Source organism: Muntiacus reevesi, chromosome 5 (genome assembly GCF_963930625.1).
Source record: "Muntiacus reevesi chromosome 5, mMunRee1.1, whole genome shotgun sequence".
Classification (NCBI taxonomy): Eukaryota; Metazoa; Chordata; class Mammalia; order Artiodactyla; family Cervidae; genus Muntiacus; species Muntiacus reevesi.
The window spans coordinates 42818830-42960980 of record NC_089253.1 but is presented as its reverse complement, the minus strand read 5'-3'; the positions used below and the strand labels follow the sequence as shown (position 1 = coordinate 42960980).

Genomic DNA, 142151 nt, shown 5'->3' with positions numbered 1-142151 from the left:
GACCCAAAGTGTGTTCAGGAACTAGCAGCAGGTGTCTGAAAGGAACCTCAGTTTCCGAGACAGGCTCGATCCTGTCCAGATAGGCACTGGCAGTTTCCACTTCCGCGTAGGTAACTCCCTTCCGCTGCCCCAACAGCGTTGAGCACCTGCTGCCCAGTGTAGACTTGTTCCCCTGCTGACCTGCCTGAGGGGGTGTGTGCTGCTCGCATTTACCCAGGCCCTGCCCTGGGAGATGAGGGAGATAGCTCCCGCCTCCTCTCTTCTCTTCCCCATTCTTCCTCCCACCCCACCCCAAACACACCACTGCGCACATGGGCCTGTCACGAGATACCTGGGAACTGTGAGGAGACTGGAAGGGGTAATGAGAGGCCAGACTCCTTGTGTAACCAGAGAAAGAGTGGACTGACAGGCTTTATCATAAAATTGAAAATGGTATGAAAATGTTTTTTATTCTGAGTACAAAGCGAGATACTATTAAGACTGTGAAAAACTGGCCAGAGGCCATGAAGCACAAAGAAGAGTCTCTTTGGCCTGGTGCCCTGGGCTCCAGTGCAGTGCTGGTGAGGGCGCTGGGGCAGCAGCAGACTCAGGCTGCTTACAGGGCGTGTGAGCGAGGCCGACCGCCAGCCCCACTGGAGGGGTCCGGGCACTGAGGACTGAGTTTACTCTCGGCCTTGGTAGGGGGGCGGGCGAGGGGCCACTGCTTCTCTGGAGGGCCCCAGGAATGAAATGGCGGGGCTGGGGGGATGAGGCAGACGGGAGTGGGAGAGGGAGGGAGCCTGAGCCTTTCTGCACCGGGAAACTCTGTTTTTTAAATCTGTGGCTTCAAGTGTGTGTTTCAGGCAGCAGTTGAGAATGAAGCTAGGGTACTGTTGCCCGCAAAGGCACCTTCAGTCTCTACCATATCCCCAAATATGGAGAAAATCTTGAGCCCTTGGAGAGGTGGACATGGGTCGGAGACTTAAGGCTGTAGGCACTGAGGCTGTAGTGACAGGAGCCTGCGGCCTCCTCCTAAGAGGAATGTGAACAGACTGGCAGGACTGAGGGGTGCTCGCCCTAGGAGCTGTGCTCGGGCGCCTCGACTTGTGTCTAAGGGGGCATGGGCACACGTGAGGGCTCACGCCTCACCCTCCTCCCCACTGCTATCCACGCTGGCCTGCCTCACAATCTTCTGGTGCCTGGGTGTGGACGCACAGCCGGCCTCCCCCTGCTCCTGGAAGGCCCGGGTCCGGCTGGCCACCAGGGCGGCGCTGTTGAGGGCCACCACCGACTGGCGGGACTTCAGAGCAGGCCAAGGCCCCCTGCGGACCTGCCGGCCTCCCTTGGCGCTTGAGGGCTGAGGGAAGGGCTGGGGAGGCTCCTCATCTGAAGATTCTTTTGAAGAGAAAACCTGGAAGAGTGAGACTATAGAGTCAGGGGCAGTCTTTCCAGGGCTGGGCGTGAACAGGGTAGATGCAGAATGTCTGCTGAGTGAATACAGAAACACTGAGCTACTGACAGGTCAGATTTCCCTAGGAGGGAAGGCAGCACCCCAGGCCTCCTGCTCCTGCTCCTCACCTGCCCCCGAGTGGCCCCCAGAAGCCCTTCTTAGCCCCCCTCTCCTCCTCTTGCCCCCACTGCTTTGTACAGCCCGTCCTGTGTGCCACAAGGGACACATCTTCCATGCCAGGCCCTGAGATGGGTGCTGAGTGAGGACACCCTGCCTTTAGGAACACTGACACCCCCCATCAACCATCTATTCCCCCCAGCCTTCCACACCCAGTGCCATCTCCTCCAGGAAGCCTCTCCCATATGTTTCCTTCCTCTGTGAGATGAGCTGTTTTTCTTTCCTCCGGGTCAGCCACCTTGGCCTCAAGTTGCAGCGGGGTGTGAGGTGACTCCAAGGCAGGGGCCAACTTCTGGTCTCACATGTGTGCCCTGCCGCTCTCAGCAGAGCGAGAGCGCTCAGCTCTCCAGCTGCGACTTTGGCTGTGTGAGTGTTGTGACCACTCTGCACCCCATCCTTCAATGGATTGCCCCTCTGCTTTGGGAGGGGGTACTGAGGTCGTCCATGCCCGTCTGGGTTCAGCAGTTGGTTGTGCAGCTCCTGGCCTGGGGAGGATGCTCCCCCAAGTCTGGGCAGCCCTGAGCCTCAGGAAGCAAGTGCCCTCATCAGGCTGAGAGCTGCCTGCAGCCGCCAGCCTAGGCCTGTTGGGCCGTGGCGCCCACCAGATGGCCCTGTCCCAAGGCTGCGCTCCCGCTCCTGTGGAGAGCGGGGCTCACCTGTCCGCCCTGTGTCTCCTCTGCTGCTGAGGGGATGGAAAGGAGCAGACCAGGGCACGGCCGCCTGCTCAGGAGCCCCCTGCTCAGGGCCAAGCCAAGCCTCAGTCCTGGACTCTCTCATCCTCCCGCCACCCACCCCCTCCTCCTCTTGGCCCCCAGCCTGCCTCAGCCCAGCTCCTCCAGTGGCCGCGGCCTCACCTCTGGCAGGTCAGCATCGCCGGAGGGGCTGTCCAGCTCGGAGGGTGGCTCCAGGAGGCTAATGGACCTCATGACCCCACGGAGGTTGATACGGGGCCGCGACCCAGGTGCTTCTTTTGGGGCTGCCTGGCTGTCCTCTGACCCCACGGCATTCAGCTCCCCACTGCCCCCCGGTTCTGGCTGAAGAGGTGGGAACGGTGTAGAGACCTCGGGGGCCAGGGGCTCCTCTGGGGAGGCCCCACCTGCTTTCTGCTCCCAGACGTGACTCTGCCGGCTGCGAGGGGGGGCCCTGAGTCAGCTTTGGTGACCCAGCGGCCACCCCCACGCCCCCTTCCCTGTCCCCCCACCGCATACCTAGCAGTCAGAATGCCCTGGTAGGTCTGCAGCTGGCGCAGGAAGCCGGGGTTGGGGCGGGCGATGGGCCGGAGCTCCTGCACGTGGCGCAGAGCCTGCTCCAGGCTCCAGCCATACTGCTTCATGGCGTAGGCGATCACTGTGGCAGCCGAGCGGCTGACGCCCATCTTGCAGTGGACGAGCACCCGGGTGCCTTGCGCTCTGTGGAGGCCACACGCAGTCAGCTTCCCCTTCCCCACCCCGTCGCTGTGCCGTGTGGGGGCAGGGCAGCCCAGAGCAGAGGGGAAAGGGGGCGAGGGCCCTGGGGCCAGCAAAGTGGAGGGCAGGGCAGGCAGGCGGCTCAGGTGTGGCGGGCGCCGGGGCAGCACGGCCCCACCTGGCGGCCTCCACGAAGCGGTGTGTCTCCTTCCAGTGGGGCAGCAGCTGGGCCGACTCCTCATCCCAGAGGCGCACGTTGTGGTAGGTGAAGCGCTCGGGGTAGAAGTTGTCGATCTCACGGGCCATGTTCAAGATGTGGCTCACCCTGCAGCCCAGGCACGAGCCGGCTGAGGTGGGGCCAGCGCACGCCGGGCGCTTCGTGTTCCCGGGGCTGAGGGCTGGGGGTGTGGTCTAGTCCCAGTGGGGAGAGGAGCAAATCGGCTTACCCCACTGGGCTTGAGGACTGTCCTCCCCTCCCTGCCCCCGCCTTCCAGGTAGCTGCAGGCTGTCTGAAGCACAAGCCCTTATCTTATCATCAGAAGTCAGTTAGAGAGGGCCTTTTTTTTGGGGGGGGGGCCGGGAAATGGGGCTGTACTTTGCAGCATGTGGGATCTTAGTTCCCTGACCCACACCCCCTGCATTGGAAGTGCAGAGTCTTAACACTGGACCTCCAGGGAAGTCCCCAGAGAAGGGTTTTTGAGCTCAGCTAGGCCTGGCTGGATGGGCAATAGCTAAAACCTATGACCCTTGTCATAGGGTTGCTGAAGGCCCATGGTGGACAAGGAACTGAACTGTCAGGAGCAGCCAGCCGGAGAGGGGCCCTTCCTTCTCCAAGAGACGTGGTCAGGCAGAGAGGGGCTTTTCTGCTTTAGAGCTGGAGAGAAGGGAGAGGGGGGCCAGGGAGCTGCCAGCAGACCAGCCTGTCCCGGCCTGAGCCCACAGGAGGGGAGCAGCCCCGGGACAGAGCTGAAAGCAGAGTTAGCGGCTGGGAGAGGGTTCTGGGAGTTTCTGGCCAGGTCTCTCCTTGGGGAAGACAGAGGGTGGGCAGTCCTGAGAGGGCTGGAAACCCCACCTGTTTCTCTGCAGCTCCTCCAGGTTCGCTGCGTTCCACTCTGAGCCCTGGGAACAGGGAGAGCCTGTCATTCAGTCTCTGCCGGCTCTGGCCATCCCCACCTCCCACCCCCAGCCTGCAGCTCACCAGGTAGAGGTGGGGGAAGATGCGGGATGCCCGGTCTTGCTGGGCCATGAGCAGCAGCATCTGGTTGTCGATGAAGTCACGGTACTGCTGGAGAGGGCATCCCAAACGCAGCTCCAGGGCCTGGCGGATCTGCAGGCAGGTGGGGGAGGCGAGGCTGGGGCGCCTCACAAGGCTCCTATGCCCCAGCCTCCCCTCTGGGGCTTCTGAGGTCAGTACTGTGTCCCATCGTGGCAGAGAAGCTGAGGCCAGGCACGTGGGAACAGCTCAGACAGGAGGAGAGCTAAAGGGGAAGGCTCCAAGGAGAGGACCACTCTGGCACCCAGCCGGAGGGCCCCCACCCAGGGCCCAGCTCCCCCCTTACCCCCGCACCCGGCCCACCTCTTTGGAAGTGACGTTGTCCAGGTCACTGGCGTCCAGCACCTCCCACAGCTCAGCCCGGATCGCCTGTTCCATCTGCTGCTGCTCTGAGGGCCTGGAACCCGAGTCTGTCAGGGCAGGGTCCTTCCCTGCTCTGCCGTGTGCCTCCCCCCAGGCCCCCTCCCCGGACTGACCGGCTGGGCTCCACGCAAGGAGGCCGCAGAGACTCCAGGTCGGCCATGGCCATCCACTCGTTGAGACAGCTCTGGTCAGAGCTCAGTCTGTCCTGGTAGTGGCTGGCCCAGGCGAGGGCACTGCCCCCTGGCACAAGACCACTGCTGAGAGCCGCCTCACACGCCTGGTGCAACACCTGGAGCGTGGCCCTGGGACAGAGGGGAGGCCGGTCACACCGTCCTCCCAGCGGCCCTCCCTGGCCCCTGCGGCCACGGTGGAGCCACGCCCCTTACCACATGGTCTGAATGGAGACAGGCTTGAAGATCCGACTCTGCCCCCCGGACGTCACGCTGAAGCCCCTGTGGGAGACCCGGTGGGGTGGGACCTGGCTCTAGAACAGTGCCTCTGTGGGGCCTACCCATTAGTCACCTAACCAGGCTGGTCCTCAGAACATGTACACATCGTCTGAGCTTCAAAATGAGCCCTGTTTGCAGACATTGGGCAGCTGAGGCCCAGAGGTTAGGTGACTTGCCCAGGCTCACCCAGTGGATCTTCGGTGGAGCTGAGAGTAGGCCCAGCCTGGAGTTCTGCAGTTGCTTCCCAGTACCAACCCCCCCGGGCATACATCACACCTGGTTATTTCACCCTCTGGCCCCACTCTCTCCTCTCCCTTCCCTCCAGGTGCCATCCCTTACCCGTCTCCATCTAGGTACACCTGAGTGTCACTCCAGAGAGGCAGGACCAGGCCGAGGGTGCAGCTGGGGGAGCTGGCAGGGACACAGGGCAAGTGGCTGTCCATTAGTACCAGCGCCTCCCCACCGGGCCCTCCTGTTCCTCCTTCCCGTGCTCCCACCTGCTGTCAGGGAAGTCCACGCCCAGAAGGACTGTCTCATCCTGACTCAGACCTTCTCTGGTGGAAACGACCAGCAGGTAGCGGAGCCGGGGGGCCCGAGCCGCCTCCAACTGGGCTGCCTGGGGAAGATGGGAAGGAAGAAGCCTGGGGTTGCAGTGGCCCAGGGGACCTGTTCTCCCCACCCCCACCCGACACACATCTGGGTCTGGAGCAGACCTCCACCTGTTCCCTCTGTACCCACCTCTCCCTCCGCAGATACCAGATCAGTGGTTACAGTCTAGTGGTTCCCAGCTTTGGGATTTCATGGTCCATTAATAAAGAGTTTTCTCAAAGGGGATGTATGTGGGGGAAAAAAGGGGAGCGTGGGCATGACATCACCCTTTTTTTTTTCTTCCTGCTAGGAAGGAAGTTTAAAAAATACCTTTCCAGTTACCATTACCATAATTTGATTCAAGAAATGTTTGTTACCAAAGAAATATTAAGGACCCAATCTCACAATAAAGGATGGTGCTTCCGTGGAATTAATTCTGCCTTACAAAAGACTGACTGTGTCTCATTTTTCCCATCTTGCTGTAGACAGTGAGATGTTCCACAGGCATCCAGGTTCTCACTTTGCCGCCTGTGTCCCATCCCCACATGGGCCCTTCCAGGACACCAGCCCACGGTGGGTGCTCAGCAGGCCCCCCCTGAGCACCAGTCCCTTTGTGGACACCTAACACGGTCAGGAAGGTCTTGTGCTGGTTAAACAGAAACCCGCCTCTGGGTAATTCCCCGCTCTTGATCCTACTCTTGCCCTATAGGCTCAAGTGGGACAAACCTCCCCATCCTCTCCCAGCTCTCTCCAGAGACCTGAAGACACCCCCTCGGCCTGTTAAAACAACTCTAGCTGAAACAGCAGAGTCATCATGGTTTGGGTAACCGCTACGCTCCCCAGGGTGCCCCCTGCCCTCACAGCACGGCTCTCCAAACAGGCTCTCCAAACACGCTGGCTCTGTTCCACTCTCCCCTCCCACCTGAGGAGTGGCTCTCTCCCCTTTCGGGAGACCAGAGAGCTCTGGACGGGGCCTCACCAGGCGGATATCGTCCTGTGGCCTCAGCAACTCCACCATGAGGTGCAGGTGTTGACTCTGCTCCTGCTTGCCAGGACTCGGGGGCCCGTGCCCGTTGTCTGTCTGGTCCCCGTGGGGCTGCCCTTCCCCAGGGGGCTCCTCTGCTGGCTCCAGGCTGGGCCTGGAGGCATCTCCATCATCCCCTCCATCCTGCAGTCCCAGGACAGCCCCTCGGAGTACTGCAAAGCTCTGCCTGGCAGGGAAGCAGGGGAAAAATGACACTGTGATGGCCCATCCCACCCCTCAGGATGGGGGAGCCAACCCCCCAGAACCACCTTGAGGATTTGTTAAATCATGTGTTGGCCCCCATCCCCAGAGAGTCAGCGGGTCTGGAGTGGAGGCCTGAGAAGGTGCATCCCTACCCAGTTCCCAGGTGATGCCGCCTCAGTGCTCGGGGAACCACTGCCTTGGAGGCTCTCAAGCCTCGAGCCCAACTTTCCCTTCCCATCTGACTAACTCAAGAAATAACTGTGAACTTGGTAGGGACCCAGGTGTCCCATCCTGCCCCATAACGCGGGACCACTGGCCAGAGTCAGGTCCAGGATGGTGGATGAAGGAGCCTCAACTGACTTCGGGAAGACGGAAGCAAAGGCAGCCAGCCGTGCCCACTAGCAACTCTGCCCCCACATACTAATTAGTGGGCTCTGGCTGCAAGTCCTCCCAGAAGGCAGTGGCCAAGCCTGGTGGCTGGATGGAGGTGCATGTGTGGGGAGAGGCGCTCACCTTCGCTGGAGCCGGCTTCTGCGCTGGGACACCTGGTCCTGCTGAGAAGGCAGCCCCCAGGGCAGAGTGAAGTGGTGGGAAAGGACTCCTCCCCAGGTTCAGGGTGCTGGGGTTGGAAGTGCAGGGATCACGCTCCCCCCGCTCCGCCCTCCTCCCTCGTTCCTCTCTGCCCTCCCTCGTTCCTTGCCCCCCCCCGCCCCCCCGCAGTGGGGAGAGGAACCAGAAAAGGTGTCAGATCCTTTTCTGTCCCAGTCCACTTTTCACGTGGAGACACTGGCGGAGCTGGGCCCAGGTCCAGGCCGGCAACCAGAGGTAAGGGAGGGGGAGCGCTGCTGGAGATGCCTGAGGGTTTGGCCCAGGTCTGGGCCCAGAACGGGGTACGGCCTCCGCGGGCGCTCGGGGTTCTGGATCTTGCCTTGGTCCGAGTTCCTGGTTGCCTCAAGAGCTCCCCTAAGCCGCTCCAGCCTGAGACGTGAAGGCCCCCTCCGCACACCCCCAGGCTTGAGGGGCGGCTGCCCGTGGGCAGTAAGCACTCCCCCAGGCCCAAGTGGCAGCCAACTGCGTGGGCAGGACCACGGCCAAGCCAGACTCACCGTGGGCCCCACAGGCGTGGACTGGCCGCTGGCCGGGGGCGAGCGGCTTACTGTGACCAGGGCCATGGGGCCAGGCCGGGGGCCCCTAGGCCGGGACGGCGCGACGCCCTCCCTCGGCCCCGCGGACAGACGGTCCCTGCCCTGCAGGACCAGGAAGGAGAGTCCGGCGCCACCAGGGCCTGGCACCTCCTCGGGGCGGACCTTAAAGGGCCAGACACCCGTCCAGCCCGGCCTGCGGAGCCCGCACGCCGTGGCCACCGCCCCTCCCTCCGCGTCTCCGCCTCAAGGCACGCTGGGGGCGGGGCCGGGGGCGGGGCGCAGGTGAGGTGCCGGGCCTCCGCGGCGGGAAAAGGCAGCCTACGCAGAGCTCCAGGGTTCGGTCCCTCCTCCCAGGAGGCGCCCCCGCCCCAGTCCCCGGCTCCGCCCGGCTGGGTCACCTGAGCTGTGCTCTGGGCCTCAACCATTCTGTTACCCCGCAGAGGTGGAGCCCAGGGAGGCAGGGCTGAGGACCCAGGTCTTGGAGAGGACCAGACACGGTGGGTCTTAAGTGGAGGAACCCCAGACTTATTTCTTTTGGCTGGTTGTTCCTGGCACTTCCATTCGGCTTGAGGGGTGTCAGGCTGGATTTAGAACAAACCCACAGGCTCACAAGGGGTCCTCGGGGCCACCTTGGAGGTAAGCTGGGCGGGGCTGAGCAGGTTCAGGGCCGCGGCAGAGAGAAGTGACTTCAGCGAGCTCACCGCTCCAGCTGAAGCTGCTCCTTGTCTAATGTCACTGCAGTCGAACCTGCCAGGTAGGTAGGGGCAGGAACCCAGGTCTGGTCTGCGGGGGCACCGCCTCCGAGCCACCTGGAGAACCAGCCTCTGCCCTTCCCGAATTCAGGGTCTCCAGAAGGTGCGATGGGCCTCAGGGGAACTGATGTTCATGGAGCTCCTACCCAGTGAGAGCACTTGACACCTGTCGGCTCATCTTACCCTCCCAGCAGCCCTGAGTGTTGGAGGGGGTCTCATTTAAAGCTGAGGAAACAGGCCAAGGGGACAACGGTCAGGATTCAAATCCAAGCCCCAAGGCCATTACCCACAGTGTCTTGCCTTGGTACACCCCCCGCCCCAGCCCCCCCAGCCCCACCCCACACTGAGCAGAGCAAGCCTGCTGCTGGGGTCTCTTTATTTCCTTCTTGGTCTCAAGGCCAGCTCCCCCCATCTAGGGCTCCAGGCCCCTGAGCCCAGCAGCTGAGTCTTTATAAATAAATAAATTACAAAAGTGGGTGGGTGAGCAGCCAGGACACCCTCCCGAGGGCGGGGCTCAGTGCTCGGTGAGCGAGAGCTGCAGGATCCGCTGTAGGTCTTCCTCCTCCTGCTGCCCCCGGCGCTCCCGCTCCTCCTGCTCCCGCGAGGACAGCTCCAGGGCCAGGCGAAGCTGCTCCTCGAAGCTGGGGGGGGCCGGGGATGGGGGCGCCCCGTGCAAGGAGCCCGGACCCCCGGGCTCTGTGGACATCCGCAGGCTTTCCTGGAGGGCCCTTCCAGGCCAGGCATGAGAGGGGAGAGCAGACCCGTGAGCGCTAAGGCTGGGGAGGGGACAGAGGGCTGGGCCACGGCTGTGGAGGGTGCAGATAAGGGCAGAGAGGCTGGGACCGGAAGACCCGAGAGAAGAGATAAGGCAGGGTCCTGTCTCCTCAGGCTTCATGCCTGCCACCCTCCCTGCTGGGCAGCCCTGAAGATGGAGCGTGGCCTCCAAGAGGGTGTGGGATCCTGCGGCCAGCACCTCCCTGCTCCCTACCCCCCACTGGCCAAGAGCCCCCAGGGCTGGCAGGACCCGCGAGGCAGGGCAGGGCTGAGACCTGGCCCTGGGAGGTCCCAGCGAGCTCACCGCTCCAGCTGAAGCTGCTCCTCGTAGGCCGCGGCCTGGGCATGGTGGACGCCAGGCCGGGTGTTGGTCAGGGCTTCCCAGACAGTCACCTGCAGCAGCCAGAGCCCTAAGCTGTCACCTCTGCCACCCCGGCCCATGCCCAGGGCCCGGCCCCGGCCTGCAGCCCACCTGCTCCGCCTCCGTGCCCGCCTCCAGCAGGCTCTGCTGGATGGCAAACTGCAGCAGGTCATCATCCTCGTCACGCAGGGGCTCGCTGCGCTCTGCACCCAGCACGCTGTACCCCTCGGGCACCTCGAACACGGCAGGGTCCACCTCACAGGGGAAGGGGCTCCCTGGGCACAGCAGAGGGGTCGTGCTCAGCCCCCCTCCCCGGCACACAGAGGCGGGTGAACCTCATGGCCCCACGCCTGCCCACAGCGGTACCTGAAGCTGCAACAGCAGAGCCGGGCGCCGGCACCCACACCGAGCTCAAGGGCTCATCGCAGCCACACAGGTTGCTGAAGGTGATACGGGCGTTGAGCACGTGGAAGAGGGGGATCTCTGTGAGGAGACGGGCTGCCTGAGCCAGCCCTGACGCCACTCCCGGGGGGTGGGGGCTGCCTGGGACCCTCCTGCTGCCCCCACCCACCCTCTCACCAATCTTGACCGGGAAGCCGGGTGGAAGGCGCAGGGTGATGAAGTCACGCAGCTTGGCAAAGTGAGCGTTGCTGATGGCCATCAGGTCGATGATGGGCGTTACCTGGTCCCCCAGGGACAGCGGATGCTCCTCGCTCAGCCACAGTGTCGCCTTGAACCTGCCCGGCCAGCCGCAGGATGTGGGTCGAGGAAGCTCTGGTGGCCCCTCTGCTGAGGCCCACCTACTCTGCCTCTACGTATGCTCTCCACCTAGCCTGGGGGGCCCCCTTCTCTGCTCAGCGGCCCCTGCCTGATTCCCCTGGGAGCTTATGTCCTTCCGGCCCTACAGCTTGGGCTGTCCCCAGGCCCCAGGCTCAGTCTGGCCCATCCTCCTCTTCAGCCCACAGCCAGCAGCTCGCACATCGCTTCCTCTGGGGTCCAGCACCCCCACCCCGACACACACACACAGTTTAGGACTGTACGACTAGAGTCACATCCCAGCCCCTGGCTGAAGGAGCCCACGTGAAGTTCCGGGAGAGTGCCAGGCTCATGGGAAGTGCTAGACCTCACAGCTCATCGGGGCCTCCCGGCATCTTGTGAGCGGATGGTCAGATGCGACTGTTCTCATTTTACTGAGGGGGGGTCTAGACTCTCAGAGGGGAAGATGATTCCTCAGGCCCCAAAGCCAGGAGGTGTGACAGCCCTGTGCCCTTCCCCTCTGCCACAAGCTGGCCCCTAGCAGGTACTCATTCAGTTGAACAGAAAGCCATCCATTCATTCATTCACCAGGAAGAGCGATCAGGACTCTAAGCAAAGCCCCAAGCTGGGTGCTGAGGACCACAGCAGCCAAAGCAGACCAGGCCCCTATCCCCAGGGAATAATCTAGAAGGCAGCTGGCTGGGTGAGTGGTCCCCCCAACTCCAGGGGGCCCCGGGTGTGACTGGAATCTACAACTGCTTGGGGCACAGAGGGAAGCCTGCAACCAGCCCCCAGACCTCACCTCTGTACTTTGCTGGACATCTCAATGGGGCGGCCGATGTTCCTCGACTCCAGGCTGAAGTTGGGGTCAAAGTATTCATCGGGGGAAATGGCTGTGGGGTTTGTGGGGCTGGCTGCTTGCTGCACAGGAGCCTGCGTGGGCCCCAGGACTAGGCTCAGCGCTCCGGGGGTGCTGGCCTGGCCCTGCCCAGTGGCCCCTGCCAGCCGGCCCCCAGCACCCGCCCCCCCAGTCCTGGCTCACCCCATTGTGGGAGGAGTGCTGCTGGGCCATGCCAAGGAAGGACTGGAATGGAGTCTTCCCCCCTAAGGAGAAGGGGTGGAGCCCATCAGGGACCTGGGGCCACTGCCCCCAGACTGCCCACACCCACCTTCCACCCTGGGAGCCTCCCGGGTAGTGGGAGGCAGAGTAGATGGGAATGGGGGCACCTCCCAGCTTGGCCCAGACACTCTGGCCCTGACCCCCACATGGGTGACCCACCCATACGGTGTGACTGGGCAGCAGGCAGGCGCACCTGGGTTTACCTTTGATCCTCGCCTTGTCCTGATCAGAGAGGTGCTCCGTGCGTGTGCGTGTCACCAGCTCCACGTTGGTGGCGCTGTACACCTGGGGAGCAGGGGGGACACACGGGGAGCTGGGGGCTCAGAGCCTGTTCCCCACACTCGGCCTCACTAGCACAGGACCCAAGGCCTACTGTCCCCAGGGACAGGTGAGATCTCGCTCCCCGCAGTGGAGGCGGAGGGGTCTGAACCCCAGGGAGTCACTACCGAGGGGAAACGCTCCTCGCTTCATCTTGGTGATCCGGGTGGGGGTCTGTGCTGTGGGTGACCCCTGTGGGCTCAGCAGGGGCCACACGGGGCTTCTGGAGCCCGTGGACTGCTCAGTCTCTCCCTCCACACGGGGTGGATGCAGAGAAGGGGCCGAGTTCCTGGGCCTCGTCTCCTACCCCAGCCCCCACCACTAGGCTCTCCTGCCTTGGCCTCGTAGCCGCTAACGGTTTCCATCTTCTCAGACCGCCAGCCCCAGATACCACATTTGTTCCTGAAACAGACCAAACAGGAGCTCATGAGGACTCACACCCCCCAACTCTGGCCAAAGTTGTCCCTTCCAAAGACCCCCTCCAACTAGCCTTCCCGCTGTGAAATACACAGGAACCTTGAAGAGGCTGCCTGGGCAGCTCGGACAAATGAACAGAGCATTGAGGACTAGGAAGTACTGGGGAATTGTTCATTTTTGCTAACAGTGTTAGGGCTCAGTTTAAAAACATCCTTATCTGTTACAGTCACATACAGATGCATGTACTGTTGAAATGATACGGCATCTGGGACGTGCTTTAAAATAAAGGAAAAGAAAAAAGGAAAAAAGTGTGGAAGAGTAGATTCAACAAGATTGGCAAAATGTTGGGAATTCCCTGGTGGTCCAGTGGTTAGGACTCAGTGCTTCCACTGCAGGGGGCATGGGTTCGATCCCTGGTCAAGGAACTAAGATCTCGCATGCTGCTCAGCACAGCCCAAAAAAAAAAAAAAAAAAAAATAGCAAAATGTTGATACATGTTAAAGTTTGAGTGATGAATACATTATACTAGTCTATGTGCTTTAAATTTTCCACAATAAAAAAAAAAAAAATGTCTGACTCAATAATAGTTGAAGACTTTATAACCCCACCTTCAAGAAGGGAAAGAAGGAGTAGGCAGATCAACAAGGAAACAAAAGACTTGAACACGCTATAAACTAGACTTAATAGATGTCCTTAGAACATTCCACCCAACAACAACAGAATACACATCCTTCAGGACAGACTATATGCTTGGCCATAAAAGAAACCACAACAAAACTGAAAGGAAGGCAATTACACAAAGTATGTTCTCCAACTCCAGGAGTTGGGGATGGACAAGGAAGCCTGGCGTCCATGGGGACGCAAACAGTAGGACCCAACTGAGAACTGAACTGACGGACTGATGTTCTCCAGTCACGAATGAATGAAATTAGAATTAAAAACAGAAAAAAAATTGGGAACTCATGAATAGGTGAAAAGTAACTCACTCCTAAATGACCAACAGATCAAACGATGAATCAAAAGTAAAATCAGAAAATACTTTTTGAGATGAATGGAAATGAATATACAACATATCCAAACTTGTGGGACACAATTTAAGCAATGCTCACAGGGAAATGTATAGCTGTAATCTAATCTTCCATAAGACGACACTGGCAAAATAGCAAACTAAACCCACAGCAAGCAGAAGGAAGGAAATAATAAATATCAGAGTGAAAATTAATGAAATGAAGGATAGGAAAACAATAGAGAAAACTGATTCAACCAAAAGCTGGTTCTCTGAAAAGATCAATGGAATTGACAGGAAAAGAGAGATGACTCCAATTACCAGAATCAGAAATGAAAGAGAGGGCATTACCACTGATATTACAGAAATAAAAAGGATTATAAATAAAACAATATGTTGAACAACTGTACCCCAACAAATTAGATAATTTAGATGAAATGAACAAATCCTAGAGACACCTAGAGCTTTCCCGGTGGCTCAGATGGTAAAGTCTGCCTGCAATGTGGGAGACCTGGATTTGATCCCTGGGTCGGGAAGATCCCCTGGAGAAGGAAATGGCAAACCACTCCAGTATCGTTGCCTGGAAAAATCCCATGGGTGGAGGGGCCTGGCAGTCTACAGCTCATGGGGTCCCAAAGGGTCGGACACGACTGAGCGACTTCACTTTCACTTTCAGACCTAAACTACCAATACTAACTCAAGAAATAAACAATCTAATAAATTTGTAATGAGAAAAGGGATTGAAGTAGTAAAAATAAAAATAAACAAAAAAACTACCCACAGAGTAAAGACCAGCCCAGACAGTTTCACCAAAGAATCCCACCACACTTTTAAAGAAAAATTAACACCAATTATTCAGAAACTCTTGCAAAAAATAGACTAGGAGGTGACACTGCCTAACTTATTCTGAGGCATTGCCCAGATACTAAAGTCAGACAAAGATGGTACAAAAAATCTATAAAACATTGTCTCTTATGAATATGGACACAAAATACTAGCCAACCAAATCTAGCAATATATGAAAAGAATTATACACCATGACAAAGCTAAATTTATCCCAGAGATACAGGACTGGTTCAACATCAGATTGAGGGCAGGAGGAGTAGGGGGCGACAGAGGATGAGATGGTTGGATGGCATCATTGACTCAATGGACATGAGTGTGAGCAAACTCTGGAGACAGTGAAGGGCAGGAAAGCCTGGTGTGTTCCAATACACGAAGTCACAAAGAGTGGGACACGGCTGAGTGACTGAACAACAACACATATCAACAGAATAAAAATAAAAAGTCATACGGTCATATCGATAGACACAGAAAAAGCATTTGACAAAACTCAAACCCCTTCATGAGAAAAACACTCAACAAACTAGGAACAGAAGGGAACTTCCTCAACCTGATAAAGGGAAGCCTACAACTAACATCATACTAAATGATGAAAGGCTGAACTTTGCCCCTAAGGTCAGAAACAAGATAAAGATGTCTGCTCTTGCCACTCCCATTCAACATTCTACTGGTAGTTCCAGACAAAGCAATTAGACAAGAAAAAGAAATAAAAGGGATTCGGATTGGAAAGGAAGTAGTAAAACTATTAACAAATGACATGATCTTACATATAAAAAATCATGAGGAATCCACTAAAAACCCTTTAGAACTAAAAAATGAGTCTGACAAGGTTGCAGGATATAAGATCAGTATACAAAACTCCATTATGTTTTTATAGATTTGCAATGACCAATTTGAAATGTAATTAAGAAAATAATCTATAGTAGCATCAAAAAGAATAAATTAGTTAGAATATATTTACTCTAAGCGCAAAACACTGAAAACTACAAAACATCACTGAAAAAAATTAAAGATCTAAAATGGGAAAATAACCTATGTTCATGGCAGAAGTCTTAACATTATTAAAATGGTACTATTCTTCAAACTGCTTTACAGATTCAACACAAACACTATCCTACCTGACTTCTTTGTAGAAACAGATAAACTGAATCTGGAATTCATGTGAAATTGCAAGGGACCCACCCAGAATACCTAAAATCATCCTGAGAAAGAAGAACAAAGTCAGAAGACTCATATGTTCAAAAACTTACTACAAAACAATGTGTGATTAATAAGATAGTGTGGTACTGGCATAAAGAGAGTCATACAGATCTGTGGAATAGAACTGCAAATATAGAAATAAAGCCATTTGTCTCTGGTCAACTGATTTTTCCACAAAGGTGCCAAGACCATTTAATGGGAATTAATAGTCTTTTGAACAAATAGAGCTGGGAGAAGTGGATAGTCACATACAAAAAAAATGAAGCCAAACCCTCACCTCTCACCATATACAAATATTAATTCAAAATAAATCAAAGAGCTAAATGTGAGAGCTAAAACCAGAAAACTTTCAGAACAAAACATAAGGGAAAATCTTCACGACTTTGGATTTGACAACAAAGTATTGTTAGATATAAAACTAAAAGTACAAGCAACAAAAGGAAAAATAGATAAACTGGACTTCATGAAAATTAAAAACTTTTGTGCTTCAAAGTTCACCATCAAGAAAGTGAAAAAGGCAACCCACAGAATGGGAGGAAATGTTTGCAAATCACGTACATGATAAGGGGTTTATATCCAGAATACATGAAGAACTCTTATAACTCAGTAATAAAAAGATAACCTGATTTGTGAAATGAGCAAAGGATCTGAATGGACACTTCTCCAAAGAAGATACAAAATGGCCAACAAACACATGAAAACTTGCTCAGTATCATCAGTCATGAAGGAAATGTAAATCAAAACCACAATGAATACCACTTCATACCCACCAGGATGGTGATAACCCCAAAATAAATAAATAAATGAGTGGTAAGTGTTGGTGAGGATGTGGAGGAACTGAAACCCTCATATACTGCTGATGGGAATGTAAAATGCCACAGCCCCTTCAATGAACACTCTGGCAGCTCTTCAAACAATTAAACACCTGTGTTTAATCAGCACATGACCTAGCAATTCCACTCCTAGGTAAATACCCAAGAGAAATCAAAACATACGTCCACACAAAAACTTGTACACTCACGTTTAGGGCAGTGTTATTCATAGTCTAATAGTCGACAGTCAAAAGGTGGAAATAATCCTTAGGTCCATCAACGGACAAATGAATAAACAAAATGTGGGGTATTCATACAATGGATCTGGCCATGAAAAGGAATGAAGTCATTACATGCTACAACTTGGATGAACCGTGACACCACTATGCTATGCCAAAGAGGCCAGTGACAAAAGAATGCACATATTGTATTATTCTATTCATATGAAAATCCAGAACAGCGAAATTTATGGAGACAGAAAGTAGATTAGCTGGGGGCGGGGAAGAGGGGATGGGAGTCGATGAAAGGGGACAAGGTTTCTTTTTTGAGGTGACAAAAATGTTCTAAAGTTGGATGTGGTACACACCTGTGAATATACTAGAGACCAATGAATTGTACACTTAAAACAGGTAAAGTGTATGGTATACAAAATTATTATCTCAAGAGAGCTGTTTTTTTCTTTTTTTTAAAGTGTTTCTGAAGTCTGCTTTGGAACTGGGGTATGTGTTGTTGCAGGGATAGGATCCTGGCCCACCCACAAAGGACTCTGGCCTAGGCACACCTGCACCCCTGAGAAGCCAGCTCTGGTGCAAACAGGCCACAGCCCTAATCCTTGTCTTATGGGAAAGCATGTGAGGTCAGAAGTCAGGAAACTGGGGACACCCTGACCTAGCCTCCTCCCCGGGAGACAGCTGCCAGTACAGACAGGAGTGCAGGGGCTTGAAGGTGTCACAAGTCTGAGACTGGCAGGTGGTCCAGGAGTCACTGGGCCTGCGTGACCGCCCCCTGCCCCATCCGAGCGGCCTCTGCCGGCGGCTTAGGCTCCCAGAGGCCTGAACCAGAGCCCTGCCCGCGGCATGGCCAGGCCCCAACTGACCTCTCGAAGGCCACGTTGCGAGTGTCCAGGTGGGTGGAGACGATGGGAGAGGTGAGGCGACTGGCCACGTGCTCCTCACTGGGCCGCATGGCGGCCAGCAGCGCTTCGGGCTCACGCAGCGTGAGCCCCAGCGTCTCCATGTGCACCAGCTGCCGGTCGTGGTCGACCTCCATCACCAAGGCTCCGGCCTCTGCGTGCCGGCATGGGGGTGTGAGGGTGACCGATCAGGGTGAGGTTCAGATGGCGGCCGCAGGGACCCCCACCCCGGGACCCCTCAGCCGCCCGCTGCTGCCGGGTGTGGCCTCAGGCTCCGGGTCCCCCCGCCCCACCTCCATTAGATGGCACCGTCCTCACAGGAAAGCTGGGGGTCCTGGGCTGCCGCAGGCCGGCCCCCCGAGCTCACCCTGGCCCTTGAAGATGAAGCTCCTCCGGCCACGCTGCCAAGTCATGTGCTCGAAGCCCAGGAGGCTGGTGTCCACCCGCAGGCTCTCACCCCGCTTCCAGACGCGGTACACGTCGCTCGGGCACATCTTGGACACCAGGGGCACTGCGGGCGGTGGGGGGTCACGGAGGTCACCGGCGCTCTTTCCCCAAGGCCCCATCCCGGGCCCCCGGGAGCCAAGTGGTAGGTCCCCACTCACCCCAGCTGCTGAACTCCCACTTCATCTCCACGTAGAAGTCGGGGGCCTGAGAGAGACCAGAGTGCCGCTCAGGGCCCTCCCTGCCTGCAGCAGGGGGCCAGCCCCACGGGGCACCCAGCCCCTTGGTGGGTCTCGATGTGTCTCTGTGGTCCAGCTCACCCCCCACCCCAGCCAAACCCTGCCGAGCAAAGGGTGGGCCACGTGCGGCCTAAACAGGTCCTCAGGCTATCAGCATCTGCAGGCCTGGGGGCCAGGCTCAAGCCCACCATTTACCTGCTGGGGGGCCTGAGGGCGCTTCTGCCCCCCCTGGGTCCCAGAGTCTTCATCTGAAAAGGGGGCACAGTGACCCCTCTGGGTCTAACCCCTGGGGTGCAGGACACAAGGCAGTGAACTCTCCCAGCTGGGCACCCCTTGCCCCGCCCGTCGTGTGCTTTGGGAAGGGAGGACGGGGGTCCAGGCCACATCTGCTACGTTGGATGAAATCCTCCTTCCAGGAAATGTGCAAGAACCAGGAGACCCACCCCCTAAAGCTCTGTTGAGATTTCTGGCATATCAGCAGGCTAGTGGTGGGGTTGAGCCTGGTCCCTTGGCCTGCAGATGGTTATAGCCTGAGGACTCACAGACCTATTTAGGCTCACCCTTTCCTGGGCAGGGTTTGGCTGGGGTTGGGGGTGAGTTGGACCACAGAGACACATCGAGATGACACATCATAGAGGACCTTCTGTGTTGGCAAAGGCTTTCCTTCCAAAGGGCCCGCTCTCATCCACGGGGCCAGATGCCCCTCTTTCCTGCCTGACCCTGGGCTGGGGTCCAGAGGGAGGGACCCCACTGATAGGATCAGAAAAGCATGCTGCACAGGCTGGGTGTCCTTCCACAGCTGAATCTGGAGGGGTGACCCCATAGAGTCTGTCATGGCCCCCTCCGTGGCGCCCCACGCTCCCCACACGGGCCACACCTCCGTGCCCTGCTGCACCTGGCGGAGTTTGTTGAGCAGTTCCGGAATGCCGGCCAGCCTCTGCGTGGCCCTCTGGTAGTCCCGATACTGGAGCACCAGCTGCACCATCTCAGGGTCCCCAGTGCTGACGGCCTCCTGCAGGACTGGGGGCACCGGCGGCTGAGGGGCATTCCCTAGATGGCCCCAGGCTGGGCCACTCACTCCCCCACACCACCCCCTGCTGCCAGTCTCAAGGAAGCCCCTCTTTGCCTCTGCAGTACCTGCCCAGCCCTGACAGCTCTCTTTGCCCACGTTGGCATTGTGTCGAAGGAGGACTCTCACGGACTCCAGGTTCCCCAGGGACACGGCCAGCTCCAGCGGGGTGCGCCCCCGGGGGTCTTCCTGTTCAATGTCATGCTGGGGGAGATGGGACACAGCAGGGCAAGTAAGAAGAGGCCGGGGCAAGGAGGGGATGAACAGGGGCGGGAGTCACTGCAGACAGGCGGTGGAAATGGCACCGGTGGCCTGAGCGTCCTGGCAAGGGAAGAGAGGGGGGCAGGTGGGAAGGGCTTGCCCACCTCTACTGCTCTCTGCCAGGGTCAGAGCTGGGGGCCCGGTGGAGGGGGGCGTCTGGTCAGGTAGAGATGCAGCCGCTGACGTCAAGAGTCAGGGCTGGCCTGAGGACCAGGACCAAGCTGCTTTTCTCAGCCTGGGCTCAGGGGTGGTGCAGCGCGAGTTCGGAGGCTGGATGCAGTGCGAAGTGGGGAGATCGGTAGGGCCAGGCCCAGCGCTGGGAGTCCCGAGGCCAGAAGCCCAAGCTCGAGGGGCAGGTGACCTGGACTTCTGGACCTTCGGGGAGAGGGAGCCGGGCGGGCGGCCTCCGGGATGGAGACCACAGATTTGGGGGAGGGGGGTGGCCAGGAGGACGGCCCAGGGACCTGGTGGGCCTCCTCACCTGGCGGCTGTGCAGCGCGGCCTCCAGTTCTCGGTGCCGGTTCGCCCAGACGAGCCGATGCAGCGGGAAGGTGGGACCCGGGCCTGCCATGCTGGGCCTCAGCGCCGCATCCCGGGAGGGCGGGCGGGCGCGGCGGGGGCGGCCCGGTCCCCCCCTCGGCTTGGGGACCTAGCGCGGCCCCCTCACCTCCAGTCCGCGCCGCGCCGGAGCTGCGCCCACCGCAGCCCCCGCGCCCCCGGCGGCAGTGGCGGCGGCGGCGGCGGCGGCGGCGGTGGCGCAGGCGGAGGGGAGGGAGGGCCCGGCGGGCGGGGCGGCGCCGGGGCGGGGCGGGGCGTCGGGCTTGGTGCCCGCCTTGCTTCGCAGCCATCGAAACCTCGGCGGGGCTGGCGCGCGCCGGGGACGGGCGAGGGGCGCCGCCAAGCAAGCGCCGCCGACCACGGGCGCCAGGGCAGAAGCCAGGCCCCAGGTCTCAGCCCCGGGTCTCGGCCGGGAGGGGTCTGCGGAGGGCGTTCCGGGGGGCAGGGCCAGGCTGCAGCTCAGCCCGCGCCCTGCAGGGGGCGATCCAGGCACGGCGCAGACCAGTCCTCGCGGGTCCGGAAGGGGAAGAAGCGAGGCCGGGGGCCCGTCGGTCTGGCGAGCGGACGTGCGCGCGCACTTGCGCGCCTGCGTGCTCGGCGGGCCGCGATCCCGCGGCTGTTGGGTCGCCGGCGGTCCCGCGGCTGTTGGGTCACCACAGTTCCCCCGGCAGCTCCCCGCCTTGACCATTCGCCCGATCTTCCTACCCCAGGCCCCATGGGTACCCGAACGTGCCTGACTGCGGGTGGGATGCGAGCTGCTGGCTGGCCACAACCCCATCACTTCTAAGATGCCCCTAAATGCTCACCAGCTTTGCTTGAAGCCCCCTTCCTGGTCTGGACTCTGCCCTGGGGGATGGGGGTGGGGCGCTCGGGAGGCAGGAATGGGAGTATGGGGCGGGGTGGGGAGCCGGCCTGGCTAGCTCAAGACCTTCCGAGGGCCTTTCACTGCGAGGTGGCTGCTTTCAGCTGCCGCGTGCATCCCTTTTGCAGAGGCTGCACTTTGCTGCCAGTGTCAGGAGAGGAAGGAGAGTTTCGAAATCAGGGCCAGCCCCCTCCGCCCGCACCGGAACCAGGGTGCAGGCCTTGCTAAGCTCTGGTGTATTACCCTAGCCTTAGCCTGGGTTTTGGCCCCAGACTTGGTGAGGCAGCGGCTGGGTTTGGCCAAGGCTGACCCTCGGGTTTCCATCTCTCTGTTTATAAAAGGGTCGTGCCATTTGATCTAGATGTTTGAGGTCTGTCTGTGGGCTGAGGCCCTAGTTAACGTTCTGACCTTGCCCTCTCCTTGTGGCCAAGTGATTCCTGTGTTATCTGGGATGACTTGGCTAGCCTGCACTATGGTGCCATCAAGTCATTATAATGTCCTTGGGTCTACGACAGCAGAGGCCTCTGAATGTCTAGAACTCTAAAATCAGGCCCTACCAGACAAGGAATGAATAAAGATGTGGTACAGATATACAATGGCATATTACTCAGCCGTTAAAAAGAATGAAATAATGCCACTTGCAGCAATGTGGGTGGACCTAAGACTGTCATACTGAGTGAAGTAAGTCAGACAGAGAAGGAAAAATATCATAGGACACTCTTTATATATGGAGTCTAACAAGAAATGATACAAATGAACTTACAAAACAGAAAGAGACTCACAGGTTTAGAAGACAAACTTATGGTTGCTGAGGGGAAGGGCTACTTAGGGACTTTAGGAAGGTCATGCACACCCTGCTATATTGAAAATGGATAACCAACAAAGACTTATTGCCTAGCATCTGGAACTCTGTTCAATGTTATATGCCAGCCCGAATGGGAGGGGGGTTTGGGGGAGCATGGATATATACATGTATGTGTATGGCTGAGGCCCTTTGCTGTTCATCTGAAGCTACCACAACATTGTTAATTGGCTATACCCCAATACAAATGGTTTTGGTGTTAAAAAAAATTTTTTTTTAATAAAAAAAATAAAATCAGGTTCTACCGGCCACCACTGTTACAGCTCCTTCTAGCCTCCACCTTCCTTAAAAAGTCCCAAGCCCTCTTCACCCCAAATCTAACAGGACTGTCTCAGGCCCAGCCTGTCCTGATTTCTGCAGCCTCGAACACAACTCCCTACCAGTACTTGACTCCTAATTCCGTTGTCTTCTCAACCCTTTTCCAGGGCTCCTCGTGACTCCCAAATCAGGCTTCTCCCGGCTAAAAGCCTGTCTATTCCAATGTCACCCTGGTGCCACCTCTAGGACCACACTTCAGCTCTTCCTTGGACCCCTCTGTGCCCGAAGACCCATGCTGTCCATCAGCAGGTCCCAAGCCAAATGCAGCCACGTTCACGCTCCTCCTTTCCAGCCAGCTCTGCTCCCTGACTGTCGTGGCTGAGTGACCGCAGGGCCTTCCTGGTGTACCATCGTGGACCCCCATCTCTCTCTAGTCCCCAAGTCCTGCCCATTCCCGCTGGGCCAGGTTCTTTCCATCCAGCCTCTTTGCATCTCTTCCTCCACCACCACCGTCATATGATATCTCTTCCTGGACAGAATCACTGGCCCTTCCCCTGTCTCCCTGACTCGTCTTGCATCTCCTTCTGCACACCCTGCACATGTAACCAGCAACTAGTTCTGCAGTCAGCTGTCAGGTCACCACCCAGCCGCTGTCCAGAACCTTCAAGGACTCCCGAGAGCCTATCCAGGTTCAGACTCCATCTCCATTCCCATCTTTGTGCTGCAGTCACTAAGTGCCCCTGCACTCTGGGTTGGCTTTAGCCTGGCATTCAGGGCCTCCCAGGCCTGCTTCCTTCCCACAGTACTGCTGCCAACTTGAGCCACTCCTGACCGCTGGGCCCTTCCCTGCATCAGAAATGTCCTCCCCACCTCATCCACCCCAGTGCTGGAGGGCCAGCTCCAAAGCCATTTCCTTGGGGACTCCTTGGGGCCCTGAGTCCTTGCCTGCAGAGCGCTGCCTGGAAAGGGCAGCAGCGACATCACCCATGGGGGCCTGGACAGCAGAGACGTGGGGAGAAGAAAGTTGAACGTAGCCTTTGGGTACGTGACGCCTGGTGCTGGGGGATCGTTCAGGCTTCAGGGACCACTACTGGAGGCTGCGCTGCAAAGCCAGAGGTGAGCACGAAGCCGTGGCTGAGGCTGGAGGCTGCGTGTGTGGCCCCCAGGGCAGAGGTGCTCATCTGTCCTCAGCAGTGTCCTCAGCATGGGCCTCGGCGGGCTAGATGCCCAGCCAGTCCGAATATGACACTAAGCACCAGCCTGCAGGCACCTCCTGTTTCCCAGGCAGTGGGCAGAAGACCCCTTTCTGCTCCCCCGGGATGGGACAGGCAGGGTACAAGCCACCCCCAACCCTCCCCAGGCTGTGAGTGCCTGCCCTGGTGGCGGAGGTCTGGGCCACCAAGACCCTCCCTCAGGCCCCACCCCGAGGTGGGGGGACGGGGGGAGAGGCTGAAAATGACACAAGAGTCTGACACAGCCAAGGAGTCAGGCACTATTTTTTATAAAAACGCATAGTATCCTTTTTCACTCTTTAAAATCACATTCAAAAATCGGCAGAGGAACGCCCCGGGGAGTGTGGATGGGAGGGGAGGGCCCGCCGACCCAGCCCCAGGGGAGGGCGCGACACCACACGGCAGCGACTGGCACGAGGGGGCATGCTGCGGGCGAGGTGGCGCCCTGGGGGCGGCGGCACTGACGGGACGTGGGGCTGGACCGCAAGGGGCGCGCCGGAGTGGGGAGGGCGGCCCCACGTGCCCCTCGCACTGTGCCATCCGGCCCAGGCCGGCCCCCGACGGTTCTGAGCAGAAGAGGCCCTGCCCAGCCCAGGGGAAGGGGACTCGGGGCCAGGCGAGGCCAGTGTGGCACAGCCCCGAAGGTGCCTTTCTGTGGTCCCTGAGCCTGGGCGCTTGGGTGGGAAGAGGGGGGAGCTGGGATGGGGGCAGCAGCAGCCCCTGCCAATGCCATCCCTCCTGGCCAGGCCCCACTCTGTCCAGGGAAGGTGGGCGGGGAGGCAGCCAGTGACACGGGGGCTCTTCCCGAGAATGGGTGCAGGAGCCGAAGTTACGTGGAAGGCCCTGGGGTCAGCGAGTCCGCAGGCTCCCTTATCTACCGACTGGCTGAAGGGCAGGTCAGTGCAGGCCTGTGTCCCAGTCGACGCAGGAGGGGCCACGGTGGGAGCTTCAAGAAGCCTCCTTGTGCTGCAGCCTCCCCTGGGTGGGGCTGCCGGGCCACTCAGCTGTGCTGTAGGCACAGAGCTGGCGAAGGGGGGGCGGCAGGCCCAACTCCAGGTGACACTGTCCCTGCGGAAGGGTGGGAGGGCGCTGGGGGCTGCTGTTCTCCCTGTGTGGGGGAGACACGGGAGCGGAGGCCCCTGGGGGCAGGGTAAGGTGGCTGGACAGTGGCTGGGTGGGTGGCAGCAGGAGCCAAGGCAAGCGGGCCCCTCCCTGGGGGCTGGGCCAGGCTGGGGCCACAGGAAATCACAATAATTACAAAATAAAACCTTTTCCGCTTGGCGGGAAAACAAATAATAAAAATTCAACAAAATAAATTAGAGGTTTATAAAAGGCGGGCGGGCAGGAGGGTGGCCGGGCGAGCGGGCGGCAGGTCAGAGGCCGTTGGCGCTGCCGCGCTGTATCAGTGGCACCTTGCTCAGCTCCACGACGGGCGAGCGGGGCTTGTTCTTCATCTTGGGCACCCGCTGCACCAGCTGCTGGGCCTCGCGGTAGGCGTCGCGCAGCTCCTTCTTCCACTGTACCAGCTCTGGGTCACTCTGCGCGCACACTGGCTGTTAGGCGGGGCCCCGACCCTTCTGGCCCCGCCCCAGTCATTCTGGCCCCGCCCTGTCCGACCCCGCCCCAGTCATTCTGGCTCCGCCCCGGCCCCATCCCGGCCCCACCCCGGGTCCCCACTCACGTCGCACTGCAGGACAAACTGCTTGCCGCCTCGGATCTTGAGGAGGAGGCACTTTCGCTCCTTGATCTGCGTCTCCTCCACCGACTGGATCTCCTCCATGGTCAGCAGGCTCTGCTGCAGGGCGGGGAGTGGGCGGTGAGGGCCTGGGACCGGCCCGCCCATCCCAGGGGTTCCCGGGCCCCGGGCTGCTCCTTACCGGGGCCTCGCCCTCGCCCCGCCATTCGAGCCGGTTGGGGAACAGGTAGAAGTACCGCCGCTGCCACTGGGTCAGGAAGGGGTTGCCCATCTTGGACATATAGCCATGCATGATGCAGTCCTTGCCCAGGGCGTAGTCTGGCGTGAGAGAGCAAGAGAGGGGCACTCAGCTGGCTGCCCGACCCGGGTCTGAGTCCTGGATCAGCTGCTCTTTGGCAGGGACCCCGGCTGACACCCGAGCCTGCTTCCCATCTCTAGAGCGGGCAGTGGGCGCCCACGGCAGCTGCTGACCCTCACCTTCCTCGTGGCCCAACTGCTTGTTTTTGGTTTTCTTGCGGGCCTCCAGCCGGTCCGTCTCGGCGTTGATGGTGTCAAAGACAGTCTCTGCGACCTCCTGCTGCCACCGCTCCGAGATGGTCAGGGGGAAGTTGCGGTAGAGCTCCTGGTCACTGTCCAGTAGCTTCACCAAGAGGGTGGAGAAGGGACGGCTCTCAGCCACAGGCCAGCCCGGCCGCAGGGCCCGGGACATGGTGGTCTGGTCCAATGGCCACCCCCGGGGACGTGTGGGAAGCAGGAGCCCGAGGCCCACCAGGCAGATGGGGCTGACATGGGGATCTCACTGGGCCAGAGGACGGAGGACACTGCCAGCCGTGCTCAGGGCTGGAGGCCAGGCCAGGCCCCATACCTTGATTCCTTTTGTGTCCTCCTCATCAAAGGAGCCAATGTCGAAGGCGTCGGCTGCATTCACCTCCCCTCGTGGGGGGATCAGTGGGGGAGGGTACTGCAGTGGAACAGGGGCTAGGCATCAGGACCGAGCAGGGCCTCCCGAGCACCCCACCCGGCCCCGGCTCTGGGCTGTTACCTTTTGCAAGAAGACCATCTGCCAGTCCAGGGAACAGAAGAAGGGGCTCTCCTTCACCTCCTGGGCCCTGTGGGAAGAGTGCGTCACTGGGGCGTGGCACCACCCAGGTTGGGGGCCGAGGTCGGGGCTGTGGGACAGGCGGCCTAGGTTTAACTGCTGGTTTAGCCACACTCTGGCTCTGCAACCTTGGGCAAGTTCCTTAAACCTCAGCCTGTTTTCTCATCTTTCAAATGGGGAGAACAGCAGTTTCCACGGCATAGGGCTGTGGTGAGTTTAATACTGGGAATCTTGCAACATCACGCCCAGTGCTTAGTAAATGTTTAATAAACATAAAAAGCTGCTGTCATCATCATTAGCAACATCATCTTTGTCCGGTCTGTGCCCACCCCCAGCAGCTGTATGGCAGGCACTCTCCACTTGGGAACACTGGGCAGGGCTGCCCTGGCCCCAACTTGTGAACTCTGCCAAGTAGGCTGGGACCACAGATTGGGGGGGCTCCAGTGACAGGACACAGCCTCAGAAGAACACAGGCAGAGGCTCAGGCAGGCTGCCCCAGCAACCCCTGCAGACGCCTAGACACCACAGTGTGGACATCACCCAGCAGGGCGGGAAGGCCTGGGGTAATGGCCGGGGTCCCGGGCACTCACCCTCGGCCCAGGCAGCCTAGCCTCCGATTGACATCCCTCTGCAGCAGCCCCTCCAGCAAGGAGCGGAGCTCAGGGGAGAAGGAGTCGGGCAGCTCCACAGCCTGCAGGGAGGAGGGGACGTTGGCAGGGGCCCACTCTGGCCCCCAGCACAGCTCTGGGCCTCCTGGGGCTGCAGGAGGCGGGTCCAGGGGGCCAGCGGGTCCAGGCCCCCGGCAGAGAGCTTCCGGATGCCCCTAGCAGGCATGTCTGCTCTGACAGCATGGGGAAGGGAAAGCATACGGGGCCAGAGGGTGGGCTGCTGGCGGCCAAGACCCTGATGCCCACAGGAGACCCCAGCCGCACTATGGCCCCTCATGAGCTCCACCCAGCCTCCCCGGTTTGGGACCCTCCACGCACCATTGTTAATGTCATTCTGTCGATCTCATGCTTGTCTTTGGTCTTGTGCTGCCGGAAAGGGCTATGCCTGGGCAAAAAAGCCAAAGTCCAAGGTTAGAGAATGGGAATGTGCAAACTGAGGCAGGCTGCATGAGTGCCTGCTAAGTCACTTCAGTCGTGTCTGACCGCGCAACCCTGTAGACTGTAGCCCGCCAGGCTCCTCTGTCCTTGGGGATTCTCCAGGCAAGAATACTGGGGTGGGTTGCAAAGAGTCCGACATGACTGAGCGACTGAACTGAACTGAACTTGCCATGCCCTCCTCCAGGGGATCCTCCTGATCCAGGAATCGAACCCACAACTCTTTTATCTCCTGCACTGACAGGCGGGTTCTCTACCACTAGTGCCACCTGGGAAGCCCATGAATGATCCTTACCAAAGTCAGGGATGGTGCCACCCCTGACAACCTGGCAGCAGGGGCCCCCCACCCCAGCCCTGGGGGAAAGCCTGTTTCTGTCCTGTGCACCCGCCCTGGGACGGCCTGCTCACCCTCGCAGCAGTTTGAAGAGCATGCAGCCCAGGGAAAACCAGTCAGCACTGCTGTCGTAGGCCACACCCTTCTGTAGAACCTCGGGAGCCATGTACCCGTGGGTGCCCCTGGCGGAGGAAGGAGGCCATAAGCGGGTCGGTCGGAGGGTGCGGGAAGGGGGCGTGGGGCTGGGGCACTCACACACTGGCGTGAGGCTTCTTCTTGGAGAAGTCACAGGCCAGGCCCAGGTCTGAGATGCGCACGTGGCCGTGCTCGTCCAGCAGGATGTTGGCCGGCTGTGGAGGAGGCTCAGTGAGCAGCTCAGGACAGGACCCGGCCAGGCAAGACACCAGCCGGGTGGCTGTCTAGAGGTAAGGGTGTCCAGAGACAGGGGCCTGGGTCGGGGGCGTGGGGGTGGCGGAGGGGAGGAGCCAGGCCGGGAAGAGGGCGGGGCACGAAAGGGGAGGAGCCCGGCCGGGAAGAGGGCGGGGCCATGGCTGGAGGACGGCGGGGCGGCGCCTCACCTTCAGGTCCCGGTAGACCACGAAGCGGTTGTGCATGTGCTCCAGGCCCAGGATGATCTCCGCGGCGTAGAAGCGCATGTCGGCCTCGGAGAAGACCCCGTGCTGGGACAGGTGGTAGTGCAGGTCCCCGCCTGAAGGAGGCAGCCCGCAAGGGGGGCGCTCAGCTCCCACCCCGGTCCCCAGCCCCGAGGTCCACCTGGGGCCAGGCTAGGCACTCACCGTTCATGAGATCCAGGATGAAGCTGAGCTTGTCTGGCGTGTGGAAGGCGTATGACATGCAGACGATGAACGGGCAGTCCTAGGAGGGGGTGGAAGAGGAGGTCAGCGCAGGCTGCACTGGGTTTGGAGCCGGGGGCTGAGGCGAGGCGGGCTGCCGCTCACCCCAGTGCTGACGAGCGACAGCATGATGCGCTCGTTCAGGGCCAGGGTCTCCCCTTGCTTCATCTTGATGCGCTTCTTGTCCAGACACTTCATGGCGTACCTGGGGGAGAGGGGCCGGTCCCTCAGTCAGTCTGCTGGCACCTGCAGTGCAGGGCCCCAGGGGTGCACAGTGGGGTGTGGCTGGTTCTCAGGGCATGCCCCGGGGGGCCCTCCTCCCCCTCAGGCATCCCACCCAAGGCAGCGGACCCGGCGCTCACATCTTGCCCGTGTCGGCTTTCCGGCAGCCGTAGACCTCACCAAAACCACCTCGCCCGATGATGCGGTGCACGCTGAAGTCATTCATGGTCAGCTGCGGGGGTGGCAGGCAGGGGAGTCACCACAGGCTGCCCGGGCCCCACCCTGGGAGCAGCAGGGTGTTCCCCCAAGGCTCCTGACCCAGGGCCACCCTTCCCAGGTGCCACCCTGCCTGGAGCCATCCACACTGGGGTCCCAGCACCAAGTCCACAGCTGCCCCTGGGGGTTGAATGTAGACTCCCCCAGCCGCCCAGGGCCCTGGGGAGGAGCAACAGGGAGACGATTCTGCACGACCACCCAGCCCACTCACGTGGATGTTGAGCTCCACATTCTTCCACTGGCAAAATCGTGTGAATTTATCACTGCAAGAGAAGAACCCAAGCTCAACTAAGCCTTAGAAAGTGAGTGAAATTGATGCTGGGGGCAAGCTGGCCTCACCCACTGCTATCGCCTGGGCTCCCAAACCTCAGGGTCCTCTTCCGGGCCTGCCAGGAAGAATGCCAACACAGGCTGCCCCCACCTGCCTCCCGGCAATACCAGCATTGTTATCAGTCTTTGGGTTTCTGCTTGGATCAGATAAACTTAGAGGTGAGATCTTCCCATCTGACCCCGACTTCCTGCTACCGCATCCACAACAAGGCTCATCTCATTTCCCTCCTTGCATACGTCCAGTGATACACCACTCTCTCCCAGTGAAGCCCCTACGAGATGGCAGGGCAGCTGGGGCACATCAAGGAACATGCCCCAGGCTGGCTCTGGCCATGAAGGCCACGGGGGCAGAGGGATGGGCAGTGTGTCCTCGTGCCCATCCTTACCACCAGCCTGATACTTCTCATCCCCAGTGGGCCCAGCAAGGGGCTAGACAGTCGATAGGAAGAAAGACACATGGGTGGTCCCTCGCTCCCTTTAGACAGGGACGGGTTTTGAGGTGCCTAGTGCTGAGAAGGGCGGGGCGGGTGGGGGAGGTGGTGACCTCTCAGGAGTCCCCGCGCTGGGGTGTAGACAGGCCCAGGTGCACACACGCTGGGCACTGAAGCAGGCCGGCGGCTCTCCTCCAGGACATCCGCACCCCTTCTCAGAGCACCCCTTCTGCTCCTGCACGTGCCCCGCTCTCACCTCTCGATGAATTTCTGGAACACGTCTCCTCGAAGGTTCTGGCAAATTTCTTCAATATATGGCTGAAGGAGGGAGTGGGAGGTGGGTGACTGAGCCATAGCGAGAGCCAGCCAGGCTCCAGGACTATGCCGCCCACGGGGACCCTCGCTGGGCTGGGCGGGAGTGGGGACAAGCCCAGCACACACCTGGAAGAGATCTGGAGGCACCTGCTTCTTCACCAGATGGCCCTGGACATGCTCGATGGCACTCTTCGAGAAGGGCTGGGGAAGGAGGGAGAGGCGAGTGACTTCTCCACGGGGCCGGCCCTCCCATCCCCACGCCCAGGCCGGCACATGGGCCCCGGGCACTCACATGTGAACAGGCCAGCAGCTCCTTCATGATGTACGTGTCGAAGATCTCTCGGCTGCAGGCCAGGCGCTCCTCCTCTGTTTCCAGCTTCTCATATTTCTTGATCTAGAGGACAAGATCCCCACAGGTGAGCCCTGGCCCAGCGGGGCGCGGGACTGTCTTACAGGTTCAATGAAAGCAGCCCAAGCCCCTCCCTTTCCCCACACGCAGCAGGGCCAGGCCAGCCCGGCCTCACCTCCTCATAGAACTCCACCAAGGGCTTGGCCTCCTCCAGGTGCTTCAGGCAGAAGTCTCGGAAGAGCAGGTACCCTGAAAGCAAGTGGTTTGCATCGGGCTGAGTCACAGCCCCACAGAGGCCGTCCCATCACGGTGGGGGGTGTGGGCTTGGGGCTTCCTGGGCAGAACTGGCCAAGGAGGTGGCAGACGTGGTCCCTGCCCTGGACGGAGGCTGGGCAAGGTGGCCTCGGAGGTCACCACCAACCGAAGAGTCTCAGATTCAGGGTCGGGGCGCCCGAGTTCCCACCCCTCTCAGAATCTGCTTCTTCTGATGGTGGCTGAAAAGAGGCAGGCGCCCTGGTGAGGCAGAGTGTGGGGCTGACTCTGGCACCTGGGCCCCCTGCCCTCTCAATGCAATCTGGGGCCTGCTTCTCCCTCAGGAGGGGGACACACCCAGCAGGCAGCTGGGCCGCGTCGGTGCAGTGAGATCTGCCTGGGCCAGGCCAGGGCTGCTGCGTGGGGGCTGGGGGTGCCCTGTCCTTGGACCTCCATCATCAGACTGGCTCTCACAGCTGCCACTCCCAACAGGTGGACGGGGCGGCAGGTGCAGTGGGGGAAACCGAGACTCAGGGAGACCTGTCGGGCAGGTGGAAGCCCCGGCAGCCTGAGGGGAACTCAGGGCTCTCCTGCCCAACGGTAGGTCCTGGAAAGGACAAGGCAGAGGCTGTGTGCAGAGGGCTCCAAAACGTACGGCCTCTGGGGACGGCACGGGGTGAGAAGGGCTGCAGGAAGGGCAGGCAGGAGACCCTGGAGGACGCGGGCCAGGGGCTGGGCCCCAGAGCAGCCCTTGGAGGGCCAGCAGGAGGAAGGGTGGTCCTGACTCCCTCGAGCCTGACATGGGTGCCCAGGCTCAAGCTGGGTGGCTTCGCACACCTCTGGGGGCCCTGCCCCCTCTGCCAGAGCTCTCGGCCACGGCTTCTGGTAAGGGCAAATGGGCCTTTCAACAGTGGACCTTGAGGAACTCGAGCCCCGGGCTTCCCAGCAGGCAAGGGGCTTTTCATTGCCACCACCGCACCTGGGCCTCCAACAGCCTTGCACAGTGGGGCTCCAGGATGCTAGCTCTCAGCGAGGCTCAGAGAGGGGCAGCGTGTGCCCAAGCTCACACAGCGCAGGCAGGGGACCCACGCTGCAGGCCTCCTTGACACAGACTCCCTAGGCCTGACCTCCGGGCCAGGCCACTCCCATTTCAGAGCCGAGGTCCCTTCTCCGGGAAGGGCCGAGTCAGAGCTGCGGGCGCCCGGGCCTGCTTCCCAGCGCCCCGCCTCGCCCTCCCGCGGGCGCCCGCCCCTAGGCCTGCCGGCGCAGGTTGCTCACAAGCCGGCCGTGGGGGCGGGGGCGACCGCAGCGCCGGCGCCACAGGAAGGGCCCCGCCCCTTCCTGTCAGTTCCACCAGCGGCCCCGGCAGCTGTGCGGGCCAAGGGGAAGCTGCAACTCTTGAAAACAAAAACCCCAAAGGAGGAACTTCCCTGGCGGTCCTGGAAGACTGCTGGGCCCCCACCCCGCTTCAGGGGCCTCCCGGGGCCACGGCCAGGGGCTGGGAGACGCTGGGTCCCGGCCCTGCCGCTAGCAGCGGGGCTCGCTGGCTGCCCTGTGCTTCCCCCGCGGTGGACGGGAGGTCTCTTGGCAGAGAGGGGGCACACAGCCCGGTCAGCTGGGGGGGCATACAAAGGCGACCCCGGGGTCCTCCTGCCCCCACCCCCTGGCCTGGCAGCCGGACTGGGAGGTGGGGCGGATGCCCTGGGGTTGGCAGAACCCCCGCCACACTCACCCAGCTTCTGGGAGAAGATCTTCTCGAAGGTCACCTCGCCCCGGTCCTCCAGGTACTTCTGCATGACGCTGCGGATGCTGGAAGACAGGGCGGGTGGTGGTGACCCAGAGTCCCCATGGCTCCCACCAGGCCTGCTGGCCCCGCTCCCCTGGAGGGGGGCTGCATCTGCCCCTGGAACCTGGAGTGGAAGGCTCTGCCAGTGGGCGTCATGCTCTCTTCCAGCAAGGCAGCCACCCCGTCAGGCCTGACGTGGGTCACACCAGTGGGACCTGAGGAAGCCTGTCTGCCCACCAAAGCTCCGTCTTCCAAAGCTAGGGTGACCAGCAGGTGGCTGCTCAGAAGTCTGGTCCCAGCCCTTCCTTGTGCTGGCTTCAGGGAGCTGGCGGAACCTCAGAAGCCAGGCCTCACCCATCAGCAGATGACAGATCATGGAAATACGGCCCATCCTCACAATGGGATACCACTTGGCCATGAAACGGAGTGAAAGGCTGGTACATGTGTGCCCCACAGTACGGACCAACCTGCGAGTGTTCCACCAAGTAACAGTCACCAAAGCCCACACATTATATGATTCCATTTATACCACAAGTCCAGAAGGGGCAGATCTACAGAAAGCAGATGAGTGAGTGTCAAAGCTGGAGAAGAAAAGAGGAATAACTTCTAATGGGCCGGGATTTCTTTATAAGGTGATGGGAATGTTCTGGAATTAGACAGTGACGAGGGCTGCATGACACAGTAAATGTAGTGAAATCCACTGACTTTAGCACTTCAACATGATGAATTTTCTGTCATGTGAATTATATTTCAATATTGGGGGAAGAAAAAAAGTCAAGCCTCAGCTCCCTTGCCCCTAATACCTAAAGTAGGACCCCTGGCCCTGAGCTGCCTCCAGGGCAGCGGAGGAGCGGGGGCTGCCCCCGTGACTGCGGAAGCCCAGGTCATCACACTCCCCGCCCCCGGTTCTCTCACCCCCAACACCGAGTGCTCTGGGAAACTCACACCTGGCCAGGTTTCATGCCTCAGTGGCAGCTTGGTCTCCCCTCCTCTCCTTTCCTGGGCCACCTGCAGTGCTGCCCAGCCACCGGCTGCGGTCCCACCTGGCTCTCGAGATGCTCACAGGGCCTCAGGATGTGGGGGGGCCGCCAGCAGGTCACGGGTGAAAAGGATGCTGTGTGCCCACCTCTCCATATCCCTGCCTGCCTCGCGGAGCCCAGCACAGGGCCCTGCTGCCCACCACCTGCTAGAAGGCGCCATGCAGCCCTGCCCCCCGGGGAGGCCCGCCCAGGGCACCAGTCCTGCGTCTGCGATTCCGTGACATTAGAAAGCATGAGGCGAACTGCGTGGGGCCCAGTCGGCTGGAGGAGACTCAGGCAGGAAAGAACGTTCTGGGCCACTGGAGAGGTCACGTGGAGGAGGTGGAACCTCACTGGGTTCCTCAAATGCAAACAGGATGTCGACAGGTGGCGAAGCCCAGGGTGGGTGGTGGACGTGGGGACAGGCACGGGAGGCCTGGCCGGGAAGAGCCACTGGGCAGGGAGGAGGCTCGACAGACCACACTTGGGAAGCTCGGTTGGGTGGCGGGTGAGTGGACGAGCTCTGTTGGCGGCAACATGGGGGGAAGCCCAGGTATCTGATGACGCGGGGCCAGGAAGGAGGGTTGAAACAAAGTGGGGTAGGGACAGGCTAGGGGTAGATGGACAGACGGACAGAACTGACAAGGCCAGTGGGGCTTTTGAGGCCCCATCAGAGAGGGGGCCTGAGGACAGAAGGCCAGTGCAACCAGCAGACCTTGCCCAGCCCCTAGCCCTAACCTAGGTTCACAGGTGGGGTGACTCCTGCCCTTTCCTTCTGAGGGGGTTGGGGTGGAGGTCCAGCCCTGAGCTGGCCAGGCCCTTGCCTGCACTTGAGCCACACGAGGCAGCGCGGGCACACACAGAACCACTGTGGGCACAGGCCTGGAGCGTGACCCCAGGAGCTCGGAGACCCCGTGACCCTCCCTGAGAACTGTCTCTAACAGGAGAGTGGGGTGCCGCTGACCCAGACGGCCCTCCTGTGTCCCCATCCTGTGACGGCAGCCGACAAGAGCCCCAGCTGAGGGCCAGGGGCCCGGTGGCCCTGAGCTGCCACTTCAGAGCCAGTTCCGTCCCGGAAAGCGAGGACGCCCCCCATGGCCGTGGGGACTCCAAGGCTGGGCAGTGGCCCTGAGCCAGGCGGCACACCCTCCCTCCTGGGGCCACATACCCACTCACAGTCACCACCAGCCTCTGCCAAGGGCACGGCTCCCTGGTCCTGAGGGAATTTCAGGGACTCTGGAGGCAAGACCCGACTCCAAGGCCCCTCAAGCACTTAACACACATCAGGAGTTTAAAAATCTGTGATACTGAGCAAGATCCAGCCCCCGCCCCAGGCCTGCAGACTAGACAGGAGCCCAGGGAGGCTGTGGGCCGCAGTGTGTGCCCATCCCTTCGGGCCCGCAGCCTGGCAGAGGGCAGCTCAGGGCCTCTCGTTTGGACGGGCACACAGGCTGGGTGGTGTGCTGGGCCGAGTACAGCAGAGAGGCTCAGCAGATCCACAAGACCAGGCAGCCAGGAGGTACGGGTGTGTGGCTCCGGGGACCCCACAAGGGCCAGATTTGTCCTGGCAGGCAGACAGGAGGGCTGGGCCCTCAACCACTCTGCGGTTCGGCTCTTGGGTCTCTGTGTCCACATCCCATTCCTGGGTTTCAGGACCTCTTGGCCTATGGAAGGGGGATGGTAACGAGCAAGAAAGAAAAAAGAAGTATCACAGAATGTTGATCCTCCACGGAGGGGGACGGTCAGAGGGGTGGTCAGGGGAATATCCAGAGACAGGTAGGTGTGGGTGACAGGCAGAGCGACACCAGCCTGTCAGATGACCCCACAGGGCAGCTGGGTGTGGCCCCTGCAACAGTCACAGGGAAGCTCCTCCCCGCCCCCCCAGCCCCACCCCCCAGGAACCAGCAGGACTGGCCCAGGCTCAGCAAAGGTGGCACACGATGGGAATGCCCAGCGGGGAGCAGGGCCTCCACTTCCCTCTGCAGGGCCCCGTAGGCTGGACACACCAAAGCCAGGGAAACAGGCTCTCCAAGGGCCTGCCCAAGAGCCAGCGGAGCCAGCAGCTCTTCTCTGGGCACCGCGCCGGGCACAGGCCTTTTCCTCCCTCCCAGGGGCTCTGCCCGCTGCCGGCTGGGCCCCGGGCGCAGCAAGCTAGACCCCGCCTCCCTCGGAAGACCGCACGGAGTGGATGGCCACAGCATTCTTCCCAGCCCGCAGCACTTCACTTTCTTCCTTAAAAAGAAAAAAATGTTTTCTAAATAAAATAAACAACCCCCCCACCCCAACCCGAATCAAACACGAGGTCAACCTCGGCAGTCCTTGAAGGGGAGGCCTCCAGGCGGCAACGTTAGGGTTTCCTGTCTGTTCCCACGGGGCAGGGGCCCAGGGAACTGGCAGGTTAGGAAAGCGTGTCGTGAGGGACACTCCTGCCAGGGTGGCAAGTACAGGCTGGCACGGGAGGCGGTCGCAGCCTCCCGGGCTGGGTCACCTTTGTCTCCTACCCCCGCGCCCTGACACTGGTGGAGTCTGAGTGGCGATGGGCCCACAGCAGCATTCCTGACCCCACCCAGGTCAATGACTCTGATATCCAGGAGCGTGCGGCCCCCAGATGGACATCGGGCTGTCTCGGGAGCCCCATGCCTGCATCGTTCCTCTGTCCCTGCCCCCGAAGGACCCTCTGGCTCCCAGCCTCTCGGGGGAAGGGGCTCGGCCGACCTGATTCCCGCAGTTGCCTGGTGTCCAGGCTTGGGCTCCAAATGGCTCTTCCCTCCTCCCTCCCAGAGGCCAGGCCAAGTTACAGACTTTAAATGTCCAGCTTCCCCATTGTAAAATGAGGATGTCAACAAACGCTGAATCGCCAACACTGAGCTGACCGCTGAGAAAGGCGGAGAGGACACGGCGATAGAAGAACGCAGCCTGTCGTGTTGGGCTGCCTTCTTCTGGAGGGAGCCCCCCTTCTAGAATCTGATCACACCTGCCATGTCCTCAGAGAGGGGGGCTATGACTGGACCCTTCCCCAGGGCAGGGCCCGTGAGCATCTCCCCGAGCCCGAAGGGCTGGAACTCCACTCTGCTCACAGACCGGCCTGGGGGGCCCCGTGGGCAGAGTCCAGTACCTGCCCTGCCAGGAGCAAAGGCCCCCCGGTGAGAGCTGCCTGGCGGCTGGGGAGACAGCACTTCCGGCCTGCCACCCCAGCGAGGGCTGGGGTGATGGGGCGGCAGGGGGAAGGCTGAGGGGGAGAGCTTCCGGCACCTCCTGGCGCCACGTGGTTCAAGAGGAAAGCTAAGTCCCTGGCTCTGTGGCACGGTGGCCTCCAAGATACACCCACTCAGGGTCAGAGGCTGCAGCCTGTGTGGATGGGGTGGGACCTCAGGGTTGAGAGCAAACACGCTCATCTTGATGGTGAGGAAATCGAGGCCAGAAGACGCTGAGAAGCAGCACACCCTGAGTCCCAACCTAGCCAGTGGCAAGAAAATCTCCAGCCCCCCCCCCTCCCCCCCCAAGAAAGGGCCTCTTTGGGAGAGCTGGGTGCAGGGTCCCAGGGGACCCCGGACTTGTATCCTGGCTGTGGGTGCCGATCAGGCTGGGGCAGCCCCAGCTGGCACGTGGCAGGGCCAGGGGCCGTGGTTCCTGTGCTCCTGGGTGACAACGTGCTAGAGCCACGGTGCAAGCTGGCCCGGGGGCTCTGCACTTGGGGGCAGCCACGCCAGGAAGCGACACGCTCTGGGAGAGACCGCTGGCAAGCCAGCAGACCAGAGGCTGTCACCACGGCACTCCTCTGGGGCATTTCCAGGAAACCTGGCACCACGGTGCCAAGAGGTATGAGGAAGTCCTCAGGGGCTTCTGATGAGTATTTCTCAATGACTCTCCTCGGGGCTGACAACATCCTCAGAGCTCGAGGAAGGACCACATACCAAATGGGAAAGAACGACCGAATCGGCCAGCTCTGGAGCAAGTCCGGGGCGGGGAAGAGAAGTGACACCTCGGGGCACCGCACCCATAAGCCCACCGAGGCATGGCAGCGACAAAGTGACGGCTTGCGGGAAAAGACACTCCAGTGGCCTTGTCGCAGCCTGCCGCTCACTGCTCTTGTCCCGTGAGAACAAACCTGGAACAACTTCCAGGGCTCCCTGCCCTGCACTCCCAGGAAGAGAACTATCCGGAACCCCAAACCCAGAATGGCCTCCCTGCTCAGAGAACAGAGCAGCAGACACGTCAGCAACAGAAAACCCACTTCGGAAACCCTGCTCTTCAGCCAGTCAAGACACTACCCTGCCTGTTAACAGCGATGCAGAGGGCAGGTTACTGTCTTAGAAAAGTCTGCAGCCAAGCACCTCCTTTTTTAGTATCTTCTGTTTGAAACAGATGAAGGATGACTTGGGTATAACTCTGTCTTCTGTGATCAGCAGAGGACATTGGTCCCTTGGGGCCACAGGGAAAAAAGAAGGGCAGGTGTGGGACTTCCCCGGTGGCCCAGCGGTTGAGATTCTGTGCTCTCAATGCAGGGGGGCCCGGGTTTGATCCCTGGTCAAGGAACTAGATCCCACATGCAGCCACAAAGATTCCTTATGTGCCTACTAAGACCCGGTGCAGCCAAAAGAAAAAATAATAAGGGCAGGTGTGATGGAGGCTGTGTTCTTCAAAGGCTCTCCAGTCCTCGTGGCTTCTGCTGTCTGTTCCAAGGCAGGAACATAATATCCTGGAGGCTCCAGCTGTGTGCACAGAGCCCGGCCCCTCTGCACAGCCTCCCCAGGTGCCCGCGGCGGGCAGGAAACGCCGCCCCAGACTGTGCCTACACCTGACGTCACCGGGAGTTTACTACTAAGGACTGATCGTGCATTAATAGGGCATGTTATTCCTGGCTTGACAGAGCCCAGATTCCCCAGCACGGATTCCAACCTGTCAAGCTCACGCTCCCTTCGAATCCATTTACTGAGAGAACGGCGGGCGGGCGAGCAACTTAATGGCAAAAATTCGAAACCCCATGATCTGGAAAGGAGAACAGATGGGGAAAGAGGTCCTGGAGACCCACTCCTGGGGAGAGCGGGGGGTGGGGGGGAGCTTCGAAGACCCGGAGGGGATGAGTGCCCTAAAAGATAATCTTGTTTTCGGAGGCGGGGGACGGCAGGACGCAGAGGGATAGGGTGGGAAAATGCTGCTACTGGAGCGGAACGTTCTGGGTAAGGGATAAAAGCCAGCAGGGTTTCTGCTGGTGATGGAGAAGCGGAGGGAGGAGGAAGCAAGAAAACCACCGCCTGTGCTTCTTCCCTCCGCAGACCAAGGGCAGGAAGTCCTGGGAGCAAAGAGTTAACAGGAACGAAGAAGCAGCGGGTCTGGGAGACAGGGAAGCCAGAAAAGGGCAGGAAGGAGGAAATTCATGGAGGGGGGAGGGACCAGGAAAGAAAGAGGCGAGAGAAGCACCCGGCTGCAAGAGGCACCCGGTTCTGACATCTGCCACTGGGGCTGCCGCAGTCACCAGGGAGGGCTGGGCATCTCCCGGGACCGCCCAGGCCGGACTCCCCCGCCAGGAGCCCAGAGATTAATTACACGAGGCCTCCGTGGTCATATTAAGCAAACGACGATCATTATGGTACCGTGGCTGCTGCTGGGAAAGACAGACAGCAGCTTCTCCGGAGAGCGGCATTGACCACAGACCCCGAGAGCCGAAGGAGCACGGCGGGGTGTGTGTGTGGCGGGGGGTCCATCCATCAAGGGCAGCCCCCTCGTTGGACCGAGGTGGAAACTGAGGCAGGCTTGGCCAGGATAAGGGGTGTCCCTAGGGCCCAGGTGAGCTGGCACTGCAGCGGGATTGCAAGCCAGGTCTCCAGACTCCTGCCACACAGCTGCCTCCCTCTGCCAGAGGGCCAGAAATGAGTCTGTCTCCTTTGGATTCTATAGAGTGACAGAAGGGGAGGCCCCTGTGCCAACTCGAAGTGGCCCTGTGCCCAAGAGCTCCTGTTCCCCAGCCCCGAGAAGTCAGAGCTGTGAGCCAGCCCAGCTCCCAGCCAAGCCACAACCCAGGCACCAGCCGCAGGGAGGCTGCCAAGATGGACCACCCCAAGGTGGGAACGGCTCCAAATGGCACCTTGTCCTAGGCAAACCGTGGCCCTCCTCCCTGACCCCGATGATGTGGCCGAGGGGAAGATGTGACCCCGGGCGGGGAGGGGGCTGGGCCCTGTGAACCAAGACAGCTGATGGCGTGGGGTCTGCCCTGTGGCTTCCAGGCCACCCTCCCCCCAGACCTATGGCTCCCCGGGCATGGGGGGCCAGCTGGCACACATTCCTCAAGAGGAGGACCAGGGTGAGCGCAGAGGTCCAGAAGGGTGTGTGAAAGACAGGAAGCACAGCGGGGAAAGAGCACCTGGGAGCCCGGAGACCCCAAATTCAAACGCCACTTTGCCAATGTGACCAAGGCTCTTCCCCTCTCCAAGCCTCAGGTGCTTCGACTTGTTAAGTGGGAAAATACCAGCTGCCGTGCCCGTTTCCTACGGTTGTGAAAAGGATAAAACGGGGTACAAAGCACTTTGCAAACTGGCAACTGTAAGATACAGTCATAACAATCTTCAGGGCAATAGGCATCAGACCCAGGGGGTGTGCAGAGCATAAGGCAACAGGCAGCGTCCCCTCCGAGGTGGAAGGTGTGGATTCCGAGGCCCCTGCCCAGCCTCAGCTCACGGCGAGGGCCTCGAGTGCATCGAGTGCACCTCACAGGCGCCGGCCATCCGCCCGAGGTCGTGCCGCCAGGTGGGGGCCCTACCTGAGGACCCCTGGCCCCTGGCTCTCGGCCTCCTGCTGCTCCCCTCAACCTCACAGTCCCCCTACTTTCAGACACCACGTGGTCCTGCTATTTCTCAAGCAACTACTACATGCAAGGCACAGCCTTGCCAACCTCGAGGGGTGGTTTTTTGGATCGGCTGAGATGACAGATGTCAGAAATAAATAAATTATTATGACTTCCACCACTACTCCTTTCAGCGCCATCGATATCAAGGGTGTGACGGGGACAGAAAAAGAGGAACGTCGTCTTTCTCAGGGTTCTAACACCTGCAGAGCCAAGCCGAGGCGGGGCCCCACCGCCAGCAATGCATTCTGGGGCGAGATTACCCAAACGCAGAGAGTTCCAGAAAAAGCCCCGCCTCACGCTTTGCAGAAGTCCAACCTGCTGGAGGGTCTCGAGGCCTCGGCCACCACGGAGAGCCGCTTGTGCGCCCCAGAGGCCAACTCCCCCATTTCCTCCCTCGTGGCTTTGTCATTTCTGAACTCATTTTTGTTCTAACTGTCGCTGCTCCCCGGACAGCCCCGAGCTGGCAGTCAGTCTGGTTCCTGTTTTGAGAAATCTGATTGCAAATGTCTGAGAAAAAAAGGGCCCTAACGGCCTTTGCAAAAAGCAGACCAGTTTTCCTCTCCCCGGCCTGGTGTTCAGTCAATCCGAAACCCAGTGAACGGGCAGGAGAAAGCACTGGAGATGTCGGCACGGTACCACCCCCCGAGGCTGTTTGGGCCCCGCTTCACTCAGGATGCCACAGAGTCACAGCCGTTATTTCACACCGTCCACATTTCACAGATGAGAAAACTGAGGCCCAGAAATGGGAAGGGACTTGCCCAAAGTCACATGATAAGACCAAGACAGCTAGGAAGGGTCCAGGGTCCTGGCTGGCAGGGCATATGGCTCTTTAGGCAGAATGGCCAGACCCAGGCTCAGGTTAGAGTGGTGGACCCAACGTGGATCCACAAGCCAGGAGCCCTGATTCTGGTGGCCCAGCACCGCCCTGGCTTACCTGTGACACTGGGCAGGCCACTCATGTCTGGGCCTTCAGCTTCCCTATCTGATCCACGGAGACAAAACCACACCTGACCGACTGGCCCCCTGGGTTGTTGCGAGGCTCAAGGGATGGGAAAATACTCTCGAATCCATAACATGCTGGACAGGCTCAGCTACTGTCCCTACGCTAGCCACTCCTGCGCCTAAACCCTGAGCAGGTGAAACTTGGGTATCAGGTCAGTTATCTCCCAGAGAGGGGGCAGCTGTGATCCAGCTGCTGCAGGCGTGCTGGGACATCCCCTGGCAAGCAGCACCCCCGGGCTGCACAGGCAGGACTCTCGCCGGAGGCGGAATTCCAGGGGAGAGGGACAGAGCCACGGGGCGCACACCGAACCCTGCGCCCCACCGCTCCCCACCGCTCCCCCAGCCCCCAGAGTACTCTCAATTCCCACCCCAAGCCCGTGACCCGCCGGAAGACCGGGGAAGATCCCCGGAAGACTCATCTGCCCCAAACCTCACGGAAGGGTCCACCCGAGGGGGCCACGGTGGGGGCCGGTGGAACCCCAAAGAGGGTGGTGCTGGGAGTCGGGGCAGCGACAGGATGGACGACACAGTCGGGCCCGGGGAGATGAGCAGGCAGAGGCGGGGGACTCCACGGTGGGAAGCGGGGGACCCTGGGCTATCCAGAGGAGGATGAAAGGGGTGCACGGCGTCCCCGGGGGAGAAGGCAAGAGCGAGGGGGGCTGACGGAGAAGGGGGCCAGGCGGAGTGTGTGAAGCCAAAGGGAGGCAGGCAGAGCCGGCCCGGGGGCAGCGGGCGGGTCGGGGAGCCCGCGCAGCCGGAAAGCCCCCGCGCTGGGGCGCCCCGGGCGTTCAGTGCACAGGGCCGGGGGCGCCGGGGGCCGGGCAGGGCTGCCGGACGCCGGGCGCGGAGTGGGGCTGAGGGGATCGCGGGGCCAGTGCCCGGGCGGCCGGGGCGCGGGGCTGCGGCGCCCGCCTCACCTGGGCTCGGGCAGCAGGATCTTCTTGCTGGCGCGCGCCGCCGGCGTGGCCTTGCTCTTCTCCATGGCCATCAGGTAGCTCACGTCGGCCAGCACCGCCTCCAGGTCCGCCATCTTGGCGGCGGCGGCGGCCTCTCCCGCCGCTCGGCTCCGCTCCGCTCCGCTCGGCGCGCTCGGCCCGGCCCGGCCGCTCCGTCGGCCTCGGGCGCCGCCGCCCGCCCGGCCCCGCTCGGCGCCCGCGGCTCCGCTCGGCGCGGCTCACAGGCGGCGCCGCCCCATGGCGCCGGCTCGGGCCCGGCCCCGGCTCGCTCGGCTCCCGCCGGGACTGCAGTCGGGCCGCCGCCGCCGCCGCCGCCCGCCGCCGCCCGCGCCCCGGAGCCGCCGCCGCCGCCGCCTCCGGCCCCGCCTGCCGCGCACAGCGCCAGCGAGCCCGCGAGGGGCCGGGCGGGCGGGCGGCGGCGCCCCCTGGAGGCCGCGGGGCTGGACCGAGCCTGACCCCCGAGGCCACCCCGGCCTCGACTCTCCGCCCACGGCCCCCACCGACCGTGACCTGTCCCCTGACCTGGGACACGACAGGGACCCTCGCCTGCAGAAGACCCTAGACCCAGACGTTGACCACGACTTGGGGCACAATTCGGCTCCCAGACGCCACGATAGACCACGGCCGGGACCCCACACTGGCATTGCAGAATGTGACCCCAGGGGCCATGACAGACCACTGCCCGGACCCCAGACTTGGCATTGCAGAATGTGACCCCAGGGGCCATGATAGACCACGGCCCGGACCCCACACTGGCATTGCAGAATGTGACTCCAGGGGCCATGATAGACCACGGCCCGGACCCCACACTGGCATTGCAGAATGTGACCCCAGGGGCCACGATAGACCACGGCCAGGACCCCAGGCTTGGCACTGCAGAATGTGTTCCCAGGGACATGGATCTCAGACTTTAGCTATAACCCCTGACCCCTGACCTTGGACACAGTTGGAAACCTGACACCAGACCCGATCACATTCCTGACCCCAGATTCCAAACAGGAGCCTCAGAACTAGACCTTGGACCACCCTGTCCATGACCTCAGGTCACCATTCTGGACCCAATCCCCTTCACACCCAGACCCTGATGCTGACCTCTGACCCTTAACAGGACCCCAGATCCAGATTTGGGGCCACGACCTCAAACACTGATCCCAACCACAGACCATGACCTTGATCCCAGCTTGGTTGCTGAGCCTGACCTTGATTCCACCCCCAGATTCAGACCACTATCATGACTCCAAACCCTGGACTTGGGGGCAGAGCCTGGGCCTGGGCTTGGATCATCAGTCCCACACCAGGGTTCTGGACCCAAAAATTTGGGACACAGACCCAGGACCAAGACATCCAACCAGGACTCAAACGAGCCCTTAACGGGTCATCATGGACCTGGGACCTGATGACTGCCATCAAACTCCAGACTTACCCCAGTCCCAATCCCCACTCCTACGCCAGACCCAGTCCAGGCCCCAGGACTCCCACTCAAGACTGAGGACCGTGCACCAAAAACCCCCTCCCTGGGTCAGAATTATCATGATTCCAGAAAGCGGGATCCAACTTCTCTCAGCCTTGGAGGCGGGCGGGTCATGGGGGTCACTGGACTGTCTGGCAAGGGAAATTTACTCTGATGAGACTGCATGGTGGAGGTGGAGGGGATCCATGTATCACCAAGCAGCACCCCATCTCAGTGCGCTGCTCTTAAGAGCCTCTCTGTGTTTTCCAAGGTGACAAGATTCCCTCCCAGTCCTGGGCACATGGAACCAAAGCCTCATGCCAGTTTGTGGGTCAGTAACCAGGCCTTTTTTGCAAAGCCTAGGATTCTCCACCACCATTGTCATGTGCACTCCTCAGGCTACCTTCTGAGATCAGCCTCGGCAGAGCCTGGAACCAGAGCACATCAGTCAGGATGGTGAGGTCCCCTTCTCAGCGGGTGACGCCACCATCCACCCAGACACTCAAGCCAGAACTCCAGGCATTACCCTTGACTCCTCTGTCTCCCTATGCCCTAATCTATCACCATACCCTCTCACCTGGCCTCCTGAGAATCTTCTTAAACCTGTCCACTTCTGAGGATCCCCAGGGCTCCTGCCCTAATACAGGCCCTGACCAGAGATGCCTCTCTCGAATCTTGATCTGATAGATTTACAGTCTACTTAGCACTGAGAAGCAGTGCTCCAGGCCTTCTGGGGATGCTGAGAGTGGGGAATTCAGAGGGGACTCCAGGCCCCCACCCAACTCTGCCGAAAGCAAATCACGTGAGCAAGTTCCTTAACCTGCAAGTCAAAGTCTTGGATGACTGAGTCCTGCTCCCCCTCAGGCCAGTGTTGCCATCACCCCCTAAGCCCGAGGTACACCCGCCACCAGCCTGTCCATCAGCTCTTACCCCTGGGCCTTTGTTCCTCCCTCTGTCTCGAAGCACTCTGTGTGTCCTCTTCCCTGGCTAACTCCTGCTCATCCTTTAAGACCTACCTCCTCCAGGCCACCCTCCCCAATCCCCTTGCTCCCAATTGTGTACATCTCCAATTCTGCACTTAGTACATGTTTCCTTGATTTGAAAACATCATCAATTGCAAGATGCATGTCATTTCAAGTTTTTGACCGGGGGGGTGGGATGTGTGTGTATGGTGTTGTCCAGTTGCTCAGTCATATCCAACTCTTTTGAGACCCCATGGACTGCAGCACGCCAGGCTTCCCTGTCCTTCAGCATCTCTTGGAGCTTGCTCAAAACTCAGGTCCACTGAATCAGTCCACGAAGCTTTATTCAATGTTCACACCCACTGGAAAATGCCTCCTGACGTTCATACCTCCTCTCACTGAAACCAAGGCCCCCAGAGCCCACCATGAGACCTGACACAGAAAAATATAGTCAACATTTGATGAATGAATGAGTGACTGAATGAATGAGCCCCACAGCCCAAGGTGGCACATGGTGTCTGCGGGAGAAGATGGCCAGAGTAATAGGAGGATGTGACGGAAGGCCTCCAACTTCCTCTCCTCCTGCCTCTCCGAAACTCTTCAGGACTCTAACTACAGTCACTCACTGGCCTGTTTTACAGTCTAAAACAGCTCCTGTTTTAAAACTTCTGTCCAGTGAACTCATTAGGCCAGAGCCCCTGTGAATTCTGAAAGCCCCCCATCCTGCTCCCAGAGGAGGCCCGACCTCCTCCACACCATCTGCAAACCCAGAAAGCCCTTCCCACCCACTTCCCAACCTGCAACTCAGGCAGGCCTGAAGTCAGGATTGAGAGAGAGAGAGAGAGAGCCTCCATGGCCCTCTCCTCGCTGATTGCTGAGACCCTGGAAAGCAGCTCCTGGAAGCCTTGGCCTGGGGAGGCTGTGTTTTGGATGGTGCTGCCCTCTGGTGGTTGAGGGAAGGTCGATTGTCAACTTGCCTTTTCAGTCTGGCTTCAGTCCTTCTCAACCAGCCTTTGTCTGGTGCCTAGACGGTGCCAGTCTCTGGCTGGGGTGCTGGGAGTGAACGAGGAGTGGAATCCCATCTCCACCCAGCTGGCAGGCCTGCAGATACAGCCATACCTGGCATCTCCCCTGGATGACTAATGCGTGTTGCAAACTTAACATGTCCCACACTGAGCTCTCGCTCCCACCACCCAGCCTAGTCCAACCTGCTCCTCTCCTGCCTCCCCTTCTCGGCCGTGGCTCCTTCACTTTCCAAAAGCCCAGGAGTCATCCTCCACTCCTCTCTTCCCTCACCTGCTCCTGTGCCCCCTCTCCCGGCTGTTATCCAGCTGGTCCCATTGACTACTGGTGTGTCTGTCTCCAAAGTATTGTTGTTCAGTCACTGAGTCGTGTCTGACTCTTTGTGACCCCATGGACTGCAGCACACCAGGCTCCCCTGTCCTCTATCTCCCCGAGTTTGGTCAGACTCATGTCCTTTGAGTTGGTGATGCCATCCAACCATCTAGTCCTCTGTTGCCCCCGTCTCCTCCTGCCTTCAGTCTTTCCCAGCATCAAGGAAAGTGAGTCAGTGAGTCACTTTTTCAGTGAGTCAGCTCTTCGCATCAGGTGGCCAAAGTATTGGAGCTTCAGCTTCAAAATCAGTCCTTCCAAAGAATATTCAGGGTTTATCTCCTTTAGGATTGACTGGTTTGATCTTCTTGCTGTCTAAGGGACTCTCAAGAGTCTTCTCCAGGACCAAGGTATTGATACAACCCAAGTCCTTCCACTGTGCCCTGCTAAACCCGATCTGAGTCCCATCACCTCCTGCCTGGCACTGACTTCTGCACCAGCCTCCACCCTGCCTCTACTCTAGCCAGAATCTTTTACAGAATCTTCACAGGCCTAAATCTAACCCCGTCTCCAATAACCACCCCTGCACTTAGGAAACCTACCCCTTTCTGTGGCCCATGAGACTTAGAGTCTGGCCCCTGCCCATCCCTCTAACTCAATCCTCCTGTCCTTCCCTGTGCCCTTTAGTCTCGAGTCTCTCTGATCTTCTGTCACTACAATTAGCCAACTTCACTTCCACCTCCAGGGTGCTGACTTTATAATTCCCCTTGCCTGGAATAACTTCCCTCTCACTCCCTTCTCATAAGGCAGATTCCTGCTCACCCTGCATCCCATGGGTGGAAAGGTTCCTGTTCAGAGGGCTCTCCCTGGGTGCCCCTGTTTGGTGTGGTCCCTGCTGCATTCCTCATACTGGGTGCAAAGTTAGGGCCACAGAAACAAAACTCGGGTCTAGTAAGGAAGAAGGCCCCCTCCAATTAACCTGGCAAGACAATATGTGAGGAGGTAGCATGCTCAGGAAAAGAGAGCATGAGTTGGCAAAGGTCTTGAACTCGACATTGTCTGCACATGAGCAGGAGTGAGGTCAGGGGTGAGGACTGGCATGTGCCAAGACCCAGGAGTGCAGGTTTCCTCTTGCTGGGGCTTCACCTCTGTCTCCATCCTGGGCTTTGAAGAGCCAGGAGGATGAATTTGAGGGTGTCTTAATCCATACAGTTCACCAGGGGTGAGCAGACTGACTGAGAGAAACTCCTGCTTAATGTGGGCGGCCACCTCTCTGACGTCCAGGGCCCACACAGTGCCAGGCTCTGGCTGGGATGCTGGGACTTCACCTCGTTTACTCACTCACTCATCCAACAGTGTACCTTGAGCTCCTACTACATGCCAGGCCCTGGTGCTTGGCCTTGGGCATCCAACATAGGAGAGATGGCGAATCTATGGGCAAACCATACATAATAATAAACACTGACGCTTCCTGGGTTCTCCCAATGTGCAGGCCACTGTTCCTAGAACCCAGATGATCTCATTTAATACTCAAAACATCCTTATAAGGCAAGTGACGAGTTATCGTTAGGGCCAGGAGCCTGCTCAGGTAAAGTCGGGGAAAACTCTTGAGGACTGGCACTTCCACCAAAGCCAGGATGGGAGGGAAGCAGCTTTGCTGGGGCAGGGAAACGAGATTCCCAAGCAAGTGGGAGAGCAAGGCCCTGAGCGAGGAAAGGGGCCCTGATTATCCAGGAGGCTCCCACATCTCCAGGACACAGGCCTTGTGCTCCTTCCAGCATCGTCCGAGGGCCTTTGATGGCCCACAACTCTGTGCCAGGCTTCCAGGCCGCTGCTCCGCCCGACCCGTCTCCCGGGAGCAGCGCCTCTTCCTGGAACCATCCGGAAGGTCACAAGTCCCTGCGCCGCCCGGGGTCCCAGTCTCCCTGTTCCGCCTTGGAGCCTCAGCGAGACGTGGCCCCGCCTCCGTATCCGGCCCCGCCCCAACTAGGCTCCGCCCCGCCCCGCCTCGCCCCTCCCACAGGGCCCTCCTGGAGCCGCCCCCAGTACGCATGCGCCTCGTTTTCCGCGACTCGTGCTGAGCTCCTACCATTCGTTTGTGCCTTGACCTTTGAGCGTCTCAGTCAAAGTCTCGTGGACCCCGCCGGCCCCAGTGTAGCCATGGTACTTGCCGTGTCAGGGAGAGGGAGGATAGGTGTGGAAGAGCCCCTCGCTGGGTGCTTTAGATAAAGTTACTTAACCTCTCTGAGCCCTGCCTTTCTCTTCTGTACCCCAGCCTGGCCTCACCGAGTTGTTTTGAGGGTAAACGGAGACGTGTGTGCAGTGTTGGGCTGAGGGAGATGGCTTTCTGAGCTGTCACTGTTACCCATCCTGAGGACCTGGGACCCCACCTAGGTGTCTCCCTCTCAGCGCCCTCCATGGCCTTTCTCTCCTTTCATTTCTCTTCTCCCCTCCCAGCTTCTTGGCCTCTTTCTCTGCCTCCCCTTTTCTGGATCTTTCAGGGTGTTTCTCTCTGAGTCTCGGTCTCTTTCTGCTTCTCTACCTGTCTTGCCCTCCCAGCACTGCCGTGGTGCAGTCTGGGGGCACAGCAGCTGGGCTTTCTGCCCCCTTGTCGCTCTCCGGTGTGGGGCAGGTTTAGGAGACAGAAGGCTAGGCTGAGGGCAACTCCAGGTGCTCCCTGACCTGGGGTGTCTGCTCTCACTGTTTCCTGCTGGTACATTGCTGTTAGCGCTGAGGGCTCCTTTCTGGTCTGGGCCCCTGGAAGCGGGGGAGGTAGGGTGACTCTCCCCAGCCAGCAAGTGTCAGGCCTGCTCTGCTGCTGGCCACCTGAATGGCACTTAGCACAGAGCTGACCTGGGAGGACTGGAGGAGCTGGAATAGGCCTTCTCCCCAGGTCCAGCTACCTCGCTTGTCGGGTCCACTGCAAATAAAGTGCACAGCCCCTTTCTCAAAACTTAAGAATTTCAAGGGACTTCCTTGGTGGCCCAACGCCTAAGACTTCGCCTGGGTTCAATCCCTGGTTCAGGAACTAGATCTGACATGCAGCAACTAAGAAAGAGTTAACATGGGACTACTAAAAAAGATCTCCTATGTTGCAACAAAGATAGAAAATCCTGAGGGCCACAACTAAGGCCGGCACAGCCAAACTGAAAAAAAGAAAGAATGTCAAAATGGTGACAACGGCACATTAAACTAAGTGTGGGATCCATCTGAGGGCAGGGCCCCGTGTGACTGCATGGGTCACTTACCCATGAAATTGGTCCTACTTCCCTTTCCTATAAATCCGCCTTTCATTGTGCTCAGTAAATTTCCTTATCCTTCCACTCCTGGAGCAGATGGAGGGGAAGCTGAGCTAGCTAAGTCTAGCCCCACCCTCAAGGAGTTCAAAGTGCCATGGGAGGGGCTGTGGGCACAACCCACAGGCACACCCAGCCTGGTTGCTCAGCAGGCACAAGAGACCGGGGGAAGGCCCAAGTTCCGGAGTCCTTGGCCCAGTGTTCACGCATGCCCCAGCTCTGCCTTCACTTCCTCTCTCTGAGCCTGGGCTTTGTTATCTGTAGAGCGAAGACACCTGCCCACTCCCTTCCTTGGGTAGAGTTTGAGTGTGAAATGCCACTGCTTGTACACGGAGGCTAGGAAGTGAGGTGGATAGGACTGACTCTGCAGCCAGACTCCAGGTTTTACTAGCCAACACACTTCAGGCCAATGTCCATAACTCGAGTTTCTCCTCTTTAAAATGAGGGTAAGGCTTCCCTGGTGGTTCAGTGGTAAAGAATCCACCTGCTAATGCAGGAAACAGGTTTGATCCCTGATCAGGGAGGATCCCACATGCCGTGGAGCGGCTAAGCTCGTGTGCCGCAAGTACTGAGCCGGTGCTGTGGAGCCCAAGTGCTCAAGAGAAACCCTCACAATAAGAAGCCTGCACATTGCAACTAGAGAGTAGACCCTGCTGTCTGCAACTAGAGAAAAAGTCTGTGCAGCAACAAAGACCCAGCACAGCCAAAACCAAAGCAAAAACAAGATAATAACAGTAGAGTCGCTATGTATTTACAGTAGCCAAGGAATGGAATCAATGTAAATGTCCATTGACAGATGAATGGGTAGAGATGTGGTGCACATATACAATGGGATATTACTCAGCCATAAAAAAGAATGAAATAATGCCAGTTGCAGCAACATGGATGAACCTAGACATTATCACAGTAAATCAAGTCAGAAAAAGAAAGACAAATACCATGTGATATCGTTTATATATGGAGTCGAAAATATGACACAAGGCCCTGGCGATCCAATGGTTACGATGGGATGCTTTTACTGCCATGATTCCAGGTTCAATCCCTAGTCAAGAAACTAAGATCTCGCCAGCTGCATAGCACAGCATAAATCAATGAAATATGACACAAGTGAACTTATTTATGAAACAGAAACAGACTCTTAGGACACAGAAAACAAACTTATGGCTGTTTTTGTTGTTCAGTTGTGGTTATCGAAGGGGAAAGGGGGTGGTTGTTCAGTCGCTCAGTCGTGCCCGACTCTCTGTGACCCCATGGGCTTAGCACACCAGGCTACCCTGTCCTTCACCCTCTCCTGGAGTTTGCTCAAACTCATGTCCGCTGAGTCATGAAAGGGTCTAGGGGAGGGATAAATTAGGAGTTTGGGATTAGCAGGTAAAAACTAACTATATAATAAATATATCCTGTGCTACTGTATAACCCAGGGAACATTATTCAATATCCTGTAATAAACCATAATGGAAAAGAATATGAAAACGAATACATATATATATGTGTATAACTGAATCACTTTGCTGAACACCAGAAGTTAACACAACATTCTAAATCAACTATACTTGAAAAAAAATAGGGTTGCTGTAAGGATTAGGAGTTACCATGTGTAGATACTTAACCAGTCTGGGTCAACACATAGAAGGCTCAGTAGATGCCAGCTGTTTTTATTATTTTGTGGCCTGTGAAAGGTATATAGAATGTCCAGGTTAATCCCTTCTGATTGGAAGAGAAACAAGAAGGGCTTCTGGAGGAAGAGGTGAAGGAAGAATAGGTTTTCATAGTTGTGGTGAGGGTGACACATCCTGAACACAGCAACCCTGGGAGCTACTAGAGGTGCCTGTTCAAGGCCTCTTGGAAGCACCTACCGCCAGCCTGGTGCTTCTCCTCTTACAGATGACGATGGCAGGTTACGGAGAGGTCAGTGGCACATGACCCTGGAGAGTTACACATGACAACTTAAGATTCTGGTATACAGAAGGTATCTGGAAGGTGTACCAGCCAAGGCCCAGAGGTAGTGGAGTTAGTTATGAGGGTGGAGACGAGTCATTTAGTTGCTAAGTTATGTGTGACTCTTTTGAGACCCCATGGACTGTAGCCTGCCAGGCTCCTCTGTCCATGGGCTTTCTCAGGCAAGAAGACTGCAGTGGGTTGCATTTCCTCCATCAGGGGAATCTTCTCGACCTAGGGATCGAACCCGTGTCCTCTGCAGTGACAGGTGGATTCTTTACCACTGAGCCACGAGGGAAGCCCGGAGAGGAGGGGTAAATGATGAGGGAGCTTGAGGACTCATCCCGAGACACACACTGATGGGTTTTAAGCAGAGAAGTGGTCACATCTGAGAGAAATGTGCTGGCTGCCAACAAGGCAGATGGGGGTTGGACTGCAGGCTGAGAAGTCTTAGGGCTCCTGCTGGAGTCAAAGTTCTGGAAAATAGTGGCTTCAACTAGGGTGGCAGACATGACATTATCGAGAGGTAGATGGGTTTCTGTGATGTTTAAAAGGCAAAACGGACACTCTGCCTTCCTTGACAACGGCAAGCACAGACACAATCGCAGCCATCCTCAGGAAATGGACTTGGAATCGGCTAATGGTCCAGGATCCCTCTTCCAGAATGTGCAGAATTGGAGATGGTCCTTAACAGCTTGGCGAGGAGGATGGGCAGGGGCCCCCCAGATCCCCTGAAGGGAGAGATGTGAGCCTTTTCAGGACCTCCTGAGTGTCATCTCAGCTCTCCTGAGATGGCAGTCAGATCTGAGGTCAACAGCAGGCAGCATGTAGGACACTCATCTAAAGGTTGGAAGTTTGTACTCAAGAGGCAGGACCCAGTGGGACAAATGCTGATGGAGCCAGACACAGACCTTGCTTGGTGGCCTCAGCAGGCACTGTCCTTGAGAGGCCTGTTCTGTGGCTGGAGTGGGTGGAGGTTGGCCATGGCCTTGGCTACTGGCTCTCCAGGGATGGCCAGAATAGAAATCCCCAGGCCCGTTCGTAGCGGAGAACCAGAGTCCTTCCAGCTCTCCCCAAGGACTCAGCAGCACCTCTCCAGGCACTGCCTTGTGGGGAGGAGCTGGTTGGGGTCAGGTAATTGTATATCTCAATTTTCACACCTATTAAAAAGTTCCCTTTGATGCTGTAAAATATAAGCAAGTGCTGCTTTCGGACACTGAAAAAAAGAGAAGGCAAAGCAAGCCACAGAGGCACACAGCACTTCCGCTGCCGCTCAGAGACGGGGAGGAACTGCGGGGCTCGGGGCTCGGGGTGGGAGGCTGCAGTACCCTCAGACTTCCTCTTTCTCATGCACGCGCGCGCGCACACACACACCAAGGCAGAAAAGCTTTTGTTATTTTTGTTTTGGTTTTGAAAGCCTTTTTATTAAAAAAAAAAAAAAAAAACAAATAAAAATATTTCCCACTGGAGGCTATTTCTTTTTTTGTCTTTTAAAAATTTTTATTACACAAATATCTCCCATTCCCACATGTCAGAGGAAAGATGTCCTTGCTCTTTGTAAAACCAATAGTGGAGAACGTTTAGAAAACAAAAGGCCTAGCTTCCCTCCTTTCCCTGGCCCCGAATAATCCCAATGTGTCAACTTAAGATAGCGTGACTTGTCCTCTTAATGCTTACATTTAATTTAATTTTTTTAGCACAACATTGGAGATTGACTCTAAATCAGCAACAAAAAAATATATATTTACAATATTTCTCCAAAAACAAAAACACAACCAAACCCTTTAAACATAGTGACTTTAGGAGTTTTATTTATGGAGCAGTTATTTTTTTTAATCACCAAGTGATTTTATATTATATATATATATAAATTTTCTTCCTTTCCTTTGTGGTTTTTCGCCCCGGTGCTTGGAAAGATGGAGGCAGGGTGTCTGGTCCTGTGGTCTGCGGAGGGCAGGCTCTCCTGGCAAGGCTGTGTCTATGAGCAGATGGCAGGAAATTCGGTGGAACTCCCGGGTTCCTCTGTCCCCAAAGAGAGACATTTCTGTCCTCCACACAGACCAACCCTCACCTCTAAACACCATTTTCTCCCTCACAGTCCCAGAGGAGAGGGAAACCCAGCGAGGGAACAGGTCCGCTGGCTGCCACTCCCGGGCTCCCTTTTCCTCTGACCAACTTAGGTGCGCAGTAAAAATGCTTGTTTTTCCAAACGCAAAAGAACAAAAATAAAAGCCAAAGCCCAAAACAAACCGTCAGCTTGGAAATCTCTGTGGGTGAGATGTCCCAAAGTCAGAGGCACTCTCCCGGAACAATCCCTGCTCTGAGGGGGTCTCTCCACCTCCCCTTTTATAAAAAGACAAGAAAGCAAAACAAAGTCATCTTTTCAGTATTTTCCACAGGAGCAACCGAAAAAAGGCAGGAAGCTTCCAATTATAGGTCATTAACAATAACATTAATAAGGTTTTTGCTCAATACCCAGGGTTCTTTACAGAGAAGTTCCCCTAACTGAGGCACTCTGGAATAAGTCACTGGCATTTCCTCAAGGTTTCAGCCCCAGGTGGCTGGGGCCTGGAGACCAATGGAAGGGGCTGAGGGTCAGGGGAGCAGACTGCTGCTTCTAAGGTGCAGCAAGAATCAGCAGATTGGAAGAAACCGACACAATGCCACCCCCTCCCAAGACCCAGTTTTCTCTTAGGAGGCCAGTAAATGCCAGGGTCAAAGCTGGGCTAGGTGGCAAAGAGGGAGCCCCTCTGCCTCTATTGCTTTGGAAGTGGCAAGGGGGGATGTAGCGTCTCTCCTTGGGGTGGCTCACACTTCAGACCCCTGGTGCCTGGGCTCCTTCTCCTCCCCCACAGGGCTTCAGGAGGAGGAGAGCCTGAGGCTGGGCTGCAGGAAAGGGGCCGGGAGGGGACGGGCTGGGGACAAGACGGTGGGGCAAGGTTGTGCTATCGCCTTCCTTTCGGATGGGGAGCGGAGTGCAAACCCGCGTCTATCGTTTATCAGCTCTTGCCACAGGCTGCTGCTACTGAGCATCTCCTCACACACTTAAATATTGACCCAAAAGAAATCCCGACCTTTCGTTCCATTTTTTTTTTTTTTAAAGTGCAAAAAGCTCTCTGCTGCCCTAGAGAGAGGATCTTTGGACAGGCCGTTCAATGCAAAGTAAGAGGGGGCAGCTGATGGGGCTCGACACAGGGCGGTGGAGCGGGAGACGCCAGGCTCCCCTCCTTCCCTCCACACACACGCGTAATACACTCAGCCACACACACAGAGGCACAAGCACACCCCCTTCCATGGCTGCAGGCAGAGGGCAGGTGACTGGCTTCTAAGCAGGACTCCCCACCCCTCCAAAGGCGCCGGATCAATGAGCCGCCGGGGGCCAGACACAGGCCTAGGCTCGGCTGGCTACAGGACCCGAGGCCCAGAGCCTGCCAGGGAGCAGGTGGGGACTTGGCCTAGTTCTCTGACCACCCCCCCCCCAGCTGGGGGAGACAGGCTGCTCCCTCTGGAGGATAGACATCCTGGGAAAGCCCTATTCAAGCGGGAATAAGGAAAATGTGGAAAAGGGCAGGGAAGGCCAAAGAGGGAAGGGATGGGAAGATGGTGCCTGTCTCAGGATCTGCCTGGGAAGCAGTAAAATGGGGTGTCTCTGGGGTAGACAGTTCCAGCTCCTCTGAAGAGCCTCAACCCCAGTAAGTGCAACAAGGACTTCATAGAAACTAGCAGGAAAGTCTGGGGTGGGGGAACCTCATTCTGTGAACTACCATGAGCATCGGACAGGATCAAGCTACAAGGAGGAGGGAGAGCACAGACATGGACAAGAGGTGTGGACACCTCAACAGCACCAGTGTGATCTGCATGGGTCTGGCCTTCCTGGGGCTGCTGGCCCCTCCTGCGTAAGCCGGGAGAGTGTGGTGGAGGAGAGACATGCACTGGACACCATGAGAACCTGGCCACGGAAGCAGGGCTCCTTTCTTCCCTGGGAGTTTGCTCAGAACCAGGCACTGCTGGGGACCCTGGGTGGGGAGGGGGGCCCCAGGGCCCAGTGCAGGTGATGGCTGCACAGACACCCCAAAGTGAGAACCCGGCCTCCTGGCTGACGAGCGAGTGGGCGGGCGAGCAAGCAGGCAGGCACTGTGACAGCACACAGTCTGCGCTTTCCCCTCGGATCAATTTGCTACTCCCTTCTCCTTAGGAGGGAGAGGAACAGGCCGGTAAGCCTGGGGTCCACCCCCCTCTCTGCCCTGACTGTAAGGGAAGGGCTCAAGGGACAGGAGAGCAGAGAGGGAGTGTGACGCTGGCCTCGGAGCCCGTGCAGGGGCGGGGAGAGAGGCTCTCCTGGCTGGGGAGTCAGGGGAAGATCGGTTTCCTGTTCAGTTTGGGCTGGGTGTGTCTTAGCTGATCTTCTGTATCAGCTTCTCGTCAGACAGGCAGTAGAGACTGTTGATGGACAAGTCTGAGATGAAGTGCTCGCAGGCTTTTCGAGTGATCTGCTTGCATCCTCGAAGGTCGATCAAGGTGACGTTGGCGATTCGCCGTAGGTAGATCAGGGTCTGGTCTGTCAGTTTATTGCAACCTGTGGGGAAAGTGACCACAAGGATAATGCTGCGTACACACCCAAAGGAGCCTGCTTCTGACGCCCAATTTCCCAGCTTTCCTCAAAAGGCTAAACAAAAGTCCCTGTTTTCCCCTTAACTACCTGGCTCAGAGACCAGAAGTGCCATCCACATGGCAGCCTCTGAGGGCCCCAGCCACCACACTCCCTGCACTGCAGAGCTGACCAAACTGCAGCTGGGTGGTGGCTGTGTTCTTAGGCACCTGACAGCTGCTCAAGGCCTTGGCCTACCAGTTACAAAAGGAATAGTTCCATGTCTTGTCCATATGTGAGCAAATGAATTAACACGGTTTAGTCAACAGCCCATATTCTTTCTGTTCTACTGGTCAAAATCCAAGGAGGGCGGGGCTGCCAAGGGGCAGAGGCACCATCTGTCACCAACACGGCAGAGCCATACCTGCCATGTTGAGCTCTGTGAGGGAGTAACGAGTGGAAGACCCAACAGCAGTGAGGAGATTGGAGGACTGGTCTGTCAGGTGGCTGCAGTGACTGAGGTCGAGTCGAGACAGGAGGGGCATGTGGCGAATGATGAGACGAAGCGTGGCATCTGTGATGTCAAGGCCCGCCAGCCGGAAGTCGGTCATGTTCCGGAGCTTGCTGCGATTGTCCTGGCCTGCACAGGCAAGAGAAGGACCTAGATCCAGACTCTTTTAATTCTAGTTCAGCTCAAGCTGCAGGCAGCTTCAGTCACAGATACCTGCAGGCTGGGCTGTGCAGGGGTTAACAAGCAGAACTGCCCACACCCAGCCCTGCCTTCAGGGAGCGAGCAGTGTGTGGGGGCCGTTTCTAGGAAACCAGACACGTTTTCTTTCTTCCCAGCTGCTGGATTGTGCCTCACTCACACAGCAAAAGGGTATGTGTGGAATGCTCCTCTCCTTCCCACGCTCCCACCCTTTTCTAGACCATCAAGGAAACAGCCTTCAACGTTCTTCCTCAACCATGAAGCCTTCCCAGACTTCCTCAGGCTTATACTCTCTAACCCCCAAACTCTACTGACCCGCAAAATGGACTTACTCCTTTCTTTGTAGGTAGTTATCTGTAAATAGTTAACTGTACTTGTACATAGTCCATCGTCCTGTTTTCAACTTCCACTTTTCTACTTTTCAACAGTGTCATTTCTGGGACTACCTGCGCTTCTGGGAATGCTGAAAGGAGCACAGCGGAGTCAGGCCCAGAGCATACCCGGTTTATCTGCCGGTGGAGTCAGCAAGTCCCGGATTTGAGGGTCCTTGATTCCTACTGCCCACCGAAGATCAAGGGTCCTGAGAAGGGGGCAGCTGGAGGTGCTGAGGGCAGAGACTGCAGACCAGGAGCAGCCTGCTAGGAGGAGGTCTTTCAGTCCTACAACAGAGGGAGACAGACAAGCAATACTACACTCTACTGGCCATCCAGAGCCTCAACTACCAGCTGATCTGACCAAGGTAAACAGATCCCCAGTCTGTTTACTGGGGGGAGGGAGGGACCATATCCTAAACTTATTCTAGTAATCCTGATCAAAGACTTCTATGCCCTCCTAAATTACATCTAACTCTGGTGGTAAAATGGATTGCTTGGTTTCGAGCAGAGTAACCTAAGTGTGAGTGACTTCTAAGACCTCAAAGTGCTTAAGGGACTCCTTACAAGGGGCTTATCAAGGCGACATCTTACTCAAATTCTCTCTTCAGCGACTACACCAAGACCACCTGCAGAGCTGGTGGCAGCACCTGACCCCTCTCTCTTCATCTTCCTCAGCGACTGGCCTGCCAGTCCACAGTGGCACCTTGGGGACTGGCAGTAAAAGTGGGACCAGTCAGGTCTCTTGCCAAGCACGATGGCACAGACTGCTGCCCTAAATTGCCCGAAAGCAATTTTAAATAGCGCTGCCAATAATGCAGCTTTCCCCACCAGCCCTGCGCCCCTGGAAGGACAGTGTGGGGTTGCTCACCTGGCAGCCTATTGACGAGCCATGTCAGCTGTTTTTTGGAGATGTTGGTCCAACTGAGGTCGAGGCTAACTGGCTGCCTCTTGATGATGCCACTGAGAGCCTGGGGTACGATAGCCTTACACCTACTCAAGTCAATTTTTGTCCAAAGTCTCTTGTCGCAGCACCTGTAACAGAAGGAAAGAGAACCAGCTCTCAAGACCTGATATCCCTTGTCAGAGGAACTTCACCACAGGCTACTGGAGGCTTCTGGGAAAAGCGGAGCCTTGGAGGATCACCCTTCCTAGATGCTTTTACATGCATATAAGGATCATGCCTTGCCATTTTTTGCCTCAGAGAATAGAGATTACTTGACCAGTCCACCCCAATTTACTTTGGCCGGGTTGAGAGCACAGAGCGACTGTCAGGGACACACAGTAAAACAATACTATAAGCCCTCATTTGCATTAAAATGGTATGGCTCCCACCAAAGTGTATACAAAGGAACATTAAAAAAATTTATTGACTCCTTAGTTGGAAGCTACGAGGCTTCCCTCTACTCTCCTCAAAGTCTCTCTCAACTGCCTGAGACGCAGGGTGGTGCTACCTGGCACATCCAGCTCATTTGTGCCTTGAACTCCAGAAACAGCCCATTTCATTATCCGGTCGCAAGAGGCTCTTTATTAAAATCAGGCCTGGAGAGTCCTCCACCATCCTTGGGTTTCTGCCTCAGTGCTATCTTTACTTTTTCTAGCCAGTCTACATCAGAACAGAAAGGGAGAGGCCTGCCCTTCTGCGACAAGTCCACAGGCCACAAATAGCACTGCAACACGCAGCTTCTCTTTAATATTTTAGAGCCTCTGCTCCCCAGCCTGGCTCAGCGTCTGGCTGGCAGGAGAAGAAGAGATGGCATATAATGGGAGTCTTACGTGGCTCGGCCTAGAAACTGAGGGACAGAGCCACAACTAAGCCCTACGAACAGAAATATTAGGAGAATCTGAGTGGATCACATGTCAATTCAGATTTGAGAAGTAAACTCATGGTTGCAAACAACGGACTCTTCACTTAAGAGACTGAAAAAACTTCACCCAGGACACATGAAACTTGTATGGCAAAAACAGAGCACTGGATCTCAAATTTTTAATATGTATCAGAATCCTCTGGTGGAGAATTTATTAAAAAGATTGCCCAGCCCCACCCTTGAGGTCCACATCAGTAGGTCTGAGATATGCCCCGAAAACCTGCATTTCTAACAAGGTCCCAGGTATGACACTGGTTTGGGCATCACACTTTGAAAACTACTGTAACAGGATTTGACCTAGATATAAAGGATTTATCCTAGGATTTAGGAACTTAAGGAAAAACAATGTCCGGTGGAAATATTTGTTCATCACCTCTAGGGATGCTCCCTTATGTCTTAATGTTTAACTTGAGAAGAAATGACAGGTTTCACTAAAAAGGACAACTAAGTCTCAGGAAGCTTCAAAACTGAACCTTGCTTCCTGGAGAAAGGCATTCTGGTCTAGGTTTAGAGTATGAGAATTAGAACTGTGGAACTGTGAGCCTGCGAGCACCTGCAAAGTTTCTGAAAAGCGCGTATACCTTTCTCGTGAGACGGAGAGGTAATGGGGGCAGGGGTGTAAGAGCAGTCGTCTGTGTCCCCAGCCCCAGGAGTGACTGGCGTATCACAGGCTCTCAACAAATGCGTGATGCGTTCAACTGACTGGGGGCAGGGGGATTCTGACTCCGAAGTTTTAGGACACACTGTACAAACCCACCCCCAAGCCCCAAGGTACAAATCCATTCAAAGTCCAGTAAGGAAAGACGAGAAAGTACAGAGCAGGGAGAAGGGGCCAAGGGCCAGATTTCCCTGATGACACCTGCAGGCACAACCGGCCACATCTTTAAGAGGACCCCTGTGTCCAGGAAACAGACTGGGTGAATTTAATCCTTTAGGGCCCAACCAGGCTCCAGGAGCCAAGACACATGCTGTTCTCACATGGAAAACTGCCACCTATGCCCATACCCCTGTGCCTGATCCCTGTAGCCCTGCTCACCATTTATACCACGTCTTGCACACTCGCATACATTCACAAAGTTCTCTGCGGCTGAGGTAGCGGAAGACAGACATCCAGACCTCCCGCTGCATCCAGCTTTCGTCTCCATCCTGAGCCCAACTGCCCCGGCCATTCAGCCTGGCTGCACCCCCCTCCTCTGCACTGTCATCTTCCTCCTCCTCCTCCTCCTCGTCCTCCTCCTCTCCCCCCAGCCCCTCCTCATCCCCGCGCTGGGGGGTTCGGGCTGGGCAGTGCTGGACCAGCACACGGGGGGAATGGCGAAGGTTGGCAGAGGAGGCCGTGATGGCCTGCAGCTTGGGCACAATGGATGTCCCGTGGAGCTCTTTGGTGGGCCTCTGCAGCGTGACAGTGAGGTACGATCCCCGGATCTTGGCTTTCTCAACTTCAGACAGCTCCTTTTTGCCGCTGGGATTGTTCTCCTTTTCCCGTACCATGGTGCGCTCTGTGGCCTGCAGCCGCAGCAACTGCCGCCGTTTGAAGCGCTCATCGCGGCTGGCACTGTGGTGGTCGCTGGGGCCGGCCCCAGGGGATGACCGAGTCACCACGCCCCGGGGGGAGGCCGGGTCGTGGATGAGCTGCAGCATGGAGGTGGGCGAGTGAGGTGGGGGCGTGAGGGGCTCGTCGCAGCTCCGCAGGGGCCGCAGGACTTTGGCTTGCACGGCTTCTTCGTCACTCTCTTCCATTTTTCGCTTCTGTAAAACAGGCCCACAAATGCCATGTCAGTGCCTCCTTTCTTTGAAAACCCCTACACTTACAGGGTCAACCCCTCTGCTGCTCTCGGGGACTAGCGGAGGGCAGGCCTCTGCTTTTCTGTGGGGGAGGGACCTCTGTGTGCTGCAGGGTGGTCATCTCCTCACTGTCTGCAAACCAGACTCTGTAACTGAGCTCATGTCTGTGCTCAACGCAGCTGATTATAGAGTAAAACCCTCAAAACAGGTTGCCTGGGAAATCTACCTGTGACAGAAAGGTCTGTGTCCAAGTACAGAGGAATGGGATCCACATTTGAGCTGTATGATTCCAAAGCCTGCCTTACTCATCTCCTGTCCCAGTTTTTTGGTTATAATATAATTCTCTGGGTAAAGAAATCCTTTAAAGAGGCTGCAACTCCTACCCCTACGCAACTTGACCATTTTAAATTCTGCCCCTAATTCAGCTCGTCACCCAAGAGACACTTCTGCTGGAAGAAAAACAGCCTACACATACATGTTTGAACTAAGATGCAGATTCTGACAGCAGTAAACCTACTGACTTTTAGCCCTACCAGGGTCTGAGTGCGACCCTTCCAGGCTGCTTCTCCTCAGTACCCCACACTGTCCCGGGAGACCAACCACAGGTGAGAGATTAAGCCTAGAATGAGAAACCGCACTGCTTCTGGAGGAATCTCTTCAAGATGAAAATGAGGAATTTGAGTTTGGTGAAGCCAATATCCCACAATAAAAGCACAACCTCACCCTCTGGCCTCCTTGTCCCTTCCTAGAGCCCACCTGGGCTATGATGCAATGAAGCCTGACCACGACGTTCCACTAGGTATCAAAACAGCAGTTCAGACTCCCTTAAGGAGACGTTCTATGTCCCTCTCCAACAATTCTGCTCCCTTTTCTCCTTACATTCTTAGATCACTGTGGCTCAAAGAGAATGACCAACTTTTGGGCGCTGGCTTTTACAAGGCATTAGAAGGTAACACTAAATATAGTACCTGCCAGTCTGTCTGCTACAGCAAGCACCCACCACTACCACCACCAGTGAAGACAAAAGTAAAAGTTACCACTAGAAGAACCTGCTGCTAGTAGAACTTGAAATGAGAACTCTAGCACTCGTCAACTCCAGAAATCCTTCTCCTCAGACCTATTTAGACTGAGAAGTCCAATGACCTCAGTGCCTGAGTGGGAAGAAATAGGGAAGAAAAAAAAAAAAAGCAACAAGGAAATGTGCCCCTACTCTCCTGTTAGGGCACCTGGAGGAGACCCCCAGGGCATGATGACCGACAGGAGGCCAGCGGCCACCCCTGTACGTGCCCTTAGCAGACCTTGTCTTCCTTGCCTGAAGGGCCAGTGCTTCTGTCCCTCTGACAGTACTGGTGACCACTGGACCAGCAATCACAGTCGCTCGGGGCCAAGGTCACAGCACAGGTTCCCTCCGGAGGAGCAACTGCCTCTGTAGGACACAACTGGCACAAGGGCAGGGCTTTCCGCCACAAGGTGAAGAAGACAAAATGCAAACCCGCCCAACTGGAAACTCCAGTATACCACTGCATTTACCAGCGGGCTCAGGTCACTGCCTCCCAAGTTTCATTCCTCACAGACCGAGCTCACCTCATTTCCCTCCTCAAACAGTCCAGCTGTGGCTCCTCTTTTTCAAGGGCCCCAGGGTGTAACAGAACACTGGGAAGTTGCAGAGTTCCAGGGGGAACAACATTCAATAATGCAAAAAAACAAAATTTACAACTCAAAAGAAAAACAGCTAACCAAAGGGGAAAAAAGATAACAAATAAAACAAAAATAATCTCTTGGGTCAGAAAAAACATGCAAAGGCAAACGTTATTTCCAAACTTGACATTTGCTTCCTTCTCACAGTGCGAGACTGGAAACGTTCCCTTACCTGGGCTTTTTCTGAGCTGTCCTCTTGGTAGCACTTTGGACACTCCCAGCAATTTGGCAATTCCTCATTAAGCAACCCCTCTCCATCCATCTACAGGCAGAGAGCGGTTATTAAAAATCTGTCTCATTTAAAAAACAGACAAAACCTAATCTGTCTCTTAAGTTGCCTTTATCAAACTGTAACACAGACACACGGTTGGGAAGAGTTACTCACTCCTAAACACACTGGTCTACAGGGGAGGAAAAAAAAAAACCCAAAATCAAGAGCCATTTGGCCTTACTCTCAGCCAGTGAGATACTGGCCACCCTTACCCTTGGTTACATTCATCAAATTTAGACTCCAAGAGAAGATTCCCAAGAGTCTGAGCCAATCTGGGTTCTCGTCCCCTGACACATACATTCTCCTGAGGGCCCCATGCCACTCTGTAAAAGGAACTGAACATACAGGAATGGTGCCAGTGTGATCTTGAGTGTGGGGCATAATGGTTATGACGCAATTGTGGCTTTGGTTTGGAGACTAGTAACCAGGTCTCTATGACTCAACTGTTAGGTGAGGATAAATAACAATATCCACCTTACATGGTAATGGTGAGGATTAAATGGATAAAATATTATATAAAATGTTTAGAAAAATGTGTGACATGTAGTAAACACTTTGTACTAACCAGTGTCATCATCATGACGATAATACCCTATTTTATCAAATCCAAGGTGCATATTTTTTCACATTTCAATTGTCTGAAACTGGGCTGCTTCTCACAATTAACAGTGTCTTATATAATCATTGTCAGCCAGGTGGCAATCATGACATAGTTGACACATTCAGAAAGACCAAGAAAGTACCAGCACCAACCAATGTACTTTAGATTTACAGAAAATCTAAGATAGACCCAACTTCACAGGGTTGTCTTAAAGATTAAATGAGGAGTCATATAAAACAGTGCTTCTCCATTATGACTGCATGTTAGAATCACTTGGGGAGCTTTTGAACACACCAGGGCCCAAGGTCCATGATAGAAGAGTTGACTCAATATCTGAGGTTAAGGCTTAAACCTCCTTATTACCTTTTTCCTTTTTTTTTTTTTTTGGTCCAGCTGTGTGGCTTGTGGGATCTTAGTTCCTGACCAGGGATGGAACCAGGGCCTTTAGCAGTGAAAGCCCATAATTTTAAACACTGGACCCCCAGGGAATTCCTATTACCACCCCAGGAGTGCATAGAGCCTGATACAGACTCAACACGCATTAAATGTCAGCTGACAGTATTACTCTCACCATCTTTCAGGAACTAATAACCCACGGATACAATGAAGAGACGCTTTAAAAATGTGAGGCATTCCAAAACTACTCTATTCCACGATGGCTGGGGACTCCGAACACACCCACCAAGGCCAGGCTGGAAGCGCCACGAGGGCAGGGACCAGGACTATTCAGTGTACTAGCTTGGCCTCAGGCTCTAGCACAGTGCCCGACACCGAATACAGACACTGAATCGAGAGCAGATGTCAGACCCCTCTGTGACCCTCAGCAGCCTCTCGTGACAGATGTCCCACTCTCCTGTGCTCCACTCAAGAGTCTTTAGACACGCTGTTAGCTGAGACCTCATGGGCCCCTTAGGCCTTTCCTCACCTGGAGGCAGCCAGGATGAACAATCTCATTGCAGATACAGCATTCCATGAGTTTCTTCTCAAAGTCCTGTGTCTCCTCGTTTTGATCCACCTCTCCACAGAGGGAACATGTGACGGAGTGAGGCAGTCTGGGCTATAAGAGGACAAAGACAGAAACCAAGAAAGAGCAGGCTTAGATCCTTATCATTCAGCTTGCCTTTAACTGAAGATGGACAATTTGGTTCCTGCAATTCTCCAGTAAACACTTAAGAGAGCATGGAGACCAGGTGGAGAGAAAAGAGGTGTTGGCAGGAAAATGACTAAAGAAGAAGATATGAAGAGTCAACTCGCTGAGGAGTAAAGACCAACAGGGAACAGTTTATTTTCAGTTGGCCTATCCTTGGCCTCCCAGGTCCTTCCTTTCTAATCCACTTAAAGAGGGAACAGACGACAGTGATCTGTCCTTCAAACACTAGTCTCTCATTTGAAAATTAGGCAAAAATTAAATTAGATTATGTTAGATATTAGACACCTCCTTCTAAATCCAGAGACAAGAGGGACAAAATGCAAAAAGCCATAAAGGCAGCAAAATCGTTTCTTTAGAGCTTTGCAGTCTATACAATATGCATATTTCAGCTCCACCCCTGGCATCACACCCCACCCCCATATTCTTTACCCAGCAGATCACTCACTGCCAAGCACTGCCGGAGAACACAGGACTGCTTCATGCGACCAGGCCCCCCAAACTTCTTCATGTCCCTGCAGTAGTGACAAACACCACACTCTCCTTGCACGCAGGCTTTGCATTTTCGACATCGCACTCGTCTCCGTCTGGCTCCAGACACGATGGGAGAGGCAGCGGCTGGGCGCACAGGTGTTAACCGTGGGGCTGGTTTCATAGTGTGAGGCTTTGTGATGGGGATGGTAGGAACCCGCACCTTTGGCCGGGTTGGGAATTTAAGCTGGAAAGAGAAAGCAGTGAGGTCAAACATATAAGGCAGTCTAAGGACTGGAGTGGCTAGAAGATGACAAGGCCTGGCAAACAATGGCCTGAGGGCAAATCGCACACAGGTTGTTTTTGTAAACAAAATTTTATTGGCACAAAACCATGCTCATTTTTGTTTTGTTCATGGGTGCTTCTTAGCGTAGTGGCAGAACTGAGAAACTGCAATAGACTGAACGGCCTGCAAAATTTAAAAAATTATCATCTTTGTTACATTTATTTACCTACACATTATCTTCACAAAAAAAGTTTGCCAATCCCTTCAGACTACTTCAGCCACATCCCTCTCACTCTGCTGAGCTGCCCTTTCCTGAAGCTTTCTATGTGCCAAAGGCATTGCAGGGGCCCTCCAATATTTCCTTATCCTGAATATTATTACTCAGAATACACTCATGAAGAAGACAGGAAACTACTTGAGGGAGCAACAAGTCTTATTCTTTATTATTCTAAATTCAACCCTACAATTCTGGCACATAGCAGACACTCCAAAAATAGCTGAGCATAAATTTCTCAGGTATATGTTTATAATTTTAGCACCTGTATTTTGCCCTGCTGGTGATCTTTTTAAGAACAAGGACTGTGACTCCCACTTCTTTAATTCCCACCATGCCTTAAACAGTTTTTGGACACAAACACTCAATAGCCAGGGCCGGGAAGGACTAGGCTGTTTCGCGGCGGCCCCATGTGGCCAAGCAGGAGGCAAGCGGGACAGAAGCACTGAGGAAGGAGGAAGTGGTTCTCCAAAGACATGTTTTAGATACACACCTTTATATTTTGCCTCAATGTCCCTGGGATGTGATGGCTCTGCAAGTGGTAGCTGGGAAACACCAAAGAAGGGCCCAATTTATTTGCCAGACTCATGACCAAGATCAGAATTCTATGACTGACCTTGACAAAGGACAATATGGGGTAGAATCATACAGGACCTGACTGAAGGGACGTGAAAATTCTTAACTGACAATTTATTAACTAATGGGTAGCTGTTTTCGTCTCTTCTCAATTCAATACTGAAAAGTCCAAACCAAGGGGAACCTTGAGAGTGTGGTCTCACTTCAATGAAGAAACGTTCTAGCCTTTTAAATGTATATCTAATTATTTTAACTAATTTTACATCAGATCTATAAAAAGAATTGAGTCACTGGGGCAGAAAGATAGGAACCGATCCACTCTGGTGAACAAATGCACACGCTGGCATCTGAACTTGGAGGCAGGTCTTCTAGTTTGACAGTCTGTTAAGACAGTCACCTCCAAAGATAGCTTGACTGAAGAGTCAAAACAGAACTGAGTAATGATTTTCTGTCAGTTCACATTAATGCACCAAAACCTGTCTGCCTCTGGTTGTTCTTTTTCTTCCTGGAATGGTAGCGGTTAGCCAGCAAAATGTTTCAGCAGCTTCAAGAATAGTTTCTTACCTTATCCCTTTTGGGCCACTGTACTATAGGGACTCCAGTGAGGGCTAACTTGGGATCACTGTTGGCAAGCTCCTCCAGCAAAACCTAAAGGAGAGATAGGAGAGAAGAGGGGAAGAAAGGACACAGTGAACAAAGAGTCAACCACTCCTAACAGCATCCAGACAGACTTAGCCTCAGTTCCCCGAAGCACCAAGGTGAAGAGCAGGCTGGCAACTTTCGACATTTTCCCTTCATATACAGACCCACTGCGAAACAAACAGAAGATGGAAGAGAACTCAAACTATCAAGACTTTAAATTTACCTCTACTTCCAGCCCTGCACTTGACTTGTGTGCTCACTGTGACCACGCTACCGTTGTCAAGTGCTGTCACATAGTTCGATACGTGACAGTACAACTTTACATCAACTCTTTACTTTTCTATACCAGCTAACGAGTACCACGATATTTTAAAATAATGCCTTCATTTTGCCGATGTTATTAGCAAATACTGACTGGCAAAAATAAAAAAAAAAGGATTGGCTAATACGAATAGCAGGGTCTTAACATCTTGATTCAACCCAGGACTCCATTCTTCAAAGGGTGATTAAAGAAATCTCATTCTCAAATCTCTCTCCCTCACATCCACATGCACACACACGTACCCATATGCACACACGGTCACTTATTTGCCTTTATTCCTATAAAGGGGGCAGCAACAATCTCAGGGGCAATAGTTCTCATGCCTTTAGCCAATCTAGTTTGAATGCCTTGAGGAACAATTCTACAGTAAGAAACTACCACTCAAGTGAGTCACACTGGTTATTATTTTGAAACAAATCTTTTATGTTTTAGACAGAAATGTCTCAGTCCCAAACCTTCTAGCACAATGAAATCTCTCCTCATCTGACCTCATGAGCCCTAAAGCAATGGCAACTGCAAAACAACCCCCCCCCCACACAAATCCAGAAGACAAATTACACAATTTCTTTCTGATTGCTTTAGATGTATATAGGATATTAACTGTTTCGAGAAAAAGTAAACTTTGATCCTAGACAGGCCAGCATGCCTGGGCCATTTTTAATAATCATTCTCAGAATCCTGTGGGCTCTGTGCCTAGAGACCAGGACTCTTGAAGCATGAGGCATTTCTCTACAAAGTTTTTCCATCCTTAACCTAAAGATCACGCTCCAGATCCAGAGCTAGGACTCAGAAAGACCCTTTAACTAGTACCCATGAAGCTCCTCCAGGACGAGTCCCTCTGCCAAGTCCCCCAGATGCCTCTCTCCCTCCCCCAAATTGCTTTCCTTTGCAGACGTTTTATTTACTTCAAGTTGCTATGGCACCCTATTCTGGAGCCTCCTGTTAGCACCACACTGCGTGGGGGTGAAGAGGCGGGGTGCGGTGCCACGTGGGACCAGGCTCCATCCGCTCCCAATCTCCCTGGGGTGAGAAATTCAGGTCCATTCAAAATGTGTGCTAGGGAATGCGAGTTCCCCTCCCCCACTTCGCACTGCTAACGCGGAGTAGGACTCTGCCCATTTCCTCCGCCTGTAGAGCACTGAACTGTCCACAAACAGGGACTTTCCACTTTCAGCAAAACAGACTGCACAGAAAGATCCGCAATTGTTCAAGAGTAGAACAGGAACCTAACTATCACCAAAAGCAGTCTACCTGCAAGATTTCTGTGGGGGACAAAGAAGGGTAGGTGGATAAATTGTGTCTGTGTTGGGGTGGGGGTGGAGGGTGTGCGGTGTGGGGGCAGCTGTTCACACAGGCACGACTCAGTTACTAGGGTCTGTGTGGGTGTGGAGGGAAATGCAGATTTCCTTCCAAGTCCTATTTCACTGGGGCCATACAACCAAGCACGCCCTGCCTTCATCAAAAAAGGCAGACTCCAACTGAGGCCCTTCAAGAAACCATATAAAGCAGCCACCACCCTTCACCAGAGGGGTTTTGGGACAGGGAGCGGGGGTGGAGTGCGGAAAGGCTGACGCCTATCTAGCCTCCTGGCATGAGAGAATGTTCAAGCGCAAGCTCACACCCGACACAGCCCAGGAAGGGGACGAGAGAACCGCGGGCGCCTGGGCGGAGAAGGGGAAGAGACTCCCAAAGGCAAACGACCCAATTTGAAAGCACATCCCACCCGGAGAGGGAACAAGTGCAGTGACGACGGCACCACCGACACCTCAGCACTATACCGGACTCGCCGGCAAGCAGTTCTCCTGCCTCTCCGCCACCGAGACCAGTCCCTGCAGTTCCACACACCACACACCCCAGACCAGAAGGGCTCTGCCGCCCGCCCGCCCGCCCGCCTGACCTTGTGTTTCCCGTCCTCTGGAGCTGCCGAGCTCTTGGATGAAGTTTCCCCAGCGTCTTTGTTTTGCTTTCTGTATTGGAAGTTGTGCTGAAGGAGTTAGGTGTTCTGCCTCTAGGAAAATTCCCAGTTTACTTGAAAAAAATGTGAAATCTCCCAGGGCACCTAAGGCAGGGCAGTCAGGCAATCACCTTTCAGGCTACCCGGAGGGAGCGGCGCGCAGAGCCCTGCGCTCCTTCTCGAGCCCTAGAGCTCAGCCGCGGCTTCCTGTGCCTGCGAACAATGCTGCTGCGTCACCCACATGCAGCTCCCAGAAATGCTTTGCAACGGAAGATGGCAGGAGGGGAGCCGAGCTCGAGTGAGCGAGCCAGCAGAGGGCCCAGCGTCCTGCGGCAGAGTCAGGAGGGGGCGTGCTGGGCAGCGCTCCCGGCGCGACGATTGGAGGAGAGCCCGCGGGGAGGGAGCCGCCGCCCCGCCCTCTCCCTCCCACCGCCCCGTCAGCGCTGGGGCAGAACCCAGGGCCGGCCCCCAGGGCTCTCGCCGGCGACTTCGGAAGGCGCCAGCGGAGGGAAGGGAAGGCTTTAACCCGTGCCAGTCGGTCCCGCGTTCGAACGTCCTTGCCGCGGTCCACAGCCCGGCCCTCAGGGTCACCTCCCTGTCACGGCCGCGCTCCCCCGGGCTGCACACAGGGCTCTCCTCGCGCCTGGGCAGACCGCGAGTCGCCCGAAGTTCAGCCTCTGCTGCGGAGCCCGGCCCGGAGCCGAGCGCCTCTGGAGTTACCTTCTCTCCCCACCGCCGGCCCGCCTCACCTGCCCCCGCTGCCCCTCCCCTAGCCCAGAATCCAGAACCGGCACGTTTCCAGAAACACCTTGGGCATGACACATTCCCACCAGGGGACCGGACACCATCCGCCTGTTCATCTCAGCTACTTCCACAGCTGAGGAGGCCTCTGCCCCAGCCCGCACCCTGAGAGCCGCCCTACTGCGGCGGCTCCCTCGTGACCAAGTCAGAACAGCTGAGGGGCACCCTCAGGAGCTTCACTCCCTAGCTTCGCATCAGGCGCCGGGAACCTAGGGCCAGCACCGCCTCCACACCTGCCGGTCTCCTGGGGCCTCAGTTAACAGCCTGGACTCTGCCTCTCACCACTCCATCCTCAGGACACCAGCACCCCCGCAACTCTTCCTATTCCTGTCCTTTGACATTGCCTGGATGAAGCAACCAGTCCCCCATTCAGTCACACATCTTGGTGCCACTTCTGACTGCCACTCAAGTGACACGTGTCACCTACTCTGCACTCACCGATCCACAGTCAGGGTTAAACTCAGACTGAAGGAGCACTCTTTTCTCAGGCTTCAGCATCCAGTATATTGGGGCCAGATTTATGTAACTTTTAGACTCTAACAAATGTAACTTGGCTTTTTGGGAAATTATAGAAGCAGCTTTGAAATAAACACCTCAGGCCACTGAGAACCTAGCTCTTACCACTGGAAACATGCTTATTTATTCTAGCTTATTCCAGGACAGTTGTTTCAGCCAGTTTCCCCTGCAGAGTCAATGGCCGAGTAGGCTCTCTGAGGCCTGGGGCTCTGGTGCCAGGGGCAGCATGGTTACTTCTGACATTAGTTTACCAAGGGAACGAGAGACTCCTGTACTCTTCAGTGGAACTCTTCCTGGAAATGTGTGAATGGTCATTCTAATCCTAAACTTGTACTTTTAGGACTCAAAGACTCTCTGTAATTAGCCTATTATGTTAGAAAAACCTTCCTTAACATTGTGAGAGGTCCTCTTGGAAAATGCTTACTTAGGTCTTAGTGCTATCTAATCTCGAGGGATGATACAGTATGCACAAACACTTAAGAGAAACAAGTTACTCCAAAACAAAACTCAAGTTCAAGTTGTAGCAAGCACAAATTCTAGAGGCCACCAGGAAAGAACAAAAATCACATAGGGCACTCGGAAGGTCACTTCAAGTAACTTCCCAAATCACACATTATAAATAAGGCCCAATTTTTTCCTCCTTTTAATTCAGAATAAAAGGTAGGCAACAATGATGAGAATTAGTAAGAATATAACATTACATAATACAAGACTATAATGAAAACATTTTTAAAGAATTGTATCTATTTTAACCTAACTTTATATGCCTTGTAGCTGAGTTATTCAAAACTTTTTACTCAGTAAGAATGTGAATTATTACAAATATCAGTAAAAACTACAAATGAAGTTTTATTTATACAGGTTCTTTTTTTTCCCTCCTCTTCTGGCTTAATGGATTAAAATCCAATTATACTGGGCTCTCTATCAGCTCTTCTCTTTGTTAGTGTCAGAATCACTCCCAAAGTGTCAGATGAAGGAAAATTTCTGATTCGTGTTTCTTTATTCACAACCGTAACTCTGCTTCAGTCCCATCATCCTCCTGTAGTAGAGCTTCATATAAATTTTTAGATCATAGTTACAAAATAAAATGCTAGATAGACTCTTAGATGAGAACAGCAGTAGCCAATTGTACCACAAAGGAAGAATTTCAAATTTATAAATTTAGAGCTTTTATCATTTACATAATACTGTAGTCATCAGTCTGCATCATCTAACAGGAAAGGGTCTTAACCAGTTAACTAAAAAGAATGGCGCCTGCTTCCCTCAGGACAGAATCTACCTCCAGTCCTCAGGGTCAGGTCCAGCACCTGTAAACCTAGAAGTCACTCACTCACTTTCTTAGCCCACTTAAAATGCCTGCTCCTCCACTGGACTGTAAGCCCCCTAAGGGTTTGGTCCACAGTATGTTTGCGTATTTATACCAACACTAAGCCTGGTTCTTGGCAGAGAGCAGGCAGGGATTACTCACAGTAGTGAAATAAGTGAATTTCAAAGATTTGTAATTTTCACAGCATCTCCACTGAGGTAGATGTTATTTTATAGAGGAGAAAACAGGCTCTTATTGATCCAGTATCCTGCCTAACAGTCACATTTTTGCCAAGCTTACCAAAATGTCTTAGAGAAAACAGGAAAGTAGAACAATATTCAAAAACACTGAAATTGTTTCATTAACTGAGTTGGGCAGCCAGATGTATTGATATATTAAGAGCCTCTTTTTATACATACATTAAGAGCTGCTTTATTACCAAAATAATAAAGTTTGATTAAAAATTCAGCCTTCCAGCTGATTCCCACCACCTTGCTATGACCCACTGTCAGTAAGTAGTTAACATGCCCACTCTAGGCCCACTGTAATTTTAGCACATACAAACAAAGATACTTTTTTTAAACATTAATGGGATTGCACTATACATACTACTCCAGGTCCTGCCTCTTTACTCAACATCTCTCAAGGACATGGCCTCTCAATTTTAGATCAGGAGTCAAGGTTACTTTATATCCCCTCCCAAATAGGACTTTATATATGCTCATTACTTTCCCCTAACTTTGTCAATAAATCAACCTTTTTTAATGCACCATATTTCATCTAATCCCCTTGCAACTCTGTATGATTCTTTCTTCAATGCTGTAGAACATTTTTAGACGCTTCAAAGCCCTTTAACCACATCACTAAAACTGTTTCTCCCAGGGAATGTGTAATTATGGGTATCTCATCCCACCAATGTTCCTCTAACCTCTTCTCCTAGTTATTTGTGAGAGCCACACAGGCTACAACAAGAGACCATCCCCCTCTGTTACAGGAAGGGTAAGCTCTGGGCTTGCTTTAGTCCTTCGCTGCAGTGTAGCCCGTGTTACCACAGCACCAAGTTCTCTAGCACTGCAGTCTCCAGCTGGGCAGTGATTCGGCACCCACCCGATCCAATGGTTTTTTTTCTTTTTGGTGGTGTTCAGGTTTTCAAAGTATTCAAGTCTGAAACTTACTATTATCTAAAGCTCAAATTAAATATAACAGGTCAAATGTAGGAATAAGTACTCCATTTGATCTTAACTGAAACTACCTGCAGAGACGGGCTCTAAACCTTTTGTCTTCTGTCATCAGCTGTATTTTGACATGGTATTAGGTAAACAAGGGGGAACCCAAACACCGCCAGTCTGTGCAGTCACCCTACTGGGCCACTCGTCCTCTGATGACCTGGTCTCTACGCCCCCTCTGTCTACTGAGCAAAGGCAGCCATGTTTTCCATGATCCCTGATAAACAGCAAGCTCTTAGGACACTTGTCACAGTGTTAAGAGCTCTCTTTAGACGGCTCTTCTTAAGTCATTCCCTTTCTTGCTGCCTCCTTTTACTCTGCCTGAAGTTTGACACAAATCGTTCTACATTTTCCCCTACTACTCTGCCTCTATAAATATCCTTATTTAACTATATTAATTAAGAGCTGTGGTTGTTCAGTCGAACTGTTTGTTGTTCAGTGACCAACTTTTTGTGACCCTAGGCATTGCAACATGCCAGGCTTCCCTGAGTTTGGCCACTATCTCCCTGAGTTTGGTCAGATTAGTTAATAGTTTGTGAATTTCTATCATGACATTTGACCTGTACAACTGACTAGTGAATTATAATGACTTACTACAACTGGATTCAATGAAATCAAATCTATCTATAGATATCCCTTAGGATTAAAAAGATATTTCTCTTTTTCATAAATTAAAAATGCAGATCCCCAAGCCAAAAGAACATTAGTGAGAGATAAACTTATAAAACCTTCCTTCTTAGGGTTCCTAAAGGCAATTATACAAGTTAGTAAGTCAGCAAAGTCACAATTTAATGTTTTCCACATCCATGGCAGAATAGCTAGGAAAAAACAAACTTCTGGACTTCTCTGGTGGTCCAGTGGTTAAGACTCCATGCTCTCAGTGCAGGGGGCACAGGTTCGATTCCTGGTCCGGTAATTAAGATCTTGCATGCCACAAAGCACCGCCAAGATGAAATTTTTAAAAAAAAGAAAGAAGAAAGAAACTTTGCGGAAGTTCCTTGGTGGCCTAGTGGTTACAATTTCAGACTTTCTCTGCTGTAACCCGGGGTCAGGTCCTGGTTAGGGAACTGAGATCATGCAAGCCATGTGGCCTGGCCAAAAAAAGAGACAAACTTCTATAGAAAAAAAAAAGATGCTATACTCAAACTCTCAGGAAAATATATATGGCCCATCACAATGAAAAACAAAAAATATAAGTGTCCTTTGTTCACTCAGGAGTAGGAAGTGAGTTTGGGAACTGGCTTGTGAATACAGGAAAGTATGGCTAGGCTTGTTCTGATGCAGTATATCAATCATTATAGATACAGGACCACACCTACCTGGAACTTAGTTATTTCCTCCCACAAACACAAGCCACAATACCACCTGCCTTGTCTATAAAAACTTTATAAAACTAAACTATAAAACTAACTGCCTAGGTTCTGTCACTATGGAGAGGACCAACCTCACTAGGTTACCAATCCTTTCAGTCTCTTAAAGTTTTTATCATTTCAATGATGCATAAATAATAAGATATACTTAGAATGTCAACTGAAGAAAGAAAAAAATAAAAAAATTAGAAGTCTAGGTCTTAGCCCAGTCTTTGGAGTTCTTTCCTGAGGTATCTGGCAGAAGGTAAGGAGAACCTCAGCTGGTTGTTTAGTGGTAGCCAAGAAACACTTGTATAAGGATGAGGAATAAAAAAGCTGTACTATGAGATATTTAGCCCATCTTCCTTAAAGGCACATAAAATTATTCCTTATAAATTTTTCTGTGGCTTAAAACAATCTATACAAAAGGTTTTAAAAATAACACGTTACAAATGGTTAACTGGCTGTCTAATACACATACCCATGCCCTGCGCTGAAGACATAATTCCAAACAGTGATTTAAAGACTTTTTTTTTTTTTTAAAGACTTTTTTATGTTTGTATTAATGGTCCCTTTTTTTGGACTACAGAGGGTGGCATGTGGGATTTTAGTTCTCTGACCAGGGACTGAACCCATGTCTCCTGCAGTGGAAGCTCAGTCTAAACCACTGGACCTCTGGGGTAGTCCGCATTGGTTTCATATGAGATATATGAGAAAAGATTTACTAGACCTCTCTCCAGTTCAAAGAGTTCAAACCTGGATTCCCTAAAAATAAATTTGTTTCTTTGAGAAAAATATATGAGGAGTGGGTAGGACTTTGAAGATTACTAAGCATTAAAAAGCAGACATATTACTTTGCCACAAAGGTCCGTCTAGTCAAAGCTATGGTTTTTCCAGTAGTCATGTACGGATGTGAGAGTTGGACTACAAAGAAAGCTGAATGCTGAAGAAATTGATGCTTTTGAACTGTGGTGTTAGAGAAGACTCTTGAGAGTCCCCTGGACACCAAGGAGACCCAACCAGTCCATTCTAAAGGAAATCAGTCCTGAATATTCATTGGAAGGACTGATGCGGAAGCTGAGACTCCAATACTTTGGCCACCTGATGTGAAGAACTGACTCATTTGAAAAAGACCTGATGCTGGCAAAAGACTGAAAGTGGGAGGAGGAGGGGATGACAGAGGATGAGATAGCTGGTGGCATCACGACTCAATGGACATGAGTTTGAGTGAGCTCCGGGAGTTGGTGATGGACAGGGAAGCCTGGCGTGCTGCAAGTCCATGGGATTGCAAAGAGTCGGACACGACTGAGCGACTGAACTGAACTGAATGCTGGGAGACTTACTGAGAAAGAAGAAAAATATACAACATGAAGAAACTTGATTTGGCAGTAAGATGAATTACATTTAAAATAACACTTTTCTCAGAAGTTGCCCCAATGTATTTAAGTCTTAATGTAGGTAAATTTGAAGCTCAGTTCAGCTCAGTCGCTCAGTAGTGTCTGACTCTTTGCGACCCCATGGACTGCAGCACGCCAGGCCTCCCTGTCGATCACCAACACCTGGAGTTTACCCAAACTCATGTCCATTGAGTTGGTGATGCCATCCAGCCATCTCATCCTGTCATCCCCTTCTCCTCCTGCCTTCAATCTTTCCCAGCATCAGGGTCTTTTCAAATGAGTCAGCTCTTGGCATTAGGTGGCCAAAGTATCGGGAGTTCTGAGGGCAAGAGTTAGAAGGGGGTGACAGAGGATGAGAGGGTTGGATGGCATCACTGACTCAATGGACATGAGCTTAAGCAAACTCCAGGAGACAGTGAAGGACAGCGGAGTCTGGCATGCTGCAGTCCATGGGGTTGTAAAGAGTTGAACACGACTGGAGAAGGAAATGGCAACCCACTCCGGCATTCTTGCCTCAAAAATCCTGCGGGCAGAGGAGCCTAGTAGGCTACAGTCCATGGGGTCGCAGAGTCGGACACCACTGAGCAACTTCACTTTCACTTTCGCAACTGAACAACAACAACAAATGTGCTTGGGATAAGACTGCCAGAGATTTTACTGGTCATTTTTGTTCTGAAATAGGCCTCTTTATCAGAGTGTAACAAGTTCTAAATAACATTTCTTAATATAAACATTTTTCTCAGGCTCACCCTTTTTCTAGGGTCAGCCTGATATCTGCATTTTTAAGATTAGATTTAAATCCTAACAGAACATACAGATGTTCGCATTTTTCTAATAGGGACTTAACCTCATTTTAGAAACTGAAACACTGTACAGCCCAAACACACACACACTCTCTTCTTTCTGGTTGAACCAAGATCACCTCAAACTCCCGAATTTTCTCTCAGAATCCAGAAACTGACTGTCCTAGCCAGGTTAGCAGCCGTTATGCAACACAACGAACCCTTACCTTCACATCAGCAATGAGAGCATCTTCGTCTTCTATCCCTGTAGGGACGCATTTCTTATGCAGTGGCAGAGATTCCAATTTATCTACAAGGCAACGAAGGCCTTCAAGCTCAAAATGGGTCAGATGCACCTGTCGGTCCTTTCGGGGGCTACACTGGGAATCCCACACTTGGCCATTCTGGGAACCCCGGCTAGAGTCAGAGGATGAGTCCCCAGACAAAGTTTTCTTCAGACTTGGAAGACTTCGGCAGGTTTTGCCCAGTCCATCATAATCCAGGTTGACCCCGTTGGCTACAGGACTGGTGAGGACAGAACGTCTGCTGCTCAAACGCCGGGGCTCTCGGTCTACTGCTTCCTCATCCCCGTTTCCAGACTCCAACCCATTTAACTCCAAATCTGCCAGTATGAAGAAAAAATGTGGTATGAATGTGCCACTTGGCCATGTGATCAACAAGAGAAATAGATAGTAATCGAAGGACCCTGATGTTATAAATGACAAAGTTACCACAGTTTAAAAATGGTCTTCCCTATTCCAACCCATTTGTCTACTGCTGAAAATCAGTTACAGGTAAAAATAGGATCCTGAGTTAATAGGATAACTGAGGCAACAGTCAACTGGATTTTTAAAAGATTGGGAAGGGTGCAGTCTTTAATAAACAGTGTGCTGAAAATAAGTTACCCATGAAAATAGTTGCAAATGAGTTTCAAGTTCAAACTTAATTTGATTATGATCTCATTATCTTTTAAAAGACTAGTACTAATATGAAGCACACTGGCTTCCCTGGTGGCTCAGTGGTAAAGAATCTGCCTGCCAAAAAAAAAAAAAAAAGAATCTGCCTGCCAATGCAGGAGACACAGGTTCGATCCCTGGGTCAGGGAAGATCCCCTGGAGAAGGAAGGGGCAACCCACTCCAGTATTCTTGCCTGGAAAATTCCACTGACAGAGGAGCCTGGCAGGCTACAGTCTATGGGATTGCGAAAGAGTCAGACATGACTTATAACTAAACAACAAAAACATGAAGCATATATATTTAAAAACTGCCTTTGTTCAAAATTTTGGCCATAAAATTAAGCTTTGGAATCAAAATCTTAGCAACATGGTTAATAAAACAACGTGAATATTTTTTAAAAGAAAGATTTTGAGAGTCAAAAAAAAGAGTTTTGATAAAAGAAGAATTTTAAAATGTTAACTAATCTTTTATTGTGGAAGTAATAAATGCTGACTATTAATAATTTAGAAAATATAGGAAGGTGCAAAGAAGTCAGTCATCCTGTATTCTCCATCTCCACCCTTGGAGAAATTCAACAGTGTGATGGATCTTCTTTCCATCTTTTTCTATACATATGTGTATAACTACAACTTGACATATTTTTAAACAAAATTAGGATCATGCTATATATACAATTCTGTATCCTGCTTTCACATATTGTTGAGCATGTTTTACTTTCAAATGACAACATCAATTATCCTCAGAGGAAATGCTAAGGCAAAAAAGTATTTTGCTTACATGACCATAGGATATGGCAGTGTTGGCTCCTCTTTATTTTCAAGGAATGGAATAGCCTAAAAATGTGTAACTGAAACTACCTTGACATCCAATAAAATATTTCTCTTAAAACTCAGAAGAATATACATTTTAGAATCTTACCAACATGATTTAACATTCTCATTTATTAACTCTTAGATCATGAGCAAGTTTTTTAATTTCCTTGAACCTTGATGTCACCATTTGTAAAATATGGATAAATACATATACACCTCACAGGTAATAACAACTTAACGTATACAGACTGCTTAGTTTGGTGCCTGAAATACAGTTAAGAGTAACTCTGATGATGCAATCCTAGTTTTTATTGTGCCAAAGACCATTCTTTACACAATAAAACATGCTAAGACTTTCTTTCTGCCCATACAGAGCTGCTTGCAGGATCTTAGTTCCCCAACCAGGAAGTGAACCTGGATCACGGCAGTGATAGTGCGGAGTCCTAACCACTTGATCAATTTCCAACTGATTACTTTCTTGAGGAGCAAAGTACTAACACCAGATGAGATCCAGAATATTTCATTTAGCCCTAATAATTCACATCTGGGTAGGAGGATCAATTGTAACCAGTATTCAACTTCAATGAGTGGATTCAGTACTTCTAAGTAGATAAGTAAAAAGATAAACCATAAAAACAAAACATCTGGGGAATAGCCTGTGGAGTATTCCTGGCCTTACCCTCAGTCCTGTGGAGTATCTTGGAAGTTCATGTAGGTGGAACACTTACCCATGCTAAGGGACTCTTTCTGAAATTCCTTAGTTAGGTGAGAGCGGTTGGTTATGCAGTACACATAGCGCTCCAACACGTACCAACACATCTCATAGTAGAATGGATAGCGGAACTTATTAGGAACCTAACAAGGGAATAAAATAATGAGAAAATCAAGCTAATAACAATTTTTCAGGAAAGAGAGTAACAAACAAACACTCCAATAATTAGCCCAGGAAAAACTCTCTCTAGTTAATATGTATCCTAGGTTGCCATGTGGAGCAAGAATTTAAGTGAATCTCTCAACTTAAAAAATGTTGGTCTTCGGAAATCATCACTAAAGATAACAGGTACTTGGAAAGACCATTTAGAACTATCAAGAAGCTGTCTTGTTGAATGGGAAAGCATCAAAAAGAAGTTTTGAGACAGAGAGCAAAATGTTAGCAAGGCACAATATACTTATTGTGTATATCAACCATTCTTGCCTGTACCCTGAATCAGAAGGCCATGAAACACAGAATATAATGGAAAATGTTTTTATTATGTCCTTACATACATGAAAGTATGATTAGAGATGCATTCCCAAGCTATACCTCATCTGGGACACTAGACTGAGTATTTCCCCCCACTATTAGCTCTCAGCTTGCCTGCTTCATACTTTGTACTCTACTAAGATGGTATGTCCGCAAATCAGGTTACTATTCCACGTGGCCTCATCAGCTGCTATCTTTAGCTTTCTTTTCATTCTTCCCCAAAATAGTATGAAATTATTCCAGGTGAATTATAATAAAAATAATTGCCCTTCTGATTTATCATGGTCAAGGAACCCGCAAATCAGCATGGCTCAAGATCAACCATGGAGATTATCTTAAATACAGGCATACCTCATTTTACTGTGCTTTACCGAGTTTCACAGATATTGTGGCCTTTTTTTTTTTTTTAAACAAATTGAAGGTTTATAGCAACCTTGCATTTGTCAGATGATGACTAACACTGTTTAGCAATAAAGTATTGCTTTTTTTCTGTTTTAACTCTTGTCTATCTTTATTTTGTTTTCTTAATCATTTTTTAATTGAAGGATAACTGCTTTACAGAATTCTGTTGCAATAAAGTATCTTTAAAGTACATAGTTTTTTTTTTTAAAGACATAATGCCACTGTACATTAACAGACAACAAATAATGTAAAAATAACCAAGACTATGTATAATGTGAATATAATTTTTATATACACTGGAAAAAGAAAAATACTCCTGTGATTTCAGTTTACGGCAATATTCACTATCGCAGTAGTACTGAACCAAACCTGCCAGATCTCTGAGGTATGCTTGTATATTCTGCCTGTCTTCTTTCAGAGAGGGCTTCTTTCAAAAGGATAAGGAAAACAATATTTTTAGGATTGATCTGAATATGTAACTCCTGAGAATGTTCCCACCTACTTTTCAAAGCTCCATGTCAGGCAATCTTCCCAAATCAAGGAGACTCAGATGGACATCCCTTTTCAAAACCCTTCACTAGGTCACAGGGCATCTTTGGGGAATAAGGAGATCACCTTCCTCATTGCAAAGCAGGAGAGACGTACTTTTTATTAGCTTTCCAATGCAAAGGTTTTAGGCTCTGAATCTTAGTCTCTGATGCCACTAGAGCTTCAACAACTAGAAGAGGTTTCTCCTCCCTTGTTTGAAAATAAAATTAATTTACTTTTGGTACAGCAGGAGGGAACACAAGAATTAATAGATACTTGATCCCCCCAAAATTAAACATAATACACTGCGCTTCTCTGCTTGCCTTTTAAGTTTTAAAAACGACTTTGGGAAAGGTCTTTAGGACAACCCCAAATTCTAAACCCTCTGAAACTCTGTTGACAATGGAGTAGTGCTGACAAGAAAATAAAATAAAGTAAAATAAAATATAAAATGGGCATTACACTTTTAATTTTTCACTTGGAACTCAAGAGACTGTACTAATAATACCCAAGACATCATACACCCAAACTACCCCATTACATTTCCCTCCTCCATTACATTTTACCTATGCTGCTAGACACCACAGAGCACATCAATTTCTAAGAATGGGTTAGAATTTTTGAAAAAAAAATTTTAATATTCATTATGAAATTATTGAGCCTTTAAGCACTATCAATAGAACTAACAATACTCAATTCAAATAGTATATTTCTACACTGGCATGGCAAAAGTAATTAACATATTGCATTAAATTTATAACATATTTTATACTTCTTTACTAGAGCATTCTCTACACATTCTCTTTTAAGTTAAACTTTGTAAGTTAAAAGAAGTTGGTAACATAATAAATGTATGTCAGGTTGGTACTGGCAATGTAAAAGCTTGGGTGTAGAAAGCAAAAGAAAAAAACAAAAACAACCTCTGTGGACATGTGTAGAGGATCCAGTGAAATTTCACAGAAACAGAGAGTTCCTTATTTGGAAGGAAAGAATTAAGTCATATGTAGGAAAAATGGAATAGTATGTCTGTTAGATACTGAAATTTGACATTTTCTGATAAACAAAGTCTAGGAAAATTATATAGATAAACCAAGATTAGTTATTACCAACCAGTTGAACAGTCTGCAGGAGACTTTTTCATGCAGAGTTAAGGTGCTCATTTTACCTATAGTTTTGAATATATATCCTCCCTTTCTTCCCTCAAATTGAGCAAACAATTAAGCAACGGGCATAATGGCAATTTTTAGCCAAAAAAGGGAAAGCTTTTAAAAAATATTTTCATATTGAACATTACAACAGGGTAGAAGGTATTATCGAAAAATCATTTTGAGTTATATAAGAGTATTTTACTATGAAATTATGTGATTTTTCTCCTTTAAAACATTTAAACTATTTTTACTGTTACTTTAACTTCAAATCTACTAAACTACTATTGTATCTTCTGTAGTTTCACTATTTTTAACAAACAAGCTATAAAATTCTATAAAATTCACTTCTATAAAATTTATTTTAAAAGCACTGTTTCCTCTCTTAATTCTAACAGGGCAATCTCTGTAACTCCGACAGCAACAATCTTGTATCTTATGTATAATATTTACATAATAGGTAGCTCTAACCAAAATACATGTTTCAAAATAGGCACCAAAATGGTTAATTGATCATGTTCACAGTAAACTAGTCAGTAACCATTCCTTCTAAAAATTATGAATTCTTCATTAATTATTTTTTTATTTTTAATCCTGAAAACTTTCAAATCCACCAGAATGTTTATAGAGTACTACTGTTACAGAGTGTTATAGAGTACCACTAAGACTTTCATAGCTTTCCCAAGATTCATCAATCATTAACATATCACACTTTTAAATGGTGGGGGGTAAGGTGGAATCTAACTAAAAGAGAATTTTGTGAAAGAAGAAAATTACATGAAATCAAATTTCAGTATCCATAAATACAATTGTATATATTTGAGCCATCCTCACTTGTTTAAGTGCTTCATTCTACAAGGCAGAGTAAGTGCTTGTGACAGATACTGTATGGCCCACAACGCCTAAAATATTGACTATCTGGTTCTTTACAAAAAAATTTGTCAACTCTTGCCTTAAGGTATCTACTGCATGTAACTTTCCCCCATATACCCAGGATGATTTATCAGTTATGTAACACCCTATGGAAAACGGACAAAATAAGACACACAAATCATTTTCTACAAAGTTTAATTCTCTCATGGAACCCCAGTTGAGAAAGGCAGTGTACACATTTATATATTAAAGTACAATAGTTTGAGTGTTACACAGTAAGCAGAGTAAAAAGAGATATATGAAACCTCTTCACATTCAATTCTTACAGTTACTTACCCGTGTTCGATCTTCAATGTTGTATATTTTTAACTGCATGGGGATATTGAAGCTATGCAAAAAATTGCCTCCAAACACCAACGTGTCTGTAGGAGTATACACAGCATGAATCCAGCCTAGGAGAAAGGGAACAGACAGCAGAGGCTATAAGCACTCACTGCAGCGTGGCTCTCTCAGAGCCTCAGCACAAGACTTCTATATCACACTTTTTACCCTAATTCTGCCTCTTCATGGCTGGTCAAGTTACTTCATCTCTTGTAACCTCAATATCCTCTGTAAATCCAGGATAAATTATACTTTACATGTGTGGCTATTAAGTACTGGGTGAGAAAATCCATGTCAAGTGTTTAGTATATACAGTAAACCTGGTGCCTGCATTTTCTGGTGCACTTAATATGAACCAGGCTCAACACAAGAGAAGTTACTTGTGTTGTCATTTACTCCTCCCAACAAAACGAAAGGGCTTTAAATACTTGACCAAAGTAGTATTAGCAGGTAAATGTATAGTCAGAATTGTAATAAAGGTCTGTGACTCCAAAATCTCTGCTCCCTCTAAGTACTTATTTTGGAATTTAGTTACCTGATAAAAACTAGCACTAATCCAGCACTCTAGGTTTCACAGTTGTCACTTAGCAGAGGAAGAAATTCTTAATCAGGGTTGTTTATCACCTGCAAAATAGGTCTTATCCATAGATTCTGAATAGCTAAGAATAAAGTGGGGCCCAAACGTGTAGATCTGAAAAGCCTCTACTGGTAATTCTCATACATATTTTTAGTGGAAAACCATGGCCTTGAAAAAAAATTCTCTGCATTTACTCAATAAGGACAAGAACGAATACGCGACTGTTTTCGGCCCACTTCAGCATCACAACCATTCTTAGTGATAATCTATCAATTTCCTTTTCTTTAATAAAAGAAGACTGGCTAGGGTAGACAACTCACTTTTTTCCATCTTGCTTACCTGAGGGAATGACGAAGGTATAGCCCTGCTTGAGCTCAATGCGTTGACAATCTGATACCCGGTCACCCAGAAAGATGTCTCCCTGTTTCCCTGACAGCAGCCAATTCTCGTACAGCTCCAGGTTGTGGGCTGTAGGGGGGATGAGCCAGAAGACCTGTGAGTTAAAAAACTTCAGTCTGTTAACAGCCATTGACATGACCCAGTCGTCTCCCTCAACTGATAAAACAGGTACAAGTTAAGACCAACAGGTAGAAGAGAAGCAAGCAATCCTCCCAGCCTACAGAACTTGACCATTTGGGAAATTCTAGAGGCCTCAGGGAAGTAGACCTTTTCTGTCCTCCACTTGATCAAACAGCATTAGGTCTTCCCTGGGGTTTGATTGTACAACCCGGAACCTATACAGGACTCAGAGAGAAGGAGGGCATTAAGCTTGTCACCTAGGAGTCCCTTTATCGCCCCTAGCTGGCTGGCCTCAGTTAGTTAGGTATACAGTATCTTCAAAAGACAGGCCTGGGTTGCTTGATTCCAAGGTAGTAACCAAGATCAAAAGGACAAAACTCAGGACACCATTTAAATGGATTTAAAGTAAACACAGTAACTCTGGATTTAGAGACATAGCTGTTCTAATTCAGCCCTCACATTTCAAAAGCATCATCTATTTTCATTCCAGTTTTACTTTTCTCTCATAAATGCTTTTACTTCTTACAAGAAAAAAAGGGTAACAACAACAGTGTAATACTATAAACCTCTGATATTAATTCGACATTTCCATTCTCACACAGCATTCAGAAGCACCCTCAGAAGCTGGAATATAAGGCTTTATGAATGAGGATAATCTTTTGAAATCTATTTATATCCCCTGACAGGACTTAAAGGCTTCCTCTGGCTACATTTCAGACCAATCAATGCCTCTATATAGGGGAAAGTGGTCTGGATCCCAATTTGCTGATTTCATTGTCAATCTGCTGCACTTTGTGTTCCCTTCTACTATTTACTATACTTCCATGCAGGGAAGTTATCTTTTCCTCTTAAAACCACTTCCTTGCCTTCATCTGGAGAATTCTGCTTTGGGAATATAGAAACAGGACTGTTAAAGTTTACTAAGTACTGGTGCCAATATCAGTAAAAGGAAAATGGGCTAGATGGATACCAATTTCTACTGAATTCTAGCTAAGAAAGTCAACTTAATCCATGATTCTCTCCAGATACGTGTGTGTATCTCCTAATAGACTAGTTTTCAGGGTATATGAAGCATGCATGAACTGAGGCTAAGTCATATAACCGGCTTCAGATTCCAATCCCCATCACAACTGTGACCATACCTTTCCCCCTTGATGGATGTGATACCAAACAGAGGTACCACCGAAGTCCACGTGGAAGTCAGTATAGCAGCCTCGAACACTCATCAGACAGTACCTGACCCCAAAAAAGTAGCAGCGTTAGTGCACTGATGAGAAAAAGGAGACTTTTCCCACCACAATGCCACACTCTCCCCTGTGTACTCCGCTCCATCTTCTACCTGATATAAACTCCCAGTTAGTGAGAGGAATGCAATCTCAAGTCATCACAGTATCAGAAGAAAAGTGTGTCTTCCTTTATGTTACCACGGCTATGGGGCTCTTACATACACGCTTCCTCTGGAACTAAACTTGACTCTCTTGGGACATGAAGCGAGGCTGCTAAGGGAGGACCCATTCCTTGCTGTCACTCTGGTCTCCCACAGCACACTGAGGAAAATGCAGGGTAAGCCACTTACTTCTGCACTTTAGGATACTGCATCTCCAAGATGGCATTTGTTGATTCAGTCTGACTTTCTTTCAAATGCCTTGGCCACATATTGTCTACCCAGTCAATGAAATCCACCTTTAAAAGGAGGAAGAACATTTAGGTTGGGATTAAAGAGAATGCTAAAGTCAAGAAAAACAGAAATTCTCAAAACACATACTGAAAGACTACAATTTAACTTCCAGCAAGCAAACAATCTGTTGGTAAATTTAGTCAACAGGCAAACATTCTAGATATAATTATTAAGTGAAAATAAAGACTAATGGTTCCACGAGCATGATCACAAAGATAACACTAATCAAAACAAAGTCATTTAAGAAAAGTCATTAAAATGACGCAGTAGTGCCCAACAAAACCCCCTCTGTGTGGCAGACTGGCATAACCAGCTATATCGGCGGGGGTGGGGGTTTCGGGGTGGAGATAAAAGGCACTGTCTGGAAGATTCCTGTAAACTTATTGAAAGACAAACTGCTAGAGGAGCCAAGATACCAAACATTTAAGAAAAGGAAAGGAGAGGGGAGGAAAAAAGAATTCCATAGGGATTTGCAGCCTTACATGAGCAATGTGCTATAGAACCTACTGGGTTAGGAATCAGAAATTCCAGGTCTATCACGTTTTCTCAAGATCTTATGTGAGGGTCTGGAACTTATCTGTAAAATGAGGATAATTACCTCAAAGGAATATTGTAAGGATAACATGTAAAAACATGTTAAAATTTTTTGAAATAATGTTATCAAAGTTTAGGAATCTGCTTTTTTCCTTTGGCCACACCACACAGCATGGGGAACTTCCCCCACTAGGGACTGAACCCATGCCCTCTGCAATGGAAGCATGGAGTCTTAACCACTGTATCACCAGGGAAGTCCAGGAATCTGTTTTAAATAATATGTGTTGAAAGAAATGAGAAATGAAAACAGTATGAACTTAAACACTTTACACTGAATCATAACATGTCCTATATCTTCAAATGTCTGCACCCAACCACTGAACTCTAACAAACAGTCTTAAGGAGCTGAGTCAAACAACCATGGACTCAGCAAAGCGCTGGTGCTGCAGGTATCTAACTTATGGCTATAAAAAAGATGTATCTGGTAAGCTCTATAACTTATGTTTGTATATATTTCATCATTTATTTCCTTACAACATGTATCTAGATAAATGCATACAATCTGTGTGTAATGATATAGGCAAATGTCTAGTGGACACTCAGATGTAAACTGTGAGTTTTTGGAAGGGGTCACTGATGACATGCAAGTTTAAATAAGCAAGATGAGGAACAACTATGAAGATTCACTTTCTGTCCCATTTCAAAGAATTTCCACTCAGGGATCCAACAGCTTTAACCAAGCATCCACTGGGCCTAGGAACACTGACTGAGCTCCAGGTTTCTTTCTTCTCATCAAACAAAACCTATCTTCTGCTCTCTTAGTGTAGTCGCCAGGATCTCCCATCTCCTGGAACTGTCCTTTGGAAAGCCTTTACCAGAATAAAGAATAACTGACTTGTTCAATATACTTAGTATAAGTTCTTATGTCTGGACAGGAAGAGGACAATTAGGAACACATGAGCATTTTTTTTGTCAAGTGTTCACTCAGAGATAGTTGAATCTTTCTGGCTAGAATTCTCACCTGCAGCAGTAAGTCACTCTCTGTCCTCTTTTTGTTTGATATTATTGGGTATCATCTGACTACCAAAAGAATACTGTAATAAGGTGTTCACACCTTTTTCTTAGGTTACTCTTTAGGCTCTGGATAAGCCTTTTGCTAAATGCTCACATCTGTTTGAGAACAAGTCTCCAGGATGGATAATCACCAGTTTCTACCTGTTCTGTACCAATACGAGGCCAAACTGGGACATAATCAAATCACACACTGCAAAAACAGCTCATGGCCTTCCATGAACTAATTTCCCCATCACCAAACTTGCACATTATATCTGCTACTTCTTCATCTACTTCTCAGTTACTGCTGGGATGACAGCAGAAGCCATCTCTCTCCTCTTGAGAGAATCTCACTTCATGCTACCACCCACAATGTCCAGATTACTCTCCCTGCACCTACTTTTGCACATACTATTCCTCTTGCCTGGGATTCTAGTCTTCCTTCTCTGCCTCATTTCTTCTTTCATGTCAAGACTGGGGATCTCTTTAAATCACACTGACAGACATTTTCCCTTGGTCTGTACATACCAATGAGTTAGTGATAATAATTAAACTATCTAGTAAGTTGAAGGTATGTATGTATATGTAAATGACATTATTGTAACCAATTAACCACATTTTAACTTTGAAATTCAGTCAAAGGGTATATATAATTAGGATAATTTAAATGGAGACAGGATAAAACACTGAGACTTTAAAATAATGTTTAAAATAATAGTACATTACAAATTCTGTTGTTCCAGATGGAATACTACACTCGACTCAAGTGAGTTTTGAGACAGGAATAAAAGTGGTCCAAAAATGACTAGGTATATTTTAAAAGTGAAACCAATCCCCCTCAAGGAAAGGATCTTATAGATAGCCACCTTTGTATAAGAGAGGGGTTAAATCAGTATCTACCTCAGGAAAGTTAAGCATCAAAAACTAACTTTCCCCCATGCTGGGTTGTCAATCTGTTACTACTAATCATCCAACAGAATCTACTCACCTGCCTCTAAATCATTTTTCTCCCAAGCATCTCTGCAAGTATAAACCTATAGGACAGAAATTTACTAGGCAAACTTCCTATTTACAGTTCTTATCAGAGTGAATTTTAAGACTCTTCTCCATTACATGTAAGTGACAAAGTTCCCAAATTATCAGAATGGCCTCTCCCTATAAAAAAAAATCAAAAGTGATGCTGGAAATGATGAACCCTCGAAAAATACAAGCTATTCTTTTTAAATTTTCTTGTTCATCTTCATCTTCATCCTGCTATGTTTAAGAACTTCTCCCAGTGTATAAACAACCCTCGTGGTGACAATGTGGAGACAATGATTAGACTAACCGTGGAGGGCCTCTGCACCATGTTCTCCAGCCTGGTGTGGCTAAACTCTAGGCTGATGACATTATAGAGTTTTTCTCGCTCCTCCTCTGGGGTCTCATAGTAGCGTGTCCACTGAGCCATGGTCATTTCAATGCCTTTCTGTGTGTTCACATCCATGACATCCACCATACGACGACTCCCTGTCATGAAAGATGCATTGATCATGTCTACTGAGCCACTGATATCCTTAAATATATTAAGGATATAAGATACAAATCAAAGTAAACAAACTATTCTTTTTCCTTTACAGTATTCAGCAATAGACAGGAGACAGCTGTCACTTGAAAGAGGTAATCAACAGAAAACCGAATCAGAAAGAATGAGAAAGACAATGATTAATACTAAAAACAATAATCACTCCCTATGGCATGTTTACTACATGGTCAGGTGTTGAATCTTTATTCAATATCTCAATATTAACAATTTTAAGTACTAAGTACCATTCATAGATGATAAATTTCATACATTCCATAAAAATTTACTTAATTATAAAACATCTTAATGGACACAAGATTCTCAACCAACTATAACAACCACAACAAAAGACAGAATGCCAAAGAGGCAGCATAAAATAGCAGGGGGAGGAAACAACAGCCTCAGAGTCAAAGAGACCTAAGTTTAAATCTCAGCTCTAATATTACTTAGGCAAGTTATTTAATTTCTCTAAACCTTAATATTTTCTTCTGTAACTGGAGAAAAATATTACCTTGTGGGCCAATGTAAGGATTTAGTCAATGAAGTAAAATGCTTGACATAAAACAGATGCTAATTAATTAAACGGCAGTAAAAATAAAAGAAAAAAACTGTTTTAACTAGACTGATTGGAGAAGGCTTTTAGAAAAAGAGAGGGAAGAGAAGACATTTGAGTTGGGCCTGGAGGACTAAAGAGAATTTCAATAAGATTCAACAGTGAGAATTCCAAGGAGAGGTAACAGCATAAGAGAAGATATGGAGAGGCAGTCCAGCTAAAAAGTTAAGAAAATAGTGGTCAAGGAGGGGAGAAAAGAAAAAGTTGCCATTGGAATATTAAGAGTACTATTCAATTTGTAAGAAACAAACACCTACTATATATACCTAGCCTTGGTGGATAGACCAAGGATAGTGTTAGGACCTGGTGCCCTGCTCTCAAGGAGTTTACGGTCTAGTTAGGTATAAGAGATAATAGGCAAGATGACAAGAATATGGTCACAACAAAGCAGATATGGCAGGATACACATAAAAAGATAACTGATAATGTAAGACAACAGACTGAACTTTCATTACGTGGAAGAAAAGGCGAATGCTAAATCAAAAATGCCTTGGGATACCACTTCACACCCACTACGATGGCCATAGTAAAAATAAAAGGAATATAAGAGCTGGCAAGGATGCAGAGAAATCAGACTGTGCTGGGTGGAGTATAACATGGCAGAGGTGCTACGGAAAACAGCTTAATGGTTCTTCCGTAAATTAAACCTAGAATAACCATATGACCCAGCAATTCTACTCCTAGGTATATATCCAAAAGAATCAAACACAAGTGTTCAAACAAAACTCACACATTAATGCTCTTAGCAGCTCTAATTACAATAGCAAAAAGGTGGAAATAACGCAAATGTCCACCAATAGATCAATCAATCAACAAAATGTGACATACCCATACAATGAATGGATTATTCAACCATAAAAAGGAAGTATGCTATATAGTATGCTACAATATAGATAAACCTCAAAAACATTATACAAGTGAAAGAAGTCATACACAAAAGGCTACATGTCTTATTTCATTTACATGAAATATCCACAATGGGCAAATCTACAGACAGCAGTAGATCAGTGGCCGCCAGGGCCTGAAGGACGGCAGGAGCAGGGAACGGCTGCCTAGCGGGCGCGGGGTTCCTGTTTGGGGAGACTTAAGAATTTCAGGAACTTGGTATTAGTGACGGCTGCAGATTGTGAATATACTTTTAATGTCACTGAGTTGAATACTTTAAAATTATTACAATGATAAATATTAAGTTATTTGTATTTAACCATAATTTTTTAAAAAAGTAAATGCTTTTCTTTAGGAATGCAGATCAAAGCAAACACCATTCTGCCAATGCTATCAGAGCACTTAAATAAAAGGATGGCAGTCAGTCATAGCAACAGCTAGCATTAACTGAGCACATTCTATGTGCCAGACACTGCTCTTCACATTTAAGTAACTTGCCCAATGTTACACATGTAGTAATTAGTGGAACTGGGATTTGAAACCTGTCAGTTATGAGTCCACACTTGAAAAACCAACATATCCCCTTACATAAAGTTTCCATGACAGAATGGCTTTCTTCTTTTGGGCACATGAACTGACACTGGAGATGTAACATTCTTTAGGTAGAAAAGAAGACTCAATCACCCAAAGTATATTTGTAATAATGGATTATGTAATCACCAATATGTTGTTCACTGAATTTTAACAATCATCAGTTATCCAAGAAAAAAACTATCCAGACTTCAAAAAATTTGGGCGCAAAGCAGAAAGCTAAAATTTCTGACAAGTCTTGCCAGTTTAAATATAATCACTGCCTTATTTAAATCACAACAAAGTTACCCATCCACAGGTCTATTTGGAAAATATAAGGTTAGGAAGGGCCCCAACCATTTTTAGCAGTAAACATACACAAGACATGACAAAGTGGTAGGAAGTGGGAAGAAATCCCACTAGTGAGTAAATAAGTCTCTACATTAGTATAGCTCAGAAATGTGGATACTGTAAGTCTATGACAGGATCTAGAAGTCTATATTTTTAACAGGTACCACATATGATTCTGATGCAAGTCATCTGTGGACTATAAACCCATGAGAATGCCTGACCAATAGAGAAAAGCTGTGGTGGCCCATTGACTTATGGATCCAAGGAATTACCTCCTGGAGGTCATTAGGAAAAAAAAGTCAAGTAACAGACCAATAAGTACTCTACTATTAGGTTTTCTGAAGCCCCTTGAGAACACTGCCTTGTGAAGAGTAACTACTAAACAGATTTACTGAGTATCTATTACACCCCAGAGACTGTGCTGAGTAATAGGAAATACACAGTGACAGGAAGAAAAGTGGAATCGAACACAGAAACGTGTAGGGGAGTGAAAAATACAGGGATTTAGAGAACCTTCCTCTACCTCGGACATTCACCTCTTGGATATAAACAGTTTTTCAACTGTCGAAAAAAAGCCCTCAAGTGGCCAAGAGATAGTACTGCAATACTTAATTTCAAAGGGAGAGCCTGCACTGAAGCTTCTGCATACAGGACAAGGCACAACAGAAGTTGTCCGGGGGAAAGCATCCAAAGCTCCTTTTTGTTTTGTTAGAACATTTCCAAAACATTTTAATCCACTCTACTGCCTTATCATGTATATGAGAGTAACCATCTCTGAATTCCTGAGGATCCTGGCATGTCTCAGTGCCACAATGAACACCAATGACGCGCAGAAAATTGACCCAAAGCCTTTCCTGGTGGTTCAGATGGTAAAAAATTTGCCTGCAATGTGGGAGACCAGGGTTGATCCCTGGTCTTCCTGGCAAGAGACCTTGGAGAAGGGAACAGCAACCCAGTCCAGTATTCTAGCCTGGAAAATCCCTGGAGCCTGGCAAGCTACAGTCCATGGGGTTGCAAAGAGTCAGACATGACTGAGTGACTTTCACTTAGTGACACCAGAAGTTTTCTTCTTTAATTACAGTGTTCTAATTTGCTTCCCCCCTCCTAAATTTTGAATATAATGAAATACAAATCTGATTAAAGACTCAATTTAACCAATCACTGAGGAGGAGATATTTTAATGTATTTACTTCTCAGTTTACAAAGTTTCAAATCTTAGCCATGTTGCCAAATGCAGAGCTGGTGAAAATGTCCTGGAAATTTCTCTATGGCTTTTAGGGAAGGACGAGAATCATAGATGAGGTTTCATTCTTGGCTCAGAGAAATACAATTCTACTTTTGAAATTTTACCCCGGAAGGCAGGCTCTTCATGGAGAGAAGGAAGGATGCACAGTGATAAAACTGGGACGTAGGAAAAGAGGCAGATGTTCAGATGCTGTATGTCTAACGAGAAGTACTCAATAAAGCAACTTCGGTAACTCCCTTCGAGAAAATTCTCAGTTGCTAAATAGTAGTATCTAATCAAGAAACTATTTCAAGTAGTATATACTTCAAATAGATATACAGTTCAATGCTCCTAAACCTTAAATCTCAGTAAGAGATTTAAGACTCAGCTGTAAATCTTAGATCTTTGCCTCAAAGACACTCAAAGGCCTCGAGTGTAACACTTACCCACACACATTTTGACATCATTCACAGTGAAGTCTGGATCTGGCATCCTATGAAACAAACACCAGTAAGTATAATGGGAAGCACAACTATTCTAGTCAGGGTGAGTTTTTTCTTAAAGAACTAAGAACTCCCTAGTCAAGCTCCATCAATCTTCAAATTGAGGATTAAAAAATATATTTTAAATATAAATGTTTATACATATATAAACAGATGAACATATATATGTAGGAAAGAAGAATATATGAGAAAAGGTTAATAGGGATTATTCAGGGTGGTAGATTTCAGGAGATTTAAATTTATTTTCTTTATAGTTCATCTATATTTTCTCATTTACCTATAATGACACACTTCAATTATCTATGCTTTGGATTATCAATACCGCACTGTCTACAGCCCTGGGTGTAATGTGACCACTTTATAGCCAAACCCAATCAGTGAACACTTACTTTATTCCAAGTCCATCGGAATTCTTGAAAATCAGAGGATCTCTTAAACCACCCCGCTGGATATACTCTACATTAAAATCTGTCACCATAAGAAAACAATTGTTAGAAAGGCCAAGAGGTTTAGCTGGAAAAAGATAAAACACGTAACACGATAAGAGATGGTGTTTGCTATATCTGAGTATACAGTTTTGCTGTCAGGTAATACATGCTTGTTATTAAGAAGCATCTCTTACGGTACAGGGAGAGCAACTGAGAAGCAGGACTCAAGGGGTTTGCTAAATCTCTATTTCCACAATAATTCAGAATTTAACCAACAGGGGACAGTACTATTGAATCACCTCATAAATCCCAAGCAGAAATCACATCCTGTGCCTGAACAGCCTAACATGTAACTCTGCCCACTGCAATACAAACCATGACATCCCTGCCGAAGAACAAAGCTGCATGGCACACAGGGACCTCAGTTATGGTGGCGCAGGCACATGCGTAAAAGGATTGCTATTGAACTATTCTTAACTAAACCCAAACCAAGGGATGAGAGACGAAGCAGAGGCCTTTAGGGAAAAAATCCCAACATTCCTGTCCTAATAAACGCATGCTTCTTCCAATACAGCAGAGAATGACTCATGGGGTAGGACTAGGGGGCCGGGGGAGGCTGGTGCATGAGTGGCATTGTGTAATAAGCGAAAGTAAAGATAAACAGCATTACAGCATTAACAGGGAGTATTCTGGCTGCAGACATGCTGAGCCCACAGCTCCCAGAGTCTACAACCTCCATCAGGTGGCTGCAGGTCTGAATTCAAATGATACTGACCTTTTCCTTCCATAAAAGTAACAAAATTTGCATTATATTTGTTGGTGTGGAGCTTCTCTTCCAAGTCAAATGTTCTTTTCCCTTCAATTTCATCATCTGAAATGCCATCATCCTCATAGCGTCGTCGCATGGTACCACGCTGGGAAGAGAGGGACAGAAGGATGAAATCATACACCTTTTCAAGATTTTCAGTTGCTACATTAAGCATCCATTTGTCTTGCTTTGTAGATCTTTTTCTCAAATGAAGGTCAGCTAATATTCTCACAATGTACAAAATTTAAAATGAGTCACTAGGTTCCCCACTTGTAAATTTTACACTGCTAACTCTTTGATATAAATTTATACAGATACAAATTTATACAGATATAAATTTTCAACAAAAATATGACCAAATAGGGTCTACTAAACATTTTTTTTCCTGGCTGCACCACACAGCATATGGGATCTTAGTTCTGTGACTAGGGATTGAACCCACACCCCGTGCATTGGGAGCACAAAGTTTTAACCACTAAACCACCAGGAAAAGTCCTACAAAACATTTTATTCATCTACCATCGTTTATCAGAGGGTGGACAAACTGTCTTTATAGACATTACAGACCAGGATACAAAACATAATTTTTTTATGGGAAAGGCTACTTCTGGATTAGCTTTCTGAAACAACCTTTGAGAATAGACTAAAACATTTTCATTAATGAAGCAAAACCTCTTTTACAGCAGTTAACCTAAACATCAGTTAACCTAAACAACAGCATTCCAAAGAGCAGACCATAAATACTTAGCATTAAAGATAATGCCTTCCAAAGAAAAATACACAAATGGTCAACAAGCACATAAAAAGTGCTTGGGATCATTGGTCATTAGAGAAAATACAAATTAATACCATAACAATATACCACTTTACACCCACCAGGATGACTATTACCAAAAAGGCAGACAATAAGTGTTGAAGAGAATATGGAGAAACTAGAACCCTTAGAGAATGTTTATGGGAATGTAAAATGTTGCAACCATTCTGGAAAAGTTTGACAGTTCCTCAAAATGTTAAACAGTAAATTATGATTCAGCAATTCTCCTCCTAAGTGTATATCCAAAAGAATTAAAAACATATCTGAAATGCAGATGCTCACAGCAGAACATTATTTGTAACAGCCAAATGGCAGAAACAACCCAAATATTAGTTGATGAATGGATTAAAAAAATGTGGTATATTTTGTTACAATGGAATATTATTTGTCTATAAAAAAAAGAGCAAAGTGCCATTATGTGCTACACATGGAAGAATCTTGAAAACAACGTAGTAGGTGAAAGATGCCAAACACAACAGACCATGTATTACATAATTTCATTTTTTATTTTAATTTTTTGCTGTACAAACGACCTTTACTGTGTACAACGGGAAGTGGAAGAGGCGGAGATACAACAGCTCTGGCTCCTGGGGCAGCCCCACAGACTCAGTCACTACCCTCAAAAAACCAGTTTCATTTTCATGATATGTCCAGAATAGTCAAATCCACAGAGATAGAAAGTAGATTAATGGATGCTAGGGTCTGGGGAGATGGAGGGATAGAAAGTAACTTAACAATGTGGGTTTCTTTGGGGAGCAATTAAAAATGTTCTAGAACTAAACAGTGGTGACATCTGCACAACCTTGAATATACTAAAAACCACTGAGTTGTATGTACACTTTAAACAGGTGAGATTTATGGTATGTGAATTATCTTGGTAAGCTGGCTGTTTTAATATTTTCTTAAGATAACACGTTGCTTATGCTGCAAATTTACCTTTTGGTATAGTTTACTTTAGCCAGTACTAGAACTTGCTGAAATTTCTGTAACGCACACACACACCGGACAACCTGCGTGGGAGGCAACGGTAAAGGAGCCCAGCTCCAGGCTGTGCTGTGCTTAGTCGCTCCACTGTGTCTAACTCTCTGAGACCCCACGGACTGCAGTCCACCAGGCTCCTCTGTCTAGGGGGCTTCTCCAAGCAAGAACATTGGAGTCGGTGGCCATGCCCTCCTCGAGGGGATCTTCCAACCCAGGTCTCCCACAGTGCAGGCAGATTCTTAACCACCTGAGCCACCAGGGAAGCCCTGTTAAGATAAAACCCCAGGGTTCAAGATTTTGGGAAAAGATGTATGTGTCATGGGAGAAAATCAGAAGCCGAATCTCAGACGGCATACTAGCAAAGGAAGGATTTCCAGAGAGACATTCCATGGCTTCCTTCCAATCTAACTTGAGCCGCAAGCACAGCTAAAGGTAAGAGCTATGGTCCCACCAGAAGAAGCACAGCAGGAAGGGAAAGAACAAACACACTCCGCTGCTTATACAAAGGCCTGCCTAGCCCAGACCCTACCATCACCTGGTTACACCCAAGTGGAGCTCCTCAGTTTACCTTTCCCATATCCCTCTGAGTATTAAAATAGTTTAAATGGAGAAAAAATATCTACCACCTCACTCAGAACACCCCTCTCCTTATCAACACAAATAGAAGGAAACAGGGAGCACGGCAAGCCTTGGGTTCAGGAAAAAAAACTGGGAATGGAAAGAGGCTGGTTTGGTCCTTAGTTTCCTGGTGAGGTTCCCTGCGGCCTCTGTCCACTGCCACTGCCGGGGTCGCCCCCATTCCCCTGCCTGCCGCAGTGCTCCTCAACTGAGGTTCCAACGGGCTGGGCAGGTCCAGGTGGGAAGGAATATGGACTCGGGGACTGAGGTGCCAAAGGCCCCCACCCCCAGGATGTGCTAAGAACCCCCAAACCTGGAATTTAAAGTTCAGATACTGATGATCTAGAATGGATTACACAGCACTGGAATTTATATAAACACGTTAAGAAAATGAGACACTGGAGAAAAGTCTCTTAGGGAATGGGACCAGGGAAAGAGCAGAAATAAGAAATTAAAGTAAATAAAACTGACGGTTACACACCAGAGGAGAGCGAGATTCAATTTACCAGTTTTAGGTAGAAACACTGATGAATACCTGTTATCTCTTCCAAGTTTGGCAAAAAAAAAACCCTTATAACACTCTTACCTAGCAGTTTGTTGCCATAAGTCACAGCTTAAAGGCCCAAAGATCTATTTTTAGTAGACCTCTCACTTACTCTAAAAATGCCACCAATGCTCAAATATACTTTTAGGTACCTTTATATTTGAAGGGAGGCTGGTTATTTTCGCTGACAATTTCTTAAATGGGTTTGTGTTTTGAAAGGCATCACTCAGTTCTCTTCCTCACCTTATTTCATATACATGTCTTAGGAAAAGAACTCCAAAAGATGAGTTCCAAGTATGTCAAAAAGCAAGAGCAATACCACTGAAATAAATATGGTTTCCCACAACAATCATTTTTAGAAAGCATTCATTTGCACCCAGAAATAACCTCCTCACATACAAGGTCAATTGATCTATGACAAAGGAGGCAAGAACATGTAACAAGAAAAGGACAGTCTCTTCAATAAATGGCGTTGGGAAAAGTGGACAGCCACACACAAAAGAATGAAACTGAACCACTATCTTTTACCATACCCCAGAATTAACTCAAAATGGATGAAAGACTTAAATATTAAATTTGAAACCATTAAACTTCTGGGCAATAAGCTCCTTGACACTGGTCTTAGCAATTTCTTTTTGGATCTGAGTACAAAGGCAAGGGAAAACAAAAACAAAAATAAACAAATGGCAATAATATGTGTGTGTGTAGACACACACACCGTGAAATACTACTTAGCCACACCTACACATAAAATTTTGCCATCTACAGCAACATGGACAGACTTGAAGGGCATTATAATTTGTGAAATAAGTCAGGGATAGACAAATACTGTATGATATCACTTATATGTGGAATCTAATAAACATAACAAATTAGTGTATACAACAAAAGAGCAGCAGATTCACAGATATATAGAACAAACTAGTGGTTACCAGTGATGGGGCAACATAGGGGTAGAGGAGTAGGAGACACAGACTACTGAATGTAAGACAGGCTCAAGGATGTATAGCCAATATAAAGGGAAAGAAGCCTTTAAAAGCTATAAAAATCCTAAAAACTAAAAAAATTTTTAAATGGTGCTGGGACAACTGGATAACGCCATGTAAAAGAATGAAACTGATTTCTATCTCATACCTTATAAAAAAAAAAAAGTAACTCAAAATGGATCAGACTTAAATGTAAAGGCTAAGACTATGGAATTCTTAGAGGAAAGCACAGTGCAAATATTCATGACTTTAGACTAGGCAACAGTTACTTAAATAAGACACCAAAAACACATGCAACAACAAAAGAGATTAACTGGACTTGAGAATTAAAACCTCAAAAACACTACCAACAAAGGTAAAAAGCAATTAATTTACAGAATGAGAGAATATATTTACAAATTAAATATCTCATAAGGGCCTAATATCCAGGATATATAAAGAACTCTTACAACTTAAAACTGAAAGGACAAAAAATAAAATTAAAATGGATAATGGTGTGAATGAGTATTTTTCTTATAACTGGCTAATAAGCACATAAAACATCATTAGTCTTTAGCTCATCAGTCATTAAGAAAATGCAAATCAAAGCCGAAATGACAAACTACTTAACACTTACTAGGTATAAGTGCTGGTGAGGATGTGAAAAAAGCAAAAGTCTCACACAGCCTCCCATAGCTAGTGGGAATACAGAACAGAACAACTCTACGGAAAAGAGTCTTGCAGTTCCTCAAACTGGTTGAGAGTTACCATATGACCCAGAAATTCCATTTCTAAGCATCTACACAAGAAAATGAAAACATGTCCACACAAAAACACACACACTAATGTTCATAGTAACATTATTCATTATAACCAACAGGTGATAACAAATGGATGATAACAAATGGGAAAATAAAATATAGTATATATCCAAACACTCTCTTCCAACAACACAAGAGATGATTCCACACATGGACATCACCAGATGGTCAGTATCCAAATCAGACTGATTATATTCTTTGCAGCCGAAGATAGAGAAGCTCTGTATAGTAAGCAAAAACAAGACCTGGAGCTGACTATGGCTCAGATCATCAGATCTTTATTGCAAAATTCAGGCTCAAATTGAAGAAAGTAGGGAAAATCAGTAGGTTATTCATGTATGACCTAAATCAAATCCCTTACGACAATACAGTGGAGGTGATGAATAGATTCAAGGGATTAAATCTGGTAGACAAAGTGCCTGAAAAACTATGGATGGAGGTTCGTAACACTGTACAGGAGGTGGTGACCAAAACCATCCCCAAGAAAAAGAAATGCAAGAAGGCAAAGTGGTTGTCTGAGAAGGCCTTACAAATACCTGAGAAAAGAAAAGTGAAAGGCAAAGGAGAAAAGGAAAGATATATCCGATTGAATGCAGAGTTCCAGACATAGCAAGAAGAGATAAGAAAGCCTTCTTGAGTGGCCAATGCAAAGAAATAGAGGAAAAAAACAGAATGGGAAAGACTAGAGATCTCTTTAGGAAAACTGGAGATACCACGGGAACATTTCATGCAAAGATGGGCACAATAAAGGACAAAATTGGCAAGGACCTAACAGAAGCAGAAGAGATTAAGAAAAGGTGGCAAACATACATGGAAGAACTGTACAAGAAAGTTCTCAAGGATTCAGACAACCACGATGGTGTGGTCACTCACCCAGAGTCAGACATCTTGAAGTATGAAGTCAAGTGGGCCTTAGGAAGCATTGCTATGAACAAAGCTAGTGGAAGTGATGGGAGTTTCAGCTGAGCTATTTCAAATCTTAAAAGATGATGCTGTTTAAGTGTTGCACTCAATATGCCAGAAAATTTGGAAAACTCAGCAATGGCCACAGGACTGGAAAAGGTCAGTTTTCATTATTCCAATCCCAAAGAAAAGCAATGCCAAAGAAAGCTCAAACTACCACACAATTGCATTCCTTTCACATGCCAGCAAGATTATGCTCAAAATCCTTCAAGCTAGGCTGCAGCAGTACGTGAATCAAGAACTTCCAGCTGTATGAGCTGGATTTCAGAATAGGCAGAGGAATCAGAGATCAAACTGCCAATACCTGTTGGAATCACAGAAAAAGTAAGGGAATTCCAAAAAAACATCTACTTCTGGTTCACTGACTATGCTAATGCCTACGACTGTGTGGATCAAAACAAACTGTGGAATATTCTTAATAAGATAGGCGTGCCAGACCACATTGCCTGCCTTCTGAGAAACCTATATGCAGGACAAGAAGCAACAGTTAGAATTGGACATGGAACAATGGATTGGTTCAAAATTGGGAAAGGAGTACTTGAAGGCTGTATATTGTCACCCTGCTTATTTAACTTATATGCAGAGTACATCATGAGAAATGCTGGGCTGGATGAAGCACAAGGTGGAATCAAGATTGCAGGGAGAAATATCAATAACCTCAAATATGCAAATGATACCACTTTAATGGCAGAAAGTGAAGAGGTACTAAAGAGCCTTTTGATGAAGGTGAAAGAGTGAAAAAGCTGGCCTAAAAGTCAACTTTCAAAAAGTGAAGATCATGGCATCTGGTCCTATAACTACATGGCAAATAGATGGGGAAAATGTGGCAACTGTCAGATTTCATTTTCTTGGGCTGCAAAATCAATGCAGATGGTGACTGCAGCCATTGAAATTAAAAGATGCTTGCTCCCTGGAAGAACAGCTATGACAAACCTAGACAGTGTATTAAAAAGTAGAGATATCATTTTGCCAACAAAGATCTGTATAGTCAAAGCTATGGTTTTTCAAGCAGTCATGTATGGATATGAGAGCTGGATCATAAAGGAGGCTGAGTGCTGAAGAACTGATGCTTTTGAACTGTGGTGCTGGAAAAGACACTTCAGAGTCCCTTGGACAGCAAGGAGATCAAGCCAGTCAATCCTAAAGGACAGTCAACCCTAAATATTCATTGGAAGAACTGGTGCTGAAGCTGGAGCTCCAATACTTTGGCCACGTGATGCAAAGAGCTGACTCAGTGGAAAAGACCCTGATGCTGGGAAAGACTGAGGGCAAGAGAGGATGAGATGGTTAGATATTACTGACTCAATGGAAATTAAGTTTGAGCAAACTTAGGGAGATGGTAAAGGACAGGCAAGCCTAGAGTGCTACAGTCCATGGGGCTGCAAAAAGTTGGACACAACTTAGCGACTGAACAATATATTCATACAATGGAATATAGTTAAGCAATAATAGAAGGGGATGAAGTACTGATAAATGCCACAACCACAGATGAACTTCAACTAAAACACTAAGTGAAATAAGCTAATTACAAAAGACCATATATTTTAATGATTACCTTTATCTGAAATGTACAGAATAGGCAAATCTATAAAGACATAGGCTGGAGAGAAGAGAGATGGGGAGTAACTGCTAATGTGTACTGGGGTAATGAAAATATTCTAGAATTAGATACTAGTAATGTTTTCACAACTTTGTAGATTTACTAAAAACTACTAAATTGTGCACTTTATTATTATTAAAAAAAAATTATTTGGCTGTGTTGGGTCTGAATTGCAGTATGTGGCATCTTCACTCTTTGTTGCGGTATGCAAACTCTTAGTGGCGGCATGTGGATCTAGTTCCCTGAACAAGGGCTGAACCCAGGCCCCCTACACTGGGAATGTGGAGTCTTAGTCACTGGACCACCAGGGAAGTCCCTGAGTTGTACACTTTAAAAGGCTGAATTGAATAGCATATGAATTCTATCTCAATACAAAATAATGATGGGCAGTCTATAACAGAAAAAAGGTTAATACAATGCACATATTTAAGTAGAGCAATGTATTTTTGTAATATAAGAATAAAGTTTGGGGACTTCCCTGGTGGCCCAGTGGCTAAGACTCCACACTGCCAATGCAGGGGGCCTGGGTTCGATACCTGGTCGGGGAACAGGATCCCACATGCCACAACTAAAGATCCCACGTGCGGCAACCAAGACTCAGTGCAGCCAAATAAATAAAATAAATATTAAAAAAAAAAAAATAAAAGAGTAAAGTTTGACACAGACCAAATCTTGCCTAATAACATTTTTTGAGAATGCAAATTTTTTTTCTAAATTTTCATAGCCATTTCAGTTGACTTTATATGAAAGGATACATGGATAGTGACTAAAAAAGGTTCTTAAGTATTTCATGAACCACCATGCTGTACCAGAAATGCAAAAGCAGTTTGTTAGTTCTGAGAATTTCCACTCCATCAACTAATGTCATTCACCACATTAACAGATTAAAGGAGAAAAATTAAATGATCAGCTAGATCTGAGCTGTCCAAAATGTTAGCTGCTAGCCACACATGGCTATAAGACTTAAGTTTATTAAGATTAAAAACATTTTCAACAAATGATGCAAGGGAAACTAGGTATCTGCACGCAAGAGAATGTGTTAGACCCTTACCTTAAACCATTTCATTTAAGTACAAAAAATTAACTCAAAAACACATCAAAGACCTAAATGTAACAGCTAAAACTATAAAATTCTTAGAAGTAAACAAGGGAAAATCTTCACAGCATTAGCTTTAAAGAGGACTTTTTAAATGACATCAAAAGCAAAAGAAAAAAAAATAGGTGAACTGGATTTCATCAAAATTTTTAAAATTTGTGCAAAAAACACTATCAACAGAGTGAAAAGAAACCATACAAGAAAATATCTGCAAACCATATATCTGATATGAGATTAGTATCTAGAATATATGAAGAACTCTTTCAATTAAACAACAACAAAAGAAACAACCCAATTCAAAAACGGGCAAAGGACTTAAATAGGAATTTCTCCAAAGAAGACACCCAAATGGTTAATATGCGCTGGAAAAGATGCCAAACATCACCACAAATCAAATCCATAGTAAGTATCTTCACATCCATTAAGATTCCTATCACCAAAAAAGAAAAAACAAAAAACCCACAAAATAACAAGTGTTATCAAGGAAGTGGGAAACTAGAATGCTTATGCATTACAGGTTGCAGCCTGTGTGAAAAAAAAGTACAGAAATTCCTCAAAAAATTTAACACAGAATTGCCATATGATCCAGTAATTCTACTTCTAGAACCAAAAGAAAACAATCAAAAGCAGGGACTCAGACACTTAACATCAATGTTCATCATGCCATTGTTCATGATGGTAAAAAAAAAAAGGTGGAGATAGCCCCAAATTTCCACTGACAGATAAAATGTAGTATTTATATATACAATGAAATATTATTCAGCTATGAAAAGAAATGGAGATCTGATACATGCAACAACATGGGTAAACCCTGAAGACATTATGCTAAGTGAAATAGGTCAGACAAAAAGATAAAATATTGTATGATTCCACTTATGAGGTAACTAAAATAGAGAAATTCATACAGACAGAAAGAGACTAGAGATTAGCAGGGGCTGGGGGAGGAGGAATGGGAAGTTACCATTTTATGATTACAGAATTTCTATCTGGGGTAATGAAAAAAAGTTTTGGAAACAGTAATGATGGCAGCACAACACTGAATTAACACCACTGAATTAATTTGCTTAAAATGGTTAGATAGGCAAGTTTTGTTGCAAACACCTTACAATTTCTAAAAATAATGTAATATATAAAAAATCTCCCTTTAAGAGTCACTGTACAATTCCTTCATTTTATATCAAATAGTTTTCGCCTATGATAACTTCTGGGAATCAGGAAATATGACACAATTATTTTACAAAGAAGAAAGGTAAAACTGACCTAAGTTAACCCTTTTAGAAAACAGAAAAACAAGAAAGCTAAACTATCTAGATAGAGGGAGCGCTTATCCCTTGTCACTTCTACTACAGACACTTTGCTGTGTGATTTTAGGCAGTTAAGTGAATCATTTAACCTCTCTAGATCCTAATTTTCCCTTGGAGGTAAATAATACAAGGTCCCTTTGTGCTCTACAATAAAGTCCTCACCACCTGATTCTCAGCCTTGCTCTCTTTTACATTATACTGTGTTGACATTTTGCTGACCTATAGCCCCCCTCTATCCTGACCAGAGACACTGAGAGGCACGAGTGGTGGGTTGGCAGGGCAGCCCTCCAAGGGACTTCCACATCGTCCTCCTGTCCTCCCCATCCCCCCCCCCATATTAAACAAATCTCCGTGTATCTCAATCAACCAGATGTTAAGGCAGTTATTTCTGGAGAGCTTAGGCAATTATCATTACCCAAGGGATCAAAGAAGTCAGAGAATGAAGAAATTGTATAAAGTATGAAAAGGCAGTTGCTTCTTTATTAATGACACCCAGAAGGGCTACTGCTTTGAAGGTGAACCATGATGCCAGGACAAAATAACAATAGTTACAGCAGTTAACATTCGAGTGTTGAATATGTACCAAGTACTGTGATAAGCATTCTGCATGTATTAACACATGTAAGGATACTATCCTCTCTTCTGTATGACAAAAGGCAAATGAAGGACAGAAGTCATCTGCCCAAGTTACAAAGCTAGTAAGTGGTGCAGCTGGGACTGGAACCCAATTCTAGAACCCAAGGTCTTAACCACTACTCTCTACTACTGAAATCACTAAGCAATGAAACTTTGGCCAGACCAGTGGCTTGGGGTAGCTGAACTAACTGTCAAAGGAGGAGATCCCAGACAACTGAAATGGCTCCGGCAGAGCAAGGAGGTGAAGTGGTGGGGCTGTTGGCAACGAAGCAATCTATAAACCAGAACACCATGCCTGATAGAAAGATCAGTCGAAATATCTTTCCGAGGGAGGGAGGTTTCTGATATGTGCTAAGGGATATGACATTTCCCTTAAATGTTATTTAGCATTTCACCAATCCTGACTTCTAATTCTAGCTTTTACTTGTTAAATTATCTTCCTGGACATTCAGTTATTTTGGCTGAAGTAAAAATATTGCTATTTCTAACCAGAGACCATTTTACATCAAAGAGTGCTTTTAACCTAGTACATTTATTATATATGCTACTTAAAATTTGTTTTCATTCTCTGCATTTGTAGCCAGGGACATTTATCACACACCTTCTGTAAAGATGATGTTGCCAACATTTTTTTTTTAAACCAAGATTCATTTCTACATCTCCTACTGTCTCTAAGTTCTGATCTGAAATAGAACCTCACTACCTTAAGGAAAAGTTTTTAATTACACAGCCTCTTTGCTGGTGATGGTATAAGAAGCCAAGTAACAACAATATTTTCATGTCCCACATCATGATACTGCTTTAAAGAAAAAGTCTGGGGGCATCTTTTTATAAAGCTATACGGATAAAAAAAAAAAAAAAAAAAAGCTATACGGATAACATCTGAACCTTTCCAACACACACCAAATCTCTACTTGATAAGTGCTTAATAAGCTCTTATACATCGTCAAAGAAAGAAGCACGCTCAGGTTCCCAACTGGTCCCCGTCACAGAAGTGTGAATACATACATGCCCTAAAAATCAACTGAGCTTTAAGGCGCTGTTCTCATTCTCTCTTTCCGTATTTTTGAAAACCCGATATTACTGTGAGATCACACACTGGGGCAGGTGCATATGTAGATGAATCACTGCCTACCACCCTTCTATGTGTGTACGTGTGTTTCTGATACAAAACTTATTTGAACACTTACTCATTCATAAAACAGGGCACTCATTATGGAGTTGTATTGCATACAAAGATAAAAGGCACAGTCTAGCGCTAAGATTTCTGGCCAGTAGGGGGAGACAGTCATATAAATAACTTACAGGATTACCATTAATGTGATATGTATTAAGACAGGTAGATATAGAATTTATTAAAGTCCAAGAGGAAGAAGTAACAGAATGGTTGGTGAAGGCTCCACTTGAGAAATGTTTTCTCATTCAATATAACTTTACTGAACATCTACTAAGTGCCAAGGACTATGGATACAGATTCTATATCCTCTATACTCCTCTGTAGCAATGACCTCTGTAGCTTTTGAACTGCGGTGCTGGAGAAGGCTCTTGAGAGTCCTTTGGACTGAAAGGAGATTAAACCGGTCAATCCTAAAGGAAATCAATCTTGAATATTTATTAGAAGGACTGATGCTGAAACTGAAGCAGCAATATGTTGGCCACCTGATGCAAAGGGCCGATTCATTAGAAAAGACCCTGATGCTGGGAAACACTGAGGCAGGAGAAAGGGACGACAGAGGATGAGATGGCTGGATGGCATTACTGACTCAATGGACCTGAGTTTGAGCAAGCTCCAGGAGATGGTGAAGGACAGGGAAGCCCAGCGTGCTGCAGTCCATGGGGTCGCAAAGAGTTGGACATGCTGAGCAACTGAACTAAACTTCTCCCCACCGGATCACTGAGGCTCTCTCCTTAACAGAGGGTGAATAACAAACAATTTATTTTCAAAAATAAAAGTTATAATATTTGTTTAGAAAAATGTGGTAACTTCATCACATCTCATGAGAGATTTTAATGGGAATGTCCTAAGGTGTTACAAAAGCAGCAGGAATCACTGCCTCACGGTGACTACACCTTGGGCCCAAGTTTTTCTCTTTCGACGTTAATAACACCCACTGCCCGTAACATAGGAAGAGGCTTGAGGACAAGGATAAAGGAAGACACATGCTTAATTTTAACACAACTGCTTTACTGTATTACAAAGAACATGTACTGATCAACTACATAGCTGAAAAGCTTGCATTTCTTTTGTTGACAGTTCAGCCTTCAAATATTTATGGGCTAACTGAAGATCAACTTATGCAGAGACCAACAGCACAAAGAACACTTTCTATATATACAAAACATTAGCAGATCACAGTAATTCCAACAAGACAGAGTAATCCATAAAGAGAAATTTGGCAAGAAGCTTATTCACACCTAAATCTCTAATTTTAAAAAAAGAAAAAAAGACAGCTGAGAAGGCAGAATGCTCAAAAGCAGAGGGATATACAACACAAAGTGAACGTCTTCCCTAAAAGTTCCCTCAGAACTAATGTCAAATACTTAGTATGTACAGAATGATCCTAAAATCCTAAGTCAGGATACACTTACTCAACCACAAATATGTCCTCCAAAAAACCAACTGGCTGAGAAACGAGCTACAGTGCTGGATCTCCTCCATCAGCACCCCCTGCTTCTCTGCGTAGTATGTGGTATAATCAACTGTTCAGCGTGCTTGCTGCACAAGTACTCATGATAGTGCCACAATTCTATAAAAGAAGGAAACTGCTATGAGTAGCAAAATCAGTCTCTGAAATTCAGGATGAAGACAGGCATCTCAACACCATCCTGAAGAGAAATAATCTGAGTTCAGACATTATAGAAAAAGCACATGTTCATTCCCCTAAAGGTTTTAACTAGAATATACATACACTTTTCTTCTTGGATACTGGCAAAAGCAGTACTCAGAAATATTACATGTTCTATCAACATGCAAATGTTCAGTTTATCCTCCAAAAGAAGCCCAGTCAAAGCATCAGAGAAACTGGAAATAACAGCATTTGTCAACGTCCAAATCACCTTGGGGGTTTTACTTCTTAAGTAGCTGGGAAAAAAGATGTGTAATTCCTCACTCTACTTTCTGTCCCACTCTCAAATCTTCACCTCCTTTTTGTAACCACAGAATGTTTCTTAAACTTAGCACTCTTACTATCTGACATTCAAAAGTTACTCTATGTTAAGTGAAATCATTATTTAAAAGGAATATAAAATGCTTGCTTTTTCTAATTTTTATCTCCCAGAGCAGAAAAGCGAATTTTGGAAGAACTGATCAACTAGGAAATAATTTTCAAATTACCGACACACAAACAAAATGGAAAATACCACCCACCAAAAATGGAAACAATAATGAACTCAGAAATATTCAGCTTGTCCCTCACTCAACAAATGTCTTAATTTATTTCCCTTAGCCAATGAACATCCTCTGAAATTCAAATAGTCCCTGAACACCTATGTTTACAGCCTGGTTTGTTACTATAGCAACAGACACCCAGAATGCAGAAACAAAGATAATGCCTAGTTTCTTCACCATCTTCTGTAACTGATGCCAACTGTAAGTCATTAGTATGATATATGGCACAAGCAGAGCCATTTCCAGTTCCTAGAAGGTAAAGATTAGTGTATCTGTTGGGCAAAACAATTTATAGAGAAAGATAAAGCCCCTAAAAGTTTACCTCAAATTTAAAAGGGAAGTAACAACGATCTGCCAGTCACTAAGAAAGGTACAGTGAACCTGAAAGGACAGTTGATTTTGGAAAACATTAACTCTACTTACTCAGTAAATGATATGAACCATTAAAGGTGTCACACACACTGCTTCTCCTAAATTTTAGGTGAGTTAGGGGAGACAGCAACCAGTCACTTGAAGCCAGAAGATATTACATAAACACACCTATTTCCAGCCTTGCTATATTCCTCTGATCAACATGCATTTCTCTATGGCCCTCCTCTCTGGAGCTCTGACTAATGCTTTGATTCATAGACAAAGGTCAATCTCTTAACCAACACATGACTTCTTTCAAACTGTCAAACCTGAGATTTAGAGGAGTCATGAAATTTCATTTTTAAGGACTAGAAGCTCTGGAAGGAACTGGCAAACAATCAAGAGCTGGTATTTTACAATATCCCCCACAAACACATATGCTCTTCCCCTCCCCCACTGCCATGGCCGCAGCAGAATCCTGCAAGACCACTTTCCATCTTTCAGTCATTCATTTGTTCAACTAAGGTTAAGGCACAGAAAATTGAGTTTTCACTTCTGAATTGACCTAGGAATGTAGTAGAAGAGTGGCAGAGTAACCCACTGCACTAAGAAACCCAACAGTAAAAGGAATACTCAATAAAGCAGTTATACTCAAGCTGAGAGAAACCAATAATGCAAGTTAATGACCAGGTTTGCTAACTTCCTCCACACATTTAAAACATTGCCAATCTCCTCCCAACCAAGTGAACATTCTTAGAAAAATTCACCTGCAGGTATGACCCCACTTATTACTTATTATCTTCAGCAAAACTACACAAGGAGAACAAAGCAACCGGAGTTGGAGTGGGTGTTGGCGGCCTGGGTCTAGATACTGGTACTTTGAGCTTTGAATTCCCTAAGCTTTCACTCTCTTGGGTGAATATGTCAAGAATTACACTTAATTCTTGACACCACAGGATTGTGTTGAGGTTTAAATGTACATACGCAAAAACACTCTGCAAACTGTAAAGTGCCCTATCAGTTCAGTTGCTCAGTTGTGTCCAACTCTTTGCGACCCCACGGACTGCAGCACATCAGGCTTCCCTGTCCTTCACCAACTCCCCAAGCTTGCTCAAACTCAAGTCCATTGAGTCAGTGAAGCCATCCAACCATCTCATTCTGTCCTCCCCCTCTCATCCTGCCTTCAATCTTTCCCAGCATCAGGGTCTTTTCCAATGAGTGCCCTACACAAAGAGGCTAAATGGAGTAGTGGCAGAGCCTAGGGTTCAAAGAACAGTTCTGCCTCTCACTGTGTAAAAGCCACTTAACTAACAATTGTAATAGAAGCCACGGCACAGGACTGGATGAGGATTAAGAGAGATAAAAGACATAAAATAGCCGGCATGAGCTCAAAAAGTATTAAGAATTGTGGTTTTGAACAGGAATCAACACTGGATTGGGAAATAACATCTTTCCCAAAAAGAGTGATTTGGTTTACGTGGCTGGAGACAAGTCCTACTTGACACACCTTTTCTCATACAGCATTAAACACTGGGTTTTTCTCCTCCTTTATCATCCCAGGTGGCAGACTTCTAGTAAGTTTTCTAAGTCTAACCCTCTCAGGAGCTCTTTTATGGTTCCACCATCTCTAAATCTTATACCAAATACCTAATCCTAGGGATAAAATTTCATGAAATCCAACAACTATACCCTGTTCATCCCCACACTGCCAGCTCTTTTAATTTAATATGAAGTGGTCATTCCTGGAAGGTGTTATTTAGGAGGCGCCTAAGTGGTAGAGTTGGTTCCACTGTTGTTGTTTTCTGGGTAGAAGGAACCCAGAAATCAACATTTCAGGAATAATTAAAGGAACAGTCACATGTGAACAGGGGAAGTGCAGAGCCAGAACGGAGGAGCTACGTGCTTATACAAGAAGTTTTTGGACATCAAGACAGACTAGAACAGAAGACAGAAGATAAGACTAAAGGAAAAAAGAGAAGTGATCAAAAAAGGAGAAGGTTTAGAACACAGTTCAATTCTTGACATAAAATAAATTTCACATGTGCCTGCCTGTGTTACCCTAAAATCTCAGAAGGTATTACAGGAGTAATAATTATATACATTTATAGAAAATAAAAATTAAATCATACCAATCTGGATTATCTGGCATCTATTTCTATGATTCTCTTGTATTGCTGGGATGTAATGAGAGAAAACCCTAGTGAAAGGTAAATTGTGTTAAATTTTATACTGCCAAGAGAAAGGGGAATAGACGAAATTGAGGTGATTTGATAAACTGTACTTCATCCTTCACTGTACTTTTTAGGAAGCTTGTTCAGTACTGAAAGAAAGCTTCTAAGAGAGACAGAGTAGACTGAGAACAGGGACCGGAAAGCTCTTTCCCCACCATCACCCTCAGAGAGGTTCTAAGCCTGGGAGTCCCAAGGCTTTTGTACCAGAATTTACATGTACTGAGTACTTACTGTAGGCTGAGTTCTGTCCAAGAAAGGAAAGAAATAAATAGAAGTGAGTGGCTGTTTTCCAGAAGCTCATAATTTGTTTGGAAAACAAACCCACTTAATTAAAGACTAGAGGCATAGGCAAGAGCAGAATGAGAACAAGAACTTAGAACAGGTTTAGACAATCCACTTTCACACAGGTGAGTGTTGCTATGAAATGCTACAGCTAAATATCAATGTGACTAGGTGTTACTACATTTTCTATCATATTAATAGCTAACATATGAATGCCTCCTTATGTTAAGCATTTTCTTTTCTGTGTGTGTGTGTTAAGCATTTTCAAACCCATTTTTATAGCTTATTTACAATCCTTACAATAATCCAATGAAGACAGTGAAATGTCAATTTTAGTTATGAAGAAAGAACCAAAAAAGTTAGGTAACAAACCAGAATTACTTAACAAGTAGCTATTTTTAATCCATACAACAGAAGTTCTGGAATTTTTTGGTCTCAATCCCTTACACTCTTAAAAATTACTGAGGAACCCAAACAGCTTTTGTATATATGGGTTATACAGGTCAATATTTAGTGATTACAAATTAAAATGGAAGAATTTCTAAATATGTAATTGCAAAACAAGCCTTGTATTTCCATGAAGGCTCAAGGAAAACTTCAGGATTTCAAAGTAATGTTTCACTGGACCATGATGAAGTACAAAGATTAGAGCAGGTGTAAACAAAAGTAGCTAGTTAAGAGCACAATGAGTACTGAAAACTGAGTTAATCTCTGAAAAAAACACATGTAAATCCTACTACTTTACAAACTTTTAGAAAACATAGGAATACACAAATACACATTCAATTAATCCTGAGTGATATCATTACACATCAAATAGTTCTGGAAAACTCCACTGTATTTCTAGAAAATCTTCACTTTAATTAGAGAATCAGACAGAAAAGGGCAAATAACATCTTAGTATTAATACAAAGATAGTTTTGACTTCACAGATTCCTATACATAAAAGAATCCTGAGTATGTATCATACTGTGGGAACCACTGTTTCACACCAATCCTGTTTAAATCCTGGGTCATAAAAATTAATTTAGGCCATTTATGCATTTTTTAAATGAAATAACAGAATAGAATTAAGTGGAGAGTATCAGAAAACACAGTATGGGTTACCATTTCCTGAAACTTTTGTTACAATTATGTACACCCAAGTGTATGAGTGTACTGGCTCCTCACTGAAAAAGGTGTTTCCTACTGCAGTCAAAAACTGAAAAACACCCTACCACACGCTAGTTTCCCTACACTACTGCCAACCAAAGGCTATACGCACATAACCTATAATCTGTATACTGAAAACTGAGAATCTGTGATATTCTCTGATATATTCTGAGAATCTAGATATTCCCCAACATATAGGCTACTAAAGGTTTCAGATGGATAAAATGTCTATAGAATAGTCACAGTTTACCTTACCGTGGTTTCATGCTATTGCCACAGCCATCTCTAATGCTTTTCTACCACCTCCTCTTCCACAGTCAGTTCAGGTAAATAGGAAGGCAAGAGGGGTTATCCAAGCTCCATCGCCACAAACAAAGGTGCTCTTTCCTTCCCTCTAAACAGAGTTCCTGCTCTTAATAACAGGTTTATTTCCTAAATGAAGGGCCTGCTTTCACAGCAAACTGGTCAACAATCACTCTGTTGCTGGCATTATGGTTACTGCTCTCATCCTGAATCTATAGGATTTCCTGGGTCAAAACAGCAGCATTCAGACAATGGTTCAAGCTGTAGATGTCTCTCCTTATCCTGGCAAAGGCAGGCCTGCATCTGGCAAACTGCAACAAATGGAAACAGCGGAGAGTGAAAGGCAGAGCCTGTCTGCACCAACAGCTGAAGCTCCACCCACAGCTGAAGCCCCACCCACAGCCTGGGCACAATCCAGGACACCGAGAGATCTCAATAGAGATCTCAACAGAGGCTACAAAGACAAAGTCTACTGGAGGCAGTGAATGAAACGTGACATCACTGCCTCTTCCTCTCTAGCAGAACTGAACTACAGAATTTTATCTCAGAAGGTGTTTCTCAATTAGTCCAAACAGACCAATAAGAAGCGTGAGGAAAATTACCAGAAAAAAGGCAGGGAGGCAGGGCTAAGTTCAATGATGCATCATAATGGCATAATATATTTTTTAAAAACTGAAGTAATCTACACATAATGTAAGATTTTTAACCATTTTTACATGTACAGTTCAGTGGCATTCACACTGTTATACAACCAACATGACTACCCTTCTCCAGAAGTTTCACATCCCATACTGAAAGTCCACACACCAAAATCTGTACACACTTACAGCAGTTTTACTCAGAAGTGTCAAAACCTGGAAGCAACCAACATGCCCTTCACTAGGTGAGTGGATAAACAAACTATGGTACAGCCATACAATGAAGTGTTGCTGCTGTTTAGTTGCCAAGTTGTGTCAGATTCTTTAGTGACTCCACAGACTATAGCCCAGCAGACTCCTTTGTCCATGAGATTTCCCAGGCAAGAATACTGGAGTGAATGCCTTTTCCTTCTCCAGAGACTCTTCCTTACTCAGAGATCGAACCCACATCTCCTGCACTGGCAGGTAGATTCTCTACCACTGAGCCGCCAGGGAAGCCCCACAATAGAGTATTATTCAGCAATGAAAAGAACTATCAAGACACAGAGATATGCAAGAAACTTAAATGCATATTACTAAGTGAGAAAAACTAGTCTGGAAAGGCTACAACACTGTATTTGGAGTCCAACTATCTGACATTCTAGTAAAGTCAAAACTACGTACATAATAACCCAAATAACTATAAATACAAACAGCTAACCCTAATATAAACTACAGACTTTGGGTGATAACGTTTTATCACTTTAGGTTTATCAATTATAACAAATGTACCACACTAATGCAAGATGTTAATAACAGGGGAAACTGGGAGGCAAGGTGGGGGGGGTATGTGGGAACTCTGTACTTTCTGCTCAATTTTTCTGCAAATCTCAAACTGCTTTAAACATAAAAACTTAGTCGTTAAAAAAAAAAATCTATGTCACAAAAACAAAAAGGCTATAGGGACTGTTCAGAATCAGTAAACTTTTACTCTAAGGGGCCAGAGAGTAAATATTTTAGGTTTTGTGGGACATAAGGTCTCTATCACAACTATTTCAACTCTGCCACAGAAGCATGAAAACAGTCAGAGACAACACGAATGCATAAACTTGGCTTCATCTACAGATACTGAAATCTGAATTTCATACAGTTTCTATATGTCATAAAGTACTGTTCTTTGGATCGTTTTCAACCATTTAAAAATGTAAACGCCAAAGAACTGAAAGCACATATTTAGACAAACACTCGTGCACAAGCGCCCACAGCAGCACTGTCCAAGCGGCCAAAGGTGCAGACACCCCGACCCCACCGCTGGGCGGAGGGGGTGCGGGCACCTGTACCAAGGGACATCATCCAGTCAGAAAAAGGAGTGAGACGTCGATACAGGCTACCATGCAAATGAGGAGGTGTGGGCGCCTGTACCAAGGAGACATCATCCAGTCAGAAAAAGGAGTGAGATGTCGATACAGGCTACCATGAGAATGCACTTCAAAAACACGCCCAGTGGAGGAAGCCTGACACAAAAGGTCACATGTTAGTCCATCTATATGAAACATCTAGAAGAGGCTCATCTATAGGAACAGATGGTCAACTAGTGCTTCCCAGGAGCTGAAGGCAGGGCTGATGGGCACACTGCTGAACAGTGCAGGGTTTCCTTCTTAGGTGTTCAAAGTGTCTTGGCACTAGACAGAATGCACTGAATGTATTAAACGTCAGTACGCTGCACACTTTAAAGAGGTAAATGGTTAATTTATTTATGTGAATTTTATCTCAATTAAAAAAAAACAATACGGAGGAAAATGTAAAAGCTCTTTGTACTTTGGGGGCTGTATAGAAACAGGTGGCTAGTCAGACTTGATACATGAGTTATAGTATGTCAATCTCTATCCTAGATTAAAAGAGACTGAAGAGCTATAATTAAATGGAATGCATAAACTTGGAATGAATCCAGAGTTTTAAAAAGCCAGAAAAGAGCCATTTAGGCAAATGTGAATATTAGGTAACAGGGAACTGCTGTTATTTTCTTAGGTTATGACAATAGATTTGTGATCAGATTCATACCCTTATTTAGGAAAGACTTGCTGAAATATTTAGGGGCTTCCAACTGGGCTTCCCTGGTGGTTCAGCTGGTAAAGAACCCGTCTGGCAATGCAGGAGATACAAGAGACACAGGTTCCACCCTTGGGTTGGGAAGATCCTTTGCAGGAGGAAATGGCAACCCACTCCAGGTTTCTTGCCTGGAAAATTCCATGGAGAAGCCAAGTGGGCTACAGTCCATGGGGTCACAAAGAGTCGGACACGACTGAGCACACACACAAATATGTCATGATGAGCAAGCATTACTTTCAAATAATTCAGCCTTGAGAAACTATATACAGAAATAATGCGGCAATTTTTAGAAAACACTCGAGACTTTAGGTGAATATACAGATGATCATTATACTACTCTTTCAACTTTTCTGTATTAGAATTTTTTCAAACTAAAAAGGTGGGGGTAAATATATTTAGAAAACCGCCTTCAACTGGAGACAGCAGAATACAAAGGTTGACAACAGGCAGATTCTTTATCACTGAGCCACCTGGGAAGCTCATATGCTTGGATTATTAAGACTATAAAATATAAATTCTAATAACTAGTACTTGTAATATCTACAAAATTACTAAATACTATCTTTTTATACTGGGTCTGTGAAACAGAAAATACATTTACCTGTGTATTATTTGTGTACATGCGGTTGTGTATGCATGTATAAAGGCAAAGAAGACAACACGGTAGGATACGTGTACTGATAAAACAGTTCCTTGGGGGGAAAGGATCAGGGCTAAAGCCATTGGGGCTCTTTATTTTTAAGCCTTATTTATAATACTTTACATAATAATGTATTCTTTATCTATAATACTTTATATAATAATATATTCCTATTCTATTTGTATAATTAAAAACCAGTCATATTTGAAATATATAGAACTAGCTGGTTATATAACTTGTTTTGAAAATTATAATAGATACCATTTATTGAAACTTCATTGTTTGCAAAGCAGTCTATATTCATTATCCTATTAAATCCTCAAACAACTCTAAAAAGGCAAGTATCATTATTACCCCTAATTTACAAATGACTAAACTGAGACTCTGAGAGGTTAAGAAGTGCTCTATTTAAGGTCGCACCACGTCAGCATCTGGAAGGGACCCCAAACCACACTAAAGCAAATTCACACAGAAATTGACAGATTAGTTACAGCCTTACTAAGGGAATATTCAGTTAATGTAGGAGTAAAGAGAAAACACTCCTTAATTTTTGCCATTGTTAAAGAAAAATATTTGCTTATTTATCTGCCAGACTCAATAAAGGAAGCTGTAAGACCATTTCTTGACTGACTTACTAACTACACTGAACATGGTTGTGGCACTCCAAACCTACCAAAAGCTTAACAGATTTAAGTAGAACTGAAGTGACAAGCCATGGGCAACCAGCCTCTACCTCAGCTCTTTTTGTTCATTCTAAGCAAAGTACAGTAGATAAATTCATCTGGACTGCACTTTAGGGTGTGGATTGTTCCTTTTGTTTTTAACTGGAGGGTAACTGCTTTATAATGTTGTGTTGGTTTCTGCCGGATAACATCCTGAATTAGCTGTAACTACACGCACACGGGCGTGCATGCACACACACACACACACACACACACACACACACACACACACAGCCCCTCCTTCCTGATCCTATTTCCCACCCCACCTGCTATCCTGTCCCGTTAGGTGGGCAGGGCACCAGGCTGGGGTCCCTGTGCCGTGCAGCAGCTACCACTGGCTATCCATTTCATGCATGGCAGTGTGTATATGTTAACAGGACTTTCTCACTTTGTTCCATTCTCTCTTTCCCCTGCTTGGATTATTTGTTTCTGAGAAAGGAAAAACCCTACGATTTGAGTTTTATCTACCACACATCTTTTTTTTTTTTTTTTTGGGTTAAAGGACTGCAATAATGACAAATATTTAAAGCAACTATAACTGATCTAGTAAAAACTAAGTTAATAAGTGTACACTCGGTCGATATTTACATTACCACTAGAATAAAGTCTTGCTACAGGAATCTCTAACGTAAGGTAACAATGCAGTGTCTCTGAAGCTCATGATCCTTGAACTTCTCTTCCCTTTTTACTTTAATAAAGTTTAGCTAGGTTCACTGACTTCTGAAATCCAGTGGAAGGACCTGACCTTTCCCAGGACGGCACAAGGAGCTGTGGTTAAGCCTGGCTGAAAAACCAACAAGACTCACCTCTACTCTCATATGCCAAATCTCCTATAACAGCATTGCTTTTAAGTTGATTATATACTCCGGAGAGTAAGAATAAGGAGATCAAACCAGTCAATCTTAAAGGAAATCAACCCTGAATACTCACTGGAAGAACTGATGCTGAAGCTGAAGCTCTAATACTTTGGACACCTGATGCCAACAGCCAACTCACTGGAAAAGACCCTGATGCTGGGAAAGATTGAAGGCAGAAGGAAAAGGGGGCGACAGAGGATGAGACGGCTGGATGGTATCAAAGCAATGGACATGAACTTGGGTAAACTCCAGGAGATGGTGAGGGAAAGGGAAGTCTGGCATGCTGCAGTTCATGGGGTCGCAAAGAGTAAGACGCGACTTAGGTGAACAAAAACATTCTGGGCTTCTATGTCAGACACTGTCACAAATCTTAGCTGTTTCAACTTCCATCTTGCATGGGATATTTAATCTGGTTCAGGAAATCTTTACTGCAAAGTAACTTTAGTGCTGGGCTAGGTTCTGAGGAAGTTTCAAACATACTAACATAATTCCAGATGAACTAAAAAAGCTACCTACCTTTAAAAGCTTTTGCTGCTGCTGCTGCTGCTAAGTTGTGTCAGTCGTGTCCAACTCTGTGCAACCCCACAGACGGCAGCCCACCAGGCTCCTCCGTCCACGGGACTTCCCAGGCAAGAGTACTGGAGTGGGGTGCCATTGCCTTTTCCCTTAAAAGCTTTTACAAAACATCTTATACTCAAGAAATCATTAAACTCACTAAAATGAGGGCAGAAAGCATGGAACTATAGTTTAAAACCAATATTTTTTATAGCCAATATTAACCTGAAGAGTTTTTTCTACAGCAAAAAAAAAAAAGAGAGAATAAATGGTTCTTTCCCATTCACCATTTCAGTATTGCTCATTTTGTATTTAGTGACTTCAATTCATATTACACATGCTGTTTCAAGCTTCTTTCCTAAACTGTTTCCTGTTCTATCACCTTTCCTTACAAATGATGACCTCATGACTATAAGGAACATCAAAACTTTAAAAGCTAGCAATTAGTTTGCCTTCCCCACAATGTCAGGCCAACCCTTTGCTCTATATCCTACTCTAATTATCAAGGCAACTTCTAACCTTCTCATTGGGTCTCAGTAATTTCACTCAAATCTCAAGACAACTAAGTTCTAAAACGTGCCTTTTGCACTTTACTTTCTAAAATTATTTCTCTGGCTCTCTGTCCTCAATAGTTTAAGATCCAGCATTTCCAGAGAAGCTATTATTTAACTCTGATTCTTGAATATCAGATATTCTTGAACATCAGTCTCCCAACAACACAGTTCAAATATCAGGTACCATGGTATGTGAGCCATGGGGCAGCTGCCCAAGTAAAATTTTACTGCTCGAAAAAGTGGCTATGAAAATGACAGATGTGTACTGTGTCCAGTGACCGATCACACCCCTTCCTTCAAAGTCTACTGACGAGTCACCGGGCACGTTACCCAGTTCACACACAAACAGCACACAGTGTGTGACTGTGTTGATGGCTAGCTTCCAGTAATAAACCCACATGAAACTTTACAAAAATTGATAATCAAAAGAGGGAACCGGCCTTCAGAGGTAAAAATGAAGAAAGAGATAAATAGTAGTAATGCTGGAAGTGAAATCTGAATAGAAAATAGAGTTACATGCATCAGATGAAGTTAGTGCAGGCAAACTTCTCGACATACACATTAAGGAAAGTGATGATGGTGATAAGGATGAGGCTGTCCCACAAAAAGAGACACCAGCAAAAAATGAACTCTCAGTAATATTCATGACATTGAAAGTACAAAGGATAAAATGCTGGAAGTCAAGGCATCCAGAAGATGCTTGCTCCATATCTTAAGTTACATGACAAGAAGCAGGCAAGCACCGTTCAAGTTACGGTAAACTTTTAACAAAAGATAGAGAACATTTTAATATTCCATATTTCTAATGTTTTAAATTATAGTCTATCAAATAAACACCTTCCAGACCCAGGGATCAAACCCAGGTGTCCTGCATTGCAGGCAGATTCTTTACTGTCTGAGCCACAAGGGAAGTCCCCCAGAAACATATGCTTACTATTGTTTTCACTTTCTCAGACATTTATAACTAATGATGAAATCATTTTTAATTTTGACAAAAATTTTAAAGGGCACATCATTTTTCCCATTGACAAGGATCTTACAAGGTCTCAGTACGCAGGGTCATTTTTATAGTCCCATACTACCATGCAAAGGGGAGAAGGGGGTGTGGATATATACAGGTGTGTGTGTGTGTTTGTGTATACGGGTATGGAATTTAATTTATTTACTGAAGCATGGTTGATTTACAATGTGTTAGTTTCTGGTGTGCAGTAAAGTGACTCAGTTACACATATATATACACATATTCTTTTTCACATTCTTTTCCATTATTGTTTACTATAGGATATTGAGTAAAGTTTCCAGTACTATACAGTATGACCTTGTTGTTTATCTATTTTTTATATAATAGTTTGTATCTGCCTAATATATTACCCCCCCACCTTTCACTTTTGGTAACCATGTCTGTTTTCTGTGTCTGTGAGTCTGTTTCCGTTTCATAGGTAAGTTCATTTATGCCATATTTTAGATTCCACATATAAGTGATAGGGCTTCCCTTGTGGCTCAGCTGGTAAAGAATCCACCTGCAAGGCAGGAGACCTGGGTTCAATCCCTGGGTTGGGAAGATCCCCTGGAGAAGGGAAAGGCAATCCACTCCAGTATTCTGGCCTGGAGAATTTATAGTCCGTGGGGTTGCAAAGAGTTGGACACAACTGAGCGACTTTAACTTTCACTACAAGTGATATTATATGGTATCTCTTATTTCACTTCTTTTGATAATCTCTAGGTCCATCTGCTGCTGCTGCTAAGTCACTTCAGTCTTGTGTCTGACTCTGTGCGACCCCATAGACGGCAGCCCACCAGGTCCCCCGTCCCTGGGATTCTCCAGGCAAGAACACTGGAGTGGGTTGCCATTTTCTTCTCCAATGCATGAAAGTGAAAAATGAAAGTGAAGTCGCTCAGTCATGTCCAACTCTTAGCAACCCCATGGACCTCAGCCTACCAGGCTCCTCCATCCATGGGATTTTCCAGGCAAGAGTACTGGAATGGGGTGCCACTGCCTTCTCCGCTAGGTTCGTCTATGTTGCTGTAAATGGCATTATTTCATTCTTTTTTTGGCCAGGCCAAGCAGCTTGCGGGATCTCAGTTCCCCAACCAAGGACTGAACCTGCGATGTAACAGTGAAAATGCTGAATCCTCATCACAAGAGCAGGAGAAGGCAATGGCACCCCACTCCAGTACTCCTGTCTAGAAAGTACCACGGAGGTAGTAGTGAGGCTGCTGGATTATATGGCAACTCTATTTTTAGTTTTTTAAGGAGCTACCATATTGTTTTCCAAAGTAGCTGCACCAATTTGCATTCCACAGGTGTGTATTTTTTTGCCCACTTACTCCCAAACCATCTGAGAATAAGCTGCATATATGATATCCCTTTACTCCTTAATACTTAAGCATATATTTCCTAAGAATAAGGATTTTTTTTTACCAAACCATAGAACAGCTGTCAGAGATTACTTTTTAAGAAACTATCTATTCTTAAGGAATAAAAGATGAAATCAATGCCTGTTGTTCAATGTCAAAGATAGCAGCTGTGAAATGTATAAATTAAGTTTTTCAGAGGCAGTATCTTTCAGGCAATTATATAGTTTAAACTTTCTGTTTAAGACACTGTCAACAGTAAAAGTAAATGAATAAAAATAAAGTAAACGGATAAAGAAAACTCCCTAAAGCTAGTCAAATATTCAATTACGTTTTAATACTCCCTAGTATGTAGGGAATAAAAATAAATTTTCATAATCTTCCCTTTAACATGTTACAATCCTTCAGGTATTCAGCAATTACAAGTAGAGCATCGTGACACTACACAAAAATGTTAAATTAAATATACTACAGAGTTAAGTATACAGTAAAAAAAAAAAAAAAACAAGTAGATAAGGAGAGAATTATATTTAATCAAATTCATTATATTTTTAATCATCTCCCATGTGCCAGACATTATTAATATTTTGATAAATAAAACTGTAATGGTTCCTGCCCTCAGAATCTAGAGTAAGTGGAAATACAATCAGGGTATTATTTGCTATGACAGCAGAAAAATCTACTGTTAAAGACATAGGGAGAAGAGGTACCTTACCTGCAGGAAAAGAAGGAGATGTCAAAATTTTCCCAAAGGATGAAACATAGAAGCTGAAATCTGAAGGATAAATTAAATTCAAGAGAGGAAGAAAAGTGTTCGACTCAGAATTACACATGCAAAGGCCCCAAAGTAAAAGAAGACACAGAGCTTTAAGAAAAAGAAAGTAGCTGAGTACGGTATCATTTTCAGGTAATGGGAAAAGAGAAACAGAGAATATGGTGTGATGGAAAGAAATTCAACCTGAAAGAAAAAGACCTGGTTTCTAAGCTTGCTCTATTAGTTGTATAACTTTAGGACAAGTCATTTTACCTCTCTGGGCCTCTACTTCCTAATAAGCAAAATGAGGACACTACCATATTCCCCTTCAAAGAGTCATCTCAAAAATCAAGTTTTAAAAAGCATGTTACAAATAAAGAAAAAAAAAGATAAAAAAATTCTGTTTATCAAAATATACCACTAAGAAAAGAAAATGGTAAGTCACAAACTTTTGGAAAAAATATTTGCAGCACATTAAGTCTAACAAAGGACTTGCATCCAAATATATGTTGTTTTGTTGTTGTTTAGCCATTTAGGTAACTGTGTCCAACTCTCTGCGACTCAGTGCACTGCAGCCCGCCAGGCTCCTCCGTCCACGGGATTCCCCAGGCAAGAACACTGGATTGGGTTGCCATTTTCTTCTCCAGGGATCTTCCCGGCCCAGCAATCAAACCAAAGTCTCCTGCACCAGCAGGGCAGGTGGATTCTCTACCAATGAGCCACCAGGGAAGCCCCATTCAAATACAAAAAGAACTACAAATCAACAATTAAAAGGTGAACAAACCAATAAATAAAGGGGGGGTGGTGAGAGACTGCACAGACACTTTTCTCAAAGAAAATACACAATAAGCACACGAGAAGGCGCTCAACAAGATTATCATCAGAGAAATACAAACTGTAATACTACTTCACACTCATGGCTAATGTCAAAAATGTTGGCAAGAGGACTTTCCTGGTGGTCCAGTGTTTAAGACTCTGTGCTCTCAATGCAGGGGGCAAAGTTTCAATTCCTGGTGGGGGAACTAAGATCCCGAACGCTGCATGGCATGAACAAAAAGTGTTGGCAAAGATACGGAGTAAAGTGAAGATCTCACACACTGCTGGCAGAAGCATAAAATGGAAGAGCACTTTAAAGATATGCATACATTTACCATATGACCCAGCAACTACTCCTTTGTATTTTCTCAAGAAAAAACGAAAACATGTCCATATCAAGACTTACAAGAATATTTACCACAGCCTTATTCACAACAGCCAAAAACAAAACCATAAATGTCCAATCAAAAGGAGAATAAACAAATTATAGTATGTATGCACAATGGAATATATTCAGCAATAAAAAGGAAAAAATTATGGAAACACACAGACAAATCTAAAAAACATAATGTTAAGTGAAAGAAGGCCCTCAGAGAAGAGCAAATGCTATGATTCTATATTTATTAACACTGGCACATTTAGTCTATGGTGACAGAAGTCAGATATAGGGATGGAACAGGACACTAAAGACAAAGGGACACAAGGAAATTTTCCATGAAGATAGAAATGTTACACTGTCAAAACTCACAAAACTCAATGTAAGACCTGTATATTTTATTGTATCTTAAATATTAACATATCTCAACTTAAAAAATAACGTGGCTATGAAATCAGCACAATTCAGAAAGTAGGAAATTCTATATGACAAGTAACCAGATCTTTCTACAAGAAAAGAAAAAGAAAAGGGGGAAACAGGGACTTACAGGTTAAGAGACTTTAAACACACTAACCATACACAACATGTGGATGAACCTTATCTGACTCATGATTCATACAAGCCAATCATTAAAAAAAAAAAAAGTGAGAGTCAGTAGGAAAATCTGAATAATGAAGATATTAAGAAGCTGTTCATTTACTGAGACACTGGTAATATGCTTTTAAAGCCTCCATATTACAGAGCAACATAGATAAATCTCCAAAAAGTTGGGTGCAACAAGCCAAAATACACATTCCAAAGTTCAAAATCAAGTAAAACTAAGCAAAAGCCCTAGGAGTCTCCACTGGAACAGAAAAGCGAAGTTAGTGTTTGGGAGGGGCATGAGCAAACGTCTGAGGTGACAGCAACTCCAAATCTTGATGACTGATAGTTACAAGAGAATTCAGTCTGCGATCACACACTGGACTAGAAGTCAATATGTTTTATGTTCTTTTCTGTAGGTGCTTTATACGTCACAAATAATAAGTTTTACTAAAAATTCAGATATACATAACTGACATATGTTACAGATTAAATAAATTACTCAAATAAAAGTATCTGGGATTTAATTTAAGATAACTGTAAGGGAGCAGAGGATAGAGCAGAGCAGCTGTAGCTGGGGATGGGTATAGGGGAGTATATCCACTATTATTTATTCTGTGTATGTTTAAATTTTTTCACAGTAAGTTTTTTTTTAATGTTCATAACCTTAAAATACTGTACTTCTAGGGATGATAAGGATATACCCAGAAATACTTAAAAAAAAAAATTAAGTTCACCACTTTTTCTTTTTGGCTGCATCGTAGAGCATGTAGGATCTTAGTTCCCTGACTAGGGATTGAACTCGCAGCCCTAGTAGGAAGTGGAAGCACAGATTCTTAACCACTGGGCTGCCAGAGAAGTCCCTGCACTTTTATTTTCAATGTTCCTCAAATGTTCAAAACAGAGAAATGGGCAAATAAACCATAGGAAATCACAGTACACCTTTAGTCAATAAAAACTTTAGTAAGAATTTTTAGTGACTGGAAAATGATTATGATAAAGTTAAAAAGAAGATATAAAATGGTATCAAGCATAATCCCAGCTACACAGAAATACTTTTATGCATGGGGTAAAAAACTGGAAGGAGATATGTTTAAATGGTAATGATGGTTAAGTTTAAGATTATGAATGACTTTCCTGTATTTTTCACAGCCAGTGTAACTTTTATCAGTTGACAAGGTAAAATCCTTTAAACATGTTCCTCATTCACTCACCCAAAATGGATTCTATCAATGCTGAGGGAAGTCATCAGTATTACATTCCAAAAGACTGATCAATATGGGAAAAGGTAAAACAAAATTTTACCCATGGGAAAATCTTATTTGAATTTTTCTCAAGTCCTCTGTATTATTCTGTATATAATTATAATGTTAATAGGAGTTTTTTATTATCAAATTACTTCCACAGTACAACTAATCAATAAGCTATTTTAGGATTTAATAGTATACAAAAAAGCACCCTCCCGAAGGAACAAAAAAGTATACAAAAAAGCACTGTCCCTTTTCAGAAATTGAACAGAGCCTGTTTCACAGGTAAGCAAGCAAGTGTGCCTAGTTTGAAGTCCTGAGGCAATGAACCTATCAGACACTTGTGAATGAACAGGCAGGTTCTGATGCAAATGGCCAGCTTGTCATTCTCTTGCCATCCCATTAGTGCTTTCACAGAAGCCAATGAATTTCAAAAGTTATTATCATAGAACAAGATTTGAGAAACTCTAGCCAATAGTTTTTAGATTTCAGATGGATCTTAGAGCTAAGTCATCAAGTTAAGGAGCTGTGCACATGTGATTGGGTTTCCCAGGCAGCCAACGCAAGAGACATAAGAGACATGGGTTCGATCCCTGTGTCCGGAAGATCCCCTGGAGGAGGAAATGGCAACCCACTCCAGTATTCTTGCCTGGAGAATCCCATGGACAGAGGAGCCTGGCAGGCTAGAGTCCATGGGATTGCACAGAGAGCAACTTAGCATGCATGCATCCAGGTGATCAGAAAACTGTCTATAAAAAATGAGAGAAGGCTGTTCTTACACAGGAAAGACCAAAAGGCCTAGAGATGTGATGCCTTCCCAGATCTAAAACTACCACTACCACCCACCTGACATCTGATCACAGCACTATAAATTCCTTTTACCCAGTGAAAGTAGAGTCTGTTGGCTCATGGCTGGTAACTGAGAGTTCCTCACACCTCCAACCTAACTTAAGAATGCTAAGTATCAACAAAGCTTTTCCCAAATGTCCTGTTAGAATGGCCACACGGGTTCTATGAAGTGAGAAACTAGAGAAATATAATTTAGTTAGAATTACAAAATTTTTAACAAAGTTTCTCTACAGAATTTTTAAAACAGAATTTGGAATAATTTTGTATCATATATGGAGAACTGGTTTAAAAAATTAAATAAGGAACAAGAAGTTGGATGTTTCCATATGTTTTCCACAATAAAAGGTTTGGGACAGTTCCTAATACTTTCATAAATGACACAGAAGACAATACAGAGAAATATTTCAAACAGAGTGGGATAAACTGAGAAAACGGCTTAAGCCATGTGAATGAGCATAATACTATTAGCCTTTGATTTAGGCAAGTTAAAAGCAGAATGCCTACAGGAAAATTAAGTAATCCACATAGTAATTAAAATACGAGGGTTTTGAACTAGTTTCACCTAATAAAAAGTCATCCCAATACATGTTGATACCTCATGACATTAGCCCAGAATCTCTGATAGGGTTCTTTACAGAAGAGACCCAATAAATAATTGATTATTTAAATATACTACTGTAGAGAGAAAGACTAACAGATTAGTCACTCAGGCACATCTGACTCTTTGCAACCCCATGGGCTGTAGTCCACCAGGCTCCTCTGTCCATGGAATACTCCAGGCAAGAATATTGGAGTGGCTGGCCATTCCCTTCTCCAAGGGATCTTCCCGACCCAGGGATCAAACCCAGGTCTCCTGCACTGCCAGCAGATTCTTTACCATCTGAGCCACCAGGGAAGCCCAAGGACTAATACAAAATATCAAAATTACATTCTTACCTTTGCAAAAAACCATGGTATTCTCTTTCAATGAGTGACACCAACCAACAACTGGGAACAAGAACAAGCCAAGAACTCAGGGGTCATCTTCCTCTTCAAGGGCATCTAATAGGATCATCAAGTCCCACCAACTCTGTCCTAAACTATCTCGACTCAGTCTCTTTTCCATGTCCATTCTTGGTACAAAGACTTCGCTATCACTTCTTTCTAAGCTATTATAGTAACTTCTTATCTGCAATTCTTCCCTCACTAGCCTATCCACCACAACACCCTCCCAGGGCAGTCTTTCTAAAGCAGATACCATCAAGTATTCCCATGTTTCTAGTTTCTGTCATGTCTCCTCACTGCCTATTGCATAAAGTACAAACAACTTAACAGGATTCAGACTCTTCTGATCTCAGACCCTCTCCAGTTTGTATCTACTAGCTAACACTGAACTACTGGTAACGCTGTAGTGCTGTTCCATATTTCTTTGCCTCTCAACATGCTGGTTCCTCTGCTTGGAATTTCCTTCCTCATCCTCTGGCCTCTTGAACAACCTTAATGTTCCAATATCCAGTTAGTTTACCTCCACTTTTAAGACTTTCTTTCCTCAGTCATACGCTCCTTTCTCTGGCTTCATTTATCACAGCAGAGCCCCATTCTCTGTCCTCCTGACTACAAGGACAGGGCACAGACACCCACTTCTGTATCCCCAGCACATGCATTAATCATCAGCAGCACACCCGGCAATGCTTGCTGAATAAACAAATGAGCAAAAGACCAAAAAGAACAAGACTTCTGAACCTACGACCATTCTCACAGTTTTGGTAACCACACTAAGAAGCAGTTAAATAGGTAGAAATATTTAGAGAAAGGCAATTACAAAAAGTAAAGAAAGGAAAAAAAAAAAGCAGCTTTTTCATCATAAGGAAAGATGAAAGAAAACAGGCTTCTTCAATTTACAGAGTATGAGATGGGTAATAACTAAAGGTAAAGTTACTATGTATAAAATAAATAAGCAAAAAAGATACATTGTACAGCACAGGGAAATACAGCCATTGTTTTGTAATAAACTTAAATGGAGTATAATCTATAAAAATATTGACACACACAAAAAGCACAAAAGATAAATGGAACAAACATGATATTGTTTACTAAATCCTGGAAGTGTTCAACCATGTATATTAAAAGGAGTTCTTTTTAGGAATTCTATTATTTAATTTGACAGAGAGTAAACTTAAACTCAAGGCAGTAAGCCAGAACGACAACAGTGCAAGTGGACTGCATGGAAAAGCACCTAGCACAGTGCCAAGCACGAAACATGCATCTGACACAGGCTATTACCATGGCTTCCAATAGTAGAGTGTGCGACTCCCTCTATAGGAAGTACATGACTATCAACAATAATCAGTACCTTTCAGTCCACAACAACTCTTTGAAGGTAACACAGAGGCACACATCTATTACTAAAAGAGCTCCTTGTTACAGGAAGTAAATACAGTCCCTCAGCATCCACATGGGATTTGTTTTAGGAACTCTGCATACCCTCCACCCCTGCCACTGGAAACCAAATTCCACAGATACTCACTCAAACCCCTTATAAAATTGTGTAGTATTTGCATATAATCTATGCACATCCTCCCATGTACTTTGAACCATCTCTAGATTACCTATTACAACACTATACAAATGATTATAAATATGATGTAAATGCTATGTAAGTAGGTGCCAGCATAGCAAATTCAAGTTTTGCTTTTTAAAACTTTCAATTTCCCCCCTGGTTGGTTGAATCCATGGATGCAGGATGCAGGAACACAGTGGGCTGACTGTATGTCTATCTACTACTGCAAAAAAAGCAGCCTTTACTTTTTGATACTTCTTATTCTGCCATACCACTCATTGAGTCTGCCTAAGAAATGCCTGTACTGTATCTTTCCCTTCTCTTAACCACTCTTTTAAGGAGAATATTCCACTGACAGAAAAGCATGTATGTACGCTAGATGCATACACACAGATATAACCACATACACATACTCATTCTTTGCTTTGTGCAAGCAACAGTCTTCAAATACTTCTCAATCTACTGCCTCTGATTCAAAAACCTCACTATTTAGCTACTACTAGTTTAGAAAAACATTCTCAAATTCAACTGGTAGGAAATACATATGAAGAAAAGTTTTAAAAATAACATTAAGTTATAAAGTTTAAATTAAGGTAATTAACTAATTTCTTTTTGAATGAAGAGAAAAGAAGACGGCTAAAATAACTCTAGCACTTCTCTTTACCATCTATCAGAATCACTTGGAAGACTTGTCAAAACAAGTCTGGGTCCATTCCAGTTTCTGATTCAGTTAAGTCTGGGTTTAGGACCTGGGAATCTGCATTTCTAATAATTTCCCAGATGACATGGTCATCTGGGCCACACTTTGAAAACAACAGCTTTAAACTATTTGAAATGAGAAAGATTTTGCAGGTGAATAAAATAAGGCTGAAATAACTGATACAGACTTCCTGATGACCAAGCTAAAGTCTTTTAATCGTTAGGGTTCAGTTATTATCTTGTATATGCTTTATGGACTTTCAAGGACATGCACAACACATTTCTGCTCATTTCAATAGACATCTAAGCATACCTTGGAGATTCATATATAAAAACTATGTTTATATTAAATTAGGTCTACTACATGTGCAAAAGTATTGTCTAAAACAACCAAATATACTTTAATTTCAAAATATAGCTAAAAACAATACTAACCATCATCTGACAATGCAGAGTTGTTATAAATCTTCAATCTGTAAAAACTGCAATATTTGCAGAACACAATAAAATGAAGCAGAAATCCAGGCAGTCTTTAGCAACTGATTAAATATGGAGAGTAACAGAGAAAGGACTAACAGTTGATAATGCCATTAACAAAAAATGCAGTGATCTCTTCCATCTTAAAACAAAACATAACAAACATTCAAGAGAACATCCTCTGGACCTTACACTTGTAGCTAATGACTTGCTCCTTCTCTCTTCACAGCCAAACTTCTCTAAACTTCTCTTCATTCACTATTTCACTCATCTATTTTGAAGAATATTTTTTGCCCTCAAATGCCACGAAAACTCCTGTTTAAAAGTCTCCAGTAACCTCTATGTTGCCAAATCCAACAGAAATCTCAGTCTTCAGTATACTCCACCTCTAAGGAGCAACCACTTCAGCTTACCATTCCTTCCTCTTTGAAACACCAACAGTGTGAAGAATACAAACTGGAGTCAGACAAACCTGGATTCAAAAACCAACTTCTCCGGTGGCTACTCAGTGGTCTTGAGCAAATTATATAGTCCCCTCTTGGGTCATTTCCCTGATCTATAAAATAGAGATAATAAAAGCACCTACACTTCATACATTTACAAGCATTCAGTTCAGTTTAGTCGCTCAGTCATGTCCGACTCTTTGCGACCCCATGAATCGCAGCACGCCAGGCCTCCCTGTCCATCACCAACTCCCGGAGCTTACTCAAACTCATGTCCATCGAGTCAGTGATGCCATCCATCTCATCCTCTGTTGTCCCCTTCTCCTCCTGCCCCCAATCCTTCCCAGCATCAGGGTCTTTTCCAATGAGTCAACTCTTCACATGAGGTGGCCAAAGTTTCAGCTTCAACATCAGTCCTTCCAATGAACACCCAGGACTGATCTCCTTTAGGATGGACTGGTTGGATCTCCTTGCAGTTCAAGGGACTCTCAAGAGTCTTCTCCAACACCACAGTTCAAAAGCATCAATTTTTCGGTGCTCAGCTTTCTTCACAGTCCAACTCTCACATCCATACATGACCACTGGAAAAACCATAGTCTTGACTAGACGGACCTTTGTTGGCAAAGTAGTATCTCTGATTTTTAATATGCTATCTAGGTTGGTTATAACTTTACTTCCAAGGAGTAAGCATCTTTTAATTTCAAAAGCAAATATCTTTTAATTTACAAGCATTAAATGAGTAAAAATACACTAATGCTTAGAACAGTGCGTGATAATCACAGGGCACCACAGTCCCTTGGTTTCCAAGACACCAAGGAAACCATTGGTGTCTTGATTTTCCTCATATTGCTCTGTTCCCTCTTTCTCTCCCTCTTTGCAAGTCACTCCTTGTTTGAAGTGAAGTCAAAGTGAAAACTGCTCAGTCTTGTCTGACTCTTTGTGACTCCATGGACTATACTGTCAATGAAATTCTCCAGGCCAGAATACTGGAGTGGGTAGCCTTTCCCTTCTCCAAGAGATCTTCCCAACCCAAGGATCAAACCCAGGTCTCCCACATTGCAGGTGGATTCTTTACCAGCTGAGCCACAAGGGAAGCCCACGTGTGAACTACCACACATGTGCCGATGAAACCCAGCTGTATGCTAATAAGCTCTTTCTAAAGCCCAGAATGGGCCTTCCTTTGTGGCTCAGACGGTAAAGAATCTGTCTGCAATGCAGGAGACCTGGGTTCAATCCCTGGGTCGGGAAGATCCCCTGAAGAAAGAAATGGCAACCCATTCCAGTATCCTTGCCTGGAAAATCCCATGGATGGAGAGCTTGCCAGGCTACATATAGTCCATGGGGTCACAAAGAGTCAGACATGAGTGACTAACACTAACTAAAGCCCAAAACCAGTTACCTGCTCAACAGTTCTACCGGGATGTCTCACAGATACTTCACCCTCAACCTATCCAAACTTACTCAAAACTGAATGTAAGCCCTTCCCTTCAATCTCCAAACCTGCTCTTCCTTCAGAGTGACTTGTATCTCAGTAAAAGGACTCCAGCACAAACCATTCACAGGAGAAAAACTTGGGAGTATATGCATATATATATATATCCATTAACCCTGCCCTTCATAGAACCAACGAACCAAAGTCCTTTGACTCTATTTCCTAAATGTTTGTGAAGACCTCTATAATTCTGTTGTCAGTCTCTCGAGCATACTAGCATTTTATCTTACCTGAACTGTTTTTATTCCAATCCCAAAGAAAGGCAATGCCAAAGAATGCTCAAACTACTGCACAACTGCACTCATCTCACACACTAGCAAAGTAATGGTCAAAATTCTCCAAGTCAGGCTTCAACAGTACGTGAACTGTGAACTTCCAGATGCTCAAGCTGGATTTAGAAAAGGCAGAGGAACCAGAGATCAAATTGCCAATATCTGTTGGATCATCGAAAAAGCAAGAGAGTTCCAGAAAGACATCTACTTCTGCTTTATTGACTATGCCAAAGCCTTTGACCGTGTAGATTACCCCATGGTCACCCTTCAGGTGTCGGCTTTAAAGGCTTTCTCAAGAAAAGGTGTTCTCTAATGCCTGCTGGCACTCCTGAAGCTTAGATTACGTCACCCTATTATACACCTTCACTGCATCCTATATTTATCTTTATAGTCCTTTGTGTAACTACAACTAACATTACTAGCATTAAGTATTTAATATCTGACTTCCCTAACACTGTAATCTTGTGACAGAGGGACCACGCCTCTCTGGCTCATCACTGTATCCCAAGTGCTCTGCCTGGTGTCTGACATGTCATTAAGTGCTTGAAACATTTTCTCATTCCTACCTCTTTGCATTAACCTCTTTGCGTTAACTGGTCCCTCAGCCTAGAGCTCTGCTGACCCAGATCTGGTCACTCAAGTCCTTGAACTTCACAAGACTGGCTCCACATCACTCAGGTCACAGTTACAAAACACCATCTTGTCAGGGAGCCTTTACCAATGACCCAAGCTCAAGGAGTGATCCCCACACTACAAGTATTTCATCCCCCTCTTAATTTCTTCAAAGTAGCCAGCGCTATCTGAAACCAGTTATTTGGAAGTTCTAAAAAGCAAGGCCCAAACTGAGTGCCTGACACAGATTAAGCATTCAGCAAACATTTAAGTGAATGTATCTCCTTAAAGAGAAAAGATGACTTGGAGAACATCCTAAATAGAAAAACATTTACAAGCTGTATTCCAACGAAGTTGAAGAAGAGGCAGTGTATCTTAGACTGCATACTATGAATCCTGGCTCCTTCCCTACTTAGCTGTATGCATGCTTAGTCGCTCAGGAGTCTCCGACTCTCTGTGACCCCATGGGCTGTAGCCTGCCAGGTTCCTCTGTCCACAGGATTCTCTAGGCAAGAATACTGGAGTGGGCTGCCATTCCCTTTCCGAGGATCTTCCTGACCCAGGGATTGACCCTGGGTCTCCTGCACGGCACTAGATTCTTTACTGTCTGAGCCATTGGCTTGGGTTACTTAGCTTTATAACCTCTGGTAAGTTACTTAACTGCACTATGTCTCAGTTTCCAAACCAGAAAATGGGAATCATAGAACCTACCTCAAGGGGTTGCTGAAATTAAATCAGTTAATATATGTAAAATGCCAGTACCAAGCACACAATATACACTCAATGTACACTACCATCTATCAGACAGGACTTTCTCCCTCTGTTTCAAATATACAAGGTGGCTTTTCCTTTATCTCATCCACCCAAAAAGCGCTCCTTTGGGTTTTTTTTTTCTTTTGCACACTGTGCAACTCCAATGGCATCTTTCACACAGTTTAAGAAATGTGAATGATACCCTCTGGAATTGTGTAACATGGTAGCACCATCCCCATTTTCTATTAACTCCCAGATGTGTGATTATCAAAACAATAAAATGACCAAAAGACAAAAAATAGAAATGTACTTTGTAAATGATTAAAATACTACAAAACAAGCACTATATTTACAAATCTACATTCTCTCAAAGTTACTGTCAAAAAAAAAGGAAGGCTGGCTAGATGATACAAAAGAGTTTTGACACAAAAGCATTTGTAACTTCTGTGATCCAGGGATATATGAAAATGAATTAAGGTTAGGAAAGGGAAGTCACTCAGTTGTGCCCGACTCTTTGCGACCCCATGGACAGTAGCCTGCACCAAGCTCCTCCATCTATGGGATTTTGTAGGCAAGAATACTGGAGTGGGTTGCCGTTTCCTTCTCCAGGGAATCTTCCCGACCCAAGGATCGAACTCAGGTCTCCCGCATTGTAGACAGATACTTTACCATTTGAGCCACCAGGGAAGTCTACCTTAAATTCACACTGAGGGCCACACCAGTTCATCAGATTGTTTCTCAGGAAGAGCCATGGGTTATTCAGCCACAGGGTAATCAACCATATTTCAATATTTGCTCGTGTCAACACCACACCTTTTATCTTTTTTTTCTATTCCTCAAAGAGAGTATCAAAACATTATAACTTTATTATTGATCTCAAGACAGTGAGTATTTACTATGGTTACCCACATTAGTCAATCTTAGAATAAGTGAAGTGAAAGTCACTCAGTCATGTCCAACTCTTTGCCATCCCATGGCCTGTATGTAGCCTGCCAGGTTCCTCTGTCCATGGAATTCTCCAGGTAAGAATACTGGAGTGGGTAGCTGTTCCCTTCTCCAGGGGAATCTTCCTAACCCAGGTCTCCCACATTGCAAGGTGGATTCTCTACCATCTGAGCCACCAGGGAATAAGTTAAAAGGAGTAATAAAGAAATCTGAAACTAGGTTGAGGACTTGTCATGACCATGAAGTTACTTCTGTGAAAATTCAACAACAACAAAAAAACCATTTCATGTTTATTTGGGCAAAGCCCTGGAAAACTCAATCTGAGATGATTTCGAGATGTTCCGTGTTGGACTTAAACCTCTAAGGTTAACAGCAGATAATCAGGATGGAGACCCAGAACCCATCGACTGAATCTCTCTTTAAATCTGAATTTTCAAACTCCCACTATTACTGGATAATTCTCTGCTGTAGGAAATGTTTAATGCAATGTTTTAACAGCATCCCTAGTCTCTACCCACTAAAATACCAGCAGTACACCCCTAGTCTGACAATCAAAAATGTCTCCAGATATTGTTAAATGTCCCCCCTGACAGGGCAAAAATTACCCCCAGCTGAGAATCTCTGTTTTAAATAAATCTGTCCCAACTGTCTAAAATATCCACCAATATTCTCACCTCCCTCTTTTAAATACCCCCCCACTGATCTACCTGATAATCGAGATAATCCCATAATCCACCTTAATTTATTTCTTTGCCTCCAGAATCCTCAGAATTCACTTAGCAGTACAACTCTCTCAATAACAGGTCAGTTCTCTTTTTTAAAACTAGAGTTGGTAATGCAGTTGGTACGAGGACTCTGGGCTCATGATCCCCAGTCAAACACTCTTTTCCATCGAAATACACTGCCATCCATCAGACAGCAAGTTTTGTCAGTCCTTCATTGCCCAAGAGTCTTGCTTCTATCCTTCCCTTCCATTTCTACTATCCATCCCCCAGTGTGGTGGTTCTGAAACTTCTGCACGCATCAAAACCACCTGGCTTGTTAAAAACACAGGTTACTGGGCCCCAACCTCAGAGTTTCTGATTCAGCAAGAATGGGGCAGGGTCCAAAAATACACATTTCTAAGCAGCTCCCAGATTCACAGATAAGGTCTACCTTGCTGGTAAGGGGACCACAGTTTGAAAACCACTGAACTTGAGTGCAGGTACCTATCACCTCAAGAGGTAATATGTTTCAATCTTCTTTCAGACACCTTCCTGACATAAAACTACAAAAATATTACTCCTAAAACACCACTCTGATCAAATTAGTGTTCAATTAAAACAAACCATAACTTGTAGTGGCTCTGTATTTTCCATACCCAGCTTTCATAATTGTTTAAAATGTGTTCCCTACATTACCAACACTACCTCCCAGAACAAATCTTCTACTTTAGTCCTATTAACCTAACAGTTTATCAGACCCCCCACTCCATAGTAAAGCTTATGCTGTCTTTACCTTCTGCAAGGCCACCCTCTTCCCTCCTCCTCTCTACCTACCTGAAGGAGGCCTTCACCACTGTATTTGTCAAAACCACTGGTTTGGTCACTATCTGCTGCCTTTTATCTTTATGCTTTAAGTTTTTACCAAGTACTCACAGATAGAGAAAACCCCCAAGAACCTAAAATTTAAAACAGAAAACAATGATATGAGTGACATGCATAAATAAAAGGCTTGACACATATACAAACTACACAAATATTGCTACTTTAATAGGCCAAGTGCAATAAGTTCAGAACTGACAAAAAAAGAAAGAACACACTAACTTTTAAAAAACATGATCAAATGTTGGCTGTCAAGTATTTGTAGCCATCTCATTTAGGATGTTCAGCAGTGATCTGTTAGGAAAGAAATTGCAAAAGTAGCCTCAAAAAAAGATAAAGTACTCAGTTTACAACTTCCTACAACAGGAGTACCTATTTGTTTTCTGTATGAAATACACTGCAAGAGAGATAATAAGGAGTGAAAGGAGAAACAGGGTTCAAGGTCTGGCTCCACCCCTTACCAACTTTGTGATCCTGGTCAAGTCAAGGCAGCTCCCTAGGCCTCTATTTCCGTAACAAAAATATTAAAGTTTAAAATTATACCATCTACCTTACAGGGTTGTTTTGAGGATTAAAGGTAATGTGTTTGGAAGAACCTGGCCTAGTACCTAACACATGATAAATGTTCACTGAATTTTAATCTCTGTTGATAGGAAAGCACAATGCAAAAACACAGTATCATCCCAAAAGTGAGACCAAGAGAGCAAATCAATAAAACCTGACTAAGGACGTCCATTCCCCAAGAGGAAAAATAAAGAGACATAAAATAAGAATGTCATGTCCCTCTGCATGGTATATACCAAATGTATCCATTCCCCAACTTAACAGTCAAAACCAAGACTTGAGAGTAACACAACCACCATCACTTTCAACTTCACAACCATGTTTATCTTAAAAGTCAGCAAAAACCTTAACACAGACGGTTTAACAGGATTTGAGGAAGAACTTATTTTAGTATATGTGCTGCCAAAGCGAGCACTGAGGAAGAACTTAAAATTCAGACTGAGCTTTTACAGTTAACTAATATTTTCTTATTTGTTGTAGTGGCCTAAATACTATAAATGTGTTCATGTGGCATGTGTGCTAAACGTTTAAGTTTTCATTTGTTAGAGCTTAGGCATTCTGGTTCTTATGTATATACTACAGAACCCAAAACCCCAAGAGTGTGCTCATCCCTGTACACCAAACTCTCCTCCATTCTTGATCCATTCCTAGCAGTCAAGAAAACTCATAGCAAAAGAAAGTATTTATGAGGGGTTTCCACAATATCAACAAATACTTACTGAGCATTTTCTATATATTGCAGACTGAGAGTACTTTCTTCTCTCTTTTTGAAGCTACTTATCAAGCACTTTCTATGTGTCAGGCAGTATTCAAAGCATCTAGTAGATACCACAAACAAAAACAAAGTCCCAAATTTCAAGGAGCTTATACTCTAATGGAGATATATGCACAAACTTAAGTATGACAGTGATGAATGCTCAACAAAATAAAACAAGTAACAGGGCTTAAACACATCCCTCATTCTGGGTCCCCAAAATACAGATCACTGTGGAAGACTGATGTTTAAGTATAAAGAATTAGCTCCCTCATTATCTGCATTTTGAATACCAAAACTAGGCAATAAGATTTTCCTATATTACTAGAAAAGAGACTGCAACAATATACTCTTTCACCAAGAACCTGACAGTTAAGTCTAATGGAATAATTATAAATAAGCAAACTCAACAATTTAGACTATGCTATAATTTTTTCAATTTTTAAGCTATGGGGAAAAAATGGCTTAAAATTAGGTTTTTGTGTTGCCTGGTTTATTCCTGGCCAGAAAAACCTTAGAGAGAGTACATTCAAAGTGGGACTGTTTGTAAAAGGGTTAATCTGTTTATTGCTCCTGAATCTGGGGATACAATTTTAAGGATAACTCAAAGGTGAGAATATCATAAGGGCTTGGTGCCCTCTGTTTCCTGCAACAGATAAATGATTCAGCTACTTCACAGAGAATCATATATAACGCACATTAACAGGATTGAGCATCCAATAGTGTAATAATATCCTTTAGAAAATCTCTTAATTTCATCATCATGATTGACAAGCAAGCTGAATTCTCAAGTAAATCAGCATCTCTCCCTTCAGATAACAGTACTAGCTTAAGTCAAGAGAAAAAAGTACTCAGAAATATAAAAGAGAAAAAAGCATAACTTCTTTTACCCTGAAGCATACTGTCTGAAGTACACTGTCTTTGCTTTCTTTTTACACTAATTTAATCATTCATTTGTTTCTACAATTGCCTTTGACAGGGGCTAGTGAATTTTTTCCATACCAAATGTAACTACACCTTACTCATTTACTTTAATGCACATTATTTTGCCGTTGACTTTCTATGCAATAGCAAGAACTACTTAGAATTGGTGTGACTTCAAAAACCTAAAAGATCATCAGCTACAACTGCTAAGGATTTAACTAATATTTTAGACTAAGAAACTCTAAAATACTATATAGAACATTCCCTGTAAATGAATGTTTATATATACATGGCTGTGACAAGCATTCAAAACTGCTCCAACACTTTGGCTCCTGAAACCAAAGTAAGGAACAAAAGTTCCATAATTAGCACCTGGCAATGTTTCTCAGTAAGGTCCCACATCCAAGTTTACTAGGAATACAGAAATAAGTCATCTCTACCTCAGGACAACCAAATAACCACCTATCACCAAAACTGAAGGTTCTATTCCTCTCACTTTAATACCTCCTTAGGGATGTCAACTTGCCATGGAGAGCTATCTGGCTTTCTTCTAGAAATCTATAAACAAAACTACTAATATTTTCATTAAAAACAAAATATTTTCATTAAAAACATACATACCATCTTCAAAGGTGTAATTCTCCTCCACAAATACTAGTTTGACAAAAGAAAAGCCAATTTTTAAAAACTATTTCTGGGGACTTCCCTGATGATCCAGTGGTTGAGAATCTGCCCTGCAATGCAGGGGACACGGGTTCAATCCCTGGTCAGGGAACTAAGATCCCACATGCTTTGGAGCATCTGAGTCTAAGAGTTGCAACTACAGCTCCAATGCCACGCCACAACTAAGACTAGTTGAAGCCAAAAATAAATTAATTAATTAAATTTTTAAAATAAATAAATAAATAAAAAATAATAAAAACTATTTCTGATTTTTTAAGATGACTTGTCACAAAGATGATATAAACCTCATAATTTATCTCACCAAATCCAAGTCAGTTAAAAGCATTCAAGAGGATCTAGTCAATCATGAATAATACATGTTCTTATTAGTAAGGATACAAATTTTTTTTTCGGATATGTGAAAGGTTCTCAACATAAAGAAGTCTTGTTCCAACATGAGTCTGGACTCAGACTGTTAATACTGGTACTACATTTTCTCTCCCAAGAAGCTATTTTGAAGATATGTCACAGAGGCACTACCATTTAGATTCCTCTAAAACAATATGGAAGTAAAAGCCGGTAACACTATAATCAATATACTAGGTGATGCAATTCAATTTGACAAACATATAGCATGAAACCAAACTTTAATCACAAAGCCAAGTTAGTATACCTGTCATTTATTCTCTTTCAAACTTTATGTTCCATGGCCAGTAACTGCAAAGCAAAACTAAATTCTATACTCTGACCTACTTTAAAGAGACACAGTGTTATAACTACTGCAAAAATTAGCCTTTATGTCATGTTAGTCTTAAAATTCCTCAAATAACTAACTTAACACAGAATTCTGTAATGTAAGTGTTGGACACAGAGCCATTAAGAGCTCGGTAGGCACACTGCCATTCAAAGCAGCCACCAATGTCATATCAAAAGTTACGTTATGGAAGGGATTTACACTTCAGACATAATTTTGTCATGCAATTTTAAAAAGGAAAACAAACATCAGTCACTCTAGACTCCAAGATTATTACCCAAAATTATAAGAAAGATTCTCCCACAATTTCTGCTTTATCCTCTTACACAACACTTTTACAAAATCACAAACCAGAAGTAAAAATCTGCTAGATAAAGAAAGGTTAATATATGCAACAGGTAGCAATCATTTTACAATTAAAAAAAAAAAAAACTTATCAGGACAAAAATCACACTCACCACTACCTTTCTACCTTGCTAAAAAATGTGAAAACTTGTTTTGAAAGACTAGATCCCAAGATAGCTTATTTACAAAACCAGCTCAGCAATCCTACCACCTGATATGATAAAAATGAATTCCAAATAGCGGTAACTAACTGGGAAAGAGTTTTGCAGCATCTTCTTTCTTTTCCCAAAGAAAAATTGAACTCAAGAAATGTCAAAACAAAAAATAAATCCCAAATGTACAAAATTCCACTAGTGATATACTTTATTTATAAAGCTTGGAGATAAAGAATTATAATCTCAACACAGACTGGGAGATAAGAAGCAAACCTCTGAAATAAGATTTATCAGAACATTATTGCCTACTGGACATATTAATACTTGCCAACATACACCACACCTTTTCAACAGTCACATTAAAGGGGTGGGGGTGGGGGTGTTCGAAGAACAGCTTATTCTCAAAGAGTCTGGAGATCAACAGAAAAAGAGAATCATTCTTTTTTGCTCCAAATTCAGTCTAAAATGCAGAGCCAAGTAAAACCAGCATAAATTCCTTCTTCTAAGTCTTTCAGTTCACCAAATTTACATAATACAGACAGTTCTGTGGCTTTCCTCATTCCCCACTCTACAAACATAAATTCAAAATTCTGAAATGAATATATGGTGAGTATTAATAAAGCTCTCTTTGAGGAAGAAAAACAAAAATCAAATTCTTTAACTCCAGCAGGGAAACCCTGAGAGGAAAACAGGGCCTAAAGGACAAAGTATCCACATGCAGACACAAGCTAATTCCCTCCAAATCATTACTAAGTAGAAATTTATTTCCATAAGAGAGATCACATACATCCCTCCCAAAATACAGAACTTTATCAGCATCCGGTATTCTACCTTCTCTCAATCAATACCCTTCAACACTATCAATGTTGATTTCTGTTTAAAAAAAAAAAAAAAGACAACCTTACTTCTACTCCCCAGCTCAAAGCCACAGATCTTGGTACACCATAATCTAAAAAAACAATTATACAGAACTATCCTTCCTCAAATAGCTTTGCTCCTAAAATGCACATTCTAATCTAACTCAATTAGATTTATTACAATTTCAATTTTCAGTATTTTGAAATTAGGAATCCTTGTCACGCTGTAATTCACAAAATCGTCTGATTTACAATCGTTTTAGCAGTGGTTAAAGGCTACCTATACATTCATTTCCAAATAGGATAACTATTACGGCTGTAACTACTTGGCCTAAAACCCACATGAGATATTATCTTCCCTCCTCCTCTGGGGCAGAGAGAAAAGCCACCTGAAAAGTTTTAATCACAGTATGTTCACAAATGGAAACAAAATAGTTATTCTGCTTCAAAATTGAAGGAGGGGAAAAAAAAGGCAAGTAAATACTAACCAATCTCTGGCTGTAACGAATCCTTTCTTCTTCGGGTTCCATCTCTCACTCTTCTGTTGAAATTATAGAAAGAAACCACTCCAGGGCTGCCTTCCTCTTCCTCCTTAGGAACCAGATTGCAACACTAAAGAATAATCATAGGAGCAGAGATGAGAACTCATCCTCGAACTCAAGCTTTTTTTCCTTGGAATGAAGTATTTAGGATATGTGTAAGTTAAAGTTTTCCTAAGAAACCGGGTTCCTCTTCATCAGTATGGAAACTCTCAGCTTTGGGGCAAGTGGTTCCAAACCAAGATCAACAATCACGTTACAACTGTCTGAGGCCTATAGGCAAAAGAAGACGGTTTCAGTTCCTTACAGTCGGGCTACACCACTTGTTTTCTCCCCACAGGATTACAATAGGCAAGGCTCCCCTTCACAGCAACATTAGCAAAAAAAAAAAAAAAAAAAAAGCGGCAGCGGGGGGGGTGGGGCGGGGGCCGGGTAGAACTTTTCTCTCCTAGAGCTGACCAGGTAAAGTAGGCACTGAACCAATCCAGATCCTAACCAAAATTTAGTTCTCTTCCACCCGCAATTAGAAACTAAATAAAAGGACAGGCTAACTACATAAAGAGAACAAGAAATGAGGATTGAAATGAAGACTCCAAAACAATTTCCTATACACCTCTAGTAAAATCCGTCTACAATCGTCGCCGTCCTTCCTAAACTCCCCAGATCTTTTCATTCCCAAACCACCCCAACACAAGATGCGTACAACTCAAGCAAATTCAAGAGAGTTGCAAATCAGAACAAAAATTAATCAGATCTTTCTGTTTAAAGTAATAAAATAAGCGATTTTACTTAGACATATAAGTCAAATTCATCTTTTCCAAACATTAAAAACCGGTTTGCGCGACGGTCGATCGCTAATACCAATGTTTTTCTTTTTCCTAAATAATTTTCAGGGATAATGGCTTCCACAGAGAATGCAGATTCTTTTTTGTAACTACATTATGGCCACGTTAAGAGCATCCTTTCAAAACTGCTACGAGACCCGAGGACCCGATGACACAGTTTGCAATAGCAGTTCGTAGCAGAGCCCTCCTGGAGGAAGCCCTCGCCCCAAGTCGAGAGGCAAACCGTGTTTGCACCCCCTGGGCGAGGACAGCCCTGGCTTGGGAACAGTCAGGGCCAGAGAAGAAAAAAATGGCAAATCTCGCCGGGTTCCCCCCGGGAAAGGCGTTTCAATGGTTCGTTCACCCATCAGAAAAAGAAATAGAAACTTTACATTAAGTCTTTAGCTAACACAACGAACCAAAACTTCCAAAGGGGGAGGGGGGTAAACGATAGGAGGGGGAATCTCACCGGGGATTTTGCTCTTGAGTTCTTGTCCAAGTGAGAAGTGAAAGATTCCAAAAACTGAAAAATTAAATCCCAAACGTCGTCTTCGGTTTTTTTCCGTGGATCAATCCAGTATCCAGAGGGTCAGAGAGACCCGGAAAAGAGAGGAAACAGTTGGTGAATCAAACCACCTCTTCTGGCTTTGGAGACCGGGAGTCGGAGGCGTCAGGAGAGGGGAGCGCGACCCCTCGGCGCCGAGCCCGGGGCGCCCCCGCCTCCCCCGGGCGAGCGGTCAGCAGCCCGAGCGCAAGTCCCGGACCAGCCCCGACCGCGGGGAGCGCCCTCTTCGCCGTGCCCTCGGCGAGCAGCCGCTCGGCCGCCTCCGGAGCCCGGGAGCGACGGCCGATCAGCTGAGACCGGCCGACCCGAGGCTGCCCGCGCCGCCCCGGCCCCCCGGAACGCGGGCCCCGGCCCCGGGGGGCGGAGAGGGCGGGAGCGGCGCGGCGCGCCGGGCTGGGGGCCCCGGGTCCCCTCGCGTCTCCCCCTCAGCCCTAGCTCCGCGCTGCGGGACGAGCCCCCGGCTACTCCCCAGTCGCAGAGGAAGGATTCCGGGGGATGGGCCCCTTGGCGTTGCCCCTCCTCCCGGAGCGCCCCCTGCCCAGGA

At 47.6% G+C, this 142151-nt stretch overlaps 4 protein-coding genes across 14 annotated transcripts; all 4 read right to left on the bottom strand.

The window, feature by feature from the left end:
• Positions 1–411: 411 nt before the first annotated feature.
• Positions 412–8567, bottom strand: SSH3 (slingshot protein phosphatase 3). 2 transcript variants are annotated; one of them, XM_065937881.1, is made up of 14 exons: positions 8020–8567; positions 7427–7464; positions 6665–6896; positions 5595–5713; positions 5437–5508; positions 5035–5100; positions 4762–4950; positions 4589–4682; positions 4211–4339; positions 4085–4131; positions 3191–3337; positions 2815–3015; positions 2461–2734; positions 412–1390 (listed from the first exon to the last, which is right to left on the bottom strand). In XM_065937881.1, the coding sequence occupies exons 1-14, from the start codon at positions 8083–8085 to the stop codon at positions 1118–1120; spliced, it is 1947 nt and encodes a 648-aa protein (XP_065793953.1). In that variant the 5' UTR covers positions 8086–8567; the 3' UTR covers positions 412–1117. The 2 variants fall into 2 exon arrangements, with proteins under 2 accessions (XP_065793953.1, XP_065793952.1); XM_065937880.1 differs by having other exon boundaries at positions 7427–7467; positions 8020–8565.
• Positions 8568–9176: 609 nt separating this feature from the next.
• On the bottom strand, positions 9177–20319 carry ANKRD13D (ankyrin repeat domain 13D). 2 transcript variants are annotated; one of them, XM_065937878.1, is made up of 15 exons: positions 20044–20319; positions 19370–19505; positions 19110–19252; positions 18155–18200; positions 17917–18060; positions 17514–17703; positions 12475–12541; positions 12025–12106; positions 11744–11805; positions 11504–11634; positions 10525–10682; positions 10312–10428; positions 10057–10220; positions 9889–9977; positions 9177–9538 (listed from the first exon to the last, which is right to left on the bottom strand). In XM_065937878.1, the coding sequence occupies exons 1-15, from the start codon at positions 20131–20133 to the stop codon at positions 9325–9327; spliced, it is 1833 nt and encodes a 610-aa protein (XP_065793950.1). In that variant the 5' UTR covers positions 20134–20319; the 3' UTR covers positions 9177–9324. The 2 variants fall into 2 exon arrangements, with proteins under 2 accessions (XP_065793950.1, XP_065793951.1); XM_065937879.1 differs by having other exon boundaries at positions 19128–19252.
• A 3268-nt stretch (positions 20320–23587) lies between these two features.
• On the bottom strand, positions 23588–42526 carry GRK2 (G protein-coupled receptor kinase 2). The gene is made up of 22 exons (XM_065937877.1): positions 42164–42526; positions 32328–32404; positions 30519–30592; positions 30287–30388; positions 30121–30195; positions 29936–29997; positions 29130–29181; positions 28783–28874; positions 28526–28625; positions 28364–28442; positions 28145–28275; positions 27822–27916; positions 27641–27748; positions 27116–27182; positions 26720–26820; positions 26073–26139; positions 25896–25991; positions 25508–25670; positions 25212–25348; positions 25016–25129; positions 24747–24872; positions 23588–24402 (listed from the first exon to the last, which is right to left on the bottom strand). The coding sequence occupies exons 1-22, from the start codon at positions 42274–42276 to the stop codon at positions 24283–24285; spliced, it is 2151 nt and encodes a 716-aa protein (XP_065793949.1). The 5' UTR covers positions 42277–42526; the 3' UTR covers positions 23588–24282.
• A 10128-nt stretch (positions 42527–52654) lies between these two features.
• On the bottom strand, positions 52655–141907 carry KDM2A (lysine demethylase 2A). 9 transcript variants are annotated; one of them, XM_065937870.1, is made up of 22 exons: positions 129270–129540; positions 129036–129119; positions 128522–128568; positions 93734–93872; positions 92920–92998; positions 92474–92520; positions 88150–88328; positions 85134–85240; positions 84700–84793; positions 83378–83531; positions 82417–82532; positions 78618–78744; positions 76348–76742; positions 66390–66473; positions 64667–64936; positions 63997–64128; positions 62372–62461; positions 59753–60465; positions 57720–57883; positions 56978–57136; positions 56193–56408; positions 52655–55756 (listed from the first exon to the last, which is right to left on the bottom strand). In XM_065937870.1, exons 3-22 carry the CDS (start codon positions 128525–128527, stop codon positions 55575–55577), a joined length of 3453 nt encoding a protein of 1150 aa, XP_065793942.1. In that variant the 5' UTR covers positions 128528–128568; positions 129036–129119; positions 129270–129540; the 3' UTR covers positions 52655–55574. The 9 variants fall into 9 exon arrangements, with proteins under 9 accessions (XP_065793942.1, XP_065793941.1, XP_065793943.1 ...); XM_065937869.1 differs by lacking the exons at positions 128522–128568; positions 129036–129119; positions 129270–129540 and adding exons at positions 140168–140291; positions 141512–141907; XM_065937871.1 differs by lacking the exons at positions 128522–128568; positions 129036–129119; positions 129270–129540 and adding exons at positions 134619–134740; positions 140168–140291.
• Positions 141908–142151: the final 244 nt, after the last annotated feature.

What these genes read in the sequence shown, in the direction of transcription:
- SSH3 (XM_065937880.1), bottom strand. Translation starts at nt 8,085, where the DNA reads ATGGCCCTGGTCACAGTAAGCCGCTCGCCCCCGGCCAGCGGCCAGTCC. An exon ending in CCACGCCTGTGGGGCCCACG is followed by an intron (nt 7,468 to 8,019) that starts GTGAGTCTGGCT and finishes CTGCCTTCTCAG; the next exon opens with CAGGACCAGGTGTCCCAGCG. An exon ending in AGAAGCCGGCTCCAGCGAAG is followed by an intron (nt 6,897 to 7,426) that starts GTGAGCGCCTCT and finishes CTTCCCTGCCAG; the next exon opens with GCAGAGCTTTGCAGTACTCC.
- ANKRD13D (XM_065937878.1), bottom strand. Translation starts at nt 20,133, where the DNA reads ATGGCAGGCCCGGGTCCCACCTTCCCGCTGCATCGGCTCGTCTGGGCG. An exon ending in AGGTGCAGCAGGGCACGGAG is followed by an intron (nt 18,201 to 19,109) that starts GTGTGGCCCGTG and finishes GGTCTCTCTCAG; the next exon opens with GCCCCCGACTTCTACGTGGA. An exon ending in GGACAAGGCGAGGATCAAAG is followed by an intron (nt 11,806 to 12,024) that starts GTAAACCCAGGT and finishes CCTTCTCCTTAG; the next exon opens with GGGGGAAGACTCCATTCCAG.
- GRK2 (XM_065937877.1), bottom strand. Translation starts at nt 42,276, where the DNA reads ATGGCGGACCTGGAGGCGGTGCTGGCCGACGTGAGCTACCTGATGGCC. An exon ending in TTCCAGAAATTCATCGAGAG is followed by an intron (nt 29,182 to 29,935) that starts GTGAGAGCGGGG and finishes CTTCTCTTGCAG; the next exon opens with TGATAAATTCACACGATTTT. An exon ending in AAGAAGCCTCACGCCAGTGT is followed by an intron (nt 27,749 to 27,821) that starts GTGAGTGCCCCA and finishes TTCCTCCGCCAG; the next exon opens with GGGCACCCACGGGTACATGG.
- KDM2A (XM_065937867.1), bottom strand. Translation starts at nt 129,306, where the DNA reads ATGGATGGCATCACTGACTCGATGGACATGAGTTTGA. An exon ending in TCCGATGGACTTGGAATAAA is followed by an intron (nt 92,521 to 92,919) that starts GTAAGTGTTCAC and finishes TTTGTTTCATAG; the next exon opens with GATGCCAGATCCAGACTTCA. An exon ending in CAGTATCCTAAAGTGCAGAA is followed by an intron (nt 84,794 to 85,133) that starts GTAAGTGGCTTA and finishes TTTTGGGGTCAG; the next exon opens with GTACTGTCTGATGAGTGTTC.